We start from the raw sequence: 129890 nt of genomic DNA, 5'->3' as shown, positions 1-129890 counted from the left end.
AAACATTATCCAGCCCAAACTGTCAATCATACCTAGGTTGAAATGCTCAGTTCCAAAAAGGTCTGTCCATCATCATCTGGATTGCAAATTATCCAAATTATCCCTGACTTGAAGTGGGGCCCAGCAATCTTTATTTTAACCAGCCTTCTAGTTGATTCTGGTGCCTACTATAGCTTGAGAACCACTGCTAAAGACTTGTCAAGAGGAACTGGAGGGAAGGAAGGTGAGTTATCTTGGGTACTGCTCTGTGCTGATCTAGAGAGGGACTCACATGATTGAATTAGGGCCCTTATAAATGAGCATCAGGATGAGAGTGAATGGAGTAGGGAGGGAACTGAGAGTGCCATCTGACAGAGATCAAAATACCCCCCAAAATATATTCATTTGAGTTTCTGAGTTGGCTTTTCAGAAAAACTGCATAGATAGATAGACTCATACATATATACACACATATAAATATATCTAGATTTATAAACATATAGAAATCTACATATCTGGATTTAGATAGAAATATATAGATTACGAACTACTGATTATCTCTATATAGATGGAAGATGATATGTAGATGTATCTATATCTAGTTATCTAGATAGATAGACAGCAATATAGATATCAACATAGATTTAGATATATAGAGAGATAAATGGAAATCTAGGCTCAGAAAAGCTATATGACCTGTGTCAAGTTGCAAAGCATCTCAGAGACCCAGGAGGTAGAAGTCCCTGGGTATAGGCAGGAAGCCCAACAAAACCCTGTGCTGCTGCCATCAGAGTAGAATGATAATTCAGCCTAAGCTACAGGAAACTGATGGAGGAAACAATGTAAGGAGTCTGACTTTCATCCATCTGAGGTGAGCAGCAAGGCCTGCAAAGGTCTGGACTCCTCACTCCAAACTGCTCCCTACACCTGTGCTCTGACCTGGCTGTTCATCCGTCTTCATTTGATGATCCCACACTCTCAATTCTCATTTCTCCTTGAGAGGAAAAACAACCAACTGAGACAATTACTCCAGGTTTCAAATCAACATAACCATAGGGTGGGGTGGTGGTGGTAAGAATTCATGCCTTTATAAGGCTTTTCTTAGAGATACTTAGCAGTAGACCTCATGATTACCCCTGTCTGGCCCTATTGAAAAAATGACCCTAAAAAAACGCTTCTGGTTTGGATGTTCTTCCTGAATAAATACTCCTTCCTGTCATACTTCCTGCCAGATTATAAGATTTTTATCTTTACAATTTAATTAAAAGCAGTGCTCACATTAATAAAGACCATCTTCCCGCCCAGGCCCACCTTTTCCAGACTGTCCTCAATGCCCTTGCTGCTTGGCCCAAGGAAGTAGAGTGTGTCCACCATCTGAATGATATCTCTCCTTGGGACTCAAATGAACTAGAAAAGAAGCTGGGTTGGGTGCACAGGAACAAGTAGTCTGAGTACCATTCATTCTCTGAGTGGAAGGAAATTGCCAAAGTAACAACTATTTTTCCTTAATGGATAGCTTTAAACTCCTGGACTAAATGAACTTGCCCAGCAAGCAGCAACTGGTATTCAAGCAGCCCTTCCTGGCTAGCCATTTTGGGAAAAGGTACAAACTCCTGGAAACAGCCCAAGCACATAGATCCAAAAGGAGATGACTGGTCAGTGTACCCAGGTCTTCCTGGTTTTTGGTTTAGTTTTTGTTTTCCCTTTGTCTACAAGGTATCATATACCCTCATCCAATTGAATACAATCCCACCTAGCCCAGTAAATCCTTTATGTAGCTCTTAGAATGTATATATGCACTGGAAAGATGGGACAAAGCATCCAATTCTCTCTGTTCCTGTAAGAGAGAGACTGGTAGCTGGTGTTTCCTTTCAGAAGAGCTAAGTGTCTAACATTATCTGGTTCATAAGTTTGGTGAGGCACAGGAGAAGGCCCTCAGTTGGTATAGGAAGCCATAAAGGTGAGGTCACATCTGGTGCCCTCACAAATTCCTGTAAGGTCCTGTGGTCCTCTGAACAGCTGGTAACAGGCTGGGGCTACTGACCCTAATGACTATAGCTCCACCTTCTTGGGATGCTCGGGGAGGTGGTTGCCTAGCAATGGCACAGGCAGGTATGCAGTAGCCTGAGGGAGCATGAACTGAGGACAAAGCACAGGAAACAAATGGTCTTGCCCTGCTCATTTTGGCTTTTGTGGGACTATTTGGACTGATGAGCTCCTGGCTCCACTCCATGCCCTCTTCACCTTAGCCTCTGCCCATCCCACCAGAGCCATTAATCAGAGGTTTGAACAGAGTACAAAACCTGTTGCAGGTCCAAGGAAAAGTTGCTCTTAGTTATTTCAATGAATACTTCCCTCCAAACACTTGGAACTGAGAAGACGGAAGACAGGATGGGTACAAGTCAATAGCATTGTGCTCAATCTCCCTACCAGAAACTGAGTTCTTTAAATTCTCACTGATGGTTTTATTGTTCCCATTGTAGAAATAAGGAAATGACTAGGGACCTGCCTAAGGGCTCTGTGGCAAGTTTGCTCCTGAGGAAGTAGACCTGAGACAATGTGCTGTGTGGGGATTGTGGGAAGGGGAAGGCAGAAACTGGGGGTAGTGGAGCTTTAACATAGTCTTGATGATGGGCTCTTCCATGTTGAGTGTGTATATTAGCTAAGCTGATCTTTGAAATTGTCCCAAGTTGTGGAGAAGGAACCAAGCTTTTATTCCCTTGTTTGGATCAGTCAGCCTCTTTCAGGCTGTCCCTGGAAGGAGGTGTGACCTGGGGCCTGGAGGTCTTCTTTGGTTGAAGTAATCCATGGCTGACAGCTGAGAACCACCTTTGGCAGCAGGGGGAGAACAAGTCTTTTACTCCTGAAGAAGGATCTGGGTGCAGAATCCAGTGCAGCCACTAATAAAAGACAGAGCTAGAACTGTGGCCCAGATCGTCCATCACACCACTTTTCCTTTGCCATCTGGTCTCTGCCTTCGTCCCTAATTTGAAGGACATGGGCTGTCTCCCTGGTTGGAGTTCCAAGACCTCTTGGCACATGCAGAAAACTTTGGGCATAAGAGCTAGGTAAGGACAGCCCCTCAGCAGAGCTGTGGATGAGAAAGCCCCCTGCTGCAATGTCTGAAAGAAACAATTCACTCCTGAAATTCACTTCCCTTTGTACCTTCAGACCACATAGTCCCCTGACTTGGCTACACTTCAAGCTCTCAGCCTCCTATCTCTGCAGATCCGTAGCTGGTCCCATCTCATCATGGTAGAACTAAGAACTGAAAATGTAAACATCCTAGGATTTTGTGGAAATTCAAACAGAGAACAGAGACCTATACAGGCAAGGAGGAATTGCAAAAATATAAGTATCGGCTGGGAATGTGGCTGAGCGGTAGAGTGCTTGCCTAGCATGCATGAAGCCCTGGGTTCAATTCCTCAGCACCACATAAATAGAAAAGCCCAGAAGTGGTGCTGTGGCTCAAGTGGTAGAGTGCTAGCCTTGAGCAAAATGAAGCCAAGGACAGTGCTCAGGCCCTGAGTTCAAGCCCCAGGACTGGCAAATAAAAATAGATAGATAGATAGATAGATAGATAGATAGATAGATAGATAGATAGATAGATAGATAGACAGATAGATAGACAGATAGATAGATCTTATCTAAGGGTACAAAGTTAGTAGCAGAAAAAAGTAAGACTTTAACCTAGGTCTCCTGACTCCAAGATCTTGGTCTTGGGTACCACTCCAGGCAGTTGCAGGTATGAAGACAAGGAGATGATGTTAACTTTGTAACATCTCCCTGCCATGTTCTGCCATGTTCTCCCTTCTATATTCTCAGACATTACCAATTCTTTCCTCCCTTTTGCTCTGTTGGTTCCTACTCAGTCTTCAGAACTCTCGTGTGGGAAGTATTTTCAGAGCTCCAGACTAGTTCAGTTTCCCACCTCACTCTGTTCTGATCCTCTCAGGACATCTCATTATTTCTTGTCACATCTGTGACTATCATAGTTAAATCCATTAGTGAGCAGCTGCATACTCAACATCTGTCTCATTAAATATGAACTCTATGACAGGGGTCCAGAGCTGTCTAACTCACCCACATATCCCTCAATGCCCAGAAGGAATAAATTAATAAGAGTACATTCTGTTTGGTTCTGTTCTCTCATTCTTTTATTTCTTAGCCACAATTGTCCTGACTTCTTAGACAAATGCCAATCCCTCAAAGGCACTTAAGATTAAATAAGTCTCTTGGATCTAGCACTCCCCCTGCTCAGAACCTAGCTCCCTGTCAAGCACAGAGTGGCCTATCAACAGCAGTTTGCTGGCTGATTGATGACTGCTTGATGCTGGAGCCTCCAGAACACCCCTGCCAGGAAAGGGAAAGAAGAATTCTTGCACTTCTGTCAAGACAGAAGGAGAGCAAGAGCCTCCTTCTTAGCCATTCTGGCCTGAGCTCCCAGGCAGCAAGGAGGGAATTAGCTCAAATCACATTAACATGGTTCTCAGGAAACAACCATAGAATTAGAGGTTACAGCCACAGCAGCAGAGTCTTTTTAATAGGACATTAATGCTCATTCTGAGCAATTACTCTATTTGCAATGGTTTCTTAATGTTCAGCCTTTGGAGCCCTTGAGAGAAAAAGGGCCATGTGCTTCCAGTAACCATCTCCCCATTGCAAAGGCAGAGGAATGAGCTAGGGAAATGCCCTTCCTGGTCAGATAAGCCCCAGGCAGTTTGGCGAAAGGGTGAACCAGTGGCATGCCCCTGCACCTGGCTTTCCTTCTCTCTTCAGGCAGAGGCAGCAAGGTCTCTATGCACAAAAGACCCTCATCAAACCTTCTCCATCACTCCCTTCATAATCATGCAGTTGCCCTGAGCCAGAGCCTGCTAAGTGCTCCTAACAGCATCCAATACCTCTCCCAGTGTAATGCTTACCATGCTTATCATTTTGGTTTTATTAGCATTTCCCTTTCTCAATTATTAGAGTAATTAAAGTTCATTGCAAAAATAAAACAGCAAGCAGATCATATTTCCACAACACACAGAAGTCCTAGTCCTAAGACATTTTCCTATGCACATGCACACACAACAATATGAAAATATCAGATTTTTTAAAATGGAGCCCATTGTTTCTTCTACCCTATTTTGTGACAGTAGCAAGTCACAGTTTATTGCCATTGCATATGTAACTGTTTGCCTTTCCCAGTGAGATATAGTCCCACTGCCGAGCACCCAGCCAGGATGACCATTGCTTCATGGGACAGAGCAGTCTTCCTCTTAAATGGTAGCAGGCTAGTTATGTCATAAATTTGGGTGTTGCAAGTGACCTAATGAAAGTACTCAGTTAAATGCCCAATTAAAACTCACTAAAGGAATGCCATAGCTAGGAAAATACCATAGGGGTTTAGGGATTATTTTTAGCTACAAATGAGACTCAATTCAGCAACTCTACTATATCACCTAAGATTCTCTCTTCTTTCTCTACCTTCTTTCTCGAATCCCTCTTTCTCTCCTTTCCCCCTCCCTGCTTCTTCCTTCTCTCTTTTCTCCACCCATTGCCCCTCTCTCTTTCTTCTTTCATTCTCTCCTTCCCTCCTTCCTCTCCTTTTCTCTCTCACTCCTACCTTCTCTCTCTCTCTCTCTCTCTCTCTCTCTCTCTCTCCATTTTTCACTTTCCCTTTGGGCCTCTGTAGACATATACTTTTCCTCTGTTTCTCAGTCTGCTTCTCTCCCTGTCTTGTACCTTTCCATCAGGTATTTAAACTTTATTAAACATAGTTGCTCAGTTATCAGCAATGTAGGCAACTCAATATTTGCTGTATTATTGTAGGAAGTACAATCTCTTTACAGATTAAAAAAATCCTGCTTCTTTCCATCAACTATGCCGTCTTAAATATATACTTTCACAGAACATAATTCGGCTTCTTTTTGAAGGGCCATAAAACAAGTCTCCTCTCAGAGACCAAAGGCTCTTCTTCCTGCCAGTAGTACCCACGGCTGCCTCTATTTGTCTACTGAGATAAGAAGGGCCAATATCTGGACAGAACTAATTGCACAGTGTTCCAGCGGAGTTCTAACAACTAGCTTTTCCTTTGATATTTGGTGATACTGGTGTTTGAACTCCAGGCCTTGTGCGTGCTAAGCAAATGTTCTATTACTTGAGCCATGTGTCCAAACCTTTTTACCTTGCTATTTTAGATAAGGCCTCAGGTTTTTGCCCAGGCCGGCCTTGGACTTTGAACCTCCTACCTATGCCTCCCAACTAACTGAAATAACAAACATGCACCGACCTGCCTGATTTATTTGTGAGAAGAATGGTAATCTCACTTTTTTCCCTGGCTGGCCTCTAACTGCAGTCTTCCTATCTCTGCTTTGCTCTTCTTAGGATAATAGGCATAAGCCACCATACTCAGCCTGCAAATATTTTTTGAAACATGGTTGAATCAGCTTAGGTGCAAAAACTGAGGATAGAAAGAGCTGGCTACATTTCAAGGAGGAAGGCATGATCACCTACATTCAAAGCCATAAGTGAATGAAGCAAATGGAGCAAGTGAGGCATGAACATGGGTTTGATAAAGCACAGCAGAACTTGAACCTCATAATCTGTTATGTGATACCAACTCTGCCAGCTAAATGCCATTGTCTCCATTTTTACGATAAGGAAATTGATGCCAAGAGTGATTCAGGAATGTGCTCCAGGGCTACATAACAAATGAGTATTAGGAACTAGATCAGGTTGTAGATGTCCTAGATACCATCAAAATCACCACACCTCTGCACGGGGCAGACCACACACATGGCCACTGAGGGCACAGACTTGTTACCGCCCAAGTGGGATGTGTCAGCATGCAATCCTTCTAGAAAGAGCTTGATCCAGCTCTGAACATAAGCCTGGTATTTTATTCTCATCATCTTTACTCCTAACCCTTGCAAGGCTTTACTCTCAGTGTAGCTCTTAGGGAAAACAGCTTTTCTAACTGAATTAGGAGGAAAAACAAGTTTTGAGGGCCAATTCCTGCTATTTGTGAGGTCTCGAGGGAGTGGCTGGTTACCCTCAATGTCTGGTCTGCTAGCCTATAGCCTCTCTACCATGAAAAGGGTCCCACCAGCTCTTTCCTCTCCTGGATCTTACCAAGAGTTCCTCCCACCCAGGTCCTATACTCCAGGCTCTTCTCATTTTCCTGCCTCTTACTGTCCCCTTGAAAGTTCAGTGATACTCTGTATCTACAACTTTACTCCACATGGTTTGTTATCTTGATAAACTGTAGCATGAGGACATCATTTGTTTGAGCCCTAACACATAACTTTTATTATGGTAAAATGTGTACTTGTTATTATCAATTATTCTCTCTCCCCCTCTTCCTCTCCCTCCTTTCGTCCTCCCCGCTTCCTTCCTCCCCCTCTCTTTTGTTTTTGGGTTGGTCCTGAGGCTTGAACTCAGGGCCTGAGCACTATCCCTGAGCTTCTTTTGCTCAAGGCTAGCACTCTACCACTTAAGTCATAGCTACACTTCCGGCTTTGTGGTGGTTAGTTAGAGATAAGAGTCTTACAGACTTTGCTGCCAAGTCTGGCTTTGAACTATGATCCTCAGACCTCAGCTTCCTGAGTAGCTAGGATTACAGGCATGAGTCATCATCTCTGACTCTAGTTATTGTTTTTTTCCACTGTCTAATTTACAAATTTAATCACAGCTCTATGATACAAGGTTAGCCAGGAAGGAAAGCCACCACATGGTTCATACATAAAGGAATATATTGGGGGGAGAGCAAACTGCTGGCCTGCATGCACAAGATGGAGGTGTGGGGAGACAGAGGGGAGGGAAGAAGAGAAAAAGACAGAAAGAGAGCAAGAGAGAAAAGGAAAGAACACAGGGATCATGTTGAGCCAGATTATATAGGAAAAGGTGAGAGATTTGGCCAGGTGGATTGGATGTGCCCTCAGAGAAGTAGGAGGTAACTGCCTCTGAGTGTGCCAGTTATCTAGTTAATTTAGGTACTGGCCACAGACTTAAACAGTTGGGGGGGCATCTGCATGGAGCCCTCCCCGAGGTGGACCTTACACATATGTGTTTTTAAAACAAAGTATGTATGTATAGGGCTTGGTAGTATCCAGGGTTTCAGGAATCCACTGTGGTGCTTGAAGCGTATCCCTGTGGATAAGGGTGGAGGCTTTGTGATATTAAACAACAATGAACAATTTTCTATTCATGCACCTTTGGATCCTCTCACTTATTATAATGAATGTTAGCTACTTTTGAAATACTTTTTTTTCAATATGCTTTGTTTTACATTTTATTATGAAAATATCTGAACACTGAGCAAAGTTGGAAAGTACTGTGCAATAAATACCCATCTACCCCAGGTCCAACACTCAGATCTACAGAGAACTCACTCACCTTAGTTTATCCCACATCTATCCATCCATACCTCCCGCTGGCCACCATCAATCCATCTTATTTTTAAGCCCAATCTTTGGTACACTTTACTCCCAAAACACTTCAGCATGCATATCATTAACCACAGTTCAATATTTACTTAATAACTTGTGTGATGCACTCTGCAGAGAAATCAGCAACTTGTATGTACAAATGCTGCATGTGAACAAATGCATACACATGTGGATAACTGACCTCTCCTCAATGACACAGAACGGCTCCCTCATACCCTTCCTGTAGCCCCCACCATGCCCCTCCCCTCCTCATAGAAAATTATTGATCAGTGCATTTCACCATGGATGGTTTTGACAGTTATAGAATTTCTTATAAATAGAGTCACATAGCATGTGCTCATCTGTGTCTGGCTCTTTTCACTCAGCATAATGCTTGTTGTTTTTATTTTTGGTACCAGTACTGCAGCTTGAAAACAGAACCCTGTGCTCTCACTTGGCTTTTTTCACTTAAAGTTGGTGCTCTACCATTTGAGCCACCACCTCCACTTCCAACTTTTGGTTCATAATTAACTGGAGATAAGAGTCTTACAGACTTTTCTGCCTGAGCCAAGATCCCCAGGTCTCAGCCTCCTGAATAGCTAGAATTATAGACATAAGCCACCAGTAGTGCTTCAACTCATGGGTATAATGGCATGTAATATTCCATCTGTGAGTATATTATCATTTGTCCATTTTGTTATCAATTGCAATAATTATTTAATAAAGAAAGCTCTTCTTCCCTAATGAGTTCCTTGTTAGGATGTGCTTTTAATTCTGTTAAAAATTATTTCATCATTCAAACTAACCATGTAAGGTTCAACAGAAAGGAAACCTACCACATAGTTCAAGAGAAAGGAGTTTATTGCGGGGAGAGCAAACTGCCAGCCCATACAAGCTGGAGGCACAGGGAGACATACGGGACAAAAGAAGAGAAAAAGAACAATAGAGAGTAAAAGATGAAAGGAAAGAGAGCAGGGACTCATGAAGAGGAAAGGAAAGAGAGCAGGGACTCATGTTGAGGTGAATTCTATAGGGAAAGGTGGATTGGATGTGACCTCAGAGAAGAGGGAGGTAACTGCCTCCAGGTGTGCCAGTTACCTAGGCAACTCAGGTACTGGGCACAGACTTAAACAGGTGGGAGCATCTGCATGGGGCTCTCCCGGGGGCGGACCTTACAAACCAGTCTGAGCTACTAGGTTCCAGGATTATGGATAACCAGGGAGTTTTGGATTTCTACTTTAGTTCCACCTGTAACTAACTGAGTGGCCTTGGGTTAGTTGCCTAGCCATTTCCTTTTTCATATCCATCAACTGAGAGTAAAAATGACTAAAAATTGCTACAGCATGATTGCACTATGCAAAATTGCAATAAGGACTGGAAAATATTGTGGGTATAATGCTCATTACAATTTTCTTCCTAGTTTTCTTGCTAGCTCCTTGAAGAAAAATGCTTGACAATGTAACTAAATCATGGACCTACAAATATGATCATCTCAGATTTTCCAGGTGAACGTAAAGCCAATGATAGTTCTCCTTGTAAGAGACAGAAGAGGCGAAAATACTAACACAGAGAAGACCACGTAGAGACAGAGGAAGACATTAGGAAGATATGGCCACAGATGCCACCAGAAGCTGCAAGGGAGGCACCTATCAGCACATTGACTTTCAGCTTCAAGAACTGTAAAAGAATCCATTTCTCTAGTTTTAAGCCAAGAAGTTCATGGAGAATTACTATGGCAGTATTAGAGAACTGAACAGAAGAGTTTTATGGTTAATCTTGTCATTCATGAATACAAGGAGGAGGCCAGAAGAGTTTTATGGTTAATCTTGTCATTCATGAATACAAGGAGGAGGCCAGAGTTGTTGTGGGATTAGGAGGGAGGGTAGGAATTTGGATTTAGAAATGCAAACTCCAGGGTGGCTCTCAAGGATGTCAAGAGGAAGAAAAACAGTAGCCGCTAGTTTACATAAATATTCAGCGGTGGGGAGTTATTGTCATGATTACACTTCTGGAATCATTTCTATATTAAAGGAAGTGATTTTTTTTTTTTCCTCTCAAGTATATCTGATTTTCCTAGAAACAAGTTCAAGTTCTTCAAAGCTTAGCTCTTTCCTTGCAACACCTCTGTTTGAATATAAAAAGTCCCTTGTGCAAAATTCTGTTTGTATTTCTTCACTTCGGGCTGGTTCTTACTTTATATCCATGTACAAAGTCTAAACTGGGAGGGCCAAGGGAAAGGGCCCAACCCTACTTTTTCCCTTTTCTCCTTTGTTTCTCCACCCACATGGCTCAGTTGACAGCAGGAGTCTGCCATCTTGTGGACACACACAATTCTAACAGCCTAACCCTAAATTGGAAAGTCAAAATTAAGAAAGATGTTAGTTTCAAAGTCACTTCACTTGTCTTTCTACCTTTAAATAAAGCTTCACCTAATTGGCTTGGAAAAATAAGTACATGTATAGAAATCTTTCTGGTCATCAAAATAGCTAAGAAGTCAGCAAAAATGGTGTTGAAGCAGGCCTGAGAGATCAACCTTCAGCCTGTGGAGAACTTAGATGCCTTGGGTTCGTAGAAAGAAAATAGTGTTTATTCTCCCTCTTGGAAGAGCTAGATATTCTACTTGTTATTTTCATATACCCATAGGAGACATCTCCATATCCACCCCACTTATTTCTCGTATGGTTTAAGGGAGTACATGAAGAGAGTCTGGGAAAGGTTGCTCCACGAGCAATAATTTGTAGCTAGGTAGCAGTAAGAAGTTCTAGTGTGCTGTGACCCAGTATGATGATTATAGACACTGATGGTGTACTATGTGTCTCAAAAAGCTAGAAGGAAGGACTTTGGGTATTTTTCCCCATAAAGAAATATCAAATATTTGACACAATTATATAATGTACACATTTATTTAAAAAATTCCCACAGTACCCAGTAATAGGTACAATTTTGTGTTTTATGTACACATCAAAAATAAATTCTACTGGGTGATGATGGCTCACACTTGTAATCCTAGCAGAAAGCTGAGATCAGAGAACCACAATCCAAATCCAGCCCAGTTAGAAAAGTCCAAAGATTTCATCTCCAAAATAATCAGTCAAAAGCCAAGCTGGCCCTGGTAAAGTACCAGATATCCACAAACAAGCCAAGCAAGAATACAAGGCCCATAAAAGCGGACAATGAGTATGCTAGCCTATGTCTTAATTTCTCCACCCACTCTAAATGCAGATGTAAGCCTGATAGCCTCCTCTCCCATAGCTTAGCATGCTCTTTTCCTAAGCAACCATAGGTCCATCTAGTAAGGGCGGCAAATATTTAACCCTCCCCTTTCTTGAGATGGCATTCCTTTAGGGCAATTATGACCACAAAAGGCAACAAGACCCCCTTAGAGTGATCTCCAGGCCTGGGCAGTTGCAGGACCCCCCCCCCCCTTATCTTTCATTTGACAACAGCCGTCAATCGCAGACCGACATGGTGAAACCTGGTCCGCATGTCCACACCAAGGTCCTGGCTTCCAAGACCTCCTAGGTTAGATATGTCACCCCAGACAATAGACAGAACTTCTTCTCACTTCTCCCTGGTGAGAATGGGTCTTGCCAGTCCCATTGCTGGCAATAAACTTTTTCTTAATTCTTCTGTACCTAGATGTCCACATGGTTTCTATAAGTATAATACATTCTAACAGGGGATATTATCTACCTAACAGATCTGTCACATGCATGAAATGGTTAATACATTTTAAAAAGTACTTGGCATGTTGCCTAACTCATAAACTTAAAACATACTAACTATGATATCCCTCACTCTCAAACCCAACATCTATTTATTTACTCTTAATTATCTTTAGTTATGCAAAGTGGTTTCAAATCAACATGTTAGTTTATGAGCACAATGCATTTTGATTGGTATTACTTTTTGTCAATTCCCCCCATCCATCCCAACCCCATCCATCCTTTCAAGATACCTGCTTCCATTCACATATGCATGTTGAATATCATGACTGTATTCATTTACCCTCCCTCTCTCCATTCATCTGCACAATATTTAAATGCTTTCTTACCCATCCATTGATGTGGATGGTACACAGGTACATCAGATACAGTAGAAGACAAATAAAACCACATAAAGCATAGTCCTCACCTCCTGTAACTTATGGCACAATCCCAAAGTATGAACAACATGTGTACATGCCAAATAATTAGTAAAAGACAAAAACTAAGTATCATAAAGAAAGGTAGGAGAATATTATCATTGTCAACAAAAGAGATTAAGGAGATGCACCTGACACCAGGTAAGCCACTAACACAGGATGGCAGTCTAGAAGTGCTGTATGGAACCAAGGTAGCCACGATTGGGACAAAGGGGTCCACCATTTCAACTATGTATTTACTGGCTCTTCTGGTCTATCCTTAGCTAAGCAGGCTTGAAAACTAAATTTTGTCATCAGATAGAGAACAGACATATTTTTAAGTTTCTCACTTACAGCTCTGTTGGATTTATCTCCTCAGCTGAGCTTCCTGCTCAACATGGTCACTGCTAGTCAGCCAGACATCATCTCCTTTGTGGTTCCTTACAAGTGACTCTTGGTCAATCCCTGACTCTCCTCTGGATTCTCCCTGGTGCAATCTCCTCACCACAGCCCAAGCTCACCTCTTATCATGTGACCCCTGCTCAGTGCTCAGTGCTCTTCAACACCCCTGGTGCCTTGCCAGCCTCCACTTCCCCCACTGGAACCCCTTAATCACTGCCTGGCCCTGTGACTTTCAGGACACAAAGCCTCCTCACACATGTGTCAATCTACCTAGACCTGATTCATGACTCTTCACTCCCTCTTATCTACTCACCTCTCAGTTTACAGCTGAGAAGCTCTTGGGGAGCTTTTTGAGGCCTTTGAAAAGAGGTCAGACACCCTGACTACTAAGCACATCCCACAGCAGTGCCCCCTCTCTCTTCCCTCACAGTTGCCTGTTGTGATTGCTTAATTATTTGTGTAATTAGCCTCCATTATCAGCTCCACAAGGGCAAAGCTGGTGTGTCTATATCTACTCACATCTTCAGTTATGAGCTCAGCGCCTGAGCATAGGAAATCCTGAATGAGTATTGAATGGATGAAATTAATTGGTCCAATGGGAGTTTCATACTGATGAAGAGGGTACACTGAACTTACTCTCCTTCCACTGGCCGAATGAGGCATAGGAGGGAGGGACATTCATTGAGCCAAATGTCTTTTGTTGACAATGAATCTTAGTTCATTTTTCATCATTGCAACTTAAGTTTTGCTAGCTAGATGGGCTTTGTAGGAGCTTGTCCCTATCCTTTCTGGGGTGGTGGCATTTGTATCTGGTTTGAGTTACTTTAGAAGAAGCTTGTGTGGCCCAGAGTTTAACTGTTCTACCATTCTCTCTAACCCCTGTTGTCTCTTCACATGTTGTCTTCCTTCACATGGGGCCAGAAAAGACTATATAGTTTAAGGCCTGGCCTTTGTTGGTTAACCTGCTAGACAGAGGAAGGCAAATGGGATGGTAACTGGCATAGGCAGGAATTCCTGAGCCCTGCACCTGCTGTTCCTCCATCCAACATGTCATCTTGTGATTGTTACCAGCATGCATACTCAGAACACCCTGCTGGAAACAGGATCCACTCAAAAGTGATGATCGCTCTTCAGACTTTTCCCACACTACCCCCACATTCTAGAGGGGCTGAGTATGACACAGCTACAAGACAAATAGGTCTTTAGAAAAGAACTGCATTCTATCAGTAGACACCTAAAAGCACACTTAGGTCCACACAAGAGTGTGGACCCTCCTTGATCCATCCAACCAACAACTCCATTCTCTACACACAGGGGTGTGGTGGGAAGCCAAGTTCTCTGGAACTATTATTGTAGAATCTCAGCAAAATGAGAATGGAGCTTGTGAACTGCCTTTTGGCCCACAGCAGCCCCTCTACAGGTAGCCTAGACATCTGATCTGGTTCAGAAGACAGATGTTTATGCATTGTCCCTTCTGTTGGGTTCTGGCAGAGAAGCCAATCAGTCTCCCCTCACACCAGTGCTTCTGATTGATTTTATGATGTTGTCTCTGATCAAGCTGAGAGCACATAGCATGACAAATTCTTTGTACCATCCTTTCCACAAAGGAAAGGCAGCTTTGACATGCCTTTGTTCCTTCCAAAACTTTACCAATGCTGAAGGAAGTTACACTATCTTTCATTAAAAAGAAATCAATACTCAAGCAGAACATTAGATATATTTAAATTTGTTTTTCATTGTTTCTTAGACTGAGTTTTCTACGATTTCTTGGTGGTCTGCACAAACCTACAGCAGAAGGTCTTAGAAGATTTCAAGGACTCAATAGTGACTTGACACATCATTGTTCTTTGTTGCCATTGACAAAAATCTGAACCCACACAGGCTTAGGCAGAAAAATGACTTAAACTACAAAACATAAGGGTAGAAAGGTGATTCCTGCTTCAGACATCCAGAATCTCCAGTGATATCATCAGGCTCCTACTATTTCTGATTTCTCAGCTCTGCTTTCTCTACATCAGCTTCACCTTCAGAAAGGCTTTCTCCATGAAAAGCTTTCTCTTCATACCTCCAGGATCATACTGTACACTTCACATAGCCTTACATACTAGCCAGAATTACCAAAGTTAGCCAATATTTGGGATATATTTATACTCCAAAGTTATTTATTATTGATTTGAAATGCAAATTTAACTGGTCATCCTCCATTTTATCTAGCAACCCTACTACTACAGGCCGTAGGAGTGAATCTGAGCAATTAAGAGGTTCCAACACACAGCTACAGTGGTCAGAAGAATGGGGGAAAAACAACTGGCAATTTGTGGTCACTTACCTAATCCTGAGATGGCCCTGGACTACATGTGCTAATAGTGGGAAGTAAGGTAACCCCAATAATCAAGAGCTAGACATAGAAGAAAGAAGAATGACCCCTTCTTAGGTAAAAACATCAAATGCTTACTGCAGTGACCCTGAAAATCCCAGACAACAGTGAATAGTAGAAAATTCCAAGGTGCTTACAGGATACACAACAGCCTGCCTGCACCTCAGACCACTCTTCCTTCACAGGTATTGTAATTATTCTGTATATTAACAATGCATGGGAGGTATCACAATACCAGACTTCAAGCTCTACTACAGGGCCATCATAACAAAAACAGCCTGGTATTGGTATAAAAACAGATCTGAAGACCAATTGATTAGAATTGAAGATCCAGAAATAAAACCGCACTCTTACAGTCAGCTGATATTTGACAAAGGAGCTAAAGACATACAATGGAAAACAGAGCCTCTTCAACTACTGGTGCTGGGAGAACTGGGCAGCCATATGCAGAAAACTCAAAGTAGACCCAAGCCTATCACCATGCACCAAGATCAACTCAAAATGGATCAAGGACCTCAATATCAGACCTGAATCCTTGAAACTACTGAAGGACAGAGTAGGAAAGATGCTAGAACTTATAGGCACAGGAAGGAACTTCCTGAATAGAGTCCCAGGGGCACAACAAATAGGGAAGAGACTCGACAAATGGGACTACTACAAATTAAAAAGTTTCTGCACAACTAAGGACATAGCCACCAAAACAGAAAGACAGCCAACCATATGGGAAAGGATATTTACCAGCACAGCAACAGACAAAGGCCTAATATCTGTCATCTACAGAGAACTAAAAAAACTAAGCCCCTCCAAGCCCAATAAACCTATTAGGAAATGGGCAAAGGAGCTAAAGAGAGACTTCACAAGAGAAGAAATAAAAATGGCAAAGAAAAATATGAGGAAATGTTCAACATCCCTGGTAGTAAAGGAAATGCAAATAAAAACAACCCTGAGATACCACCTCACCCCAGTTAGAATGGCCTATACTCTGAACTCAGGCAACAACAAATGCTGGAGGGGGTGCGGGGAAAGAGGAACCCTTCTCCATTGTTGGTGGGAGTGCAAATTAGTACAACCACTTTGGAGAACAGTATGAAGGTTTCTCAAAAAGCTCAATATAGACCTACCCTATGACCCAGCCATACCACTCCTAGGCATCTATCCTAAACAGCAAGTCCCAAGATATCAAAAAGACATTCCATGTTTATCATGGCACAATTCACAATAGCCAAAATATGGAAACAACCCAGATGCCCCTCCACAGATGAATGGATCCAAAAAATATGGTACCTATACACAATGGAATACTCCATAGCGATTAGGAATGGTGAAATATTGTTATTCGCAGGGAAATGGTCAGAACTCGAACAAATAATGTTGAGCGAGACAAGCCTAGAACACAGAAAACAAAGGGGCATGATCTCCCTGATCATGAGACAGAGAGACAGTAGAGACTAGGTCTGTGAAACCAAAAACTGCTTGTCAAATGGTATTTCCCACAGGATTGGGGCAGCGACCCAACAGTATGTAACTAAAACCAAACAACTACTCAACATATAAAGTTCAAAAATTGACCTCTCAGTGGAATACAATAGCTCAAAAGCTATGTATGTATGTTCATATAAGACTACTGTCGATATATTGTCTAATATCGACATTACATTTAAAGCCCTAGGCGAATTTTCTTGGGCTTGGCCACGTGGCTACTGTATATGTTCTTGATACATTGTATATTGTATATATGTCTACCTGACCTATAGAAGGGAAAGAAAAACAGGGCGTAAGATATCACAAGAAATGAACACACTGCCCTACTATGTAACTGTACCCTTTTTGAACAACACCTTGTCAAAAAAATTTGTGTTCAATTAATAAATAAATTAAATTAAAAAAAACAATGAATGGCAGCCTGGGGACAGGATTTAAACACAGAATTTCATTTTCTCACAGATGGAGAGGCTGAAATGCAAGGATCACAGTATATATCTGCAGGTCTACTTTCCTGTGTGGTCTCTCTCTTGGCTTGCAGATGCAACTTTTTCCTTTGTCCTCATGTGGTTTTTCCTCTGTTATACCCCTGTAGGACCTAATCATCAATTCGTATAGAGAAACAAGTCTATTGAAAAAGGTACCACCCCTCATTATCTCATCTTGTCATAATCGTAAAGATCTTTAGTTCCAAATTCGTTGACATTCTGAGATAATGGTAGCAGAGCCTCAGCAAAACAATAGGGGATGGGCTCATTCCAGCCCATGAGATATCCTTTCCCCTTTATTCTTTTCATTTAATAAACAGGATAGTGGGGAGACTGTGGCTTGTCTCCCACCCTCAGGTTTGATTAATGGTGGTATTACAAAGAATCTTTCAGAACTCCAAGCAGAGGCTATCTGGCCACACCTCTGCCAATGTATTCTACCTCATATGCACACCAAATCCACAGGCCAGACACTTTTGTTTGCTTGATCTCAGTATCTCCCACATGCTATGCAGGTGCTCTTCCACTTAAGCTATGCCCCCAGTCCATTCTGCATTTGTTATAATTTTTCCAGATAGCTTCCTCTAGTGCCAACCTCAGATGGCGATCCTCTACCTAGGCCTTCCGTCTAGGCCAGATGGAAAATCTACTTCTTGCTACTTCTACTTCCAGACATTCTTAAAATTAAGTATTTTAAGGGGGAACAGAACTAAATGGGAGGAAAGATTCATCTACACAGTTTGAAGGGATACAGCTAAAGGAAAGAACATAGGCATTCAAGCGTATGATTTGAAGCAATAAAGACTCTTTAAGGGCAAAAATGATGAGTTCTATGGATGTGTAAATGAGCCCAGAGAGGAATTCATCAGATGAGTAAATTGCAAAATAAAAAAAGACTGGAACAAGTGAGAGAGAACAGTGAATATTTCAGTATCTTTTCGTTCATAAGAAATTCATGAGCAACGTGTATTGGAAATTGTGTTGGTTTTGCTGGTGAGGGAGAATTGTAAATATGTATAATATGTAAATACCTTTTATAATAAAAAGCCCTGAAGATAAATGAGGCTGTCTGTAAGGAAGCTGTGAACCATATCGGATGTTGATGTAACTGGCATCACTCTAGAAATTACCATAATGCTTACAGGCCTTTGCAAGTGCCTGAGCTTTGGGAAAGAAATTCATAAATACTAACCAGAAAAACACATACACTTTTTTGGTTGTTGTTTCTCCTCTGTTTTCCCTTTCTCTTTTCCATTCCCTTCGGTTTGCTTTCATGTGAGGAAGGTAACCTCAGTCTAGGTGGAAAAGGGCATTGGAGCCACATCAGGACAGATTCAAACAGGCCTTCATTCCACCACCTTCTACCGCACCCCACTTCAGGGGCTGGGTGCCCCTGGGAAGCCACCTAGACCTTTTGAAACTAGCTTTCCCCACCTGTGACACTGCCCTCCGCGCCTGGGGAGGTCTGGATTCAACTGCAGAACGAGGCCTAGGGCCACCGCTTTGACGAGTGTTATGCCACCTCAAGGTAGTGCGAGGTCATCTGCAGATGATGCCAGGTGAGCAGCTGAGGTCAAGGAGGCAAAGGGAGAAGGCCGCCAGAAGCCAGGCACCGCCCCTAAGGCACCGCCCCGAGCCTCGCCCCGTCCACTCCCACCAGGCCCCTCCCTCGGCTCTGGCTCCGGTCAGGTTCAGAGGCCACGCTTCCGGGACAGGGCTACGCCCCTGGGTCCTGCCTCCGACCCCTCCCTTCCCCCCCCCCCCCCCCCCCCCGACCGCGGCCTTGCCTGGCGGGTTTCCAGAGCCATGGCGCCTCCCGCGGCGGGGCCCGGGCCGCGCGCCCTGTGGAGAGCCTGCAACGCGCTTATGGCCGCCTTCTTCGCGCTGGCCGCCTTTGTGCAGGTCAGCCGGGCTGGTGCGCGGCTGGGGGACCACAAGCCTGGCTCCAGTGCCGACTGGCCGGGTCTCAGGGGAGCTCAGGGTTCCGGCAGGACCAGAAGTGAGGGTACGTTTGTGGGGTAGCCCCAGGCTGCAACTTTAGAGAGCCGGGCGCCGGCCTCGCCGGTGGTCACTCCCGACCACGGGGAGGAGCAGGAGCGGCCTGGCGCCTTCCTGCCCCTTCGGCCCTGAGGGGAGACGAGATGAGACCCAGCAAAACCCTTCACTAGCTAGCTTGCGTCCTTGTGGGCCCATCTGTGGCTGTAGACTGCCTGACCCTCAAGGCTGCAGCGTCTGGTTATTTGCAAATGAATAGAAATGGAACAGAACAAATGTCCACTAACATGGTGATGTTTTGGTGTTCCAGGTCAATGATCCAGATGCAGAGCTGTGGGTGGTGAGTAGGGGCCTACTTTCAAAAACGTTTCCCTCGGGCTGGGGATATGGCCTAGTTGCAAGAGTGCTTGCCTCAAAAACGTTCCCCTCTAATTTGATACAGTTGTGTAGTTGTACACATCACACAGGTTTATCTGGTGGCCTCTCATTCTGCTTCATTTGCTTAAAAAGCTTAGACATCAAACCTTTATTTCCTAAGAGGTCTTTCCAGCGAGAGAAACACTTGCAATCCTCATCCCCTTAATAACACCACGATTACAAACAATATGAGTCCTATCACTTTCTCAGTGCCTCAGTGTGCTGAACATTTAATATGAATTATTGCTAACCATTATGGCAACCATCCGAAGGAAGTACGTAGGTTAATATGCAAATATTTGAGCATCCCTGCCATCTGAAGAAAGTGTGTAGGTTAATATGCAAATATGTGAGCGTCCTTGAATGTAGTATCCTGGGGGGGGGGGGGGGAAGGAGCAGTGATGGAACCAATGGCCCTTGGATACCAAGGGACAGTCACATATTCCTTTTGAATCGGTCAGAACTGAGGACACTGTTCTGGAGTATTCTATCAAGGTCAGCCAAACCTCCCTCATGAGGTTCAAACTGGAAACTCTAGCAAACATTTGACTAGGCAAAGGCAAGCTTAAGACCAATGGTTCTGTTAATTCAGAGAGTTATTTTTAAAGAAACCAATTAAAGCCCATAAAACCTACAGCGTTCATTTAGTCACTGGTGTGACTTGAGCCCTTTGGAGAAGATTGTCCCATGAATGTCTTGAGACATTTGAATTTTTCCGTGTGTGTGTATCTATACTGGGGCTTGAACTCAGAGCCTCGTGGTCTTAGCCTTTTCACTCAAGACTAACACCTACCACCATTTGAGCTACATCTCTATTTCCAGCTTTTTGCTAATTAATTGGAGATAAGAGGCTTGTGAACTTTTTTGCCCAGTTTGACTTCAAACTGCTCCTCTGATCTGACCTCCTGAGTAGCTAGGAATACAGGCATGAGACACCAGCAACCAGCTTTGTCCCCACTTTCTTTCAACACAGATGTATAAGACTGTACAATGTCACAGAGGAGATAATGTTTAGGCTTTGGAATTATGTTGACTGCATTGATGAACAACAAGTCAGAACAGCGGAATTATAATGAGAAATTCTAATCAGGTTTGGGGGATATTTTAGTGCAGTAGTATCACACTCTGGCATTGCCTATCATGCCACTAAATCATCTCTTCATCAGCATTGTGGCTCACATGAGCTGGGGTAACAGCTGTGGCAGGTAGACAGGGAGGGTGGTATTAGGAATACTGCATGAACTTCAATGGCTGTGTGTTGAATTAAACTAAATATTATATGTGAACACAAGGATAAACTTAGTTTACTTGACTATTTAGGAGGGAAGCAGGTGAGATTCCAAGTTGGCATGGTGATCAGTTATGTAAAAAGAGGTGGCTACTTCTTAAAAGGGTACTAAAACCTAGAGGAAAATCAGGGAGCTTGATGAACACTGATCTCAACTTTATCGTCTGGATACCTCCACATATCATGCATTTTTTACATACTTCTTTTTTTTGGCCAGTCCTGGGGCTTGGACTCAGGGCCTGAGCACTGTCCCTGGCTTCGTTTTTTTGCCCAAGGCTAGCACTCTGCCACTTGAGCCACAGCGCCACTTCTGGCCGTTTTCTGTATATGTGGTGCTGGGGAATTGAACCCAGAGCCTCATGTATACAAGGCAAGCACTCTTGCCACTAGGCCATATCCCCAGCCTCTTTTACATACTTCTTAACCCAGGTATTTCTCCTTCTGCCAACAGATGGTATACATGATACCTGCAGTACTGACTCTGCTTGTTGGGTTGAACCCTCTTGTCGCAGGTATGAACTTTGAATTCCAAATGGATATCAGATTTCCTTAGATAATGAGAACCTTCCTACCCAGCTCCCAGGACTCTATAAAGCATTGTTTCTTGTTTCTGATTATAAGAGGGGTTCATTCTAATCCAGATCATCCTTACCCATCTTTTGGAAGGACTTGCCATACTCACTAATTTGGATCCAGGACCTCTAAGGCTGAAATAGAATCTGCTGTGCAGTTTAGCTCACAAGAGAGAAGGGTTTTAGTCATTGCATTGATTTCTTAAGCCACTAAACAAGTATAAAATTGACAAGAATCTAAGTGCTAATCTTATGGTCTTAGACTCAGTGGCAATCAATACATATTATACATTTATTATTTATAATTCATTTTAACTCATTTTCTTTACAAATTCTTCGAGCAACACCATTCACCTTAATTGCTTTCTTATTTTAAATTTATCTAAAATCTATGTGTGTGAACTGCCACTTGTGAATAGAAGCTGTCTATAATGTCTATAACAAATCTTTTCATTTTTCAAGAGTATGTTACTCTCTCTAATCTCCCAGGGCACATAAAATCTACAGTAATGCATTGCATGCTTTTATATCCATTTCTTACTAAATTATAAACCTCTCATAAGCAGAATTATATCCCATGCATTTTTGCACTACTCTAGCTTACATATGCCTTAATCCATTTAAATTACTATTACAGAAAATATCATAGACTGGGAAGTTTATAAACAAGAAAGATGGATTTCTTCCAGTTCTGGAGGCTGGAATGTCCAAGATCAAGGTATCAGCAAGTTTGTATCTAATGAAGGACTGCTTCCAATCACAGGTGGCCCTTTTGCTGTGTGTCCTCTCACAGCAGTAGAGGACAAAAAGAAGGAGATTTCTCAGGCCTCTTTCAAGAGCACTACTCTCATTCATGAAGGTTCCATTCACATTAACTGATTACCTCCCAAAGGTAACACTATCACCTTAGGGTTAGGATTTCAACCTACCTATTTGAGATGGACACAAGTATTCAGTCCATCGTAGTCTGAACAGGCTAACAGTAGGTATGTAATGGTTGCTGAATAACTGAATGGCTGCAAGGCAGAGTCTTGTGCATATGTTTATTCTTTTATCCCCCCCCCCTTTTATAAACTCCTTACCGATATGTCCCTGTGAGTATACATGTGAAGAGCTTATTTAAAATAACTGGTTTATATTGCATACAGGCTACCTAGCTCAAAGCTGAGGAAAACATCTTATCTTTTATAGTCCTGAGAAATTCTCAACAAACCTTTGGTTGAGTCAGGTGCTGGTGGCTCACATCTATAATTCTACCACTCAGGAGGCTGAGATTTGAGGATCCCAGTTCAAAGCCAGCCCAGGGGAGGAAAAGTCCATGAGACTCAATTAAGAGTTTCATTGATTTATCTACAATAAACCACCTAAAACCCAGAAATGGAGATGTGCTCAAGTAGTAGGGTACTAGTCATAGCTGAGCAACAGTGTGAAGCCCTGAGTCCAGTCCCAGTACTGGCACAAAGACACAAAAACAAAAGCTCTTAGATTGGACACTTTTATAACTGGAAAACAATATTTAGAAAAAATACTCTGTATTTGTTATTAATCTCTTTTTTTTTTTTTTTTTTTGGCCAGTCCTGGGCCTTGGACTCAGGGCCTGAGCACTGTCCCTGGCTTCTTCCCGCTCAAGGCTAGCACTCTGCCACTTGAGCCACAGCGCCGCTTCTGGCCGTTTTCTGCATATGTGGTGCTGGGGAATCGAACCTAGGGCCTCGTGTATCTGAGGCAGGCACTCTTGCCACTAGGCTATATCCCCAGCCCTACTAATCTCTTTTTAATGAGGACTATCAATCCTGAAAGATTATTCTTCATTTTCTTTAAAACAGCTTCTACTGGAGGGCTTGAATGTTTCCAGGGGCCTTGGGATAAACACTGATGATTCTCACCTTTATGGAGAAAATTCTATTTCCTTACATACCTTGGCTCCATTTTAGGACCTGAAATCTCTTATCTTCATCCTTAAAGGGGATCGTTTAAGGCTTCGTTAGTTCCAAGCCAGAAAGAAATAAATCTAAAATGTGCTATCTGCTAAGAAGATATCAAACTGGTGCTGTTTACTGAAGAAAACTATGGGTGATGTTGGCTTTAGGCACTCAGGACTCATGTTAGACCTCTCTCCAATTCTCAGCTCTACCACTTGCTGCCCTCACTTTACTCTTGGGCTCCACAGGGCAGCTCTGAAACTCCCTGAAGCTCCACTTTCACAGAACAAAGTCCAACAAAATAGGCTCTATATCTTCACTCCCAAAGGTCTAGAAGTGAGTTATTGGCCTTGGTTCACAATCTGTTGGCCTTGTGACAACTCCCAACATCAAATCATGGCCCACATGGAACAAGAGGTATAGAAAGTGTAAGTCCCTCAAAGAAAATAAGGGTACTACTCATCATGGAAATGGGAAATGCTAGACAACCAAAAACAAAATATCCAGTGAAGTTTATAGTTAATGCACCTTATAACCTCTATGTTGTCTTTTCTGAATCTCTTTCCTGAAAGTAGTTTATGACAAGGCAGGTACTAAGAGATTGTTTCTGGATGTGATCCAGTGACTAACAGCATCGAGATATGTATTTTTAGGGAACTTTATTTGGAAGAGCATCTCTGCAATACACATGGTGTTTTGTGTAGCATGGGCTGTGAGCTTGGCGTACCATCTCCTATTTCACACACAACAGAACATCTTACATGAGGAAGAAGGCAGGTGAGCAGTGACTTTTGCTCTTTGGAGGGGTAGGGTGGAACCAAGAAACCCTTTATTTCTTTGTAATGCCAATTTATCTGTTCACAGTGATGATTTAACTCGCCAACCGTATCATGAGAAGTAAGGAAGGTAACATGTCCTTGATAAGCTAAGGAAATGATGGAGCCAGGATTCAAAACTCACCTATCTGTCAGACTCCATTATTGCCCCTACCCAAAGTCATTACCTACTTACTCTATTCTATTACTGTAGGCACCTGGGCCTTGACCTCCCTGTAATGAAGCCAAGGTATAATATATTCAGTCCAGTCAACTAAGAGAGTAGTAACTCTGTCAGCACTTCAATTCACCTTTGGCTAAGTCAAAGTCCTCAAGTGTAAACAGCCATCTTAGAGGTCAATATTTTATAACCACCTCCGCCAAGCTTACCCTCCTGTATCACATGTCATCTCCTCCGTTCACCATGAACCTTTACTCATCTGTTACCACCTCTTCCTTTCCTTCCTCCCACCCTTGACTCTTGGCCTTACTGAGACTATTTGCTTTCATTTATAACCCCTACTAATATCTGCCAACATCAAGTTCCAGAGATTTGTGAGATAGTCATCAGTACTAAGGTGTGCTTTGTCATCTGTGGGAAACTAGAGAGTCGACCTGGCTGGGACTGTACATGGGATGTAAACAAATAGGCTGAATGGCTCCAATATAAGCCCAGGAATTATGGTGAGCTTCAAGTAGGCCTCCAGTGGCACTGACAGAAGATGATTATTGTTCTTTTTTAATCCTATGGAAAAATCATGTGCTTTTAAATACATATCCATAAGCATATATGCATACCAAATGTAATTTGATTCTTACTACAAACTATTTATCTCCCTGGTCTCCAAGTCCTGCTAAACTATATACAGATTTGAGCTCATCTTGCCTAACACTGAGGTCTCAGACAAGTAGAGATAATACAGTTTATCTGGAGAGTTTTCTTGATTATACTTTTCCTCGTGGTGGTAAGAGAGTGAGATGCAGGTACCTTACACTATGAAATATGAAACTGTTTTCCAGGGAGCTGTTTGGCCTGGTGATCATCACAGCATGGATGGCTTTGTGTCACAGTTCAGCAAAGTAAGTTTTCAGCCTTTTGTTCAAATCACATGACCTCAAGGTTGGTAAAACCAGGTAGTAAGTAAAAAAAATTTTTACATACTGGAACTGGGGTTTGAACTTAGGGCCTCGCCCTCTACTTTAGTTTTTTTGCTCAAGGCTGGTGCTCTACCACTTAAACTACACCTCTAGTTCTCGCTTTTTTCTGGTCAGTTGAAGATAAGCCTCTCCTGCATTTGTCTGTCCAAGCTGGCTTTTAACCATGATCCTCAGATCTCAGCTTCCTGAGTAGCTAGGATTATAGGCATGAGCCATCAATACCTGGCTTCAAGAGAAAATTTAGACACATAAGTGAAAAAAGTAATCTTTAAAGAAAATCTTTCCCATCCTAATCTTTCCTTTTCATAAGGGAAGTGAGTAACAGATCACTTATATGTGCATGAACTCCAACCTTTCCTGTATAGGCTATAAGCATTCTTCAAGGAAATAATCATCTCAGACAGAAACTTCAGAAAAGAATGAGGAGCAAGAACATGTAAGATAAATATAAAATGGATATTAACAAAACAATAATAATGATGTTTCATGGAGTTTAAGAATATAGAATTAAAATACATGACAAGAGTAGGATGTAAGTTTCAAAGGTATTATAAATGGAGTTAAAGTCTTCTATAGATCAGACCTTGGATTGTTGGAGAAGAGTTAAAGAACAAATGGTGTAATCTTTGGGGTAGCATTAAGAGAATAGGAAATGAAAAGAGAAGATAGAATAAAAAAGGAAAGTAGGGGGCAAGTGGCACAAATTGAAAGCACATGTTAAAATAGAGATTAAAAATCCAGATACATCAGAACTTATATCAAGAGTGTAACAGATATTCCAGTTATGAGTCAAATATTTTCAACTTGTGCAAGAGATTTAAAACTCTCTGCTGCTTACAGAAGATAATCCTTAAATATACAAATATAGAAATACTAGATGTCAGCAGGTGGAAACAATGTATTAGCAGTGTATTAGCAATGACCTGTAATCAGAAGACAGAAAGATCATGAGTTCTAAGTATATACTGGGACTCTGTCTCAAGTGTGTGTGTGTGTGTGTGTGTGTGTGTGCGCGCGCGCGCACACGTGCACACGCGCACACATTTTTAGGTACAGTTTTTTTTTAATGTACCCATTTTTTATAATTGTGTACAATATCAACATGGCTTCCTAGTCAAATCTACAAGGTAATATATAAGGAAAAAATCAACTAACTTCTCTATCCCTTGGGCCCTAAATCTTTCCTTCTCTTATAGGTAGTGAAGTTTTTTCAGTTTTATAGCTTATCCCATGGATTTTTGGTGCAACAAATTGAAACATTTCTATCAATTCCTGCTAAGTATAGATGAGTTGTAGTGTGGTATACATAGATAAGTGATAGTGTGGTATATACCGTACACCTTGGCTTTCTCACCTATGTCTTAGAGCTCATTATAGTATATGAAGACTTTCTAATTCCATGTATTCCTCTGTATAGATTATATCCAGGATTTTGCCATTAAAATAGTGTTGCAATTAACCTTCTACATATATCTAATGATTTTAGACTCATGGCTTTGGGATGAATTCCTGGAAGCGGGATTGCTGGATCAAAGTATAATTTCATCATTAATATTTCACTGTGCTTTCTCAGATTCCCCTCCACAGGAACTGCTGTGCATTTTGTATTAACACTAGCAATCAATAAAAGTGACTGTCTCCCTATGCCCTCGCCAATAGAATATATTGTTAAAATTTTGAATTTTTACTAATTGGATAGTTGAAAAGGGGATCATTTTGACTTAATTAGTCTTATTAAGAACAAACTTCTAGGGGCTGGGGATATGGCCTAGTGGCAAGAGTGCTTGCCTCGCATACATAAAGCCCTGGGTTCAATTCCCCAGCACCACATATATAGAAAACAGCCACAAGTGGCGCTGTGGCTCAAGTGGCAGAGTGCTAGCCTTGAGCAAAAAGAAGCCAGGGACAGTGCTCAGGCCCTGAGTCCAAGGCCCAGGACTGGCAAAAAATAAAAAATAAATAAATAGTCTCTAGCCCACTTGATGAGGGGGCTATTGGTTCTTTGCGGTTTTGTTTTGGATGAAGGTAATTTTTTTAGTTCTGCATATATTTTAGATATGAGGCCTTTGTCCATTGAATGGCTGGTAAAGATCTTCTCCCAATCTGTGGGCTTTCTGTTTATCTTGAGAGCTATGTCCTTTGCCCTGCAGAAGCTCTGTAGTTTGATGTAGTCCCATTTGTCCAACCTTTCTTTGATTTGTAGCCTTTCTGGGTCTTTGTTAAGGAAGTTCCGTCCTGTGCCAAGCAGGCCAAGTGTTTCTCCTACTCCTTCCTTTAGTGTTTTCAGGGTGTCTGTTTTGATTTCGAGGTCTTTAATCCATTTGGAATTGATTTTGGTGCAGGGTGATATATAAGGATCTAGTTTTAGTTTGTTGCAGGTGTTGAACCAGTTTTGCCAGCACCATTTGTTAAAGAGGCTATCTTTCTTCCAGACTATTGTTTTAGCTCCTTTATCAAAGATTAAGTAGGCATAGTTCTGTGGGTTCGTTTCTGGGTCTTCAATTCTGTTCCATTGTTCTTCAGGCCTGTTCTGGTGCCAATACCAAGCTGTTTTTATTACTATAGCTTTATAATACAGCTTGAAGTTGGGTATTGTAATTCCTCCAGCACTGTTCTTTCTGCTTAGGATTGTTTTTGCTATTCTAGGTCTTTTATTGTTCCATATGAATTTCAGGATTGCTTCCTCTATTTCATTAAAAAATTGTGTTGGGATATTAATGGGTATCGCATTGAATTTGTAGATCGCCTTTGGCAATATTGCCCTTTTGATTATATTAATCCTCCCAATCCAGGAGCTTAGTTCTGCCTTAATTTCATTTTTCATGTTTTTAAAGTTCTCATCGTAGAGGTCTTTCACTTCTTTGGTTAAGGTTATTCCTAAGTATTTTATGTTTTTTGATTATATTCAGAAATGTTCCCTGGAATCCCAGTTTTTCCAGGGCTTTTAGCATAAATGGGTGCTGGGTTTTATCAAATGCTTTCTCCACATCGAGTGATATAACCATGTGGCTCTTTACCTTGCTCCGGTTGATGTGGTGGATTACATTAATTGACTTGTGTATATTGAACCAACTTGGCATCCCTGGGATGAATCCACTTTGATCGTGATATATGATTTTTTTTTTGATAACCTGTTGAAGTCGATTGGCCAGAATTTTGTTGAGAATTTTTGAGTCTATATCCATCAGGGAAATCGGTGTATAGTCCTCTTTCCGTGATGAGTCCCTGCCTGGTTTTGGGATGAGGGTTATAGTAGCTTCATAGAATGTGTCTGGTAGTGAACGTTCTCTTTCAATTTCATTGAAGAGTTTGAGAACTATTGATGAGGAAATGAGAATGGCCAAGAGACATATGAAAAAGTGCTCTACATCACTGGCCATAAAAGAAATGCAAATCAAAACAACATTGAGATTCCATCTCACCCCAGTAAGAATGTCCTATATCAAGAAAACTAACAATAACAACTGTTGGAGGGGATGTGGCCAAAAGGGAACCCTTCTTCATTGTTGGTGGGAATGTAAACTGGTTCAGCCACTCTGGCAAGCAGTATGGAGATTCCTCAGAAGGCTAAACATAGAACTCCCCTATGACCCAGCAGCCCCCTTTTGGGTATCTATCCAAAAGACCACAAACAAAATCACATTAATGCCACCAGCACAACAATGTTCATTGCAGCACAATTTGTCATAGCTAGAATCTGGAACCAACCCAGATGCCCCTCAGTAGATGAGTGGATCAGGAAAATGTGGTACATATACACAATGAATTTCATGCCTCTATCAGAAAGAATGACATTGCCCCATGTGTAAGGAAATGGAAGGACTTGGAAAAAGTTATACTAAGTGAAGTGAGCCAGACCCAAACAAACATGGACTATATGGTCTCCCTAATAGGGAATAATTAGCACAAGTTTAGGCAAGTCACAGCAGAGGATCACAGGAGCCCAATAGCTATACCCTTATGAACACATAAGATAATGCTAAGCGAAATGAACTCCATGTTATGGAAACGATTGTTATATCACAGTTGTAACTACTTTCAACATGCCATAAGTAACTGTAGCCTCTATTATTGATTATATTCCTGTATCACCTTCCTGTGGTTGTACCTACACTATCTCTGTATCTTATCTGAGTATATTGGAAACCAGGTATACTGGTATTAGAACCAGGAAATTGGAAGGGAATACCAAAATCGAGAGACACAGGGTAAAAAAAGACAAACAACTACAAAAGCAATACTCACAAACTGTTTGGTGAAAATGAACTGAACAACTCAACAACTCATGGTGCGGGGAAGGGTAAGGAAGAGGGGGGAGGGGGAGAATGAGGGACGAGGTAACAAACAGTACAAGAAATGTATCCAATGCCTAATGTATGAAACTGTAACCTCTCTGTAATTCAGTTTGATAATAAAATATATATATATTAAAAAATAAAAATATAAAAAAATTAAAAAAGAACAAACTTCTAGGAATGTAGCTCAGTGGCCAAGCATTTGCCTGGCATGTTCAAGACTTTTGTCCAATCCACATCCAAGAAAGAAGAAAGAAACCATTTGAGCCACATTGCCAACTCTTTTTGCTTTAGTTATTTTATTTTTTTGCCAGTCCTGGGGCTTGAACTCAGGGTTTGAACACTGTTCCCAAGCTTTTGCTTAAGGCTAGCCCTCTGCCACTTGAGCCACAGTGCCACTTCTGGCTTTTTCTGTTTATGTGGTACTGAGGAATCAAACCCAGGGCTTCATGCATTCTAGGCAAGTACTCTACCACTAAGCCACATTCCCAGGTCTGCTTTGGTTATTTTTGATATAGGATCTCAGAAAAAGTATGGACTGGCATGTATTATGATCCTCTAATTTATATTTCCCATGTGGCTGGGATGACAGGTGTGCACCACCACCCACATTTAGTGTTTTATTGGTTGAGATGAGATGAGGTCTCTTGCACTTTTATGGCATCTCTTGCACTTCTTGCCTAAGCTGGTTTCAAATCATAATCTACCCCATCTCTGCCTCCGAACCAGCCAGGATTGCAGGCATAACCTATCATAACCAGCTTATATTTCTTTTTCTATGAAACATTGGTCCATCTCCAGGATATAGTCAAATTTGTTTCCCAGGTTTAGTATTATTTATTTTTAGAAGACATTTATATACTGGTCAATTAATCTTTGGTTATAAGGCCAGAAATACTTTCTTTTGCAGTTTGTTGTTTTCACTTTCTTTTGTTATATTCATGTCAGCAAATTTGACTATCCTTTTCTTATTGATTCTTCATTTAGAGTCAAACATATAGTGTGAAAACATACTTCCTTCTCTTACTATAAAGAGATTGACATAAATTTTCTTATATGTGTGGTTTCAGTTTTCATTTAAGTCTTAAGAATTGGGTAGGGGTGTAGCTCAGTGGTACTTATATCCCAAGGCTCTGTGATCAATACCAGTATAGCCAAAACAACAACAAAATTTTCTTTTTCATTTCTTTGTTGTCAAAGTGATGTACAGAGGGGTTACAGTTTCATATGTAAAGAAGTGAGTACATTTCTTATCCAACTTGTGTTGCCTCCTCCCTCATTTCCCCCACGTCTCCCCAACAACACAAAACTCTTTATAACTTATCCTGAAGTAATGAAATGAATAAACAATAAGAGATTCAATATTATCTTTTTCCATATGGTTATATGGTTATCTAAGCACTACTTACTAAAAAAGTCCACTTAAGTTGCCAAAGAAAGGCACTTTTTAATGACCACTTCTATTCATTAAAAAGACATAACAATTCTAAATTTATATGTACCTAACAGAATCACTAAAACTTACAGCACAAAATTTGAAAGGTTAAAAACTTTTTACCCTAGTTATTGTGGGAGACATTAAAATAGTTCTCTTATTCTTTAATGTAGCAAAAAGTAAAACACACACACACACACACACACACACACACACACATATGACTTTAACCACACAGTAAGAAATCTGGCCTAATGGTCATTGTTAGACCATCTGAAGATTAATGGTAGAATTCATGTTCTTATCACAAATATGCTAAGTATTAAGAAACAACAACAACAAAATAAATCTCCATTTCAAAGGACTGAAATCCTATCGATGATGATTTTTTTTACCACAGTGCAATTAAGCTAGAAACTATTAACAATATAATTTGATGATCACTATATGTGTGGAAGTTAAGAAATACACTTTCAAATGATAATTGGAACAGAAAAGCAATCATGATGAAGGTTAAGACATATTCTGAACAGGATTAGGAAAGTATTACCAAAATTTGTGGGATGCCACTAAAAATTGCAATTAAAGACTTAATATATATTATATGCTCATATATAATATATATTACAGATACTTTAAATATACATATATATTTGAGAAAAAGGTTAAAATGTAATGAGTTAAGCTTTCAAGAATTTAGGAGAAAGCCAGTGGCTCATGCCTTTAATCCTAGTTGAAGATTGGGAGAATCATAGGTCAAGGCCACTCAATGTTATGAACTTCATCCCAACTGGAAAATTTGGGCATGATGACATATTACTATCATCCCAACTATGGTGAGTGGTGTAAATATGATCCAGGCCAACCTCAGGAAAACAGTGACACCTTATCTCAAAAACAAACAAAACAGCAGTTCCTCAAAAAGCTAAACATAGACATACCCTATGACCCAGCCATACCACTCCTAGGAATCTACCCAGAGCAACAGGAACCAGAATATGACAAGGACACCTGCACCTCCATGTTTGTTGCTGCACTGTTCACAATAGCCAAGATATGGAAACCACCCAGATGCCCCACTACAGATGAATGGATTCAAAAAAGGTGGTACCTATATAGAATGGAATTTTACACTGCCATTAGAAAGGATAAAATAATGGCATTTGCTGGGAAATGGATGGAACTAGAGCAAATCATTTTGAGTGAGCTAGGCCAAGAACATTGATAATGTGGGTGTTCGATTTAAAACACAATGAGATATAACAAAGTAAACAGGACTCAAGATACCAAAATACAGTGAGAACAAAAGAGGATAGCCTTGGGACCCAAGCACCTCTTAGAACCCCAAAGATAAGGAAACAAAGGACCTCTTCTGAATATGTCCTATTATTTTTTAGATGATTATGCACCCTACCTCATATATCAGATATACTCGAGCACACCCAAGGGAAGCTGGGAGGAGGGCACAGAATGAGTGGAAAGAGGGTGGAAAAAAATAATATAGTAGAGGGGCCCACCAGCTACATTGGACATTGATGAAAATGAACTAAGCCACTCATGGGCATGGATGGGAAGGAAGGAATGACAGAAAGAGGAAACAGATGTTACTAAACAAAAGGGAAGTAATGTGTATATCACAGAAATTGGAAGAAATGGTTTTGTTAAAGCTCATAAGCTATGTAGAGTAGAATGATGATTTTTTATCATTGTGAAGGTTAAAATGTATACTGTAAAATATATGTAGTAACTTATACTCAGTTGTGTGTGTGTGTGTGTGTGTGTGTGTAGGGAAAAAAAACAACCAAAACAAAAAGGCCTAAGGGACATGGTTCAGGTGGTTGCTAGGTGCCTGCTTAGCATGGGCCAGGCTTTGAGTTCAAATGCCATTACTGTCAGAATTGGAAATAAATAAATAAAGGTGGGTGGAAAACAGCAAGTTAAACTCAAAGTAAAAAAGAAGATAAATATAATAGCAGAATTCAATTAAGTACAAATGGACAAAATAGAAGAGAACAGATAAGACCAAATAAAGATTCTCTAAAATTATTTGTAACACTGATAGATCCTGACAAAAATTGAAGAAAAAGTTAAACAAAAGGTCAAGAGAAGCCAAACACCAGTGGCTCACACCTGTAATCCTCGCTTCTCAAGAGGGTAAGATCTGAGGATCCAGGTTTGAAGCCAGCCTGGGCAGACAAAGCCCTCTTTATCTCCAGTTATTCAGCAAAAAGCTGGAACTGGAACAGTGGCTCAAGTGGTAGACTCTCAGCTAAGAGGGAGCTTGAGGCCCTCAGTTCAAGCCCCAGTACTGAAACTAAAATATTCTGAGGATACTTTGAACAACTTTATGATACTAAATTAGAAAATTTTTTTTTTTTTTTTTTTTTTGGCCAGTCCTGGGCCTTGGACTCAGGGCCTGAGCACTGTCCCTGGCTTCTTCCCGCTCAAGGCTAGCACTCTGCCACTTGAGCCACAGCGCCGCTTCTGGCGGTTTTCTGTATATGTGGTGCTGGGGAATCGAACCTAGGGCCTCGTGTATCCGAGGCAGGCACTCTTGCCACTAGGCTATATCCCCAGCCCTAAATTAGAAAATTTTTATCAAGGGAACAAACTTTTAAAAATTCAATTGAGAATACAAGAAGAACTTCAAAGGACTTGGTGCTACAAACCATTTTAAAGACAACTTGGCCCTGTCGATTCTCTTATTTTTATGTTAATTTTTTTATTTCACTAGTTTCTGCTTTTATCTTGTTTCTTTCTGCCTAACTTGCTCTTCTGTTCCTAATTCCTTGAACTGGAGAATTCCTATCTTCATGGACTCTTAACTCACTAATTTTCAGCCTTTTCTTCTTAAATAAAGTCTATAATTTAAATTTTCCCTGAAAGAAAACTCTAAGCCTAGAGAACACAGCTGGAGAAATCTAACACTTAAGAAAGAAATGATGCCAGCCATCAACAAACACTTCTAGGAACAGGAAATTACACTTTCTAATTCACTGATGAGGGGAAAACAACCTTTCCCAATCAAAGCTTGTGAAAAGCATTTAAAAGGGGAGGAGTGTTACATAGTAATCTTAGTCATGATCACAGATGGAAAAATCACAAACAAAACAATAACAAATTAAATCCTGAAATAGACATTACAGGTAACTTACTGACATCATTAGGTGGGACAAGGATATTTGCAACATACATAAACAACAAAGATTTAAACAGAAGGGATTCTACAAGTTATATTTTGATAGAAAAAAAACACTAAAATGTCATCTTATGATTTACCAATTGAATCTTTGTACATGCTTCCAAAACAATCTATGATTTTAGTGACTTTTACTTATGATAATTTTTGTGTCTTTACAGGAATACAGTTGGTGGAAGAATTCACTTGGCGATAGCTGTTACAATTGCTCTTCTCCCATTGATTTCATGGGTCTACATACATATAAACAAGGAGATGAGGGCCTCTTGGCCAACTCACTGCAAAACAGTCATTTAAAGAAACTCAAGGATTGTATTTTTTGAATTATTACTTTAAATTATCTTTTTAATGTACATACCAGAGTAACAGGACCGTTTCCCAGATCAGGAAATTTAGCTGATTTTAGTGTTGATTTAAGAGTCTTTTGAACTTTTGTGGACTGGAGATGCAGCTTAAGTGATCAAGTGTCTGTATAACAAAGATGATGCCCTTAGTACAAACCCCAATGCCACCACAAAAACAAAACACAAAAATGTAAAGCTGTCTACCCTACAATGTATGATTGAATGGGATAAATAAGGGTAGAATCTGATTCCCTGGACGCCTTTTTCTGAAGTATATTGTGCCTGTAGTATAGTGGCAAAGCTAATGGAGTTCTAATTCACTTTCCCACTGCCCATGTGGATTGGGCAATATATAAACCTCCTGGCATTTCCTTATCTATAGTGTTAATGTCAGATTGCCTACATACTTAAAGTTACTACAACCAAAGGCACTCTGAATATATAACGTGCTTTTAGATTACAGAGGACTGCATATCATTAAAATCAAGGGATCAGAGTTTGGGCACTGTATTGCAGCTGAGCAAGTCAGAAAGGACTATGTCACTAACTAATCTCATTATACTGAATGAGTAGGGTGGCATGAACTAGATGAGAACTGAAAACAAACCAAAGGCATGGACATGACTTGAAAAGAACAAGAAGCTGGGTGGGGAAAAGGAATTTGGGACCAATCAAGAAAGAAAGAGTATTAATTACTCATCATTTCTATTCTAAATGATAAGGCCAAAATCTATGCAGTTTTTAAAATGTGTCCAAAGTGACCTTAAGGAGAGCATTTTAGGGTTGTACTCTCCAATATGGCCATTTAAATTGCTATTGAGGTAAAGTGCTATTGAGCACTTGAACTGTGGCTAGGGTGACTGAGAGGCAGGGTGTGTGTGTGTGTGTGTGTGTGTGTGTGTGTGTGTGTGTGTGTGTGTGTGTGTACATGTGCATACACCAGTTCTGGGGCTTGAACTCAAAGCCTTGTGCTCTAGCTAGCTTATTGCTGATGGCTGGCATTCTACCACCTGACCTATGCTTGCTGTCTGGTATTTTGCTGGTTAATTGAAAAAGAAATCTTCCAGATGGCTTTGAACTTCACTTCTCCATGTTTCAGTGACTTGAATAGCTAGGATTATATGCAAAAGCCACTGGCACTGGGCATTCTTTAAATTTTTTCATTCTAACTTAAACATTGATTTTTCAACCCTTATAAAATGTTTAAGTATAGGAACAACTTGGGCACATGAATCATTTTCAGATGCAAATTTAGATATCTAAATCCAAATTAAGTTTTTCCAATAACAAATTAAGTGTCCAAATGGATGGGCTATAAGTGTATAAGGGACACTAGATTTTTTTAAATGTTATACAAAAAGTAAAGTATTTTTAGATTGATTACATATTGAAATGCTAATATTTTGTCAGTTTAAATTATTAAAATTAAGTTTGTCTATTTTTTAAATTTGCTAGAATGTTTAAAAATTTTAATGTGGTTAACATATTTCAGGTAGATATCTGAATGTTAACTTTTCTACCTATGCCAACTCTGGTCAGATACTGTTTCATAAGAATGAGGAAATTCTGAAGCATTGAGATGAATTAGTACCTGCCACATATCAAGAGAATGAAGATGAGTAATATTCTGTCTCTTTAATTTACAGTTCAACAGTATCATATGTATATTACAGAAAGTATGCACTATTTTATCTTTGTGACAGTGGCTTCTGAAGTCAAACTATCAGGGAAAAATGATGTAATGTATAACTAATATTAATGCAATTATGATGTCACTTATTTTAAGGGTCAGTAAAACACTTAAAAATGATGAAAGCTGGGTGCCAGAGGCTCATGCCTGTAATCTTAGCTGCTCAGGAGGTTAAGATCTCAGTATTGGAGTTTGAAGCCAGCCATAGCCATAAAGTCCATCATCTCCAATTAAACACACAAAGCCAAAAGAGGAGCTGAGGCTCAAGTGGTAGATAGCCTTGAGCACAAAAGCTCAGGGACAATGTCCATGTCCTGAGTTCAAACTCCAGGAATGGCAGACATACACATGAAAGATGAATTTTCCAGCATTATGTAGCCTATATGGCTTGGATGTCTCCAATTGAATTAACTATTACAGTCATACACAAAGAAACCGACTCATTTGCAAATTCCATGTAGGCCCTACCCACCCTCCACATCATGCTTCTGTGCTTAGGTGACAGTAATGTTCAAAATATACTTTTTGTGTGTATATGCTATTACTCAAGGCTCTTCATGTATGGCCCTACTCCATCCTTTTCTGCCAGGCCCCAAGTCTCTTTGGTGGACCCTCATAACACTGTTAGACACTCGTAAATTTAGCTGGTCTTTGATGCTCTTGCTTGTTATTCTACATGAAATGTTTTCTGCCACTTACTCCATTTTCTTATCATCTCTAGTCCCTTCAAACAAAATGCTCCCCCCACACACACACACATACTTTTGTATGACCTTCAGTTTCACATATTTGCATCTGTGGATGTTTCTTACTCATGGATAGGTCTGAGTATAGGACTTCATCTCTGTGGCTGAGTACCAGTGTTCAAAAGAACATGTAGGTGATTAGCCTTGTAAACGGATGTCTTATGCTGCAAAATGGGAGTTTTCAGATTTGATAAGGACAAAAAATGGATGGAGCACTGCTAGGGATGGAGCACTTCGCCTCTATCACAAATGCAGGTATCCAAAGCCTGGAAAGGGCAAGGAAAAGGTCTCTGCCTCAAGCTTCCTGAAAGAGTATAGCTGTGTCAATACCTTAGTCTTAGCTCAGTAACTTCAGACTTACCACCCTTAGAACTCTCAGAGAACACTTGTAAGCCACCAAGTAGCACATTGTAGTACACTGGTCCCCAACAGGCACATTTATGTTGACTAGTATTTTTTCATTGTTTCTTTAAACCCAAATAAAATTTTCTCTACACTTAAACTGTTAAACATGCCCCATGGTTAGGAAAGTTATCAAGGGTAAATTCATTTACCAATTATGGTGTCACACAGGAGGTAAACAAACCTAGCTAAGCAGACACAAGGATGCAGTGGTGCCTGATCTGGAACCATGGGTCAGATGACCTGACAGGGGCACCACACTCACTGTGAAGTAGCTTCTGATAGCTTTTGCTCACAAAAAACAACAATAACAAATACAACCTACGAAGTCCTATTATAGGTATTCAGAGCAAAACTATCCAAAGTTCATTCACAGTGCATTGTGAACAGAAAAAGTTTACCCGAGCTTTATTTTTTAATCATGAATTTTAAGTTATAGAGTTCACATGAATATATTCTTGTAAAAAAGCAAAACAATATTTCAAGTAAGGCTAAATAAAATCCCTCATCAGAACTAAATTCTCCCACTGGAGTCCCCTCCCTAGCTTAGTCTGTTTCTAACTTTCCGTGTTGGATATACTATCCAAAAGTGACAATTCTGAATGTTTTCTCTTCACTAACACACACTGAAGTCATCGATACATTTGATATGCAAACAGAATCCTAATGGGATTGAGAATGTTTATTTCCATTTCCCTTTTGGTGTGGTAAGGATAAACATGCAGCAGTCATTGATTTCACAAAGTCAAATAGGATAGATCAGATTATGAATGGGAAGCTTCTTCCTTCTTGTAACTTATAATTCTGTCTGGAATTCTGCCTCTTCCTTTCAGCATCATTTTGTCAGGATAGACATGCACAGTGCCAAAAGCCTGGCTGTCTGGAGCTGTTTCAATAACTCCTTCCAGGTTGACATGATGTACACCAAAAGGATCCTCTGAGTAGCCGCCATCGTGTGTGTGGCCAGCAAAGAAACAAACCACACACTTGTGAGACCAAATGACCGCCAGAGCATCTGTGTAGTTCCAGGCAAGGCACACACTGTCAGAGGCCTCCGGGTAAATGGGAACATGGCCTGGTAAAGAGAAGTTAGGAACCAATTAAGAAATATCTTTTCCATCGAGATAGATGTCCAAATGCTAGTACTGAGGGGAAATAAACACAACAACAATGCTTATTATTCATGAAAATGGAGTAAAACCAACAGAAGCCACATACACATGAAAAACTAGTCTAACAGGTGGTACATGACACAATCCTAGCACTTTGGGAGGTTGGGGCAAGAGGATTATGAGTTGGAGACCAGCCTTGGCTACACAGTGAGGATAACTACAAAACGAAAAAGCTCAGGGTCAGTGCCCAGGCCCTAAGTTCAAACCCCACAACAGGAAAAAAAAAAAAAAAAAAGACAATTCATAAGCAAGTCGGGAGAGATTTCTGTAGAGAAAAACTCCTGAGATCCTGAGGTCTACAGTCCTGAGTTCCACAAACCATAAGGAAGCCCAAGGGCAGCTTGCACAGGGCAGTCTGCAAAGGCAGCCAAAGTTGAGACAGATAGTGTACTGTAATCTGATCTCATTGATTTCCTGGACTATGAATATTACATACACAGAGAGACATAATACTAAATAAAAGATCAGTCTAGGGACTGGCTATGGATTGTGTGTCATTATATAAACACTCAGTGCTGGAGAGCTGAAACAGTTCTTTAGAGTCTTCTAATATTCCCCTGAGATCAAGGTAGCCGTATCTATTTAGAGATGAGAAAATTGACCAAAGCAGCCAAAGCTTATACTGGACCTCACACAAGATACGTGGAGGTGGATCTAAGAGAATTTAAAATTACTAGTGCCAACACATCTGTGAGCTTAGACCATGCAAGGACCAAGTAACAAGCTTACTTCCATCTCTGCTTCTTCCCAATACATCACTTTTCTTCTTTCTATTAGTGTCTGTTTTTATTCTGAAATGAAACATGCTTCTACTTAATATCTCCTTGTTTATAATATAAGCAAAATAGGGGAACAGGGGTTAACAGATTTTTTGTACACTAAGATGGCTTTTTAGATACAAGGCACAAAGACTCTGGCTATGTAGAAGCCTTACTGACTCAGCCATCAAATGAGGCAATTCATTGCCCCCTTTCCTTGGAAGTGTTTGGCTTTCAGGACACCACTAATTTTCCTCCTCCAACCTCAATGGCCACTAGTTTTCAATTTCCTTCCCTGGTCTCTCCTCAGTTTGCCAACATTCTATCAGGAATGCCTTAAGTGCTCAGTCCTTGGACTTCTCTATTGCACATAATGACTCCGTGTCTCAGTGACTTATGTGGCTTTAAATATTATCTATGTTCTTTTAGCTCCTACATTTATATATCTAGCTTAAATTTCTTGAGTTTTAGATTCATGTCTGAACTGCCCACTCAATATCTCCACTAGAGTATAATAGACACCTGACCACCTGACCTCAAATAGGCATTTGAACTTAGGTTTGCTTATCTAGTTTCTAAATTTACAGCAAAGAGTAAAGAAATATAAGGGGCTACTGAAGCAGACAGATACACTGCCATCAACAAAGGGAAACGGATGAAGAAATGAAAAATAGGCTACACAACATGAACATATGCAGTTCTGGTGGCAGCTATGTGAATAGCTACATACTTCAAGTTCTTGAGGATTAGTTTATCTTTATTTAAAATTAAATGATTTGGCTAGATGATTCCTAGGTCCTTTTCAGCAACAATACTCTAAACTTACCAGATGAAAACTAAAAGCAAACCTTAGTCAACAAATACTCCAGCTTCTTGATTGTTGAGCCAAATGCCCAAGGGCATCTTATCTTTTCCAAGCCTCCACACTTCACAATCAAATATTCCTACTTGGGGCTTGGAATATGGCCTAGTGAAGCCCTGGGTTCCATTTCTCAAGACCACATATATATAGAAAAGGCCAGAAGTGGCACTGTGGCTAATGTAAAGTGCTAGCCTGAATCAAAAAGAAGCCAAGGAAGTGCTAAGGCCCGGAGTTGAAGCCCCAGGACTGGAAAAAAATTTTTTATATATATATATATATATACATATATATATATGTATATATATATATATATCCTACTCCATGTATATTTCTGCTATATCAATAGAAGACTAATATGTAAAATCTACCTCTGTTGATAAATATAATTTTATGTGATCAACCATCTGAAGAGCCTAAGCATTTTCAAAGGGTTTTCATATTCATAATCCCATTAGATGTAGTACTAAGAAAACTGTAGCTCGTAGGTTTGATAAGTGTTGAGGGACATACAGTTTGTATAAATAAGAGTCCAAATGGCTTCTATCCTCTTTTCATCTGATTTTTAAAACAAGAAGTTCAGTGTTAAGTCCCCAAACCAAGCCCGCCAGCCACACTGCAAATCCAAATGTTTCTTCGTGTGTGTGGCACATGCACATGTTTTAAGCACTTCCAAATTTCTATAATCTCCTATGGCAGTGTGTCTATTAAAAAATGACTCAAATCCAATTTCCTTGGGACTCTGTGGTGACCTGAGCCATACTCATCCCATGTTACCTCAGCTTTGTTTCAGCTGGGGGGCATGGCATGTTTGGTGGCTACTTAGAGACAAGCTAACACGGAGATCTGAGATGGAACCTAAACTGAATATCTCAGTTAAATATTACTACATAAACTGTCTGTTCTTAAATCAGTTTAATATCTGATATATCTTTTATTTAAGAACAGGATATTAAATAGATTTTTGGAGCAGGGAGTTGGAATAGAAGCTTGCTCTGTCCATGGACTCCACATGGGCCTGGTATTGTAATACATCCAGGAATGGTGCAACTTCTCCAATGAAAAGGAAAAACATAAAGCTACATAAAGAAGTAGATGTGTTACTCAAGTTATAGAGTACCAGCCTTGAATAAAAAAGCTAAATGAGAGCTCAAGGCCCTGAGTTTAAGCCCCATTTATGCTACACACAAAATTACTATATAAACTGATCCTATTTAGGGAAATTCAATTTTGAATCCTACAAGAGCTACAAGCACTAGATGGTTCTGTTACTTTACAACTCTTTTTTGACCTATCCTTAAATGTTATTCTTTGATTTGGGTTATATTTCAATGAAAAATGTAAACTAACCATCCATTCTATAGACAGAGAATATCAAGACATAAGTATCAATAGCCAACATTTCCCAACCTCTAAGATGCTAGTGCTACCAGATAAAGAATTTCAATACTTACTCACAATCACCACTTTTTCTTGGTTTGTGTCAGAGAATGTAAGAACTTCATTCAACCAGTGGAGCTGTTCTTGGCTGAATCCTCCATTATACTGGACAAACTGGGGTTCAGAAAGTCCTGAATGAATTCAGTAGATCAGAATGAATCTGACATCCAATGCCATTTTCCTCATTTGGGCATTTAAGTTTAGCTAATGCAACATACTTGTTCTTTTGAGGAAATATTTAATTAACAGTGAAAAAAATACCAAGTCATAAGAATTTAGGTCAATATATAAATAAATCACATGGTATCTTATTTTAGTCTTGATATTCACTGGCTTACTCAACTGACACTATTTTGAAGAGGAAATACAAGTGCCTTTCTATGTCCATTGAACCCCACAACATATTCTTGTACTTTCCTATCCTCCAAATCATCTTCTACCTCCTGGATCCCTGTATTTAATAATGCCAATGTTTTATCTACTTAGTCCTTTGCATTTGTTTCTCCTTGTGTATAACTCCTTTCTGTCATCTAGACATCAACTTAAATATTTCTTTCCTTGGAGAGGCTTTCGCCGAATTTAAGATAGTATCTATAATTCTTTTCTGTACTATCATACTGCTTTCTTAGTAAACTTATCAATGTGGAAACAGTCTGGTTTTGGTTCCACTGATTTGCTGTAATTTGAATGTGCAATGTTCCCCAAAGTTCTAGGGTTTATTGAGAAGTTAGATTATTGGGACTGTGCCCTCAAAGGCAATAACAGGACCCTAGACCCTCATTTATGTTTGTGTTCCAAGCTGCCATGAGGCAAGCAGCTCCTCCATTACACGCTCCCAATGACAATGTACTGATTCACCATAGGCCCAAAGACAGTAAGGTCAAGGGGCCATAGACTAAAAACTCTGAAACCATGATCCACACCAAACTTCCTCCTTGTAAATTAGTTACATAGGTATTTTGTCAGTGTTGGAAAGCTAATTAATGTATTTATTTATTATCTCTCCTACCTACTAGTATATTTCATTCCTTTTATTTAAAAAAAAAAAGATACTGTAAAGTGCTCATCCTGGAATGGGCATTCAAATATCTGTTAAATAAATGAAAACTGAATCAACTATAATCAGACCTTTGTGACATCAGGCTCATGAGAAATCCTGACCCTCAACAACAGTGACAATATACTTTTACCTGAATCATCCATGTTTCTGCTGAATAAAAGGTAGCTGAAGAATTTAAAGACAATGCATTAGATTCTCAGTGCTAAGGAATAATTCACCTTGAGGACTATTCAACTCCTCATTGGGATTGTGCTCCCTCAGTATCTTCATACTCTGCTGGTATTTTGGAGAAGATGGATCAATGCCCAAGACACTCAAGTCATAACTATCAAGTAAAATGAACCGGAATTTAGGGAATGGTACAAAATGATACGCATAATAATCCTCTGAAGGGATGGTCTCAGGATGATGTACAATCTGGTCTTCTAGAAACTTTGTGTTAAGTTTAGAGTTCGCTAAGTAGTCTCTACTGAAGTTATAGAATTCATGGTTCCCCCATGTGTGATGAACTGGAACTTTGAGCATTTTGAATGTGTCCATGACAAGTTCCAGAGACTTTTCTGATGCTTTATATTTTGCATTATAGCCATCAATGATATCTCCAAGCTGGAGGACACAGCAAAGGGTCTTGCTTTCTTTATTCCAGTCTTCAATGGCACCCTGTAAGTGAAGAAGACTATGTCTATAATACCTCCGCCTGCTTCTATGGAAATTGTATCCATCTTCTAAATCCGCATACTGGATATCTGCTATAACGCCAAAGGAGAAGAGTTGTTCTGAACCATCAGTTGGCCTCTGGGGATTCTGTTCATCAGCCATAACATCAAAACACGCTTCTAAATAAACTAAAGGAAGTAAAAGATATAATTAAAAGTATCTGAAGTATCTAATTGGATTCAAGAAAATGATAAAGTGAATACTGAATAATAAACTCATTAGGCAGCCTGACCATATGTAAAAGAGATATTAACTTCCATTCTTCAAAAGAACAACCATTTGCAGAAGGGCAATATCACAATAATGAACATTCTAATTCTAGTAAAGCCAAATTCAATTCTGAAATAATTTCTAATGTTGCATCCAGTTTAACCATGAACACAATTTACATCCCTTCCCACAGATATCCATCAATTCGATCAAAACTTTGAGGTTCTCATAAAGGTATATACCGAGCCCATTTATCTACTATATTTTATGTATCAGATTCCTACTGTAGATCACTTTGTGTTGGGCTGGGTCTTTCTTCTTTGTTGATGGCTAGCTCACTAAAATAAGTTTCTCTTCTATATCTGGAATAAGTGGGGAAAAAAATTAATATGAAAAGAGAGAAAATCTATTTATCCATTCACTCATTTAGGCAAAACTGTTGGTGGTGGTGGTTTTCTTTTGGGGGGAAGGGATTTTTTGTTTGTTTTTTGCCAGTCCTGGGGCTTGAACTCAGGGCCTGGATGCTGTCCCTGAGCCTCTTTCTGTGGACAGCTAGTAATGCTCTATCTCTTGATCCACAGTGCCACTTCTAGCCTTTTCTGAGTAGTTTATTGGAGATAAGAGTCTTAGGAATTTTTCTGCCTAGGCTGGCTTTGACTCCCAGTTCTCACATGTCAGGCTGAGTAGCTAGGATTATGAGTGATTCACCAGGGCCTAGCTTGTTTTCTTTTCTTTCTTTCTTTCTTTCTTTTTTTTTTTTTAACTCAGAGCTTCATACTTGCTAGGCAGGCATTCTACCATTGAGTCATGCTTCTATAAACCAACACACAAAGCAGTCCAGCAAAAACTATGGCACAGCTAGGTGTCAGTTACTGATTGCTGTAATCTTGGCTACTCATGAAGCTGAGATCTAGAAGATCAAGGCTTGAAACCAGCAGACAAACAAGACTTCATCTCTAAAAATAGCTAGTGAAGAGCAGGAAGTATACCTCAAGTTGTAAAGTGTCAGCTGAAATGAGCAAGCTGAACAAGTACGAGGCCCTGAGTTCAAACCTCAGTACTGAAGAAAACAAAAAATTAAGCTAAGACACTGATGTGAGTATTGTCACTTTCATGAGTAGTGGTTCTCCTGCTTTTTCAACAGTTGGATTTAAATTTAACCAGATGTGTTTTTAAAAATCTTATTAACTCCCTGCCCACAACCAAAGAGAACACATGAAATCTTTTCATTTTATACATGATTTCTGCTCTGTCCCAGTGGCTAAGTGGAACAAATTTAATTTTAAGCTTGAAAATCCTGAATTTTTAGCTCCATTTGTTATGACTATAACGGTAACATCTGATTTTGTTAAGATCTAGGTGAATCTAAAACTTCATTTTGATTAACATTTTTCAGAATCCAAGTCTCTAGTCATTTTCCCAATATAGCTAAAGTTCCCATCAACTCCTTCACAGACATGTGAAATCTCACTTGTAAAAGCAGCTTTGCAGAGATGGAAGATACAACATCATACTGACTCAAAGTGGGGGTTCCTTTCAAACTAAGACTGTTGTCACTTAAGGATATACTCTATGAACCTACCAAATTAAAAGTACTAGCTACTTTGTTTCTTCTACTGTGGGGCTATAATTAACCCCACAATAGATAAAACAACCCCAGAAAAAGAAAGAATCCCCAAAATTGATTGGTTCTCGGGCTCTTTGGTTCTCGGGCTCTTTACTCATTTCTTCCTTCAATCACCATCTAAAAATCCTCCAGCCAGTGGGTGATTACCTGTGTTACAGAGGTACTTATGTGTGTGGAGAACTCAGATACAATTACAAGAAATATAAACCGCATCTAAAAAATATAAACCTCATCTAAGTCAACTGAAAAATCTCATCTTATTAATTCCAAGCACTTGTGATTCCAAGTACAAATTAGTAAGAGAAGCAAATGAGAACATAATTTAGCAAGCAACATCATATGAACAGTTACCAAGCTTAAGAAAAAACTGTCTGGCAATGCTCCTAATCCTCTCCCAAATGAACTTGTTTTTATATTCAAGTTCAGAGCTTTAGGTGATGTGTTCTTTGGATAGCTTAGAGGAATTTGGTTCCAATTAATCTGATCTCCTTTCCATAAACAGCTATTTTGCTACCCAGCAAAATTTCTTGTTCTTTGTGCAACAGCACCCCATTTTTTGCATTCCCTACTTTCAATTCATGTTATTGTTTGACATCACCTACCCCTGGCCGGGTGAGGGCACAGCAGAGATGGCACAGCCCAGTTTCCTCCTGAGTTAGGGAGAGGCATACAATCCAAGCTGGATATAAAAACAGAGCCCAAGGACATTTTCTGAGAGCATTAGTGCAAGTACTGCAACTATGCTTGCTATGCTTATAAAGCCCGCTTTCAGGAGAAAGTTAATAGAAAAGAAATCCAGTTTATAAGGAAGCAAGTCTGAATAACACAAATAAGAAGATTCCTAGGCACACAGTTGTTGGATACCTACATCCACCTATTCCTGCCAGGACTGCCCTTTGGTTATTTAGTTACATCTGCTAACACATTCTCTTTTGAGCTGAAAACTCAGCTGCAAAAGTAAGACTAGGCAAAGAAGAACCAAGTGGGCAGAGAAATGACTCCTTGCTAGTTCAGAGTTGCATTTTATTGTATAGGGTTACTAGGGAGCTCTGAGTTTCCTTGCTGGCCAGAGATAGCTTGGAAAAGAATTATATTAAGAGAAGCCAGACCCAAAGAAACTTAGGTTACATGGTTTCCCTCATTTGTCATTAACTAGAATGTGTCTATAAATCTACAAGTAAACACACTGGATGGTAAAAGACAAAAAAAAAATACACTTGGACATGATAAATTATATGGGACTTTAGACATTCACATAGTGAGACCAAAGGATAGGCTTAGGAGAAGATCGCAAAGGCTCAATAGTTATGTGCATATGATCATATAAAACCATGTTTAAAAAAATGAACTTCAAGAAATGGAAACCCCTTTGTTGCTGTTTATATTTTCTGTGCCTCTTGTCTTGTGTGTACATTTATCTGTTCAGGGGAGGGTAAAGGGGGAACACAGAGGTGGTGGGACAAAGAGTGAAAAAATGCAGCCATGATACTCACTAGACACTACATTGAAAATAAACTATACAACTTCTGGGGGTAGGGAGGAAAAAACTGGGAGACAGGGAAGGGGTGACACTGTTAAAAAAAAAAGTGTACTCATTAGCTGACTTATGTAACTGTAACCCCTCTGTATATCACCTTTACAGTAACAATTAAAAAAAAATCTCTAAGCCACTGAATACCAAGAATAAATATTCTTATATCTTTCTAACAAATATACACAGAAAGTAGGTAAGGGGAGGACAATTAATTGTTGGAGCTAACTATGAGTAAATAACTAGCTACTTTTATACATGCTTTTAAAAATTCCTGTTTTTTTAAGCTTCTAAAGTATAGAGATAATAGATCTGCACAAATTAGAAGACCCAAGGGTATATTTTGTTTTTGAATAAAAAGAATAGCAAATTTCTCGTGAACTTCACTCACAGTTTTATCTGCATAAGCAAAGTTGTTACTTAAATTTCAGTTTTATTTATTTATTGCTTGCTTGTTTGTTTTGTGTCAGTCCTGGAGTGTGAACTCAGGGCCTGGGTGCTGTCCCTGAGCATTTTTGCTCAAGGCTAGCACTCTACCACTTGAGCCACAGCAACTTTCCCAGCTTTTTGGTGGTTATTTGGAGATAAATCCAATGAACTTTCCTGCCCAGGCTAACTTAGAACCATGATCCTTAGATCTCAGCCTCCTGAGTTGCTAGGCTTATAGGCTTTAGCCACTAGTACCTGGCTAAATTTTAGTTTTCAGAAAGGTATTATGATGAGCTGTTGACAGCTTTGAAAATAAAGACCTAACACTGAAACACAGTCCCAGTTTTTCATAGAGAAAAATGACTCCTCACTCAGGTGCTGTGAGAATCAGCTGAATTATAATGCAACTACTTACTTTGTAAATCTCTGAATCCTAAAGGACCATATGTATATAATAAAGTGAATTTTTAATTATATGCCTGAGAATATCTCAACAGTGAACCCTAAGACAACTAAAACCACTGCAGTTTTAAAATGTTTTTCTTGTGAAACTAGGGTTTGAAGCCCCAGCTTTGTGCAGGCATGCTAGACAAGCGCTCCATCACTTAAACCTCTTGTGGGTTTTGTTTTTTTTCCCCTCTAATATGGTCTTACTAACTTTTCCTGGGCTGGTATTAGACTCGTGACCCTCTAGCCTCAGCTTCCAGAGTAGCTGGGGTTATAAGTCGTGTAACCATCAAACTCTAACAGAGCAGAATAATATGTTTTAAAAACTTACAATGTTTTCTCTCAAAATAGATACAAAAAGTGTTGGTGCAGCCAAACACATGCATGTAATCCCAGCGACTTGGGAGAATTACACTTTAAGGCCAGCCACAGAAAAAACAAGATCCCACCTTGTCCAACAAGCAATGCCAATTATCCCAGCTACAGAGGAAGAGATGATAGAAAGACTGAGGTCTGAGGATGGCCCTTGGGTAAATCTCTAGCTGGAAAATACGCAAAAGTGGCTTGAGAGCATGGCTCCAAGTGGTAGAGTCCTTACTTAGCAAGCAAAGGCTTAAGTGCAAACCCCGTACCACCAAAAAAATTGTGATAGATAAGCAGCAAAAATCTTGTGAAAACCACATCAGATATTAAGTGATTTTTTTTTAATAACAAGAAATATCCAAGGGTGGGGTATTGCTGCTAAAACCTTACTGTAAGATGATACAATAAAATTTCTAGACTATCTAAGTAAGACTGGTAGAAGACTGAAGTTCCTCACAGAAAGCCCTCAAACAGCCAAGAGGAGACATTCACAGAAATGTTTCCTTCATTGTCAAAGCAAAACAAGAATGGGGAGAGGTGTTTGAACATCAGCAGTAAGACTGTTGACAGTGGGGGCTGGGAATGTGGCTTAATGGTAGAATGCTTGCCTAACATGCATGAAGCTCTGGGTTCAATTTCAGTACCACATACACAGGAAAAGTTGGAAGTGGTGCTGTGACTAAAGTGGTAGAACATTAACCTTAAGCAAAAGAAGCTCAGGGACAGTGTCCAGGCCCTCCTGAGTTCAACCCCTAGAACTGGCAGAAAAAAAAAAAGTATACATACATACCTATATAATTGAAAACACACTCATTTGATGATTTTAGTGGTTTATAAGTAGTTTAGGTGAGATTTTAGGTAACATTTAGCCAGGGTCAGGGAAATCAGGCTCAGCAAGTCCTCCAATAATCAAGTTGTAATAGACACTAATATTTTATTTGTTAGTATAAACTTAATATGAAAAGTTTGTAAACATGCTTTGGTAAGTAAATAAGGATAGAACTACTAGTAGAATCATTGTGATGAATAAAACTTAGTAGATCAAGCTGGGCATCAGTGGCTCTTGCCTATAAACCTCGCTATTCGGGAGACTAAGATCTGAGGATCTCAGTTCAAAGCCAGCATAGACAGGAAAATCCATGAAATTCTTATATCCAATTAACCAGCAAAAAGTTGCAAGTGGAGCTCAATGGCTCAGGTGGGACAGTACCATCCTTGAACGAAAAAGCTACAGGACAGCAATCATTCCTGAGTTCAAGCCCCAGTACCAGCACAAAAATAAAAAAATAAATTAAATCAGCTAAAAACAAAATTGAAGTCAATCTTAGCTTATGTGATGTGTGATTGATCACATTAACCCTCAACTAAACATCTAAAGAAATGAATGCTAACTTTGAGTGCTCCTTGCCTGAATAAGAAAGGTGCTTTTTCATCTTTTTTTTTTTTTTTGTCAAGTGTGAGAAAAACTTGACAGGTAAAAATACACAGAAATAAGAGGATAAATCTTAGTTGTAAACAATTTCAAAAATGGAAAAATTAGTTTTAAGTGAACATTGGTGGCCCATGTTTATAATCCCAGCTACTCAGGAGGCTGAGGTCTGAGGATCTTAGTTTTGAGCCAATCTGGGCAAAAAAAAAAAAAAAAACCAAAATGCTGGACTGGAGGTGTGGCTCAAGCAGTGGGTGCCAGCTGAGCAGAAAAAGCTAAGCTATGGGCCCTAGGTTCAAGCTCTGTCACTGACATGTACAAAAAGAGGAAAATACTTCCAGGCGCTGGTGGCTCATAACCCTAGCTACTTGGGAGGCTGAGATCTGAGGATCATAGTTCAAAACCAGCCTGGGCCTTTTAAGTCCTTAAGACTCTTATTTCCAATTAACTACCAGAAAAACAGAAGTGGAGGTATGGCTCGAAGTGGAAGAACACTAACCTTGAGCAAAAGAGCTCAGGGACAGCACTCAGGGACAGCACCCAGGCTCTGAGTTCAAGCCCCATGGCAAAAAAAAAAGGGAGGGTTGTTTTGATTAACAATGGTTTAAGTGCTTAGAACTCTTCTATCCATAGGGTTAATTTCAGGAAGTTCAAGCTCAACTTGGGAATGATGAAACACCACTAATATTCAACTACAATGTTTACTTACTGGGTAACAGGACAATACACCTGGCTAGTTGGGCCAAGTTATGAGGGGAAAATAAACCCACCATGGTCCCATCTAACACTCACTGGGGCAATAGTTATTCTGCTCCAGATCCAGTAATAGCTAAATCAAGAGTTGCTTCCTCTCAGTGGACATCTCTGGAAAAATAGAATAAAGAGTAAGAGAGCAATCTGTAGTTAAGGAAGAGAGAGGGGGAGGTTTTCACAAATCCATCATAGAGGGGGAGGGGAAGGGAGGAGGGCGAGGGCGAGAGACATAAGCAAAAGCTTATCCAACGTGAACAGATTCCCAAATTAACGAATCACAATTCCTAGAATGCTTTTGACCTAGTGTCAGTAAAAAAGCAACGCCCCAGATGAGAAAGTCATTAGCAAACAAATCACAAACATGAGAGTGTGAGGGAAGGCAGTGAGATCATGGAAAGAAACCGGGGACCCCTAGGTCAGTAGTTAGAAATGGGATGTGATATGGCACAGTGCTGTGCTGTACTTAAAAGGGCTGGGCACTTCGGTTATAACTTAACTCGGTTTTGCCACCTTCACCACCCAAATTACCCCCGTTAGCATTTTTTTTTAAAATAAACCAAGATTGCTTCAATCGCACAAGCCGACCTCTGGATTGAGCTGGACGAAGACGTGAGGGGATGAACAAAGCGGGGGAGACGGGCCCGTCTGTCCCTGCTCCCTGACCCAGTCCTGGGGTGCCAGGGGCTCCCCCCCAAGCAAGGGTCCGGATGTGGTTCTCCGCTAGAGAGAGCGTCTCCAGAGCTCAGGACCTGCAGCCCCGGCCCGACCGTGCAGCCAGGAACCCCTCAGGCCATCCCTTCCCCAATAACCAGCGGCCCCCCGCCCTCAGCCCGCCTCCGCCCGAGAGCAACTTCTTACCCCAAGCCGGCTGGCGCCGCCAAAGTCCGGGATTCCTCACGGCCGGTTAGGGGGAAGACCGCGACCACAGAGCGGAGCCGACCTGGAGACTAGAGCGGCCTCTGCCAACTTCCGGCGGAAGCCGCGCCGGAAGTGACGGCCGGGTCAAGGGAGATGCGTTCTCCTCAGCTCAGCTCATGGCGGGGCTGGTTTTAGCACCTGGCCGGATGAAGCGGCCTCCCGGGATACAACTTTGGCCTCTTCTGCAGAGCAGACTTGGGCTTTGGGGTCTGGCAGAGAGGACAGGGACACTCTGGAAGAGCCAGTGCCGTACGCGTCAGGCAGAGGGGCGAGGAACCTCCTTGCTACCTAGTGGCACGCTAGGAAGTCGGCCCTTCAGCACCCGGCTGCCGCCGCCCCCGGGGTTTCCGGGACAGGAGTCCGGGGACCGCCGGGACCCTACGCGTCCCTCGAAGCCCGGGGTGAGTGTTCCCCTGGGGTGCCCCCAGTGCATTGCCACTGAGTACGGTGGCATTTCCTCCCCATTTGGTCTTAAAACCTGAGAAACTTGACCTGCTTACCTGGGTCGTGTTGAGACAAGAGTGGATTAACGAGACAGGAAATTGTGTTATTTTTTAACACTCATATCAAAAAATCCAGACTCAGAATTTAAAACCAGGAAGCAACTGGAAAAAAATAGTCACACCTACTTCTGGATGTTAAATGAGAAATTGGAGAGGCTTTATACATTCTCCTCTTTTGAAATGGCAAAAACTCTGGGAAACCTTAATGACTGATAGACGGAAAGAATGAAAGGCATATCTGACTAAAGGAAGTCCTGAAGACTAGAGTATCTTAGGTTGAGCCTCACTGGGCTTGCCCACCACAAAACCTTTGTCTTAAGCACTAGGAGTTGCAAAATATGGCCTTGTGTATTTTTCCCAGCTCAAAAATTATAAAAACTAGTTAGGGATAGCGATTTCAAGTCTTTGTCATTTCCTGCATCAGGAGCAGGAAATGTTTCTATTTCTTCCGACTGTAATCCTCTTCTACTAAAATAAATCCTTGCCAAAACTTTCACCTTCTGAGACTCTCCTTTCTAGGAGACACCCGGAAATGCTTTTTATGAGTCTCTGGCTCTCAAGGGGCCTGTCATTTTGCTTGGAAACTGGGAACTGAAAGAACTCCCCATCGTTCCATGGGATCTGGTCCATGTTACCTAGTTTGCTTCTCCCAATCCTCAAGGAAGCTTTAGAACCTACTGCTTCTCCACATGGTTAGATACATGGGTTTAGTCTTCAACTTGTGCCACATTTTCTCTGGGTCTCTGCCTTCAGTTTACTATGATTAAAGAATCTTTACTTAGAATTTCTGTCACTTGAATCTCCCATGTATACCTTGAAGTTGAAATAAAAAGTAGATATTAGTTGCAAGTGGGTACACTATTTTTTATGTTCCCTAGTTCAAGTACTCACACAAGAGGAGGATTTAGAACCACTACTGTAGTGATAGGTGAGAGAAGTGAGTTCTCTGAGCTAGGCTTTGGTGGCAAACATCTTTCTTATTTTGGGACTTGAAAGTACAGTCAAGTAAACTCATGCAATTTGTAAGAAACCTCACTTTTAGGTCAAGCAGAGTGACTCAAAGCTGCCATTCTGGCTACTTGGGAAACTTCTCAGTCTCCCAGGGTATCCAGAGGAAAAAGTTATGGAAATTCATCTCAGTAAGCATCCATGATAATCATCTGTCATTCCAGCTAATCCCAGCTAGTGGGGATGCCAAAGGTGGGAGGATAACCTAGATGAGACCAAAAACAAAACAAAACAAAAACGACTACCAGACTCTACCTGAAAAATAGAATTGGAAAGATTTGGGGTCAGGGCTCAAGTGTTTGAGACCTTGTCTTGCAAGTTGGAGGTCCTACATTAAACCCCCACCCCCAATAAAACATCTGCCAGTGGGAAAAAAGGCCCATTCCTAGACATACTCTTCTTCTACTTTGGCTATTCTTTGGCATTGACCACGTTTTTTTGGCTTATTTATATTCCCAATATCAACACATACTGGTAATTGTTTTTTTTAATCAGCATTGGAGCTAGGGTCACACATAGTGACAGTCATAGTACTTGACCTTCTTTGGGTTGATTTTCTGTAGAAACTAATGTGGCGAAATTTCCTCTGGAAATGAGTGTGCTTGGTAACTGTATCTTGAGCTCAGATAGAACCACATCACTGCCAGTGTTTTCTTATTTAGCAGTAAGCATTTTGCATATTTAACAAGATCATGGCCTGTGTACCTGTATATTAAAAATTGCTCAATAAATTTAGCATGGTTAAATGTTTATTTCTTACTAATATTTTATTTTTGAAATCTCTGCCCCAGTAGCCTGTTTCTTGGAAGTCTTTAGCATTCACATTTGCCATTGGGGGAGCATTATTGGCTGGAATGAAGTACTTCAAGAAAGAAAAGACAGAGAGTAAGTGCATATCTGGTTAGATCTGAATAAAATGTTTCCTGACTATGGACTAGCATCTTTGTTGTTTTTAAACTTTATTTAAGATTTACTAAAAATTTGCATAGAAAATTGCCCATATACCTTTCACCCAGTTTCCCCTTACATTAACATTTTATATAGTAATTTCATATTTATCAAAATTTTAAGTCACACAGAAAACTGAAATTAATGTTGTTTGCAGGAAAATGTGAGTTAAAATGTGAAGCATAGTAAGTCAAGACTGCGAAAGATAAATAGCCAGTACTTTCCCTAATAAGTAAAATTAAGGGTGACTGTTGAGATGTGGGAAAAGATAAGGGAGGGAGAGAGGAAATGAAAAGGTAAATATGCAAATATAAAAATGTCACAGTGAAACCCATTACTTTGCACAGTTGATATATGCTAATAAAATGGATAAAAGGTTATCCATGTATACTGAGTGGAGAGGGGGAGCACAAAACTATCAACTAAAATCTTAACAGTTTTTTTTCAGTTTCACGTGTTCCTTTGACACTTTACCTTTCCTAGACTCAATCCAGGATATATAATTTTGTTAAGCTGTAAGTATTTAAAGACTTGAATAGATTTAAATGTGGTCAATATGAGGTCAAGGGAATGCAAAAATGAATTAAGATTTAGCCCAATCTTAGAGGTGCAGATGACAGAACAAACAGAAATACAGAATTTTGCTACCTTAGTTTCTGCCAATCCACAGGGAGGATCTCAGGTGAGGGCCCAGGGAAGGCCTCTCCCCTGGGGATTTGTGAAGATTTCCTGAGGGGCCTGATGTGGGTCTTAGGGTAAGTAGATCCTATAAGCCAGTGGGTAGCAGCAAGAACAAGGCCAGAGGCTGACTAATTGATGAAGGGCCAGCCTGTTGCTCTGATGTAGCATCCTGAAACATTTTGGGAGGAAAAGCTTAATATTGTGGTGACTGTTTTAGAGCTTTTAAAACTTGGTTTAGAAGTCTCTAGTAAATCTTTAACATAGTATTTAAATCTGATTCATTTTTTAGACAAAGGAAAATGCATAAATCTGGGTGTGAGAATTCATAGGACAATATGAGTTTTATATACATATGATATAGATGACTCTTGTATGACAGTTGTATAACAATCATAATTTTGTTGATATAATTTTATGCCTGTACTAAATTCCTTTAGTTGCACAAGGAAACCACTTTTCAGAAGTTGAAATGTTAGGAAATAATACAAGCTTCTTTTGACAATTCTAAAATGAGCGACTTCTTTTGAATTTTACCTATTATACTTGTTTTAGTTAGAAAATATACAATTAAATAATCTCAGAAGTATCCTGAATTACTTGAGTATTTGCTGACTCCTTCTTCATCTCCAAATACTTTCTTGCATATTTCCTACAAAAAAGTACATGTCTAACAAAACAGACCTCTCACTTGAATCTTTTAATAGCGAAAGAGACCAGTTCATAACTATACATTCCTGGTTGACTCTGGGCTCTATAATTCAGTTTGTAACCATCTCTCAAGCTTTACTGAGCTTTCATGATCTTTACATGGCTTTCATGACCTTGACAATATTGAAGATTACAGGCTGGTTTTTTCATAAAGTCCCCTAGTTTGGGGTTGTCTGATGTTTCCTAGTGTAACATTTTGTCAGGAATATCATAGAAGGGATGCTGTAGCCCATTATTGCATCCAGTCAGGTGTCTCTTGGTGTCATCTTGTCCCATCACTGATAATGTGGTCATTTGATTATGTTGTCTATCAGGCTTCTTGAAAAGTTACTATTATGAATCTGTATTTGGTTTTGTGTATTTGCACGTGCTGTTTCCCATTAAACTGTGAACTTAACTTATGTCATTATGGACTCAAGGCTTTTAATATATTCCAGCAGTTATGATCCATTATTTTCTCTGTTTTGATACTCAAAGTACTCAGCTTAGCTAGGGAGAGACTCTTCCAGCAGGCTTTCTTGTCCTTTTGACACGTCTCCAATATTATTGGAGCTTTTCCTTCCTTCTGCCTAAAGAGATAGACATCTTCAATCCCAGTTGTTTAAGAGGTGGAGATGTAGAGAATCATTGTTCCTGGCCAGCCCAGGCAAAGTTAATAAGACCTTACCTAAAATACAAGTAAATCAAAAAGCTAAGGGTGTGGCTAAAGTGGTAGAGTGCTTGTCTAGCAAGTGCAAGTCCCTGTGTTCAAACCCTACATGAATGAAAACCAGGCTCATTTCTGTTTCCTTTATTTCATCAGTGCCTTGTACATAGCTAAGGTCCATAACAGTGCCACTTCCCCTGCCTCCTCACTGTGTCAGCTCACGATCCCCTGCCTACTTTTGGCAACTGCTCTAGGCCACTGACCCTTCCCACCCCACAGCCGCCTTAAATTGTAATGGTTTAGGACTGAACTGCTTTTAAAGAGGGAAGTAATATTTTTTTTGCCATTTTATAGTATTTACTATGCATCATAGCATTTAATTTGATTGTTTTCTTATTTTATGCTTATTTTTGGAAGATTTTTTTTTTTTTTTTTTGGCCAGTCCTGGGCCTTGGACTCAGGGCCTGAGCTCTGTCCCTGGCTTCCTTTTGCTCAAGGCTAGCACTCTGCCACTTGAGCCACAGCGCCACTTCTGGCCATTTTCTCTATATGTGGTACTGGGGAATCGAACCCAGGGCCTCATGTATACGAGGCAAGGTCTCTTGCCACTAGGCCAAAACCGCAGCCCCTTGGAAGAAATTTTTGTTAGCTTCTTTAAAATTTTTATGACCCCCTCATCTAATTTTAGAATAGTGCTACCATATGCCAATATTTGAGTACAGTGGTTAGAATGACTTTGTGTGTTTGTGTCTCTTTAAGAGCTGGAGAGGGAACGGCAGAGAAGCATTGGAAAGCCTCTACTTGGGGGACCATTTTCCCTCACAACTCATGCAGGAGAGCCTAAAACTGACAAAGATTACCTGGGTCAGTGGGTACTGATTTATTTTGGTTTCACTCATTGCCCTGATATCTGTCCAGAAGAACTAGAAAAAATGATTCAAGTTGTGGATGAAATAGGTAAGAAAAGCCTCACTACCTACACTGTTTATGCTTGCTTTATATCACATGTTTTTTCACATTCTCGTACTATGTTGCAGGGGACGTGAATTTGAGCATTCAGCTTGTTGCTTTGCTTTCTCTGGCTTTATTCTCTACCCTCTAGAGGAGAAGTTTTCTCTGAAAACTTGAAAGCATCAATGTGCTGGGCCTTCCTATATTATACCCTGCCCATTTTCATTTCCCCAGTGCCTGATGGTTAGATTTAGATGTCAGAAATGATTTGTAGTCTCAGTGATATTTAATGAGTGCCAATTAGAATAATTGTTTTCAGAATTGTTTGAGGGTATTCTCTATTAAGAGTATTATCTTGGGGCTGGGGATATAGCCTAGTGGCAAGAGTGCCTGCCTCGGATACACGAGGCCCTAGGTTCAATTCCCCAGCACCACATATACAGAAAACGGCCAGAAGCGGCGCTGTGGCTCAAGTGGCAGAGTGCTAGCCTTGAGCGGGAAGAAGCCAGGGACAGTGCTCAGGCCCTGAGTCCAAGGCCCAGGACTGGCCAAAAAAAAAAAAAAAAGAGTATTATCTTGCCCTTGAACTAGAGTAAGGAGGAAAGTACAAACATTGGATTGAACTAGCATGTAACATAGACACATGATGTGGTCCAAGGTACCAATACTTATATGCCAGCATAGGATTGGATAGGATTCTAACACAGACAGCATGTGGTGCTATTCCTCCATACCCTTCTCCATTCTCTCAGCTCAGGTCTTAGGTGCCCTGTGTTGCCCTGGTGCTTTGCGGTAGAACTGTGCTCCCTTGTCATTGCTGGTTCACTGTCTTTTCCCTCCCAGTATTAATGGGGACTTTCTTTCAGATAGTATTCCAACTCTGCCAAATTTAACTCCTCTTTTCATCACCATTGACCCAGAGAGGGATACAAAAGAAGCTATTGCAGATTATGTGAAAGGTAGGTTTTATTAATGATGCTTTACATCCTATTTAGTTCTTGGAGCTTTTTAGGGGAATTGGTTTTTGTTTTTTGTGATGGAGCCTTCCAATGCAACCCAGGCTGGCTGCCCTAGAACTTGTTGTATAGGATAGGCCATCCTTGAACCTGTGATCCTTCTGTACCATCCTACCCAACTCCTTGTAGCTTTAAAAATATTAGCTCATTTGAACCCAGAGCCTTGTGAAATAAACAGGACAAGTAGACCCAGCTGTATTTTAATTTATGTTTTTTTTTTTTTTTTTGGCCAGTCCTGGGCCTTGAACTCAGGGCCTGAGCACTGTCCCTGGCTTCTTTTTGCTCAAGGCTAGCACTCTGCCACTTGAGCCACAGCGCCACTTCTGGCCGTTTTCTGTATATGTGGTGCTGGGGAATCGAACCCAGGGCCTCATGTATACAAGGCAAGCACTCTTGCCACTAGGCCATATCCCCAGCCCCCTGGTTTTTAATTTTATATATTTAAGTCGATTTTATGTCTAGAATTTGCAGGTTAGTCACAAATACTGGAGATAATTTTTTTTTCTGAAGCATTAAAAACCAACTATTTATAAATGTCCTGGTATACAATCTGTAATTTGCATATTAGCCAATTGTTTTTGTCATATTAACTAAATCATAATGTCTATAAATGAAGAGACCTCTGAGTTGCTACTTAAATGCTAACTCTTAAGTTAATATTCTTCCACAGCAGATATGCGTTACTAGTCCCAGCTTGAGTGCTTGAAATTTTTAAAGTAGTATTTAGGAAAATATTACCATTTCACAGTTCAGTAAATAAAACAGTAGTGGATGTATAGCTAACTCTGTCTTCCTTCACCTCTCAGTACTTCCTCAAAGACTGAAAAGCAAAGAAAATCCCACAGCCTTTTCTTTACTTCAGTAATTTCCCAATTTAGACTGAGTTAGTCTAAAGAACAGAAATTAGGTTCTATACCTTTGGAAGAAGATGCTACCATTAAACGTTAGGCTGTCATTTCAGTAACCTGATAAATCCAGTTGTTTTAAGTGACTTCCACCATTATGTAAATTCCAAAATCAGCACAAGCATGCTATCAATGATTTGCCCTTAGTCCTGAAGTTTACTAACAAGTGCTGATTTGGAACGATGAATATTGATTATTCAGCTCTGTGTCACCCAAGTTGAATCTGATACCTGTATTAAGATTGTGGAGATTGTGTACTGAGAAAAAGATGGAGATATTTTCCTGTGTTATCTTAATTGTGAAATAGAATTTTCATCTCATATAACGTAAGTTCATTGCACCTTAACTAAGACTTAAATCCAGGGCCTAGGTGCTATTCCTTAGCTTTTTTCACTCAAGGCTGGTGCTCTACTTCTACCACTTATGGCTTTTTTGCTGGTTATTTGGAGATAAGAATCTCAGACTTTTCCTACCCCAGATGGCTTCGAACTGTGATCCTCATCTAGATGTCAGCCTCCCGAGTAGCTGGGATTACAGGTGTGGGCCACCAATGGATGGCCTAGTATATGTATTTTTAAACTAATTATAAAGGTTACTTAAGCAACAATAATCTATTCACTACAGATACTTGGTAGATGCCATAAAAAGATGTGACATACATTATCAAGGGGAATTTTTATTTTTCTATATGAATTTCTTTTTGAATCTTGAAGTGTTTGTAGACTCAGGAAAGAAGTAGAAGTATGGCTGCTTTATAACTTTTTGAAAAGAGGTATTATTTTGCTTGCTTCTCATTTTTTAGTCTTTTTGTTTTTGTTTATTTTTAATTTCAATTTTTTATTATTGTAAAAGTGATGTACAGGTAGGTTACAGTTGCATAAGTCAGGTAAAGACTACATTTCTTTTTGGACAGTATCACCCTTTGCCTTACTGTCTCCCAGTTCCCTCTCATTTCTAGTCTTGGTCCCTGACTTCTTTTTTCTCAAGGCTAGCATTCTACCTCTTGAGCCACAGCGCCACTTCTGGCCTTTTCTGTTTATGTGGTGCTGAGGAATCAAATCCAGGGCTTTGTGTATGGTAGGTAAGCATTGGCTAAGCCACATTCCCAGCCATGTATAGTTCATTTTCAACATAGTATCTGTCTAGTGAGTACTGTTTTGTTTTTAATTTAGAATTTTCTCCCAAGCTTGTTGGCTTGACTGGCACCAAAAAGGAGATTGATCAAGTGGCCAAAGCATACAGAGTGTATTATAGCCCTGGACCCAAGGATGAAGATGAGGACTACATAGTAAGTACATACTCCATTTGTAATCTTGTGGCTGCATCCTAGATCCCAGATACTCATACAGCTTCCAAGGTGAAATAAAACCTGAGATTACTGCAAATTTTTCAGGAGCACATTGTGTTCCCCTGTGGCTTATGTCCAAATTAAAAGCAATCTTGATCCCTCTGCTTTAATTAAGCCAACACCGTTATCATCCTTTCCAGGTCAGATGCCTCACAGCATTGAGAAACTTGAATGAGGAGAGAAAAGGACAAGAGAAAAGTCAGAATTTTTCCTGAAGCACTAGGTTTAAGGAAAGTGCACAGATATTCCTGCAGTTTCTTTGCTGCACTAGCCAAGAGAGGGAACCATGGGAAAGCTTCCTCACCTGTGCACACACACTGGAGCTCTACCACTTGAGCCGCACCTCTTCTCTGGCTGCTGGCTAACTTCGGACTTTCTCCCCAGACTGGGCTTCAACTGAAGTCTTCCAGGTCTCAAATTTCTGAGTAGCTAGGCTTACAGGCAATGGCTCCTGGTTCTTCTGTACTTTTTGGCAGAGTTATGATAACTAGTTTTGAGGTTAACCTAGCAACTGGAGTCAGTTGGTCTGACTTCCAGCCTTAAATGAGTTTTCCTAAATTGTGTAAGTATATACAGCCTACACAAATTAATATCCCTTGATCTGTTGTTCCTATCTGCTGTTCTCCTAACTCTAAGGTCTAAGAAATTTTTCAGTAAGAAATTTTACAGATAAGACTGAACAAATTAATGACATTTACTGTGATAGAGTTTTACTGAAACCAAAGCACTGCTCACCAGTGGAGGTTTGGATCCAACTGCTGCCAAATAGTTCTGTCAACTGCTGCAACTTGACCTGTCAGCTGCCTCTCCACAATTCCATAGTCACTGCTGGTTCATCTCAATGTAGCAAGAATTCAGGAATTTCATGTTGTCTGCCTGTTGTCAACATGGACAGCTAGATTTAAGGGCCTACAAGGAATGGTGTGATACCTTAAAGATGAATGTTGAGTTGTAATGGAATGACATTTTTATAATATCAGACAACAGCAACAAAACATAAACTAGCTTTTGTATGGAATCTTTGACTGATAACATATGTGTCCTGAGCATGCCAGATATTTGAGATTCCTTAGAAAAATCTGTACATATCTGTACTGTCTATACATTTCATATCCCATTATGTTGTAAGTGTTAAGATGCTTTTCAAAAAAGAATACAAATGGTTTTCAAAGCTAGAAGAAGATGCTCAGTTTCATAATAAAAGAAATGTGACTAAGTGAGATGCCAGTTTTACCAATTAGTTGAAAAATCTGTTGTAAAATATATTGTCAAAGATGGAACAGCAGGCAATACACTGTGGAAGTGGGTCAGGAACCACTGGTACTTCCCATGCCAGGGCTTATTAACATCTGATGTTAATAAGATGTTAATCTTATTAATCTTATTAACATCTGATGTTAGTAGATGTTGTGGTCTAAAGATTCCACTTTTGGAAAGACCTCCTACAGATGAGATGTATGAAGCATTATTAGTCAAGAAGAGGGACTGAAAGCCAAGCAGACATTTTGTAAGAGCTACTGGTGTCTATGCTGATACACAGCAATGGCATATACTGTTAAACAAAATGCAAGTGTGATATGCTGTTACTTAGTGAAGATATGCAGATACTTACTTAGACAGGAGAGTACTTAGAGAGAGAGAGTATTTCTGAGTAATTCACAAGGAACTGGGAGTACAGGCGTCCTTTGAAGAACTGAGGAGTCCAGAACAATAAAGACTGACAAAAGTGTAGTGTGCACGTTACCTTTTTAGACAAGAAACATATATGCTAAAACACTTAATTTGCTTTTCTCCTGTGGAATTAAGGAAGGATGGAAGCAGCATGATGAGAAGTAAGGGCTTTGAGTTGGATACATGCTAGGTCTGCTGTACCTATTATATAATTTCTTTCAGCCAGTTTTGTCTGGATAGGGTTGAGATGACATGTGATGGGACAGTTCAGTAATTGCTGGTTTCATTCTGTGTGAGAAAACTAGTAGAACTTTGAAGAATTCTATACAAAATAAATGTCCATTGGCTGTCGCCATAGCCCAAATATTGAGATGTGACCACTGAAAAGTTTGGTAGCTATAGATAGAATTTTTTATTAGATACTAGAGATAGAATTTTTTATTAGATACTAGAAAAAAATTATATTAAGACTACTCTGAAAATGAGTCCAACACACTACAGTTCTATTTCTTAAGGGAGAAAGAAAATGAAAACATTAAGGGAGAAATGGAGGCGAGTTGTGAACTGCTGAATACAGCTTTGAGGAGAACTGGAGAGTTAATTCTGGTTCCTCTGTCAAATTGTGGAGAAACATCCATCCCTTTACTGATTCCTGCAGTAAATTCTCTACAACACATGAAGTCATCAGCTGTCTGAGCTCCTGATGGCATTCTTTCCTTAGGGGACAGACAAGTAGCTTTTTCCATCTGCTATCTCCATACATATATAGATATAGATATAATATAACCTCACTGACATGTAATGTGTGTTGGGGGTATATTTGGGGGAGTGTCTCCAGTTTGGTATGTGTGATCACATTCCTGTCTTTCTTCCTGTCTTCCCAAATAGCAGTTGAGCCTGCAAGAAATGCCAAGGGCTTATAATACTAAATCTTGTCTTAAAATTAGATTTTTTTTTTTGGAAGTAGCTAACTTAAAAGATTAATGACTAATCTAGCCTTAAGTTGGAGCTGGGAACATTTTAAGATTAAGATCTTGGTCAGGGAAATAGATAAATTGATGCATTGAAAAAAGCTCCAAGTACAGCATTCATGGCCACTAGAAACTGCTTCCTTGGTTATCACATTGGTTGTCAGTTCAGCATATAAAAATTAACTAGAGGAAAAACACACCTTCCAGTTTTTGTTTGGGCTATTAATTTGAGCATTAAATATTAAGATTTATAGATTATATAAAACTATTAGTTAATTTCCTGGCTTCTCATAAAACATGATATGTGCAATTTAGATAGTAATGAATGAGAACTAGGTCTTTCTAAAAACATAAAGGCTTACCTGAGAGCTTCTTAAGGAAAGTAGTTTTTTTCAACACAATTTCATGTGACATTTCTTTGTAATATGGAGAAGGGATCAGATGTGAAACTTGCTCTCAAAAAAATCTAAGGTATTTACAAACAAGCCTTATTCAAGCACTGGACACATTATGAAAGCCTTTAGCAACTATTTCTTAAAAGGGGTCTGTTTTCTCAGCAGCTATGTGAGTAAGGATTGAACCAGAAGAATCAAGTTGTAGCTGACATTACAAGCAGTATTAAGTGCACAGGTTTTAGATGACCTGTACATATTCATTTCCTGTGATAGGCCATTGCATAAATAATAGGTGCTATAATAGTTATTTAAGCATTAATGTAAAACTCACTGATCTTGTGTATGTATTCAGTGACTCACTTTGATTACCCTTATGTCACACTCTTCTTGTCTTCTTTGCAGGTGGACCATACAATAATAATGTACCTGATTGGACCAGATGGCGAATTTCTAGATTATTTTGGCCAGAACAAGAAAAATGCAGAAATAGCGGGTGCTATTGCTGCACACATGAGGACCCACAGGAAAAATAGATAGCCACAGCCAGTGTTCTCTCGCTAAAGAAGACCAAAGCTTCGAGCACATGTATGCAACCTACTGAACAACCTTCATACTTTGAAAACATGTCTGTTAGCTGCATGTCTCCCTTGGACTCAGCCAGCACTCTTGGAACTGTAAACATTACAGTCCAGCCCAAATAGCCACCCTGAGCCAGGAAGACAAGGTTCAATTTGGAGCCAGTAGAGAGAAGAACTCCCAGAACTAACAGGGAGAAGCACGCTGGTGTATCACCAGGAGCAGGGCCTTCAGAGGCTGCCTCGCCATTGTGTTGGGCTTTTAACCACACAGGTTGTAGGGCTGAGCTTTACAGAAGAATGTAATTTCCATAGTGCTCTTTCTTTGCTCACCTTTAGTGCTTGATGGTAGATAGTCAAGACTAGCTATCTGCTATTCAAAGTCAGTCTTGTACTTAAAAAGAAAAGGTTAGTCTTGTTAATGGATATGCCTGTTAGATTTCATCTCCCCATCAGTACATACTGATTTAACTAGTGAAAAGGGGAAAAATCTGTTGTTTGGAGATAACTTAATTTGATTCCTATAGGAATCTTTTGTGATTTTATTTTAGATAGATAAGTGATTTTTCAGATATTTAGTTATACACCAAACAGAAATAAGGGTATTGATTGATCATCAGTATGACAAAGAATGGTTTTTCTGTGTATAACAGATTGCACTGCATATAAAATGAAGGTTTGCTCAGTTTTGCAATATAAATGAACATAACTTTTCCCCTGGATGAAGAGCAGGCCAGGTGTCATAGCAGAGACTAAGATCCACAGACCATGTAGGTTAGATGGGTGCTTGTGAAAATGCAGATTCTCTGGCCAGAGCTGACTATAGTAAGCTTGAAGAAGGGTACGGAGTCCTAACATACAGACCTGGAGAAACAACATTCCATGGTAGAATAATCACTTGATGTGTCAGCTATTCAAGAAAATGACTGTTGAGTGGTATAGTGAATCTTGGCTTTTACATTTTTTTCTTGCCTGCTATGTGGATTTGACTATCACCTTTTTCATTAGAAGCTGCTACAAAGTTCTCTGAATGTTTTTAAATAAATCCTAAACTGCTACCTAAGATGGGAAGTAGATTTGTTTTTACATGTACATTATGCAGGCCTATTATTTGGTTTTGAAGTTTCCATTAATGTTAACACCTAAGCTTTACATTTAATGTAAGTTTTTTGTTTTCTTTTTTGGTTTTTGTTTTGCTGGTACTAGGGTTTGAGCTCAGAACCTCATGCTTGCTCCACTGGTGCTCTACCACCTGAGCCACACCTGTAGCCCTGCTTTTTCAGTTTTGGGGTTTGTTTTTTTTCAAGATGGAATCTCAGACATTTTCTGCCCAAGCTGGCCTTGAACTATCACCCTCTAGATCTCAGCCTCCTGGGTAGCTAGGATTACAGGCGTGAGCCATCGGCAGCCATCTATAAGAAATATACTTACATCAGTGAAAGAAAGGTAGAACTATAACCATTAAAAACTGAATCATTCCCTTCACACTTTATATGTCCATCCAAATTGCTTCAAAATATGACTGTATTTGGAGATAATATTTTTAAAGAGGTTAAATGAAAATGTCATTAGAGTAGACTGTCTCTAAGCCAGTTTGACTGGTGTCCTTAAAAGAATGGGAGCAACCACATTGAAAAGACAGAAGACATCCACCATGAGCCTCAGAGGGGTCCAGAAGGAGCCAGCCCTACTGCTGCTTTGGCTTTGAGCTTCCAACACTTTGCCTGGAATTTTATTCAGGGAGCCCAAGAAAACCTCTATAATGATTCATTCCCTGGTGAACAACTGCTAGATGTAGTCTACCCCACAAATGGTTTGAAATGATTTAGAGAGTGACTTGCCATAAAGGCGTAACAAGAATAATACCAAGCATTTGAAGTGCCAAACATTTTAAAAGGTGGTCTGTTTTAAGCCACCAGACCTTTTTGTGGATCACTGCACACAAGTTTGCTCTCAGATGAGCTGTAGTCTTCATTCTCAGCTGTTGCAAATCAGCTTGTGTAATGATCCAGAAAAGGAACAGCAGCTCTGGCTGGGAGAAACCTTTCCATTTGCCCTTCATTCCAATGTTAGGTTTAAAGGCTAGGAGCAGAGAAGGGATCTTGGGAATGATCTCCTTCTTTGTGCATGAGGGAACACTCCTAGATTATTAAGGTGGAAAGCCGGGGTTCCAGTTTCTACTCTGGAGCTGGTCCCTGCTATGCAACTCCTATGGTGACCATGTAAATCCAACTAGAACCTTGGTTTCCATGTGGTGGTCAGGTGACCTCACGTTTTTATGGAGTCAAGGTTAAGGCTGTCTTTCAACTGAGCCTGACTTCAGGATCTTTTAAGTAGTCTAGGATGTTTGGGCCCATCAATGGAATTAATATTTTAAGAAGTGATGGTTGTTTACTTGAAAACTATAAGAATCCTAACTTCAGTAGGCATGAAAGAACTTGTGCATATGGCTGTCTGTGGAGCAGCTCATACCTTGTATATAAGAGCTGAGATTTTCTAAATACCAGTACAGGCCCATGTGAGTTAGAAGGTTATTTGTCATTTTAGAAAGCTAATGAAAAGCCTTGGTGAAATTTAAAAGTATAAGTGCACCTACAGAGAAAACTTCTTAATTATCTCTTATTGTTTTTAAGTATGAAGTTAAATGAAAGTTTCCACCATAGTCCATGTTTGTTTCTTTCTTATCACTCATGGGGCTTGAACTTGGGGCCTGAGTGCTGTCTTTTGCTCAAGGCTAACACTCTACCACTTTAGCCCCAGTTCCACTTCTGGTTTTTGTGTGGTTGATTGGAGATAATAGTCTCAGGGACTTTCCTGCCTCAGCTGGCTTTGCGCAGCAGTCTTTAGATCTCAGCCACCTGAATAGATAGGATTACAGGCATGAGCCACCAGTGCCCAGCTAGTGTTTTTTATTTATAGCACAATGTGTGCATGTGTTTGTGAGTATGCTAACATTCTTTTAGTCATGCTAACATTCTTTGTTTATGGACATCTCCATTTGGTTTATACTTTGCATAGGTATTACTCTGATGATAGGGCTCTTAGTTCCTGTTACTAATAAGGTACAAGTAATAACCTCTTTAGCCATGTCTTAGGAGCCAGTTCTGTTTACTTTTGAAATATATTTTAATGTTTGTTCCTTCTCTCATAATTACACCAGATCCTCAGTAGAGAAAGTTTGGGGTATGTAGGGAAGTTAAAGAAGAAAATGTATTGAATCCTATTGTTCCACTGCCGAGAAACAAGATTTGGTTGCATCTTTCACTATATATTTTTTTGTTTGTTTGTCAGTTGTGAGGCTTGAAATCAGGACTTGCATGCTGTCCCTGAGAGTTTTTGCTCAAGGCTAGTGCACTACCACTTTAAGGCACAGCACCACTTCCAATTTTCTGGTGATTTATTGGAGATAGAGTCTCCGGACTCCTGCTCAGGGAGGGCTGGCTTCAAACCATGATCAGATCTCAGCCTCATGAGTTAGCTAGGTTTATAGTCATGAGCCACTGGTACACATTTTAATACTCATCTTTTTTTTTTTTGGTGTTTTTTGTTTTTTTTTTTTTTGGCCAGTCCTGGGCCTTGGACTCAGGGCCTGAGCACTGTCCCTGGCTTCTTCTTGGCTCAAGGCTAGCACTCTGCCACTTGAGCCACAGCGCCACTTCTGGCCATTTTCTGTATATGTGGTGCTGGGGATTCGAACCCAGGGCCTCATGTATACGAGGCAAGCATCTTGCCACTAGGCCATATCCCCAGCCCCAATACTCATCATTTTTAAATTAATTATTTTACCAGAAATTTGTCAAGTATTCCTTTAAAATTCAATTCGACCTGACAGAGCAAGTGTAAGTCTCTTCCCTCCCACCCTCATCCCCCTAAAAAACTGCTGTTTTGTATTAGATGTATTTTCACAAAATCTATTGGGTCGTAGACTTTTTTTCAACTTTTATTACCTAATTTGTAAGTATTGAAGGTTGCCTACAATAGTTACCCCCCTCTCACCAAAGCTAGGTAATGAGTCACTAAAGAAAATAGCAGTTCAGAAGATAAATTTTGTCCATCTAGGGACTCATCATTAAATGATAGTGGTATTGCTAGCTAAACTTCAGCCCTTTCCTTGAATGATCATAGATGCTGAGAGCCAAACTAATCATGAGATATGGTGGAATCTTGGGTTCTCAGGTGAGAGACCACTGCTTCCTTACCAGCTGTGTGTGAGCCTCCTCCCATTAGTGGAGGGTTTTCAGTGTCCTCACAACTTTCATTTTCAGTCGTGCTGTTCTCGGGGACCCATTGGCCTGAGACCAATTTGGCTCCTGACAGCTTTGGCCAAGCTAACCTCTGTAAGCCCTACTTTTCTTGGAACTCTGACAGTACTGCTCACAGAGGCGTGGTGTGAGGAACAGATGTGACCACCTAGAGGAATACCAGCATGTGCTCAGTGATGACAGCCCTTATTTTTTTTTTCTTGATGAGCGTGGTCATTGAGACTGGCTAACCAGGGGTTGTGTGAACAGGTGAGATTGATTGGTGATAGTCCAGTGTGTTTTATCCCCTTCATATCCCCATTCCACTTGAACCTGCCCTATGCTGGTTTCAGATGGCTTCTCACATTTGCACCTCCAGGCCTCTACTCATCTCTAAGCCTGGAATTATTGATCTTAAATGAAATATTCCAGTCTCTTTTCTTAAAGATCATTAGGCCAATTTAGTGGCTCACCTTGGGAGGCAGCAATTGGGAGTCATTTAAGGCCAGACTGGAAAAAATGTTATCAAGACCTCATTTCAATCAGTAGGCTAGATGTAGTATTGCTACACAGGAAGTGTAAATGGAATCATGGTCCAGGCTGGCCGTGGCCAAAAAAAGGAAAAGAAAAAGTGAGACCCTATCTGAAAAATAACTAAAGGAAAATAGCCTGGGGCATGGGTCTAATAGAATGCTGGCCTGGCAAGTTCAAGAACCTGACTTCCAAGTCCTTGAACCACATAAAAGGTACAGCTTTTGTAAATATGATACCACAGAAAGCATGACGTCATCTAGGATTGATTTTTTTTTAATGTAGGGGATGTTTATGGATCTATAAGGAAATAAAGATGAACAGACTAAGAAAACAAGGCAAAGGGTCAGAAATAAGTGATTCGAAATGAAAAGTATCAGACAATAGCCATTAAAAAACAACATTACTAGAGGTCAAAGATAGAAATTAAAACAATAAAATTCTCATCTCAGGTTCACAAAACACAATAAATTTTTTTTTAAATCCCTACCCATTGAGGATGAAGGAATGAAGAAACACCTGAGAAAGTGTAGCAGCCATTGTGGATGGTAACCTCTATATAGCAAGCCAAGTCTAAGCTTTCTGCATCTCTTCACAGAAGTAACCATAAATAGGTATAAAGATTTGCTTCCTGGAGCATTTTAATAATAGTAGACTATGAAATGAATATACAATTCAAAATAACCTAGGTAGCCAGTGACAGTGGATCAACAGTGGATAATCAAGTGGAAGGCCATGGGATTCCTAAAATGGAGCTGTTGAATACTACTTAACGATATGGAAAAATAAATTGATATATAGCTCGGATGAATAAGATGTTAAAAGTTTGATCTCATGTTTTGCCTAAACACAAAATAGACACCAAAACCTTAATCATTTACAATGGTAATAAGTGATTTTTAAATTTTTCTTATTTTTGTTCATCTATTTTCGTAACCTGACTACACAAACATGTTCTGTGTTTGTAATAAGGAAGATACTAGAGGCATGGATCAAGTGGTAGAGTGCTTATCTAACTAGCATGCCCGAATTCAGTCCACAGTATCCTGCATAGGAAGAGACAGGGACAGGGGCTGGGGGGGGGGGGGGGGCGCGGAGTGGGGGGAGGGAGGAGGAAGTGGGAGAAGAAGAGATAAAGGAAAAGAAGAAAGAAAGGAATAGAGAAAAATAGAAAAGAGTAAAGGGCACTATTGGGAAAAAGAGTCAAGTCTCAGGAAGACAGTTAATCCCTGTCTTGACTTTAATCAAGTTTTAATTGCTTCTGAAAATACAGGGCTAAGTTGGATTATGAAGCTCTGTCTAAATTTAGATGTGAGCTGCAATCTACTAATACTGCCTGCAGGGGCTGTGATGTTTCCAAAAAGATAGCAACGTTGGTAAGACTATTAGAAAAGAAATGTGGCAAAGAACGGAGATGATGTGGCATCAGCCATAAGAAAGCTGCACTTCAAAGCATCTTCAGCCATCTTTCTGGGTGCAGACATTGGTCATCAGTTAAATAGGGAAGAAATGTAGGCAGGGAGTGAGAAGGCATGTTTGGTCAAGACAATCCCAAGCCACAGACAGATTCAGAGGTGGCCACGGGTGGTGTCACGTGGTCCAATAGTCCATTGTCTCCTAATGAATCAGGTAGCGACTTGTTACAGTAAGCATTGTTGATACCCTCCCTGGATCCCAAGATGGCTGCTAGGATAGAAGGTGCAGGGGCATTCAGTCCCCCAGACCAGCCCCCTGGGCCAGAGTCTGTGTCCCAAGGCTGGGCGAAGTTTACTGAACTGTATTTCACTGCTATGGCACACAGTTTTACAGGCCGAGTAGGTAAGTTAAAGACCTACTGTTTTACATCTATTTGTTGACCCATCCACCAATCATTAAGCCTTAGATAAGTACTAAAAACAAAATCTTTTTTGTGACATTTTATGTTGGTGGCCACAAAGGCTGGTCACCTGTAAATTGGAAATTGCATAGGGCTTTCTTGTTAGACCTTGTGTGAGTTTATCCTCTATTTTAAGTTGCCTTTTCATTTCCCATTGCTCATGGTTTACAGCTCCCTACCAAAGGGAAGTTGTAGCTACCTTGATCTCCTCAGTCAGGAAAGTGAAGTGCTTGGGCTCTTTGTGATCCTGTGTGACTGGTTGCTTATCAATGGAAAGGAGAAGCATGCCAAGACTCAAGCCTTCATTCACAGCCTAACAAAGTCTAGGGGAGAAATGACCTTGGTGAGGGTCTGTCATAAGACTTCATCCTAGAGAATACCATGCCTGGGAACAAATAATCTAGCCACCCACCCTGCTTCCACCTTTAATACATAAACAGACCTTTGGGATAAAGACAGTGCCCAAGTGTGTTGGATCTCTCTTTGAGCATCAGTGACCAAATCAGAATATCGTAAGATTAGAAGAGAATTTACAAAGCCATTTAGCTCAATCTCCTCTTTTTCATTTACAAAAGAGGAAACAGGCCCAAATATTTAAGAAATTTTAATTTGCACAGGGGAACTTTTTATTTCTCGAGTAATCCCAAAAGCTGCCATCAAGGCTGAGTCCCTATTGGGCAGCTCCTCATACTACACTCAGAGCAAGGAACCTAAGTCTTCCTCTAACCCCTACACCCTGGGAAAGCACTCTGATGAGTCAGTTTCCCCATCAATTAAGTGGGGATAATTCCACCTGCTTTGACTGACTAGCCCCTGGGATTGCTGTAAGGCTCAAAGAAGATCAGGAATAAATGGGGGATGCCTTGGCAAAATAACCAAGAGCTTACTTACATATTTGACATTGGAAAGTTCTTAAAATAGAAAAAAATAACTTTCCTCAAAAGGACAAAGACTATGAAGGCTGTTCATAAAAGAATCATAAAGATTCAAGAATCACGAGGTTCAACCTTAATATTAGGTAACCACTAGCCATGAACGATGGGGAAATTAGGATGAGATCACAAGGTCTCCGATAAAATACTGCAATTAAACTTCCCTGTTTCAGTGTTTCAGGATCCTCATAGGAGAAGAATGACAGGCTAGCTTGCCCCAGTAATGTTTTGGGAGTCTTGACAGAGATGATACCAGGAAACAGAGAGAGGGGGATGGAGGGAGAGGAGGGGTAGATCTCTAGGATGTAGAGATAGAGTTAAAGGGTTCCTTCTTCCTCTCTCATGCTGGGTAGACAAGGAACCCCTGCACACGCTCCTTCTGGACTTGACAGCAGCTCTTCAAGAATGTATCTGCTCAAAATTCAGAACCATAGCAGCAGGACTTGGACCTGAATTCACTCATCTTTTCTTTAGTACTTGGTTCATTGCTTTATGTTTGGATGTGATATACTTGTTATTTAATCTGGTATGAGATAGGCTGTTTATCTTTTCCCAACTGGCCATCTGGTTGTCCCATCACTATTTTTGAAGAAATCCATCTTTGCTCTGCAGCCTTGAGGTGCTGTCTGCATGTATGAAATTCCCAAGAGTATTTCCATAGCTCCCCCCCCCCCCCCCGCTGGACCTGAGACTTGAACTCAGAGCCCTCTGGACACCGTCCCTGAGCAGCTTTTGCTCAGGACTATTACTTTACCACTGAAGCCACAGGTCTATCTACTTCTGGCTTTTTGGTTGGTTAACTAAAATGAGTCTCACAGACTTTCCTGCCCAGGCTGGCTTCAAACTGAAATCCTCAGATCTTAGTCCCCTGAATAGCTAGAATTACAGGAGTGAACCACTGGTGCACAGCTTCCACAGGTTTTTACAAAGCCCCTTGTGACTAGCTAGGGTGTTCTCTCATCAGGCTGTCTTTTCATGCGCCAGCATTCACAGGTCATGCTGTATGGTTCTGTAGTGTTTTAATTTCTGCCAAACTGACTGCCTCATTGTTTTCTCAGAGTTATTTTTTTGTTTTGTTTTGTTTTGTTTTTGTTTTTGTGGGTTTTTTTTTTTGCCAGTCCTGGGCTTGAACTCAGGGCCTGAGCACTGTCCCTGACTTCATTTTGCTCAAGGCTAGCACTCTAGCTCTTGAGCCACAGTGCCACTTCTGGCCTTTTCTGTGTATGTGGTGCTGAGGAATTGAACCCAGGGCTTCGTGCATGCTAGGCAAGTATTTTACCACTAAGCCACATTCCCAAACCCTGGGTTTGTTTGTTTGTTTGTTTAATCTTACTCAAAAGTAATTGGGTATAAGCTTTCTAGGTCCAAAGAAAATGGTTGTGTTGGTTTTTTTTGTTGTTGTTGTTGGGGGGAACATGGGTTGCCTTAAATTTATATAAACTCTGGATAATTTATATCAGGATATTAAATTATCCTTTCCAATGCCAAGGAACGCCCAATTTTATGTATTTCAGTCGTATTTTCAGGCTTTGCATATACTTGTTAGGTTTATTTTTAAGTCTGTTATCCTATCTGTTGCCTCCCAGTCTTTTTTTCCACATCCAGTTCATTTTTAAGGGGTTTTGCAAAGCATTTTCTCTTCAACTACTTCACAAGTAATGCTTAGGCATGGCCAGTTTGGAAAAAAAACAAACACCCAGTGCTTTCACTGAACAATTCATGTTATCTTCCCAATTAAGGGTTATAGTTTACATCTTAATCTACCCGCACCTTCCAAAATGGGCCACCTTTCTTTCAGATCTTGTCACATGACTATTTGCTCTCCATTTCAGACCTTTGGTGACTGGACAGTGACCTTTGACCTCTCTCTTCCATGCCCCATAGATAGCCAGTAAAGTGAGTTGCCTACTTCCGTCCCCATGGCATTGTGCAGATTCATCCATTACGTTTTATTCCTGCCCCCAAATCCACTGGCAAGGCCCTGGACCATGCCTGCCTTCCCCCCAGCCTCCTTTCCTTTGGAATCAGTTTCCTCTGCTGCCAGGCTCAAAGCATTCCTCCCTGCTTCAGTCACCAGGCTACAAGCTCCCGACCACAGAAGTGCCATCAATCAGTGGCATTCAATGCAGACTTGTGACATTAGCTGTCATCTCCCTTTGCCAAATAGCTCAAAGGATGGCACCCCCTCCTTTGTCTATTCCTTCCCAGTGTGTGGAATCATGTCCCTTACCTGCTCCCTTCTCTGTACCAGCTGTCTCTCACAGATTAAGGTTTGACATTTCCAAAGTTTCCTCTGATTAACTCTGGGAGGATCCCATTTCCTGAACCATCCATCCCCTGATCTCTGCTACACAGTTAACAAGGTAGCTCATAGTGTAGCTCAATTTGAGTGCAGTATGACTGCACAATAACCCTGACCAGATTTCGAGCTAGTGGCATGCCCTCTTCTTCCTTCTTTCCTGCCTGCCTTTTCCTCTCTCCTCTCTTCTCCTTTCCTCCCCTCCCCTCCCCTCTGCTGTTCTCTCTCCTCCTCGCCTCACCTCTCCTCATCTCTCATTGCCTCTCCTTTCCTTCTTTTTGTGAGGGATAATCAGTACTAGGGCTTGACCTCAGGACCTAGATGCTGTCTGTTGGGGTTTTTTCTCTGACCCGGCTCAGATGCTTATTTCTTTCTCTCTTATTACCCTCCGTATCGTCCTCTCCCCTAACCCTCGGCCTGCAGGTAAGTTAGAGTGAGACGTAGGGGTCACTCCGGCCTGGCGTGCGCGCGACCTACGTGGTAATGTGACCGCTATCCTTCCCTGGGAGCTAGCGTGCATAGACCACGGAGTAGGCTTCTGGTAGCGAACTAACTTTATTGAGAGAAGGACAAGGGGAGATGATCCCGAAGGAAGGGGGTTGGCCAGGATTCCGATAGGCCGAGAGCTGTCACTTGACCTCCAAGGGGCTGGGTCACTTGAGCCCACCGAACCCGGGCGGGGTTGGTGGGCGCCCGGCTGGCTGGCAGGTTGGAGGGCTGTTGGCCCAACCGGTTTCTCTGGATTCCAATCTAGAGGGGGTAGCAGGGCCGCATTCCCCAGGGCTGGGGGAGGTGCATCAAGCCCCTTCCATCTAGGGGGGAAGATGGACCCCAACACTGTCTCTGAGCTTTTTTGCTCAAGGCTGGTGCTCTATCAATTGAGCCACACACCACTTCTGACTTCTTGGTGGTTACTTGGAGCTAAAAGTCTCAAGAACTTTACTGTTTGAGCTGGTTTTGAACTGGAATCCTCAGGTGTAAGCCACCAGCATACGGTCCAAGCCAGTTTCCTTTCCTCCCTTGTGCCCAGCTTTCCTCATTTGTAATACAGAACCCACAATTGTGGCTCCCTCCCAGAATTTATGCAAGATTTGATGAACAATGCCCACAAAATCTTTAGCACAGGGCCCAGCAGAGATTTTAAAATGCTACCAATCTTTTTTAAAAATTTTATTTATTAATTGAACACAAATTTTTTGACAAGGTTTTGTGCAAAAAGGGTACAGTTACATAGTAGGGCAATGTGTACATTTCTTGTGATACCTTAATCCCTGTTTTTCTATCCCTTCTCTAGGTCAGGTAGACAAATATACAATATACAATGTATCAAGAACATATACAGTAGCCACGTGGCCACGCCCAAGAAAGTTCACCTAGGGCTTTAAATGTAATGTCGGTATTAGACCATATGTCGACAGTAGTCTTATATGAACGTACATACATAGCTTTTGAGCTATTGTATTCCCCTGAGAGGTCAATTTTTGACCTTTATATTGTTGAGTAATTGTCTGGTTTTAGTTACATACTGTTGGGTCGCTGCCCCAATCCTGTGGGGAATACTATTTGACAAGCAGTTTTTGGTTTCACAGACTTGGTCTCTAACTGTCTCTCCGTCTCCCTTTGTTAACAGTCATATATCAGGGAGATCATGCCGCTTTGTTTTCTGTGTTCTAGGCTTGTCTCGCTCAGCATTATTTGTTTGAGTTCTGACCATTTCCCTGCGAATAACAATATTTCACCATTCCTAATCGCTATGTAGTATTCCATTGTGTATAAGTACCATATTTTTTGGATCCATTCATCTGTGGAGGGGCATCTGGGTTGTTTCCATATTTTGGCTATTGTGAATTGTGCCATGATAAACATGGAAGTACAAATGTCTTTTTGATATCTTGGGACTTGCTGTTTAGGATAGATGCCTAGGAGTGGTATGGCTGGGTCATAGGGTAGGTCTATATTGAGCATTTTGAGAAACCTCCATACTGTTCTCCAAAGTGGTTGTACTAATTTGCACTCCCACCAACAATGGAGAAGGGTTCCTCTTTCCCCACACACCCTCCAGCATTTGTTGTTGCCTGAGTTCAGAGTATAGGCCATTCTAACTGGGGTGAGGTGGTATCTCAGGGTTGCTTTTATTTGCATTTCCTTTACTACCAGGGATGTTGAGCATTCCCTCATGTGTTTCTTTGCCATTTTTATATCTTCTCTTGTGAAGTCTCTCTTTAGCTCCTTTGCCCATTTCCTAATAGGTTTATTGGGCTTGGAGGGGCTTAGTTTTTTGAGTTCTCTGTAGATGACAGATATTAGGCCTTTGTCTCTTGCTGTGCTGGTAAATATCCTTTCCCATATCGTTGGCTGTCTTTCTATTTTGGTGGCTATGTCTCTAGCTGTGCAGAAACTTTTTAATTTGTAGTAGTCCCATTTGTCAAGTCTTTCCCCTATTTGTTGTGCCCCTGGGACTATATTCAGGAAGTTCCTTCCTGTGCCTATAAGTTCTAGCGTCTTTCCTACTCTGTCCTTCAGTAGTTTCAAGGATTCAGGTCTGATATTGAGGTCCTTGATCCATTTTGAGTTGATCTTGGTGCATGGTGATAGGCTTGGGTTTACTTTGAGTTTTCTGCATATGGCTGCCCAGTTCTCCCAGCACCAGTAGTTGAAGAGGCTCTGTTTATTCCATTGTATGTCTTTAGCTCCTTTGTCGAATATCAGCTGGCTGTAAGAGTGAGGTTTTATTTCTGGATCTTCAATTCTAATCCATTGGTCTTCTGATCTGTTTTTATACCAATACCATGCAGTTTTTGTTATGATGGCCTTGTAGTAGAGCTTGAAGTCTGGTATTGTGATACCTCCTGCACTGCTTTTTTTTGCCTAGAATTGCTTTGGCTATTCTAGGTTTTTTGCTGTTCCATATGAATTTATGGGTTGCTTTCTCTATTTCAGTGAAGAATGTAGCTGGGATCTTGAAGGGGAATGCATTGAATTTGTATAACAATTTGGGCAATATGGCCATTTTCACTATATTGATTCTGCCTACCCATGAGCGTGGGAGGTCTTTCCATCTCCTTGTATCTTCTTTGATTTCCCTTATTAGATTTTCATAAAATAGGTCCGTCATGTCCTTGGTTAAGTTGATCCCTAGGTACTTTATTCTTTATTGGCTACTGTAAATGGAATTGTTTCCATAATTTCCTTTTCTGTTTGTCTATTGCTGGTGTACAGAAAAGCTGCTGACTTTTGTGGATTGTTTTTGTATCCTGCTACTTTGCCAAATTGGTTTATTAGGTGTAGGAGTTTGGGGTTCTTCAGATATAAGATCATGTCGTCTGCGAATAGGGATAACTTGATTTCTTCCTTGCCGATGTGGATCCCTTTGATGCCCTCCTCTTGCCTTATTGCTATGGCTAGGGATTCCAGCACTATGTTGAAAAGAAGTGGGGAGAGTGGGCATCCTTGTCTTGTTCCTGAGTTTAGGGGGAATGATTTAAGTTTCTCTCCATTTAATATGATATTAACAGTTGGTCTGTTGTATATGGCTTTTATTGTTTTGAGGAATGTTCCATCTATTCCTGTTCTCTCCAAAGCTTTTAATAAGTATGGATGTTGTATTTTGTCAAAGGCTTTTTGGGCATCGACTGAGATAACAATGTAATTCTTAATTTTAGATCTGTTTATGTGGCGAATTACGTTGATTGATTTACAGATGTTGAACCATCCTTGTGACTGTGGGATGAAGCCTACTTGGTCATGATGTATGGTTTTTTTGATCAGTTTCTGGATCCTGTTAGCTAATATTTTATTGAGGAGCTTTGCGTCTGTGTTCATTAGTGATATTGGTCTGTAGTTCTCTTTTTTGGTTGGGTCTTTGCCTGGTTTGGGAATGAGTATGATATTAGCTTCGTAGAATGAGTTTGGGATTTCTCCCTCTGTTTCTATTTTGCGGAAGAGTTTGAGGAGTATTGGTATTAGCTCCTCACTAAAGGTTTTGTAGAATTCGTTGGTGAATCCATCTGGGCCTGGGCTTTTCTTTGTTGGGAGGTTCTTGATTACCTACTGTATCTCACTGTAAGTTATTGGTTTATTTATTTGATTTATTTCTTCTTGGTTCAGTTTGGGCAGTTTGTACTTCTCTAAGAATTGATCCATTTCTGTAAAATTATTGTTTTTTTGCTGAGTAGAGGTTTTGGAAATAGCTCCTTATGATTGTTTGAATATCGTGTGTATTTGTAATTTTTCTGGTGGAGTCCTTGATTTTACGTATATGGGTCTCTTCTTTTTTTTTTTTAAGTCTTGCGAGGGGTCTGTCAATTTTATTTTCTCAAAGAACCAGCTTTTAGTCTTATTTATTTGTTGAATGGTCTTTCTATTTTCAATCAGATTTGTCTCTTCTTTAATCTTTGTGATCTCTCCCCTCCTAGTCGTTTTAGATTCTGTCATTTCTTGTTTCTCCAGTTGTTTTAGTTTCATCGTGAGGTTATTCACCTGCTCTGCTTCCATTCTTTTAATGTGAGTGCTGAGGGCAATGATCTTGCCCCTCAGTACTGCCTTAGCTATGTCCCATAGGTTTCTTTGTGATGTGTTTTCATTGTCATTGTGGCTTATGAATTCGTTGATTTCATCTTTAATTTGGTCTGTGGCCCAAGTGTTGGATAGCAGTGTGGGGTTTAGCCTCCAAGAGTGTGTATAGCCTCTGTGGTATCCTTTGTTGTTGAGGGTTACCTTTAATCCACTGTGATCAGATATAATACATGGGATGACGTCAATACTTTTGTATTTGCTGAGGTTCTTTGTGTGGGCTATGACGTGCTCTATTTTGGAATATGATCCATGGGCTGCTGAAAAGAAGGTGTATTGGGTCTCTATATAGGTATGTCAGATCCATTTGGGATATGGTGTTACTTACATCCTCAGCTCCCTTGCTAATCCTCTGGGTGTTGGATCTGTCTCTTGGAGAGAGTGGGGTATTAAAGTCACCCACTGTGATTGTGTTTGGGTCTATCTTGTTCTGTAGTTCTGTGAGAATGTGCTTGACATAGGTAGGGCCTCTTTTGTTCGGTGAGTATACATTTATCACCGTGATGTCTTGGTTCTGGATTTTTCCTTGTATTAAAATGTAGTGTCCTTTTTTGTCTTTTTGAGTTGATTTTAATGAGAAGTCCAGCTTGTCTGAGATCATGATGGCTACTCCTGCCGTTTTGATAGGTGCATTTGCTTGGAAGATCTTGCTCCATCCTTTCATTCAGAGCCTGTTTTTATCCCTTGTTGTAAGATGGGTCTCTTGTAGACAACAGGTGGCCACTTTTTGTTTGCGGATCCACTCTGCCAGTCTGCTCCTCTTTATTGGAGAGTTTATACTGTTTATATTCAAAGAGATCAAGGATAAGAGTGTTTTTTCCCCTTCCATTTTCCTGTTAGGCTGTTTTTCCTCTTTTTTTTTCCCTGTCTTTAGTGAGCTGTTCTTTCTGTTGGATTCTGGATATTGTAGTTTCTTTCTGTTTCTGTCTGTGTGTCCTGTACAATTTCTGTTGGGTGGGGTTCCCCTCTTAGAATTCACTGTAGGACTGGTTTTTTTTATTCACATACTCCTTTAGATCTTCTTTGCTATGGAAAGATCTGGTTTTTCCCTCGAATATGAACTCTAGCTTTGCTAGAGTTATTCTGGGTTGGCAGTTGTTGGCCTGTAGGACTTGGATGGTGTTCTTCCATTCTCTTCATGTATGGTAGGTTTGTGTGGAGAAGTCTGCTGTTATTCGGATCCTCTTCCCATTGTAATAAATTTCTTTCTTCGCTTTGGCTGCATTCAAAATTTGCTCTTTATTCTTGAGATCACCGGGTTCCCCTTTCCCAGCCTGGCCCTGTTTGGGCCAGGGTTGGCTGGTGGGGGGATGGTGCCCTGGAGATTCTCCGGCTCCATGTAGGTTTTCGGGTCTTCTTTTTTACTCCTTTGTGTTTTCCTGCGTATCTCCACTGCTTCTGGCTGCTGGTTTTGCTGGGTTCTTGATGGGGTGTTCGCTACCAATCTTTTAGCCCTGCATTAATACTGAGTACTTGAGCTATATTGCCCTCTTAAAACTTTTCAGTATATTTTTATTTTATTGACCTTGTGGGCAACATGTTTCCGTACTATGTTTTTTGGAATGTAACTTAATTGCTTTTTGAAATAGATCATTACATAGGCCAGGCATGTAGTTTAAAAGTTACTAAAAAGCCAAAGGGAAATTTCCCTGTTTTGTCCTTTTAACCCTTCTGTCTTCTCCCACAGAAAAGGAAAGTTCTAGAAGTCAGTAGATGTTTGGGGGTGATTACCTTGGCTTTTGTAATGCTATAGCCAACTAGGAGTCCATTTTTCCCCTCACTCTCTGCAAATTTCCTCCTTTGGTTTTTATCCCACTCCTCTCCTCACCAAAACACATTCCTGCTGCCTCCTCTCCTGTTAACAGCCTCCCCCCTTATCGATGTTGTTTACATTCCAGCACCCCCAGTGAATACCTGGCAACTATATACACTTTTTTCCTTTACTTATACCTCTGTGATGAAGTTTAATTTACAATATAGGCACAGCACGAGATCACCAGCAACAATAAAAGAAACAAGGTAAGCCTATCTTGTTCACAGGTTTCTTACACACTGTTTTGACAAAGCATGATCAAATTTATAAACAGGGAAAATCAAAAGAAATTTCAAAAGAAAAACAAGAAACAAAAAACAGAATCCATCACATGCAACCCTCAGCTCAGTGGAGGAGACGCTTCCTCACCCCTGCCATTTGTGTGATTTGCTAAGTTTTTCCCAGTCCTTAATTTTGCAAAAAATCCATTTCCCTCACAAAGTAAAAGTGAGTGTTCTTAAGTGATGATATGGAAATTTGAGATGTGTCAAAAGAGGAGCATGGCTTTAAGGGAAGGTGGGTGGTGGTAAAAATGAATGGAGCACCCACATGCAATATAGTGCTGAACTTCTCAAGCATCAGAGTCTTTGCAGGATCTCCTCACTGGAGGTCTCCTTGGAAGGATAGATCACCAGACATCAAGGGTCTACTTTACAAAACTACACTTAAAATAAATGTGAATAGGATCTTTCTCTGAAAATTCCACGTACAAACTCCATGTGGAGGTACATACCTGCAAACACAGCTTTCAGGAGATGAAGCAAGAACATTACTGGTTTGAGGGCCTCCTGGCTACATATTAAGTTACTTTCTCAAAAGCAAAAAGAATCCATATAACATATTCATAGTTTTGGACAGTGGCTTCCTTTCCTCAAGTAACAGGAGCCATGGCCAAGTGCAAACTTCTCTCCTCACCCTGTTCAAGGTCTGACTTAATGCTCTTCTACCAAGTGCCCTTTACTGCCTCCCTGTTCTCCTGGCAAGTGCCTCGACCTCATTCTCTACATGTGCCATTTGGGTGCTGCTGTTATTTCTGATCTTAGACTGAGAGTGAGTACTTCTTTAAAGAGAAACAGTTGTTGCCAGGCACTGGTGGTTCATGCCTGTCATTCTAGCTACTCAGGAGGCTGAGATCTGAGGATCACGGTTCAAAACCAGTGCAGGGAAGAAAGTCCATGAGACTCTTTTTTGTTGTTGTTGTTGTTTTGTTTTTTTGGCCAGTCCTGGACTTTGGACTCAGGGCCTGAGCACTGTCCCTGGCTTTCCTTTTTGCTCAAGGCTAGCACTCTGCCACTTGAGCCACAGCACCACTTCTGGCCGTTTTCTGTATATGTGGTGCTGGGGAATCGAACCCAGGGCCTCATGTATACGAGGCAAGCTCTCTCGCCACTAGGCCATATCCCCAGCCACTCCATGAGACTCTTATCTCCAATTGATCACCAAAAGCCAGAAGTGGAGCTGTGGCTGAAGAGGTAGAGCACTAGCCTTGAGAGAAAAAGGCTCAGAGACAGCACCCAGGCCCTGAGTTTAAGCCCCAGGACTGGCACAAAAACCAAACATAACAAACACCTGTGTTTCTCTCCCAGTGGCCCTGTGCCTGGCACATAAAAAGTATACAATATATGGGCTGGGAAGGTAGCTTAGCGGTAGAGTGCTTGCCTTGCATGCATGAAGCCCTGGGTTTGATTCCTCAGCACCACATACACAGAAAAAGCCAGAAGTGGCGCTGTGGCTCAAGTGGCAGAGTGCTAGCCTTGAGCAAAAGGAAGCCAGGGACAGTGCTCAGGTCCTGAGTCCAAGCCCCAGAACTGGCAAAAAAAAAACAACAAGATAAAAAGTATACAATATAGCTGGGAATGTGGCATAGTGGTAGAGTGCTTGCCTAGCATGCATGAAGCATTGGGTTCGATTCCATAGTACCACATAAACAGAAAAAGTCAAAGGTGGCACTGTGGCTCAAATGGTAGAGTGCTAGCCTTGAGCAAAAGAAGCCCAGGGACAGTGCCCAGGCCCTGAGTTAAAGGCCCAGGATTGGCCAAAAAAAAAGAAGAAGAAAAAAAGACACAATGCATGTTTATATTACTTTTAAAAATTAAAAACAAGATGGAGAAAGGTTCTAGACTAAAAGAAACAAAACCTAGTAAAGTGCTAAAACCTGTACTCAGTGCTAGCCAGGAGGCAGTATCTTTCCTGTAATCCTAGCTACTCAGGCTTCTCGGAAGGCTGGGATATGGAGGATAATAGTTCACAGCTAGCCCAGGCCGAATAACCTGAAACTCTATCTCCAATTAACCAGCAAAAAACCCTTAGCTAAAAAACAAAAACAAAAAACAAACCCTTAGCTGTCAGTGTGGCTCAGGTGGTAAAGTCAAGCAAGCAAGCTGAGTAAGTGCAAATCCCTGAGTTCAAGCCCTGGAATGGAGAGAGAGAGAGAGAGAGAGAGAGAGAGAGAGAGAGAGAGACAGAGAGACAGAGAGACAGAGAGACAGAGAGACAGAGAGACAGAGAGACAGAGACAGAGAGACAGAGAGACAGAGAGAGAAAGAGAGAGAGACAGAGAGAGACAGAGACAGAGAGACAGAGACAGAGAGAGACAGAGAGAGAGAGACAGAGATCAATCTCCAATTTTGGGAGGAAGAAATCCAGCTCTATCATTGCTGGAAGACCTGGAGAAATTTGAATATGAGCTATAGACACAGAATTACTAGTGTTAATTTTCCTAGGAAGGAAAGTGACGTGGTAAAGATTATTTTTATTCTAAGAGGTGGCCAAATGCTCACTGCTATTGCATTTAGAGGTGGGTGATCATGAATGGTGCTTGGTGTTCACTGGCTCATAAAAAACTTGTCATAATAGGAAACTGGAGAAAGTGTATGATTGAAGTGTAATAAAAGGAGACTGGCTACTCTGCTTGAACTTTTTCTTCAGGAGATTCTGGTCACTGCCCAAAGACCATCCCCTCCCACTTCCCCTCAAAGCTGGGGAACAGTCTTGGCCCAGGATCATGGAGCTCCTTGTGTGCACCGACACCCAGTCCTCCTTGCAGGGGTACATAGGGAAGGAAGGCACTTGCTTCTCAAGGCTGACTTCATGCTCTGGCAAAGAGCAGTCCTGGGAATGCTGCTCTATGGTGGGAGCCCTAGTGTCCCTGCTGTGGGGCCAGACATCAAACAGGAGGAAAATAGCCCAGAGGAAGCGCCAGGCCTCTCAAAGGGGATTCTCTCCATAGCTCTCGTACCAACTTGCATTCTTGAGACACAATACATGTTTTTTCTTCAGCTCATAAGGGATAAATGCAGCCTTCTGTCCTAGCTGTGGGATTAGCCCTGGCTGGATGATGGCTCAGAGAACAAGGGCTCCTACTGTTTCCAAAAGCAAGCTAATAATATACCAATAAGTCATCTGGCCCATGTTTATCAGAGAGAGAATCAGATGCCAGGAGAATATCCATGTGCCATAAAGGCTGCTTCTTGAAGTGGCAAGATTTTCTCATCTTTACGATTCACTCTTCTGATAGATGTGTGTGTGTGTGTGTGTGTGTGTGTGTGTGTGTGTGTGCATACATGCATGTGTGTATGTGTGTCGGCCAGTCCCAGTACTGGGGCTTGAACTCAGAGCCTCACATTCTTGTTTGGCTTTTTTGTTCAAGGCCAAGGCTCTACCACTTGAATCACAGCTCCACTTCTGGCTTTTGACTGGCTAGAGATGAGTCTCACATGGACTCTCCTGCCCAAGCCTAGCTTTGAATCTTGAAAGTTGGATCTCCAGCCTCCTACATAGCTAGGATTATAGGCACCAGCCACCAGTGCTCATTTCTGATAGACATTATTTTTTAAGATAAATTATATCTATGTCTTTCCCCTTCACATCTAATGACACCCATTCACTATAATCTGCTCTGCCCATTATACTACACTGTCACATATTCAAGTAGACTTTCATTGGTCAGGCACAGATGGGCCAAACAGAGCCTGATTCACAGTATGTTTCATCTTTCAACACCCATAGTCCATGAAACAGACATACTTGAATTTCACAGATGCATGAAGAAAGGCTTAGGGAGGCATGATGCCCCAGCCCACTCATTTGGACTGGGTCTGGTGGGCACAATCTCCAGGCTTACACAGCTCTGGGCAACATGATTTTCCTGTTACAATTGGAGCTGCTCCCCATAGCTCTGCCTTCTCCTATAGGTCACTTTGTGAGAGGCCAGACTTGTAACTCTTGACAGCAATTTTTATTCATTTGTTGACAGTACTGGGGTTTGAACTTAGTGTCCTGCTGTCTCAGCTTACTTACTCGATCTACGATTTGAGCCATGCCTCCAGCTCAATTTTGTTTTTTGCTGGTTATTTTGGAGATCTCACAGATTTGTCTGTCCAGGCTGGTTTTGAACCATGATCCTCATATTCAGCTTCCTGAGTAGCTAGATTTCCAGGCCTGAGCTACTGGGGCCCAGCTCTGTGGTGCCTCCTTGGGTTGCTCTGGATAGAACTAGAAGACAGAAGGTGTTTAGTAAATGTCCCTTAATTGTGTCCACTTCTCCATGCACGTCTGGGCTTAATACAGAAGGGGCTATCCTGATTCTCAAATAGAAAATCCATAATTCTCTCTGAAATAATCATGGAAGCCCCACTCATGACCCACCCAAAGCTTCAGTGGGGGCAGGGGGAGTAAAATGGTAAGAAATAAAGTTTCAAATATACCCTAATCCTTCTCTTCAAGCTTGACATTTTTCCATTCCTGATTTAGAAATGATCACATTTGTGAGACAGCCTTTCACTCTCCCTTCCTCAGCAGGCCCCCACTATTACTCCAACTGCCCCCTTGCCCCCCCTCCCACCATTAGGCACGCAGCTGGTCTTCTCTAATTAGGAATATATCTTGATCACAACGGGCCCTTCAGCACCTGTCACTGTGAGTGTGGGCTGGCGGCATAGCTTCTTGTCATTCATTTGTGTGTTGGGCCTATTAGTACTTAAAAAAGGATTAAGTTAATGATAATACTTAGAAAATTATATGATGAAAAAGAAGAGGCAGAAGAGGAGGATGGGAAGAAGGGGAAATTATTACCATCATCATCATCATCATAATCATCATCATCATCATCACTATTGTCATTATCATCCACAGCACAAATTTTAACATGATATAACCTTAGATTGAAGCAAAAGTCCTGCTAAAAATAATTTTCAGGAGAAATTTCAATTTCTCCTGAAATTGAATGGGGAACTCAATTGAGGTTCCCATCCTCCCAAAGGGGTTTTCCATTGTCTTTGCAGGGAGGTGACTGGAAAGATGGAGCCAGCATCCCTCCCTCCCTCCCCGAGCAGGCTGTTCCAGTGCATCTGGTGAAGAAGCACCAGCCTCACGTTCAAAGAAAGGCATCTCAAGCGCCCAACTTTCTACAGTTGGAGAAATGGTTATGGATCCTGCTTATTTCTATATATACCTTTCCCTTGGCAACGGCAAAAAAGTACATGTGGAAGGAGCTGGTTGTCAGCCGGTGGTGTCGGTCATTCTCTTTCCAAATATAGAGAAGGAATGAGCTGAGGGGTTTAGCAGAGGCTTATAAAAGCCCAGAGGGAGCAGTCACCCTTCTGTGGCTCGCTCTCGTAGGCAGAGGTAAGTCACAGTCTCCCCTTGGGTAGCTCTGTTCAGCATCTGCTACTGACCAGGTGTGGCCCACTACTCTCGGCCCTGGCCCTATCTGGCTTTGGTAAGGTAATATCCCATTTCTCCGTCTAAGGAGTTTTCATAGAATTCCATGAGCAGTGAATTCTCCCTGGGCCCAATTGCCCAGCTGTTCTCTGCCTCCAGCACCTCGCTGAAGCTGTGGGGCTTGCAGGCTCCTTTCTGTTCCTGATCAGGATCCTGTTGGACATCTGCACACCCATTCACCCTGGCACCACCTTCCTTCTGGCCCCTCTGACCTGTGCAGTGTGGGCCCATGGACTCAGTGCCTTCCCCTCCCTGGCTACACATCTCCCGGGTGCTCAACCCTCAGAACCTCATTGGCTGTAGCTGCCAAGTGTCAACCCATCTCAGAGATTTCCCCTGTTCCTGCCAACATGGTAGCCCCAGTTTTTTTTATCAGGGGTTCTGTCCATTATGCATCATTTTCTGATTCTGATGATGGCAGACTGTATCAGGATGGGCAGGGATGAAGAGAGCCAATGGGAACAGGTGATGGCTTTATCAGTGGCCCTGTAGCTTGCCTCTGGCTAAGGCTATTTATAAATGACTTGTTCTTTGTCTTTACTACTTTAGTCTCATCAAGAGCTCATTTGACACAGAGCCAAGGGCTCCCAGGCATCTCTAAACTTGTGTGCTGTGTGTGCGTGTGTGTATGTGTATGTGTGTACTGTTGCAGGTCCTGTGGTTCCCAGCTTCCACTGCTTTCTGCTGTGCTCCTGCAGGTGTGACTCAGGTGAGAACCCCCCAGGCTTCTGGAAGTCTTCAGATGAGCCCCCAGCATCTGGCCTTCCCTCCTCCCAGTGGTCCCTGGGACACTTGAGGGCTTAGACCCAGACATTAGGCAGCAGAGCCAGGACAAGAGGCAGCTCTTCCGGACCATTCTAGCTCTCTGCTGCTATCAGAGGGTAGCCTCTATTCTCAGCCACCCAAGGAAGCCAGGCTCTGACTTCCTTCCTCCCCTGTGGTTAAAACCTCCATCCACATGGTTCAAAACTGCTTTCACCATTTGCCATTCAGGAAGCCCTTTGATGAGTGCCTTTATTTTTTGCATGATGTGCCTTTGGGGGCTCCTGCAGTGGAAAAGTGGGATGGGGTGGGAGCTGCCTGGTGCCGGGCCAGGAGGCAGCTGGGCTCACCAGAGAGTTTGCTTCGCAGCTGACACCATGAGTAGCGACAGTGAGATGGACGTGTTCGGCATAGCCGCTCCTTTCCTCCGGAAGTCAGAAAAGGAGAGGATTGAGGCCCAGAACCAGCCCTTCGATGCCAAAACCTACTGCTTTGTGGTTGACTCCAAGGAAGAATATGCCAAGGGGAAAATTAAGAGTAGCCAAGATGGGAAAGTCACGGTGGAGACAGAAGACAGCAGGGTAAGGCTTGTGGGCCTTCCTCCCTCCAGCTCTCTGCTTTGTTCCCACGCATGTGCATTGGCTCCACTTTCAGCCACCTCCACACAGGCTCTGGCCCATGAGTGTTCTAAAAGAAAATGGAGTGAGTATGTGCCTCAGTTTCTAGGCAGGAAAAAGGCCTGGTGATGGCTGATCAAAGCAGTTAGCATGCTTTCCAAAGGTGCAGAATTGGAAGTCCAACACTAGGAGGTGCACTTTTACAACACTCTCCCTCAGAAGTCTAGATTTCCCCTATCTCTAGAAATGGTAAGGAAGGTGGGCAAGAAGCCCTTAGTGGACCACAAAGCTCAGTGAACTAACAGGCACCTGCTATCAGGTGGGAGATGAGCACTATAGCTCATTACATTTTGAGCCAAGCCATTATGGGAAAAGGTGGAACATATTTGGACTCTGGGACCTTCTGAATCTGAAAAATGTCCCCCAAATAAACAGAATAAAATACATACAATAAAGTAAAATGAAACAAGGAAAAAAGAGAACCTAAGAGACAAGAAGAGGAAGTAGTATCATTGAGTAAAGGAAAGGGCATTTAACTCAACAAACACTTCATAGTTAGATAAAGAAGCTAAGAAGAAAGCCAGGTGCCAGTGGGTCATGCTTGTAATCCAAGCTACTCAGGAGGCTGAGATCTGAGGATCTCAGTTGGAGGCCAGCCCAGGCAGAAAAGTCTCCATCAGACTCTTATCTCCAGTTAGCCACTCAAAAACTGGCATTGGTGCTGTGTCTCAAGTGGTAGAGCACTATAGCCTTGAGCACAAAGAGGCTCAGGGACAGCACCCAGGCCCCCTGAGTTCAAGCCCCACAACTGACAAGCAAAAAAAAAAAAAATCACACACACACACACACACACACACACACACACACACACACACACACACACACACAGAGCTAAGAAGAAGAGCCAGGAGGGAAGGCAGAAGCTAGATATAATGCTGGGAATATGGCCTAGTGGCAAGAGAGCTTGCCTCCTATACATGAAGCCCTAGGTTCGATTCCCCAGCACCACATACATAGAAAATGGCAGGAAGTGGCGCTGTGGCTCAAGTGGCAGAGTGCTAGCCTTGAGCAAAAGGAAGCCAGGGACAGTGCTCAGGCCCTGAGTCCAAGGCCCAGGCCTGGCAGAAAAACAACAACAACAAAAAAGACATAATGAGCATAAAAAAAAGACATAAAAAAAGACATAATGAGATAATTGAAGGAACCTGAGACAGGAGGGCCAATGTTCAAGATAGTTTCCCTACTGGGAAGCTGGAAAAGGCAGGTTTCCTGCTGACAGGGTGCAGAGACAGGATTGGCCAATTCAGAGAAAGGAGGTGCCAAGACTGGAGGAGTGAAAGGCTCCACCCCAGGGATTCAGGCCCTATTCAGGGAAAACTCAAGGCCTGGGGGAGAAAGGGCCTTTACTCTGAGAACAATTTAAAAACCCTGGTGTGGTGCTGGGATCCTGTGCTTTGCATGCCTCCTCCCCCCTCAACCCCCCCAATTCTTCTCCTGGCCTGTAATCCTCTGCCCATAGACAGAGCAGGGAGGAGTATACTAGCTACCCTTTCCTAAGCATGTGCAAGAAAGGCGAGGAAGAGGACACAGTAGGGGGTTCTGGGGGCTGTCCAACAAGCTGTTCTCAGAGAACTTCAGATGTTGGCTCATGCCATGGACACCCAGCCTGGGAATTCAAACTGCCCAGCTGCCTCAGTTAGGATGGGCAATTTTCTCTGAGCAGGCTGAGGAGAACCCCTCGGCCCCCAGAGCCGAGGTACAGCCAGCACTGCAGAGCTAAATGGGTTCTGTTGACTCCCGTCACTGCCATCCCCCCGCCCCGGCCCCAACCATACTGGAAAGGAAATCCACAAAGGGCCTCAGTAACAGACATCAAGCACTCCCCATCCCCTCTACCACGAGTCACCCCCTGAGTGTCTTCCTTTGCCATCAGTCAGGTGTCCCTGCCCCCTGGGTGAGACTTCCTGCAGCAGCAGGAACCTGAGCCAAGCCTTGGCCCCTCTTCCCCTTTCAGACCTTGGTGGTGAAGCCGGAAGACGTGTATGCCATGAACCCCCCCAAGTTTGACAAGATCGAGGACATGGCCATGCTGACACATCTGAACGAGCCAGCAGTGCTGTACAATCTCAAAGACCGCTACACGTCCTGGATGATCTATGTCAGTGGTGACCCCAGCTTTCCTGCACAGCAGATGTGGGGTGGGAGGGAGGTACACAGGACTGTGGGTGGGGGGTTCTGACTGGTGTGGAGCAAGAAAAATGAAATGGGGGCAAGGCAGAGAAAGAAGATAAAGCAACAGATGCTGTGAGCCAGGTGTGGTGCTGCACATCTGTAATCTCAGCACTCTGAAGGCTGAGACAGAAGGATAGAAAGTTCAAGGCCAGCCTGGGGTGTACATTGACACTCTGTCTCAAAAACACACAAAAATAATAAACTAAAACAAAATAAAAACAGCACTCGCTGTGAGAGGTCTGGCTAGTCTCCATTTTGCATTTCAATTGCTTCACGTATAACTAGAAATCAAAGCAGTGCCCCTGTGGCTCTCTCCTGTAATCCTAGCTACTCAGGAGGCTGAGATCCAGAGGAGATGGGTTCAAAGCCAGCCTGGGCAGAAGAAGTCTGTGAGATTCTATCTCCAAAATAACTAGCCCCCCACTCCACCCCTCAAAAAAACAGGGCTAAGGGTGTGCTTCAAGTGGCCGAACACCTGCTGAGCAAGCAAGAGACCCTGGGTTCAAATCCTATACTGCCAATAAACAAATATTTTATCTTCAGTCTTTTACAAGTTTATCAGAAAGAATTCTAACAACATAAGAAAAGACCCAACACATAGAAACATACACTTTTGCTTTTTTTTTTTTTCTCCCACAGACCTATTCCGGCCTCTTCTGCGTCACCGTCAACCCCTACAAGTGGCTGCCGGTGTACAACCCTGAGGTGGTGAATGGCTACCGAGGCAAAAAGCGCCAGGAGGCCCCGCCGCACATCTTCTCCATCTCTGACAATGCCTATCAGTTCATGCTGACTGGTGAGTTCTGAGGGGAAACAGGGAGGGGGTGGATCTGGCATGGGGGAAGAGATGAGGAAGGGGGAGATGAAAAGGACTCAGCTGCAGTCCCTGACCCTGGTCCTGCCTTACTCTAGTATCCAGGAGGGACAGAAGGGAGTAGAGAGAGAGGAGGGAGAAGAGGCAGAAAGAAGCCAGACACACTGTCTGTCCAGGGCCAGGGTGAGGAATGCTCACTTATCAGAGTATTGGCAAAAGGATACAAATCAAACACAGATAGCTTTAGATATCTCCTTCGCTTCCAATGAGAAGCCCTGGGCTGTCATCAGGGGCTTCACCCCTTTGATTCTCATTCATAAGGAAGAAGTTCTTCCCTTCCCACAGAGACTCAATGAAGAAGGCAACTAAAGGGGAATGGGGTTGTGCAAATTCGTTGTGGCTCTTTGAGAAACTAATGAGCCTTGGAGACAACTTCCATTACTGCCATCAGCTCTATTTTATTTCTTTCCTTGACAGATCGTGAAAACCAGTCCATTCTGATCACGTGAGTACTCAGGGCACAGAGTGCTTTCACAGTTGGGGCCACAGGTGCCACTGCCCTTTAAGAAGTGGGCAGCACTAAGTATGGTGATCATTCGCCTTAAGCAAGTGGCTGCCGCCTTCTTTGGGGGCCTGGTAGCTTTGTGGCCAGTTTCACCCATGTCCAGGCTGCTTGTTGTCATCCTGGGAAACCTGTCTACCATCATTGTTATCACTTATTTTCTTTTTTAATTTAATTTATTTTATGTCAGTGCTGGGGCTTGAACTCAGCCTTGCATTCTCACTTGGCTTTTTTCATTAAGGCTGGCATTTTACCACTTGTGCCACAGCACCACTTCTGGCTTTTTGCTAGTTAATTGGAGATAAGAGCTTCTCAGACTTGTCTGTCCAGGCTGGCTTCAAACCTTGACCATCAGGTCTTGTCCTCCTAAGTAGCTGTGAGCCATTGGCACTGGGCTCACGTCTCACTTCCTTTTCCTCTTTCCACCTTTCTGAACAGTGGAGAATCCGGGGCAGGCAAGACTGTGAACACCAAGCGGGTCATCCAATACTTTGCAACAATTGCAGCTACTGGAGACCTGGCAAAGAAGAAGGACTCCAAAATGAAGGTGAGCCGGGTGGGGGAGGTTTGCTCCACTGTCTCTTTGGACTCCCATTCTAACTTCAGACCAAGCAGGCCCTTGCAGTCACCTTCTTCTCTCCACAAGGAGAGAAACAAAGGCTAGAGCCAGGCATGAGTGGTTCACATCTCTAATTCTAGTTGCTTGGGAAGCTGAGACCTGAGAATCACAGTTTGAGGCCAATCTGGACACTCTTACCTCCAATTAACCAGCCAAAAGCCAGAATCAGAGCAACAAAATCTAAGGGAAGCTGGGCGCCAGTAGCTCACACCTGTAATGCTAGCTATTCAGGAGGCTGAGCTCTGAGGATCTCTGTTCAAAGCCAGCTTGAACAGGAAAGTCCCCCGTGGAACTCTTACCTTCAATTAAACACCAGAAAACCACAAGTGGTATGGTGGCACGAGGTAGTAGAGTGCTAGCCCTGAGTTTAATCCTCACGATCGAAAAAATAGCAACAACAAAATAAACCTATGGGATAATGCCCAGGCCCTGAGTTCAAGCCCCAGTACCAGCACAAGAAAAAGTAAGAGACAGAAAGTGAGTGTGAGAGAAGAGGACTAGGATGAGTCAATGAGCAGTTACAGCACAAGATCCTGTGATTTCTTAGAAGACGCGAAGGTTTCACAATCTGGAGGCAGCTTAGAAAGCTTGAGAGAACTCCACACAGCTTGAGATAACTTGTGTTTGACACAGACAATACAATAATACGATATATATATAATAATAATAATAACACAATATAAAATAAATCGAGACAACCTACCTGGAGAAGCACGGAAGGTCCAGTAAAGAGATCTAACCATGGCCATGTATGTCAGAATGGTGGAGGGTGTCCAGGAGGGGCTGCTGACCGTTGAGTCAGTCCTCAGCTTGGACTGTCCCAGGAGGGAGGTATGGCTCTCTCTCAAGCAAGCAGGACAGGCAGAGCTGGTAAGCACTTGTTACCATCATTTTCTGACTTAAAAAAAAATGATGATGGTTTCTTTCTCCACCTCTTGCATTAGGGGACTCTGGAAGATCAAATCATCAGTGCCAACCCCTTGCTGGAAGCCTTTGGCAACGCCAAGACCGTGAGGAATGACAACTCCTCCCGCTTCGTGAGTCTGAGCATGGTGGTGCTGGGATTTTCTCTCTGCCTAAAAGATATCTAATCAGAGAGTTTAGAGACCAGAGCAGGGAGACCATGAACATCCAAACAAATAAACAAGATATGCTCACACAGAGTTCAATGAACTGGGTGTACAATAGACTAGCTGAGTGACCGGGGGCTAAGTCCCCAATAGATGGAGTTGATAGGTAATGGCTGGGAAGGAGGGGGAGGGGGAGAGGCATGTGACCCCAAATCTGGTCAATACAGAAACATCTAGCTGAACACCAGGAGGAGCTGGGCACGAATGGCTCGGGCCAGTAATCCTAGCTCCTCTCGAGGTTGAGATCTGAGAATCTCAGTTTGAGGCCAGCCTGGGCAGGGAAATCTGTTAAGACCCTTATTACCAATAGATTGCTAAAAAGCTAGAAGTGTAGCGATCACTAGCCTTGATTGAAAAAACTAAGGGACAGCACTCAGCCCTGAGTTCAAGACTTATTACTGGCATGAGGGGAGAGAGGAAGAAAGAGAGGGAGCGAGCAAAACAGACAGGCAGAGAGAGAGAGGGAGAGAGAGAGAGAGCGAGAGAGAGCGAGAGCGAGAGCGAGAGAGAGAGAGAGAGAGAGAGAGAGAGAGAGAGACTACTGCTCTGCTGAGTAGACATGACCAGGAGTAGGAGGAACAGAAAGAAGCAGACACATTCCATGGAAGAAGATGGAAAAGAAGAAGAAAGCATGTATTTGAGACCAAACTACAGGGACAAGGCTCTTCCTGACAGTGCCCAGGAGATGAGAGGGAGGTGGAGTCAGGGGACATAGTAGGATCTTCTCTCCTTTTCCGCCCTGCACAGGGCAAGTTCATCCGAATCCATTTTGGAACCACGGGGAAGCTGGCTTCTGCAGATATTGAAACTTGTAAGTAGAGCTGTGGGGTCCCATGCAGTCGCCATGCTTTGGAGAACCACTGGGAGAACAGGCTTGTGTTTGTGTTCCAGATCTGCTGGAAAAGTCAAGGGTCACCTTCCAGTTGAAGGCAGAGAGAAGTTACCACATTTTCTACCAGATTCTTTCCAACAAGAAGCCAGAGCTCATTGGTGAGGAGGGCCCCAGTGGGGTTGGAGAAATTCCCAGAGGGCTTGGTCCTCCATGCATTCAGGGGCTTTACATAGGTGATGCGCTAACAATGAAGGAGTTTGTGTCAGATGTGGGGTGTGGCTACTTGAGAAGTGACCACACCTATTAGAAAAACATCTGATCATGTACAGTAGCAAGACTAAGACAGGTCCAGAGCAGGTTTATACAAAGCTTCTGAACAGCTGAACATTTAACTTTCTTCAAGTGCCCTCTTGTGTTCAAGCACAGAAACCAACCTCTCTCGAAAGGCTGAGAGGCCCAAGCCCAAACAGGTGAACCCAGCCAATGGATGGATAGCAAGCCAGTCACTCTGCCTCCAGTTCTGTATCAGACAGAAGTCTTTTCACACTGGCTTCTTTGCCCAAAGGCTGCATCTGCTCACACTTCTCAGTTGCCAGCTTGAAAACAGGCTGCAGGTTTTCCACAGAAATTGGACAAAACTGGTTATATCACCGGTCCATGCTCAGTCCGTTTCCTCCACTAATTTTTCCAACCTACCTTGACAAGCATCATTCACATGTGAAATAAGAACACTTAAATATCCTGTAAGATTTTTTTTCCAGTTCTAGGGCTTGAACTCAGGGCCTGGCTTCTTTTTGCTCTAGGCTAGCACTCTACCACTTGAGCCACAGTACCACTTCTGGCTTTTTCTGTTTATGTGGTAGTGAGGAATTGAACCCAGTGCTTCATGCCTTCTAGGAAAGCACTCGACCACTAAACCACATTCCCAGCCCTCTCCTAAGACTCTTAATCTACAAGGCATAGGAAGCTGCAACATCTCCCCTGGTCTGTGTTTTTCAGGCTCAGATAGAGGCAAAAAGAGATTCCTAACTCCACATTGAATTTTGACTCCAGCTGGGTTAAAATCCTAGCCTGGGGCCGGGGAGCTGAGATCCACCAGAAGGATTTGTTTCCCTAAGTATCAGGATCAACTCTTGAACTCTTCATCATTGCAGAGCTGCTCCTGATCACTACCAATCCTTATGACTACCCTTTCATCAGCCAGGGTGAAATCTTGGTGGGTAGCATCGATGATGCCGAGGAACTTTTGGCTACTGATGTAAGTGGGGGCAGCAAGAGGGGTACAGGAGGTGAGTGGGTTTCTCCTCATCACAGGCCACTGACTGATGGGCTGTGCTTTCCATGTCCAGAGTGCCATTGACATCTTGGGCTTTACCCCAGAGGAGAAATCTGGACTTTACAAGCTGACAGGGGCTGTGATGCATTATGGGAACATGAAGTTCAAGCAGAAGCAGCGAGAGGAGCAAGCAGAGCCAGATGGCACTGAAGGTACCAACTCCACACAGGAGACCACTAACCAGGGTCCAGGCTGTTCTCCTGACATCATTCAGTGCCCCTTTTGAAGGTCATTAATCCTTCTTCTACCTGGAGTGATGAATGGCCCCCTGCTGGGCCACAGCTGCCTCTGGGCACTGCCACTATCCATTTGTGGAATCCTTAGCACAGTCTTGTTTTAAGGACAGTGAGAACTGACAAAGGCTTGAGGGACAGAGCCTTTCCTTTCATAAAACAAAGGACAGCACTTCCACCAGCCCTACAGCTGTCCTTAAGGAAGAGGTGGTGTCAAGCACCAAGATGGATTTAGTCAAGTGCCACCGTGTGGCTGAGCGTTGTCTTTCTTTGCTTATCAGTGGCTGACAAGACAGCTTACCTGATGGGCCTGAACTCTTCCGATCTCCTGAAAGCCTTGTGCTTCCCCAGAGTGAAAGTGGGCAATGAGTACGTCACCAAGGGGCAGACGGTGGACCAGGTAAGGAGCGTCCCATCCCAGAGGCCAGGAAGAGACTCAGGCCCCTGACGGTCGCGGCCTTCCTCCTCATGGGCTGGCTTTTCCTGGATAGGTGCACCACGCTGTGAATGCCCTTTCCAAATCAGTATATGAAAAATTGTTCCTGTGGATGGTCACCCGCATTAACCAGCAGCTGGACACCAAGCTCCCAAGGCAGCACTTCATTGGTGTTTTGGACATTGCAGGCTTTGAAATCTTTGAGGTTTGTCTGGTTTCCATTCCTCCTTTGATAGTTCTTGGTTTTCCATCATCCTCCAGGGAAGGTTGTTCTGTAAGAAAGCTAGACTGAGGGCACTGGGTGAAGAGAGCTGTCGTGCTGAGAGGGTTCATAGTATTTGGTGAAGGGAATTTTAAAGGCTATCCACAAATGAATAACTGAAAAACAACAACATGATACTATTCATGAGTTAGGAAGAGCCAGAACGAGAAGCAGAGAATTTGATGGTAAGTAATACACCATTTTTCAATTAATTAAGTTATTTATTGATATCTGTCTTGAGGTGCTGTGGAATCCAACCCAAGGACATCATGCATGCTAGGCAAGCATCCTACCACTGAGAAATATCTCTAATCCTCACACACTATTTCATATAATTTTTTGTACTGTCCTGTGTTAGAAGCATATGACCAGTCATTAAGGAGAATATGTACCAGATGTGCAGGTGGCAAAAAAATTAGCCTGTTGAGAAAAAACAACAACAAACAACACAGCAGTTTAACCACAATAGACTACAACAGATTCAAGAGAGATGGCTACACCATGAGAAATCAGGAGAGGGAGAAACATTGTGTAGGCAGGTAGAAGTTTGGAGATGTCTTCTTTCATGAAGGAGGAGATATGGTCAAAGCTGGGCCCCTGAGGGATGTGACAGGCTCTGAGAGCAGGGATGGGTCAGCAAGGACCAAGGCCACATGGGGGACACCTAATGGTTCTCTGAACACAGTCTAACATTTTGCATGAACATTATGTTTTGATGGTAGTATAACAGTCTGGAACAGCTGTGCATCAACTTCACCAACGAGAAACTGCAACAGTTTTTCAACCACCACATGTTCGTGCTGGAGCAGGAGGAGTACAAGAAGGAAGGCATTGAGTGGACGTTCATTGACTTTGGGATGGACCTGGCAGCCTGCATTGAGCTCATTGAGAAGGTATCCTACCCAGCATTCAGAGCCCCCTTTCCGCGCTGCTCTGCAGCTCCTGTTGACCAATGCCTTTGCCTCAAATCTAGCCAATGGGCATCTTCTCCATCCTGGAGGAGGAGTGCATGTTCCCCAAGGCAACAGACACCTCCTTCAAGAACAAACTGTATGACCAGCACCTGGGCAAGTCCAGCAACTTCCAGAAGCCTAAGGTGGTCAAAGGCAAAGCCGAGGCCCACTTCTCTCTGATCCACTATGCGGGCACTGTGGACTACAGTGTATCAGGCTGGCTGGAGAAGAACAAGGACCCCCTGAATGAAACCGTTGTGGGGCTCTACCAGAAGTCCTCCAACAGGCTTCTGGCACACCTCTATGCCACCTTTGCTACTACTGATGGTAAGAGATTCTGGACAGGAGGGAGGGCCACAGCCCTGTGTGGTCACCCCTTGCACCTCACTTTGCAGACCTGTTCATAGCACCTGTCTTCTTCTGTTTCTCATAGCTGACAGCAGCAAGAAGAAAGTTGCCAAGAAGAAGGGTTCTTCCTTTCAAACTGTCTCTGCACTTTTTAGGGTAAGACCAGTCCAACTTCATTGCTCAGAGTTCATTAAATCACAAGCAATGTACAGAGGCTAACCTTGAAGCATTTAAGGCTAAAAATGTCTGAGCGTAGTAGTGATCCTAATGATGTCTGTAATGTAGCTACTCAGGAGGCAGAGGTAGGGGGATGGAGAAATCAAGGCCAGCCTAGGAAAAAGTAGTACCAATCCCTGTATCAGAAAAACTCAAAACAGAAAGGGCTGGGGGCATCGCTCAAGTGGCAGTGCACATGCGCAAGGCCTTGGGTTTAATGCCCGGTACTGTAAAATAGTAGTGTTTGGATCTGATTGCTCTCACTGATCGAGTGAGGTCAATGACAGAATGACAGTAAATAAATGGTGTCTAACAAGTGTAGGGTCAGAACTTATGCTCATTTGTGCTGCATTTAGCTGGAACACTGACTTCCTAGTACAAGTCTTAGATGGCCTTAAGGACATCAGCAAGTGATTTCATCTCATGCTTGCAGTGGAACTGAACACATTGGAATTGACCTCAGGAATTACTCTGTACCTGGACAGCCTGTAGCTCACATGCCAAAGGGTGAATGGCTGTCAGGTGAAGTTTCTCTTAAGTCCTTGAGATCAGAATGTTTCCAATTTCAGAGAATTGTTTTGGACTATTTTTGCAAGTTTGGTGAGATTTCTCAGGGAGTCTAAGCCTGAAATTCATTTAGCTTTCATACTTACCCCATGCACCCTGCCCAAAGACAATCATATGCAGAATTTGTAAGCACACTTAGGTGTTGCATATGACCTATCACCTGACCTACGACTGGGTATAGAATTAGTTTTCTACTTCTAGTGTTGTGTTGACACTCAAAAAGTTTCAGATTTTGGAGCATTTCACTTTCCAGACTTTCAAGTAATAGGTGTTCAGCCTTCTATATCAGTTATCTGCCTCCACCTCCAACTCTAATTTCTTTTGTTCTTGTTGTTGTCGTTAACATTTTATTTTATTTTTTGCTGGTCCTGGGGCTAGAACTCAGGGCCTGGGCTCTGGCCCCAAGCCTCTCTGTGCTCAAGGCTAGCTCTCTACCACCTGAGTCACAACACCAAGTAGTATATTAGAGATAAGAGTCTCACAGACTTTCCTGCCTGGGCTGGCTTTAAACTGTGGTCCTTACAGCTCAGCCTCTTGCCTAGTTAGGATTATAAACATGAGCCACTGGCACCTGGTTAACATTTTTTCATTTACATATATTAATATGTTTTAAATTAATATTGTAATATGGGAAGTGTATACCCTAAGACTGTTGCATGCAAGAGTAAATGTCCCTGTTCTTTAGAACATCTGATAAAGGCAAAGTGTCCATCTTATTGTTCATCGTGGTGCTGTCTGTCTTTGTAAGAGGCTAACCGCACACTATGAAGTTGAATCTTGGTCCTTTAGGAAAACCTGAACAAGCTGATGTCCAATTTGAGGACCACTCACCCTCATTTTGTGCGTTGTATAATTCCCAATGAAACCAAAACCCCAGGTAAGTTATTTGTTACCATGCTCCCACGAGGGTGCTCCTGTGAGTGCTGCTGGGAAGTTAATGGGTCTCACCTCTGTCCTCAGGGGCAATGGAGCACAGCCTGGTCCTGCACCAACTGCGCTGTAATGGCGTCTTGGAAGGAATACGCATCTGCAGGAAGGGATTCCCCAACAGGATTCTCTACGGAGATTTTAAGCAAAGGTGTGGAAGAAAGATGTTCTAGAGGTTTCTCAAGCTGTACCAAGACTAGGATTTGACAAGGAGAAATGTTCATGTGAGAAGATTCATTCTGAAAGAACAATTGCAGACTTGCAAATAAAATAAGTAACTTACTATTTGGTCAAGGAATATATATATACACACAAACACATACATATACATATATACATCTGTATATAGACATATGTTATGCATATATACACATATATGAATATGTATATGGATATATGTACACATTTATATGTATTTATATGCACATATATGTATATATACATGCATATATATTATATGTCTTCTATGTTTTGCTCTAGAATTTATCTGATGTACCATCTGGCAGGGAAAAACCTGGCCTAAGTGTCTTCAGGCCTAGATTCTAGGCCATTGTATGGGCAGCTTTCTTCACCTCTTGGGAACTTGGCCTTCATGCCTGTAGGAAGAGAGGCCTTAACTTGGTTGGGCTCTAAGGGTTACACCTTTGCCAATAGCCTGATTATCTCTGTGTACACAATGGCAGATACCGAGTGCTGAATGCCAGCGCCATCCCAGAGGGACAATTCATTGACAGTAAGAAAGCTTGTGAAAAGCTCTTGGCGTCCATTGATATTGACCACACACAGTACAAGTTTGGACATACCAAGGTAGGACCTCAGTCTGACTGGTGCTGGCCTTTCTATCCTCTGAATACAATTTCTCCAGGCAACAGACCCATTGTGTCCATCTCTCCTTGCAGGTGTTCTTCAAGGCCGGCTTGCTGGGGACTCTGGAGGAGATGCGCGATGACCGCCTGGCCAAACTCATCACCCGGACGCAAGCTGTGTGCAGAGGGTTCCTCATGCGAGTGGAATTTCAGAAAATGGTACAAAGAAGGTAAAGTGGGATCCTTATTCAAATGTGGGCTCTTTAGGGGAAGAGAGGCAGACCCTCTTAGGAATAAACAATGATTTGTTTTTAGGGAGTCCATCTTCTGCATCCAATACAACATCCGCTCCTTCATGAATGTCAAGCACTGGCCCTGGATGAAACTCTTCTTCAAGATCAAGCCCTTACTAAAGAGTGCAGAGACCGAGAAGGAAATGGCCACCATGAAGGAAGAATTCCAGAAAACCAAAGATGAGCTTGCCAAGTCAGAGGCAAAAAGGAAAGAGCTAGAAGAAAAGCTGGTGACTCTGATACAAGAGAAGAATGACCTGCAGCTCCAAGTACAGGCTGTATGTGCTTTAAGAGTCTTTATTATTATGATTACTGTTATTGTTGTTGTTATTGTCCTGGATTTTACTAAGTATTTCGGAAAGCTAGATGGTGAAGATTTTTTTTATTTTATTTTTGACTGGGTGCTTCATAAAGTTCTTAGAACAAAATGCTAGGACATCACAAATCTCATTTTCCCTAAAGAAAGTTATAATCATTTTATTATTTATTAATTGATTTGCTTGCTTATTTGTTTTTATTCCTAAGTAGTTGTACAAAGAGGTTTCAACTCAGCATGTCAGTTTGTAAGCATAATGAACACATCTTAATTGATGTCACCGCTTTAATCATTCTCATCCATCTTGCTCCGATTCTTCTTTTCATTTTGTTTAGGAAAGTGAAAACTTGCTGGATGCAGAAGAAAGGTGTGATCAGCTGATCAAAGCCAAATTCCAGCTGGAGGCCAAAATCAAAGAGGTGACTGAGAGAGCTGAAGATGAGGAAGAGATCAACGCTGAGCTGACCGCCAAGAAGAGGAAGCTGGAGGATGAGTGCTCAGAACTGAAGAAAGACATCGACGACCTGGAGCTGACACTGGCCAAGGTTGAAAAGGAGAAGCATGCCACAGAGAACAAGGTATCTCCCCTACTGGAGCTTTCTGGCTTGATATATTCACTGCAAACCAAACCATCCCTTCTTTTAATGGCTGAGCTCTCTTCTTAGGTTAAAAACCTTACTGAAGAGCTGTCTGGTTTGGATGAGACCATTGCTAAGCTGACCCGGGAGAAGAAGGCCCTCCAAGAGGCCCACCAGCAGACCCTGGATGACCTGCAGGCAGAGGAGGACAAAGTCAACTCTTTGAGCAAAATCAAGAGCAAACTGGAACAGCAAGTGGATGATGTAAATCAACAGCATTAATTTCAGGAATCCTGACCTTTTGGGGTGCCCCTCCTGGGACACCTTTAACAATACATTTGATCCCCAAAAGAAATGGTGCCTTTTCCCCTCTTCTTCCAGCTGGAAAGCTCTCTAGAACAAGAAAAGAAGCTGCGAGTAGACCTGGAAAGGAACAAGAGGAAGCTGGAGGGAGACCTGAAGCTTGCTCAAGAGTCCATTCTAGATCTGGAGAATGATAAGCAACAGCTGGATGAGAGGCTGAAGAAGTAAACCGCCTACCCTCCGGGCTCGGATGCATTGAAGGCTGTTGCCTGGTGGATTCTGTCCTCATGCACTGTACTTTTTTCCCTCCACAGGAAGGATTTTGAATACAGTCAACTGCAAAGCAAAGTAGAGGATGAGCAGACCCTGGGCCTCCAGTTCCAGAAGAAAATCAAAGAGCTACAGGTATGAGGCCTTTGAACTTCACTTTCACGAGTGGCTCACCCTGGAGAGCTGGGTGCTGGGTTCTCACAGCCAGAGCAAATGGGCAGCACCATGAGGATGCATTCCTGTGTTTTCTTTCTGCGAGGCTGATAGGGCAGCCATGATCACTACTCCCCAACTTGCAATCAAACACATAATGAAAGTATTTGGGTCAACATTCAGGGGAATGGAAGCCACCCTGGGTGGTGGTTACTATGGAGCTAATGAGGTTGGCATAGAAAAAACTTATTTGAAAGGAAATTAGTGACATTCCTATTTATCTGTGAGATCGGACAACTGCATTCATCTGGTGGGAGTGGAAACTAGGTAATAAGGTAACATGTATCAACTGTGTATTAATGGGAATCACTGGGACATTTCAAAACATGTAAATAGAGGACATAGGTACACTGATCAAATCCAGCCTCTCCCACCTTCCCAACCACTAGCAAGCACTCACTATTCTACATTTGGGTAGATATTTTTTTTTTTTTTTGTCAGTTGTAGGGCTTAAACTCAGGGATTGGGCACTTTCCTGAGCCTCTTTGTGCTCAAGGCTAGCACTCTACCACTTGAGCCACAGTGCCACGTCTGCTTTTTGAGTGGTCAATTGGAGATAAGAATCTCAACGGAGGTTTCCTCCCTACATGGCGGCCAGGGCCGTCGGGCGGTGATGGTGGCCCGTCCGCGGCTCCAGCGGGTGCCAGTCCCCACAGCAGCCAGGGCAGCCTTCCCGCCGCCGGGCCCCGGGCCCCGGAGCACGCCCTCCCTGAGCCCGAGCCCCCCCCCCCGCCCCCTCCCCCGTGCCCCCGGCCGCCGCATCCAAGCAGGAGGGCGAGAAGAGGAAGAACATGTTCCTGACGCGCGCCCTGGAGAAGATCCTGGCCGGCAAGGAGGTGCGGAAGGCACACCACTCCCAGCTGCGCAAAGCCTGCGAGGTGGCCCTAGATAACCGACAGCTGCGGTGGGCACGCGGGAGGCCAGGCCAGGACCGCGCTCTGTCCGGGTCCCTGAACCACTCAGATGAGGAAGTCGGGCATTTATGTTTTTTTAGAGACTTGTCAGATGGAGGCTTATAAATGATTCGGCAAGGCAAAAGACACAGAATTTCAGATTAAGGTTTTTACGTTTGGGAACTCAGACTTTCCACATCAGGATGTATTTTTATCACGTTACACAATAAAGACCCAACCGAGGGAGCGGAATAATGTGTGGCGTCCGCGCTCCGGTCCCCCGGAACTGCTGCACGTCCCCATAGCGAGTGTAGAAGTGATGCCAGGTCTACACCTCAGTTCCGCCACGTTTTAGGATTACTAGAGAAGCCTGCCGGCTTTAAGTTCCCTCTCTGAATCGATGTTGAGTGTGCCACGAATGCGAATGCACTCTGCTGTTAAACTGTGCATTTAGTATTCCTGCCACACCAGGTTGGTGTCTTTAGGGGGCTCAAAATCTCTCTGAATGTGTCTTTTACCATTTCTACAGGTAGGGAGGGATTTTGGGGTGCTACTGTCTGTGTCAGCTATACCACAGTTATCTTTCCAGGGTACTTGAGATGCAGAAGGCATTTTCCTTGAGCTTCATAAAAGTTACATTTAGCTTGATACAGAGTAAAAGTTGGGTCTGCAATCTTGTGGTAGCTAACCCGGGTGATTTTTGTTTCTTCTCTTCAGTTATCCACCAATATTGTCATACAAACAAATTGGTAGAGATAACCTCTTTCCTCCTGTCGGAAAGTATACCACCTCACATTAAACGCTATATTCAAATGTGGGGAAAAAAATCTCAACAGGGATTTTTCTGTCTTGGCTCACTTCAAACCACAATCCTCAGATCTCAGCCCCCTGAGTAGCTAGGATTACAAGAAGCCACAGACACCTGGACACCCAGCTCTGGTAGATTTAAAAAATAAAAATAAAAGCCAGGTGTTGGTAGCTCATGTCTATAATCCTAGCTACTTAGGAGGCTAAGATCTGAGGATTGTGGTTTAAAAACACAGATACAAAAGTCTGTAAGACTCTTATCTCCAGTGAACTACCAAAATCCTAGATGTGTGACTCAAGAGGTAAAGAGCTAGCCTTGAGTGAAAAAGCTCAGTCACAGCGCCCAAGGCCCTGAGTTGAAGCCCTAGTACTGGGGTGTGTGTGTGTGTGTGTGTGTGTGTGTGTGTGTGTGTGTGCGTGCGTGCGCGCGCCCCTATGCATTAGAATATGTGGTATTTGCTTTCTCTGCTTCTGGCTTATTTCATTTAAGGAACGTAGTCCAGTTCCATTCATTTTGCTGCAAATAACTTGCCTTCATTGCTTTTTGTGGCTGAATAATATTCCATTGCATCTATCTCTATCATCTATGTATCTATGTATCTATATCATCTGTCTCTCTATCTATCCTCTCTCCCTCCCTTGTTTTCCCTCCCTCCCTCTCTCCATCTCTCTCTCTCTCTCATCTATCTCGCAGTTCCTTACTCCATTCATGCCCCAGTGTGGTGGGCACCTGGCTGGTCCTACAGGCTGGCAGCTGTGAGCAGTCTCTGGAGAGCTGCCCGGGTGAGTGAGTGACTGGCTGTGCTCCGCAGGCGCGCATCGAGGAGCTGGAGGAGGAGATCGAGGCGGAGAGGGCCACGCGGGCCAAGACTGAGAAGCAGCGCAGCGACTATGCGCGGGAGCTGGAAGAGCTGAGTGAGCGTCTGGAGGAGGCAGGGGGCGTCACCTCCACGCAGATCGAGCTGAACAAGAAGCGGGAGGCCGAGTTCCTGAAGCTGCGCCGGGACCTGGAGGAGGCCACGCTGCAGCATGAAGCCACGGTGGCCACGCTGAGGAAGAAGCACGCTGACAGCGCCGCCGAGCTGGCCGAGCAGATCGACAATCTGCAGCGGGTCAAGCAGAAGCTGGAAAAGGAGAAGAGCGAGTTCAAGCTAGAGATCGACGACCTGTCCAGCAGCGTGGAAAGCGTGTCCAAATCCAAGGTGCGCGGGCAGGCTGGGCTGCGCGTGGGATACCCGCCACCGGACACTCCCGCCATGGCCCAATTCTCCCTCTTGTCCCGACTCCTCAGGCCAATCTGGAGAAGATCTGCCGAACTCTGGAGGATCAACTGAGTGAGGCCAGAGGCAAGAACGAAGAGACTCAGCGGAGCCTGAGCGAGCTGACCACGCAGAAGTCCAGGCTGCAAACGGAAACCGGTGAGCCAAGCCGGCGTGTGCAGGGGCCTAGACGGGCAGGGCAGGTTATGTAGAGGATTTCGGAAAGAATGTTTCCAGGAGAGACTTAATCTAAGTAACTCACAAAAGGTGCATCTAAGATACTTCTAAGGATGAGTCCAAGGAAGAGAAGGGGGGAGAAAGTGGACCAGCATGAGGAGCGAATCCGAACATCACCATATTCTGGGATCTTCACAATTGAATCTCATAGGCAGAAATAGGAGGAGAAGGAATGATCCAGCCATCTCTACTGGTAATACAGTGCCTGCATTTAGAGAATAGAGAGAGAAATGGGGTTAATTTGCATTGTCTCTCTACATATGATAAAAATGTAAGGAAGTTGGGCATTGGTGGCTGACACCTATAATCCAAGCTATACTTGGCTGAGATCTGAGGATATTGGTTCAAAGCCATCTAAGGCAGGAAAGTCCATGAGATACTTATCTCCAATTAACCAGCAAAAAGTAGAGCCAGAGCTGTAGCTCAAGTGGTAGAGTAACAGCTGAGCAAGTAAGCAAGCCAAGCTAGATTGTGAGGCCCTGAGCTCAAACCCTGGTACCAGAAACACAACAACAAAACTAGTGGAACATTATTTGGGGTTTTTAATGTAGAAAATGTGGGTCCACTTACCACATGCAAATTAAAAACAAGTGTAGTTAGTTGCCCCTTCTGTGATAACCTTGAGGAGTGAGCTGTAGAGTCACCAACCCTGTCCATCCCCTTTATCTCTGACCTCTGTGAACATATAAAGCTAAACTGGCCCTCTCCAGCCAAAGAGCACCTCCACATTGCTGGGGAGATGCAGCTGCTCCCGGGAACACTAACGAGTTCCCTTACTCACAAAGCAAGAGGCTGCTGGGAAGCTCTGGGGGAGTCATTCGGTGCCTCTGGGAACATTTTCAGGTGCAGTGGTCTGCTTTGGGCTCACTGTTAGAAGCCATTCATCACATATGGTTGTTTCTGACCTTGTCTTTGTCAGGTGCACTGTTCCCTGTCCACTCATTTGCTTGCTAGATCTTACACAAACTAGGAACTTGGTGAGTGAGGAATGAGTGGACTGAATGAAAATACTTCCTTCTGAACACAGGTGAACTGAGTCGTCAACTGGAAGAGAAGGAGAGCATAGTGTCCCAACTTTCTAGGAGCAAGCAAGCCTTTACCCAACAGATAGAAGAACTCAAGAGGCAGCTGGAGGAAGAAAGCAAGGTGCGGGCTGGGGATATGGCCTAGTGGCAAGAGAGCTTGCCTCCCATACATGAAGCCCTAGGTTCAATTCCCCAGCACCACATATACAGAAAACGGCCAAAAGGGGCGCTGTGGCTCAAGTGGCAGAGTGCTAGCCTTGAGCAAAAAGAAGCCAGGGACAGTGCTCAGGCCCTGAGTCCAAGGCCCAGGACTGGCAAAAAAAAAAGAAAGAAAGAAAGGCGCATCCCCTGCCTCTGTGTCCTTGATCAGATTTTCAAATATCCCTGGGGTGTATGTGCATAGGATGCACATCATACAGTTCCATCTGCTCAGGGATTACAACAGGAATATAGTTGGATTGTGTGAAGCACAAAATCCATTGTGGGCTCTTTTGTTTTCTTTCTTTCTTCCTTCCCTTCCCTCCCTCCCTCCCTCCCTCCCTCCCTCCCTCCCTCCCTCCCTCCCTCTCTCCCTCCCTTCCTCCCTCTCTCCTTTCTCTCTTTCTCTCTCTCTCTCTCTCTCGCTCTCGCTCTCTTTCTTTCTTTCTTTTTTTTTTTTTTAATTCTTCAGGCCAAGAACACCCTGGCCCATGCCCTGCAGTCCTCCCGCCATGACTGTGATCTACTTCGGGAGCAGTATGAGGAGGAGCAGGAAGGCAAAGCCGAGCTGCAGAGGGCACTGTCCAAGGCCAACAGTGAGGTTGCCCAGTGGAGAACCAAATATGAGACAGATGCCATCCAGCGCACGGAGGAGCTGGAGGAGGCCAAGTAAGCAACTCTGCCTTTGGAAGAGCTAGAAACTTAAAGTACTTGTACACTGACATCCTGGCTTCACAACTGAGGATGATCTTCTGTGTGTGTGTGTGTGTGTGTGTGTGTGTGTGTGTGTGTGTGCACGCGCCAGTGGGAACCTGGCACTAGCCAGTCTCATTAAGACTCCCACTTTGATCCTGGTTAGAGACAAGGAAGTTATTGATCACAGACTCCGAGCAGAGAGGAAACTCCTCCTGGGCTCCTGAAAGCACACAAGTGTTTGAATCCCACAGATCAGCGACTCTAGCTTGATGAGCAGCGATGTTCATTAAGATTGAAACCAAAATAACATCTGCTTCTTTTTCATATCCTTAAAGGAAAAAACTTGCTCAGCGCCTTCAAGACTCGGAGGAACAGGTTGAGGCAGTGAATGCTAAATGTGCCTCCTTGGAGAAGACAAAGCAGAGGCTACAGGGAGAGGTGGAGGACCTCATGGTTGATGTGGAAAGAGCCAACTCCCTGGCTGCCGCTCTGGACAAGAAGCAGCGGAACTTTGATAAGGTGTTGTAAAGTGTCATGACGTGGGGGTTCTGGTTGGTTGTGGAAAGAGGAGGTAGACCTTAGGCCTGGTTCTTCCCCACCAGCAGAGTGGCATGGAGAATGTCCCTGAACTACCCAGGGTGTGGTGTGCTCATCTTGCAAGCAGAATAGAAACAGTGTAGGGATGGGTGGTAGAGTCCCTTGCAAACATTGTCAGCAGGAACTAGTTAATTACTACAGTCTTGCTAAGCCCCCAGCTCTTTGCTATCCCCCATATTGCTGGAGTGTCTAGGTAGTTGACATGTGGGACTATGAACATGTCCCAGTAGGAGACATATTGGAAACTCTGTTCTCTGTGTGGAAGACAGGTGTGACTTGAGCCAATGTTCTAATGAAATACTTAGACATACTGTATGAGGAAAAGAGCCTCCCTCCAAAAGGTTCCATAGCAACTGCTATCTCCAAAATTGCTTGAGCAAAATTATGTGTGTGTGTGTGTGTGTGTGTGTGTGTGTGTGTGTGTCTGTCTGTCTGTCTGTCTTGGGTTTGAACTCAGGTCCTAGGCACTGTCCCTGAGCCTCTTTGTGCTCAAGACTAGCACTCTACCACTTGAGCCACAGCTTCATTTCTGGCTTTTTCTAAGAGTTTATTGGAGATAAGAGTCTCATGGAGTTTTCTGCCTGGACTGATTTTGAACTGTGATCCTCACATCTCAGCCTTCTGAGTAGCTAGGATTACAGGTAAGAGCCACTTGGCACTAGGATCCCTTAGCTTTTTCACTCAAGGATAGTGCTCTACCACTCAAGCAACACCTCCACTTCCAGCTCTTTGGTAGTTCATTGGAGATAAGGGTCTCATGGACTTTTCTGCCTGGACTGGCTTTGAACCAAGATCCTCAGATCTCAGCCTTCTGAGTAGCTAGGACTACAGGCATGAACTACCAGCATCCAGCTGATCTTGATTGAGTAAATGTATGGAAGGAAATCTTGACTAAGCCAATGATCAACAATAAGAAGTTGAAACAAGAGGTGCTAGCAAGTGTAACCCTAGATCTGAGAGTGTTCCCTTGAATGGCTGTGCTGAATTCAAAGCTTGGAGGAGAGCTGATAAGCTGAAATTGCCACTGATGTTTCAGGTGCTGGCAGAGTGGAAGACAAAGTGTGAGGAGAGTCAAGCAGAGCTGGAGGCGTCTCTGAAGGAGTCCCGCTGCTTGAGTACAGAGCTCTTCAAACTGAAAAACGCCTATGAGGAAGCCCTAGATCAATTGGAAACCGTGAAACGGGAAAATAAAAACTTAGAGCGTAAGCTTTTCAAACACCAAGCACGAGATGATCTGACACCTCCCTCCCCCCCACCCCTGGCCACGCCCAGCCAGAGCATGCTGAGGTGGGCATACATGCCCCCATCCTTCACATCTCCACCCGTGTCTGCCTCTTGCACACAGGAAGCAGTCACCATCTTTTGCATTACTTTTGAGTCCCTCTATATACAGTTTCTTATCTCTAGAAAACAGAAGTCTTTAAAAACCAGCGCCAAAGCACAGAGTGAGTGTTTTGCATGGTTGGAAACCTGAGCTGAGGTGGTTAACTGCCCTGGGGGGTTATTGTGTTGCAGAGGAGATAGCTGATCTCACAGAACAAATCTCAGAGAATGGTAAAACCATCCATGAACTGGAGAAATCCAGGAAGCAGATGGAGTTGGAAAAGGCTGATATCCAGATGGCTTTGGAGGAAGCAGAGGTGAGCACAGGAACCTCTGTGGTGGCAGCAGGAACAAAAGCCAAGTGTGAGGGTGGGGCATGGGGCATGGGAGGTGAGCTGCCTTCAGCGCCTTAGGTTTTGTTGTTGTTTTTACCTTTGTAAAAATCATAGTCCTAATACATTTTCTGCGCCCCGCCCCCCAACTTGGAAGCTGGATAGGATAATATCTATAACTTTTCTTGAATTCAGTGGAGGAAACTCTGACATTAAAATGGGTCTAAAAATTAGATTGTATAAGATCTCAGGCAAATTGAAAAATATCTTTAAAGTGCTGCCTGCTCCTAAGAAATGTGGTTTAAATGTTATTCGTGTGTGATCATATAATCACAGCCAAATCACAATGAAGCAAGTTTCATTTCCCCACTGTAGTTAGATTTGTGTGTGTACCAGTACTGGGGCTTCAATTTATGTTCTCAATTGGCTTTTTTGTTGTTGTTGTTAAAGGCTAATGCTCTACCCCTTGAGCCACAGCTCTACTCATGGCTTTTTACTGGCTAATTGGAGATAAGAGTCTCATGGACTTGCTTGCCCAGGTTGGCTTCACACTTCCATTCTCAGATCTCAGCCTCCTTAGTAGCTAGGATTCAATGCATCTGCCATCAGCACTCCAGCTGAGTTAGACTTTTCACAAAGGTAATTTAGAATGTCTCAGAGCTAGAGTCAGGGCTTGCCCTCACCAGGTTGGCGTAGCAGGCTCTGCCACAGGAGGATTATCATCCATTTTATTTGTCTCATCCAAAGGCTGCTCTGGAGCATGAAGAGGCCAAGATTCTCCGAATCCAGCTGGAATTGAACCAAGTGAAATCAGAAATTGACAGGAAGATTGCAGAGAAGGATGAAGAGATCGAGCAGTTGAAAAGGAACTACCAGAGGACTGTGGAGACCATGCAGGGCGCCCTGGATGCTGAGGTGCGGAGCCGTAACGAAGCCATCCGGATCAAGAAGAAGATGGAGGGCGACCTCAACGAGATTGAGATCCAGTTGAGCCATGCCAACCGCCAGGCTGCTGAGACCCTCAAGCATCTCCGGAGTGTCCAGGGCCAGCTAAAGGTGAAGAGACCCCACTCCCCAGGAAAACCTCTCCCATCTGCAAACACTAAACCAAGGCTTATGGGCCTAGGGCACCCACTTCACATAGTCTTCTTTTTGCTTCTTGCTAGGACACGCAGCTACACCTGGATGATGCTCTCCGGGGCCAGGAGGACCTGAAGGAGCAGCTGGCCATCATGGAGCGCAGAGCCAATCTGCTGCAGGCCGAGGTGGAGGAGCTGCAGGCCACGCTGGAGCAGACTGAGAGGGCGAGGAAGCTGGCGGAACAGGAGCTCCTGGATTCCAATGAGAGAGTGCAGCTGCTGCACACCCAGGTGAGGGTGGATGCCTGGGGAATCCCACAATCACACCTGAGCCTCAGGCACACCTGTGTGACATACCCCGGCTTCCACAGAACACCAGCCTCATCCACACCAAGAAGAAGCTGGAGACGGACCTCATGCAGCTTCAGAGTGAAGTGGAAGATGCCAGCAGAGATGCCAGGAATGCTGAAGAGAAGGCCAAGAAGGCCATCACCGACGTAAGGCTGGCTCTTCCTCTCCCAGCCTGTGCTTCTTCAAAGTCTTTCTTACTCCACAAACCCTTAGACACTATTGTGGGGCAGGGGTCTCCCCCAGAACATTCATGGCCTACCTGTCCTCCAAGACCTCTGCCCTCTCCCCTCAAACTCAGTGGTCCCCCCTGCACATTTGAAAGGACATACAGAATAGAGAAAGACAGAAAGGAGAGGTGCACCCCTCTATCAAGTGGCCTCTTCCAGATGTGGAAATTGCACCTTCCCCTGTCACCATCCCAAATCACCTCTCTCACAAATTATCTAACCTTCCTGGTCCCCTAGACCTGCTTCGTGGTTGTGCAGATCCAATGGTGCCACCTGCTGTCTGGCAAGGGAATACCACCTCAAAGTGATTTGGCTTTCAGTTCTCAAGAGGCCCTTGTCCTAACCTTGCTATCCCCAATCCCGCAGTGCTGAGCATCAAACCAGTCTTCTCCCAGCCTCAGCATCTTTTGAAAATATACACTAGTCGTCATAGAAGGAAAAATCTTTAGAAATGGGGAAGGTCACTAGGAGCCAGTCACTGCCCTGCCAGTCCTGGCAGGCTCCATTTCTTAGATTGCATGTCCTGTGGAGTGCTTGTCCTATTCTAAGCGGAAAGCTATGCTCACTCACAGCATTCCCCATTGTCCTTTCTCTAGAGCATGACCTCTGGTCAGTTCAAACACCCAGATCTCCTCCACAGCTATGAGGACTCTGAACTTAGTCAGCCACTAAATGGACCTAATATACTTTTCAGGCTGCCATGATGGCCGAGGAGCTGAAGAAGGAGCAGGACACCAGCGCCCACCTGGAGCGGATGAAGAAGAACTTGGAGCAGACAGTGAAGGACCTGCAGCACCGTCTGGATGAGGCTGAGCAGCTGGCTCTGAAGGGCGGCAAGAAGCAGATCCAGAAACTGGAGGCCAGGGTATAACAGGGGAATTTCTGGCTGGGCTGAGCCCCCCAGCCTCTCCCATTTATACCACCAGCCCAGAACAACACCCTAACTTCTCCTCAGATACGAGAGCTGGAGTCTGAGCTGGAAGGGGAGCAGAAGAAGAACACAGAGTCTGTGAAGGGGCTGAGGAAGTATGAGCGCCGAGTCAAGGAACTCACATACCAAGTAGGTTGAAAGAAACTTTGCTGGAATTTTTTTTTTTTTTTTTTTTTTTTTTTTTTTTTTTTTTACTGTAAGGGGTAAGTACCTCTGAACAGTATGTCCACCTGAACATAAGAAGAAACATGTGAATTCAGAACATGGGTCAATCCTGCTCAGCTCTGCCCCTCATCTCTCATGACACTTTCCTTCTAGAGTGAAGAGGACAGGAAGAATTTGCTGAGATTACAGGACCTGGTAGATAAACTGCAAGTGAAAGTCAAGTCCTACAAGAGGCAGGCAGAGGAGGCAGTAAGTGGTGCTTGGTCCAGATCCCTCAGAGAGCTAGCTCAGAGAGAGGAGCATGCCGATCTGACCTGCTGGGATCTTTGTGTTTAGGATGAACAAGCTAACGTTCATCTCACCAAATTCCGGAAAGCTCAGCATGAGCTGGAAGAGGCAGAGGAACGGGCTGACATTGCAGAATCGCAAGTCAATAAACTGCGCGCAAAGACTCGAGACTTTACCTCTAGCAGGGTAAGTTGTTGATGGTTGCAACTTCTGAGCTAGACACAGCTGTGGAGAGTCCTCTCCATTACATCTGGGGAGGAGATTGCTTCAAGCTAGTTAGCTTCAATGTGAGACCTGTAAAATGAAAAAAAAAAAAAAAGCAAAAAAGGCTGGGAGTGTACTTTAAGTGCTAGTGCACCTGCCTTGCAAGCATGAGGCCCTGCTTTCCAACTCAAGTGCCACCAAAAAATAAAGTTTTTCCCCCTAATTTTCTTTTTATGTTAGTACTAGGGCATGAACTCAGGGCACAGCTCTTTTGCTTAGCTTTTCCACTCAAGGCTGGACCTCTGCCTCTTGAGCCACACCTCTATTTCCAGCTCCTTGCTGATTCACTGAAGATAAGAATCTTTCGTATTTGTATGTCTGGGATGGCTTCAAGCCCTGATCCTCAGATCTCATCCTTTTGAGTAGCTTAGTCACTAGCCACCCAGCTAAAAAAAAAAGTTTAACAACAAAAAACAAACACCATCTTGAGAAAGAATGGAATCCTGCTGAGCTCTCATGTGCCCTCTGCTGGTGCAAGAACATTGCTACAGGAGTATTCTCCAGAGCCTGAGGCACACTTGCTTCTGCAGTGTGTCTATCCACTTAGGACAGCTGCCATGAAGATGGGGCTTGCTGTGTCCCATGGCTGATTTCTCAGACTTCATGTACAAAATTGTGTATCCTTACAAGACCCCCCCCCCATCCTGCCTCCTCCTGATTTCAAGCAACTCTTAGGTAACTGTTGGAAGACAGTGGGGAGGAAAGGTGTTTCTACCATCTGACTTGACTACAAGTGCCCGCCTTCTTTCCAGATGGTGGTCCATGACATTGAAGAGTGAGGGAGCCCTCCAGCATTGGGGCGAACAGAAAATATACAAAATGTATGTTTTCACGGTTCCTGACTGCATTTCCAAATGACTTCTTTTCACATGCAATAAACTTGGCCTTGTTTCCAGCTGAATGTGTCTTTTGTCCTTACTTTCCTTCTTTCCCTGCGGAAATGGTTCCCCTACCTCCCCCCACCCTTTGTGGATTTTTATGTTTATTCTTGAAATCTCAGTAAGCAGATGCTTTAGTAAATGCAAATCAGGAGAGAGCACTTTCTGTGTAAACAGATAAAGGAAATGCTTTTAGGTTAAGTGTTGCTTTGATATGGGATGGGAGGGAGAATTTTTCAGGAATCATTTTTTTAATGTGATGGGGGGCGTGGCACATAGGTTAGGTTTAGGAAAACCTTGCCTCCTGTAGGGTAGGGTTATAAAGCAAAAGGCCAGATTCCCCTCCTCTATATCCCATCAGGGAAATAGATTTGGAATCTAGCAAATATTTGATGGACAGCTGCCCCTTTCTCTGAGTTATTGGGAATATGCAAATGAATGAAAGTGTATCTGGTTCTTTAAAAAATTAAGAGTCTGAGCAGGTAACTCAGTGGTATGGCTTGTGCCCAGCACACATGATGCTCTGGATTCCCTCCCCAGCAAAGTAACACAAATAATTGAAATTTAAGTGAATAAAACAAAACATAATCTAAAGTTACTACAGATTCTTGCTATCTTGGCACAATGTATATTATTTCAGAGCTGCCCAACTCCAAACCCTACTTGCTACTGAGGTAAAACCTACAGGAGGGGGCAGGGAATAGAGAAGAAAGTAAGAATAACTTACTGACCAGCTGTTAGAAATGGTATCTTCTAACCTGGGATTGTTTTATTGCCATAATTCAACTCATCTGAAAGAGCTGACCAAGTCCTTTGCTTTATCTGGATGTAGAGAATTCAAAGGTGAACCATTTGGACTTGGGTGGGAAGGGAAGTCCTCAGGGAATTCTCTTAAGGGCTCAACCCCCAAGCTTAGCCTCTCCTGGGATTTATGGGAATGACAGGCCCAGGGCTGTGATCATGTCAGATTCTGCTTCCTTCTGAGTTCTAGCCACACAGAAAGGTCACATCCCTCGATTGTTTCTGTTACATCATGCCTACACTGTGAGTAGCAAATGCTGTGCCCTTCTGGTGATGGCTCTGGCTAAGGGGACCTCACTGCTCTGGTAACTAGTTGGATCCCTGTCCAGGCCTGGGCCCAGGCAAAGAGCATCCTTGCATCTTCCCAGGATTTCTGAGAACTGCTAGACATTGCCTTCCATGGAAATCAGGCAACAGAGAAAGCAAAGGAAGTTCCTCATTTCAGAAGAATCAGTTTGGAAGCATGAGAAATGAAAGAACGGGTACATTACCTTTTTAGGAGTGAAGTATGTTCTGAGGATTACACTCAGGTCCTTGTACTTGCTAGGCAGGCACTGTACCATTTGAGCCAGGCCTTCACCCTCTTTTGTTTTCTTTATTTTTCAGATAGGGTCCCACATTTTTGATCAAGTGGGCCTGGTCCTTCATCTCCAGTTTTATACTTCCAACATAGCTGGAATGACAGGTGAACCTATGGCACTTACCTTTTTACTGATTGAGATTGGAGTCTCATAAACTTTTTGCCTGGACTGGCCTCAAACTGCTGTCTTTCTGATCTCAGCCTCCTGAGCAACTAAGATGACAAATGTGAATCAATGCTCCTGGCTGAATATCATCATTTTGACATAAAGCAGGAACTTTTAGTAAATTGATCATGGGGATTACAAAGTGATAGACAGCCAGTCACTATATGCCTCCTGATCAAAATATATACAACCACTTACAAAGAACTCCTATCCAGACTTCTGGGTCTGATCAAGATGGGGTAGAATTTGATTTTTGAATCATCCACAACCTCTCTGTTTGGGCCTGATTTTGTGAAGCTCATAAGTAAGGAAAGTTCATATTTTAAGAGTTAGTAACACAAAGAACTTTGCCAACAAGCCCTGACACTGAGGAGAAAGAAATGAAGGCAGGCATTTCTTTACAAGTCAGGAGCTGCCATGGCAAACAGCTGGGAGGGGGCGACAGCAGGCACTGTATACCCAATGCATGCCTGGCACTTGGCATATTGGCATATTGGCCATCTCCTGTCATCATCATTGGTGTAAAGATTCTGTGATGATGAGATGAGTCTGATCTATCTGCTTGGAAAAGGTAACAAAAACACAGTGTAACTTGCCCAAGGTCACAGCTATGACTATCCAAGCAGATAGGCATAAGAAATACTTGAGATGGAGGGCTTAGGGAAAGTTGTGTTGAAACTGGGTTGGTAAAACATCAAGTGTGCTGTGTGTGTGTGTGTGTGTGTGTGTGTGTGTGTGTGTGCACATGCATGTGTGTGACTGCTGGGACTTGGCCTCAGGGCCTGGGCACTGTCTTTGAACTTTTGTGCCCAATGGCACTCTACCACTTGGGACCCACTTCTGACATTTTAGTGGTTAATGGGAGAATTTTCCTGTCTGGGGTGGCTACAAATGCCAATCCTCAGATCTCAGCCTCATGAGTAGTTAAGATTCTAGGCATGAACCACTGTTACCTGGCTCTGTTTTGCTTACTGACTATTGCTGTTCATTTTCTCCAAGAATTCCATGATAACCTTCCTCTTGGTCACCAATTATCCTCCCTCCCCACTCCATCCTTGAGTCTGCCCTCCAAAAGCCAGTCATTTTTTTTTTTAGTCGGAACATAGGTGACTTTCAGCTCATTTATTTGCTCAGTGGCTCTTTTATATCTGAGTTCAAATCGGATGGCCAAATAGGGTAAAAGTCTCTCCTCTTCCTCTCAGTTCTTTAAGTGGGATCCCATGTTCCCCAAATTTCTAGGACCATTCCTATGTACTTCTATTTTCTCACTCTTCTCTTTCCTTTTCTAGTATCAGGTCATAGAATTGTAATTGCAATTGTAATCCTCAGGCAATCTGGAAACCTCTGGCTTGCTGAATTCTTTATTGAGTCTCAAATCTCTCACTAGTGATTATCTATTTTTATTACCTTTTATAATATTTTAATTATACAAGAAATACATGCTGAAGTACAGGATTAAAAAAAAAAGACCTATCAACTCTAAAGGAACTGCCAATGAGGCTGGCAGACTCCTGCTTTATTTGGAACAGATGAGGTCTTGATTTGTGACTGGCAGATGGCCCTCTTTCTTGGGATCCAAGGGACACGGCTTCTCACAGGAGCAACATATCCTTATGGGAAAAATGGGCTGAGGCTTCAGCCACCAGCAGCTGAGAGGGCAGCCTTTCATTTCTCCATGCTTGGGTCACTGTGACAGCTGAGAGTTTTAATAAGACAAATGAGCCTCAGAAGGTGGGGTGAGCAAACAGCCCAGAACACAGAAGTCTATTTGCATCCCTCTCAATAATCAAACCCACAGCCAAAAATGGCTGAGGCCCAGGGGCCCCGCTTGGTCGCTTGGGCTTGTGGCTGTGAGTGGGGATCCGGTTCCCCTCAGCCAGGCGGAGACATTCCACAGGCCTCTGGCTTCAGGCCACTCAGAGCCCCATACCCAGCATGGCAGCTACTGTTGTTATCCAAGATGTCGCATGCTTTCCATGACAGTGAGGAATAGGAAATCACAAGTGCTGGGCATTTATGGGTCTACTCTTTGTTACAGCAAACGAACCATCATGGTCCTCCTTTGTGAGTGACATTCCCACGGTACCCAAAAAACAGGCTGCCTTCACTTGACATCAGCTGAGAGAAGGGACCACCACATAGAAGGCTCTCCCATAACCCAGGGTTACAAAGACAATGAAGAAAGAACCTTTAACTAACATTGCCATAAAGAAGAATTTAAGAACCCACTAAAAATACAAAAAGGTAATTGAGGAAGGCAAGAGAATGACAGCTTTTGTAGGCAAAAAACAAAAGGAAACCATGACTTTAGCAGTAAGCATGTGCCATGCTATGTAGACAGCAGGTGCTCAGTGCATGCAACGAATTGACTTCCTAGGAGAAAAGAGACATGGAAGGGAATCTGTTGCCCTTGGGAAAAACAAGTGCTTGCTATGCCAACCCTCTGCCTCCATATATGTGTAATTAAGACGGAAGAAAATCACCAAAGAGGTTCTTTACACAGTCAAGAACAAATAGAGCCTTGAGTTTGGTTTACAAGGGCCAGGAACAGGGCTGTTTGCAAATCACCCAGGCTCAGAATTGGGAAATGAGGATGAAGTATGTGAGAGGAGGCCCTGGGGGAGGAGGTGAGGAAACAGGAGACCTTTAGTGCTCAGGGCCACAGCCTCCTCCCACGCTCTGAAGCTATATGTTTAACGCCTGTGCCTTATTATGTGTTCAGGCATCTGTCTTTACCCAGAAATCCCCTCAAAAAGGAGAGCAGGAAAGGAGAGGGGAAGGCAGCTCACATCTTCAAGCCCCAAGGTTCATGGCAAGGAGGGCTGGCCCATGGCTGGAGGGACACACACTTCCAAATATGGCCCACTCTCCAGCCCTGGGCAAGATCTGCACCCACAGTTGCAGCTGCAGCTATTTTGGGCCTGGGTCTCTGTCTCCGGGACAACAGGTGTCAAGAACTAAAGAACATGTGGGTATTTATTTTGAGACCATCCTGACCTTATTCTCACAGGGCAGAAGCCAGCCGCTCAACCAACTGTTTTCAGCTAGAGAAAGAAAATGTCCTCCTTCCTGTTTCCTCCAGGGCCATTCAGGAGACATGTGGGTTTGGGGAAGAAGGTGGGTTTGGGACTTGAGCCCCTCTTTGCCTTAATGAAGGGCAAAGCACATGTCCTCCCAAGCACATCCTGCTCCAGGAAGCCCACTGAGAGTGAGGGAAGAGGGCTGACAGAGACCCAAGGTTTAGCTACAGCCTTACAGTTAGTGAGTAGTCCACCACTGCATACCCATTCCACAGGGTGTGGTTGCTCTTGATCTCCTGTGGGTACAAACTCACAGTCCTGCAGGCTTGGGATTCTTCTTGTCTTTGGAGAAGATCCATAGGACATCCCATCAAAGGATCATCCCTTTGAGAAAATCACTTTAGCTGCGCCCCTCGCAGAGCCTGTGTAAGCAGAGGGAATCATTGGGAAGGTGTTTTCCAGCTGCTTGTTTCTCTCCCTGCTTCCCCTTGCAGCCTCTAGAAAGGGTCAGAGGGGCAGTTCTGGCTGGGTCGCCCTAATTCTGCAACAAGAGTCACTCAAACTTCTTCTTTTTTTTTTTGCCAGTCCTGAGGCTTGGACTCAGGGCCTGAGCACTGTCCCTGGCTTCTTCTTCTTTTTTTTTTTTTTTTTTTTTTTTTGCCAGTCCTGGGCCTTGGACTCAGGGCCTGAGCATTGTCCCTGGCTTCTTCCCGCTCAAGGCAAGCACTCTGCCACTTGAGTCACAGCGCCACTTCTGGCCGTTTTCTGTATATGTGGTGCTGGGGAATCGAACCCAGGGCTTCAAGTATATGAGGCAAGCGCTCTTGCCACTAGGCCATATCCCCAACCCACCTGGCTTCTTTTTGCTCAAGGCTAGCACTCTAACTCTTGAGCCACAGTGGCACTTCGGCTTTTTCTGTTTATGTGGTACTGAGGAATCGAACCCAGGGCTTCGTGCATGCTAGGCAAGCACTCTACCACAAAGCCACATTCCCAGCCTGAGCCCCCCAAACTTCTATAGCTCTCTTCTATTCCCAAGCTGGGACTCAAACTCCTGACCCAGAGCTAGGATATTGTCACTATCTGACCAACCAGACAAGATGTGCTGTCCTCCTGCCTTCCTTCAAGTTCTGCTCTGCTTGGAACTCCTGGGCAATCTTTCCCCTTTTCCTTCATTCACTGCCTGAATTATGAGTAAGAAATGAACACAGTCTTTTGTGTGTGTGTCTGTATGTCTCTTGACATCTCTGTAAGCAAATAGTAATAGTAGTTCTATGGTTTAAATCATCTTGAGCTCCTGAGATATACAAAAGACAGTTGGAATATTAATCTTTACAGAATAAGGAAGAAGCCATTCTGACAGGACTCTTTACAGCACTTCATGCCTCACTGAAATCCCCCTTTGGATTTTAAAAGTGGACAATATGAAGATCTGGTGAGTGGAGGGTCTCACAGTTCACAATTCCTGTGGCCCCAAAGTAAGCAGATGTTACTTGTCTGCTAATGGGGGCACTGCCATTGTCCATTGAGTACAGCTACAGGGCAAATGCATGTAATGCCTTTCACCCAGATGGAGGCAGAGGTCAGCAATACCAAACACGAGAATAGTGGTGAGTCTCCCCTCATGATACGGGGCTGGCAGGGGCTGTCCACACAAGTTTCGCTGCTGCTGTCCAGTGCATGAAGACAGGAAGGACCACAGCTCCTTTAATTGGTAAATAAGGGTCTGGCTGGACAGTGAGCACGCTTGGCAGATGCTGTCACTGCACAATCCACTTGAGTGAGGGGACCCAAAACCTGAGAAACCTGTCATGGCTCTGCCCATCACCCAAGGGCAGTTAGTGGTCTCATGCTGACCTCCAACTTGGCCCCACTTCTGTCCCCCGCCCCGCCCCGCTCCATCCCCACATGGCTACCCCCATTTGCTGAACCTCACATACTCCAGGCTTTCTGGGTGCACCATGGCCCTCCCCACGGAGTTCATGTTTCTTCGCACACATTCTGGACAACATATTCAAGTTCCTTCTCAGATTCCTCTGTAGCTGTTGTGGATAACTGTTGTATTTACCTCTGTATCAATCTTCTCATTCTGAAACACCCACACCCACATACACACGCATGCACACACATACACACACAGTTTGGACAGTCAAGGGAAGAACACTGAAACAGAAAAAGTTCACCTTCCAGTCTTGATTTCCCTCCAATTTCTTTCACATCTTGGTCAGCTTCCTCTGCAGGCCTTGGTTCCTTACCTGAGCAGTGATAGGCCTACATGGCTCTAAGTGTTCTTAAACCTACCTGGCCATAGCACTGCCTGCTGTACTTCACAGCTCCATTTTCAGAGATTCTGATTGAATAAATTGGGCTGGATCTTGGGAATCTGCAGTGAGAGGCTCCCTGGGGCTTTGAACGAGCTCAGCAAAGATTCCCAGGCCCTAAGACAGTCCAATCTGTAGTGGCAATTTCTAGGGGAGAGGCCTGGGAACTATACAGTTAATAATCCTGGCCAGGTAATTTTTTTTAATTATAGAGCTAGTTTGGGAAACATAAGCTCTAATCCTACTATAAATGTAGTCCAGACAGTAGCAGTATTGCATCTAGCTGGGAGTGTGTTAGAGCTGCCGGATCTCAGACCCTCCATGGAGCTGCTGAGTTAGAATCTGTATTTTAATGGTCGAATGGCAATACATTATGTCTTGAAAAGAAGCCTGGCCTTGATCCATGGTTCTCAAAGCTCCTGGAGTTCTCAGGTCGGCTTGATGGACTTCAATACACATCACCGAGCCCGGTCTGGACTGAGGCCTGGTGACAGTGACACTTCGGGTCTGAGGGGACTCCACTCTGAAATCTAGGTCCTTGAGGGTTTCTCAAAGCTCCACTCAGAAAGATGAGACCCCTATGTTCTGGTTTTCATGTGTTTCCTTAATAGTCTAGAGGGTTATCTAGGCACTTACAAAATCCTATTTGCCTAGGCTGAGTGCTTAAGATTGTATAGCTTAATTATTACATATTTAACTATGTAAGTGCCAATTTGTTTGGCACTGGAAGCATTGGTAAAAGTCTGAAGAAAGCCATAGCACTGAAGCTGGGCATGGCGACAACTTTCCTCTATTCCCTGCCCATGGATGGAATACACTGGTGGGAGATGCACATCTTGGACCAGCTCCTGAAAGCCACCTAGCACTCCTGACAGAAGTTCCTTTGTGACTCTGTGCATATTCGCTCTCACTTGTTCTTAGGTCTAGAGACAACCCTGGAAGTTGAAGAGCGTAGGAACTATAGAGATGGTAGAGGGCTAGTGACAGCTTCAAGACAGTGCTAAGACTGTCACAGGAATTTCCTACTCCAGAGGCACTCAACCTGCTCACCTCACTCCCTTCTCACACATCTGGCTCCTGCCACCTGTGCATGTTTCCAAGCTGGACCTCCCACTCTGGGGGAAGGCCCTCTCTCCTGGCCAACTCCCTCAGCCCATCCCTGCCTCTCACGCTTTGGCACCCATCTCTCACTAGGTGGCACCCATCTCTCACTAGGTGGCGCTGCTGCTTTGCCAAGCACACAGCCCCAGCTGGGCCTTGTTTAGAGAGAGCTTCAGGTGCCAAAGGCAGATGGATGGCTCTGGCAAAGCGTGGGTGAAACTAGAAGGCTTCCCACCTTCGCCTAAACTCAGTAGAGAAATGCCAAGCGGGTGCTGGGCCTGTGGAGCCGAGGCAAACACGAAAGCTGGTAATACCATCTCATCTTCATTTAATGTTTAGTCCAGAATGAGGTAATTTTTTGGCATGCCTGGGACAGAAGCTTTGGGCCTCAGGAGCCCAGTTCCCCTCAGAGCACATCCTTTCTCTCATTCTCCCTGAAACTCCACTTCTGCCAGCCCACCTATCCCAGGACTCCAAAGGGTCCTGAAGTGGGCCACATGCCAATGCCCCTGCTAACAGGGGAGGCAGGCTTCTAGACCTAGGCCAACACATTGCCACCTTGCCTTCCAGATTGTTCCCTGACCTCCTTATGGCTTTCAAAGATAGACTTAATGTCAATCACTCTTTCAAAAGCTGTTGACCAGCCGGGAATATGGCCTAGTCGTAGAGTGCTCGCCTTGTATACATGAAGCCCTGGATTTGATTCCCCAGCACCACATATATAGAAAATGGCCAGAAGTGGCACTGTGGCTCAAGTGGCAGAGTGCTAGCCTAGAGCAAGAAGAAGCCAGGGACAGTGCTCAGGCCCTGAGTCCAAGCCCCAGAACTGGCAAAAAAAAAAAAAAAGAAAAAAAAAAGAAAAGAAAAGCTATTGACCACCTTTTTCATCTCTTCTTGTTTCAAGAAATATCTTTTAAGCTGTCTCTTTCATAATGAACTGATAGGTCCAGGTGATATCTCTTTCCAAGTTCTGTTTTCTTCCTATGAAACCAGACTCCCCCTGTATAAGACAATAAAAAAATTTTTTTTAAAGGGAAAACAAGATGTCACCTGAACACACAGGAATGGCAGGGCATAGCAGGCCAACCTCGGTGGAGAGCCACCTGGGAAATTTTTTGTTTTGTTTTGTTTTGTTTTGTTTTTTTGGCCAGTCCTGGGGCTTGGACTCAGGGCCTGAGCACTGTCCCTGGCTTCTTATTTTGCTCAAGGCTAGCACTCTGCCACTTGAGCCACAGCGCCCCCTCTGGCCATTTTCTGTATATGTGGTGCTGGGGAATCGAACCCAGGCCTCATGTATATGAGGCAGGCACTCTTGCCACTAGGCCATATCCCCAGCCCCACCTGGGAAATTTTTAAAAAACAGGCTATCCTAGGGGCTGGGAATATGGCCTAGTGGCAAGGGTGCTTGCATCCTACATATGAAGCTCTCGGTTCGATTCCCCAGCACCACATATATGGAAAACGGCCAGAAGGGGCGCTGTGGCTCAGGTGGCAGAGTGCTAGCCTTGAGCGGGAAGAAGCCAGGGACGGTGCTCAGGCCCTGAGTCCAAGGCCCAGGACTGGCCAAAACAAACAAACAAACAAAAACCAGGCTATCCTGTAATGCAGGCTACTCAGGAGACTGAGGTGAAGCAAATGGACAAAAATTTACAATCTCAGGCCACACTCAAGACCAATGAAATCAGAATTTCAAAGGGACAGACCCATGATATCAGTAACTCCCACTCCCCCAACCTAGCCCAAACCTCCAGATGAAAACAATCCTCAAACAATGGGAGCCAAGAAACCAAACCAAACTGCTGGCAGAATTGCCCACATCCAAAGCCTTCAAACTGGGGCTGGGAATATGGCCTGGTGGCAAGAGTGCTTGCCTCCAACACATGAAACTCTCGGTTCGATTCCCCAGCACCACATATATGGAAAACGGCCAGAAGGGGCGCTGTGGCTCAGGTGGCAGAGTGCTAGCCTTGAGCGGGAAGAAGCCAGGGACAGTGCTCAGGCCCTGAGTCCAAGGCCCAGGACTGGCCAAAAAACAAAACAAAACAAAACAAAAAAAACCCCACAAAGCCTTCAAGCTGTCTACTTATTGCTGATCCTCCTGTATAACTTTCCAGTTGATCCCAGCCCAAGCCTCTCCAAAGAAGTCCTATACCACAGGCCTGCTATGGCCAGCGAGGTGGCCAAGAAGATGTTATGACAGTCAGCTGAAGACCACCTAGAGAACTTTGCTCCTCATGCCCTAGGTCTGGACACTTGTCATAAAATAACCCTCGTGGCTCCTCAAGGGAGCCAGCATTCCTGGGAAACCATGTCCTCTCAAAGTGTCCTGTATCCTACACCCTCTGTTCTGTGTGTTTGCTTCTCAGTGTGCTAGACTGTCAGTGAGTGCATTCAGAATTCAGCCGTATGTATGAAATATGTTTATTATACAACATACTTGTAAAATATAAAATAGAAGCATCATTTTTCTGTTCATTCTCCTCTGGTTTCCACTGTCTGGAGATGTGGGATAGAGAGATACCATCATTAGTAGGTTGTTGGCTGCCAGCACTGATTACCATACTCTCACAACAAGAGTGACACTCTCTGAGCCTCAGTTTTCCTCATCCACAGTATATGAATAATTACAGCATCTACGCTACCTGTTCATATAGAACACAAGGGTCTAACACAATATTGCCCAGTAGCAATGGCGGTTCCTAAAGACTAACAGAATAGAGCCAGACAGTTTCTGGGGCCAGAAAGAGGCATCAAGTACATGGACTTCTTGCTCACTTTGTTTATATAATGGCCAAGACTGGGTTAGTAAAAAGGAATTGCCAAGCCCATATATGCCACATGCATATGCTAAGAGGACCTAGTCCTGCCTTTTTTTGGTGGGTTTTTTTTTTTGCCTAAATTATCTTTTATTTATTTTTTTCAAATTTTTATTATCAAACTGATGTACAGAGAGGTTACAGTTTCATACGTTAGGCATTGGATACATTTCTTGTACTGTTACCTTGTCCCTCATACCCCCTCCCTCCTCCCCCTTTCCCTTCCCCCCCATGAGGTGTTCAGTTCACTTACGCCAAACAGTTTTGCAAGTATTGCCTTTGTAGTTGTGTCTTTTTTCACCCTGTGTCTCTCAATTTTGGTATTCCCTTTGAATTTCCTAGTTCTAATACCAGTATACATGGTTTCCAATATACTCAGATAAGATTACAGAGATAGTGTAGGTACAACCACAGGAAGGTGATACAAGAACATCATCAATAATAGAAGCTATAGATACACATGGGACGTTGAAAGTAGATACAACTGTGATATAACAATCGTTTACATAACATGGAGTTCATTTCACTTAGCATCATCTTATGTGTTCATAAGGTTATGGCTATTGGGCTCTTGTGATCCTCTGCTGTGACTTGCCTAAACCTGTACTAATTATTCCCAATAAGGGAGACCATAGATTCCATGTTTCTTTGGGTCTGGTTCACTTCAGTTAGTATAATTTTTTTCCAAGTCCTTCCATTTCCTTACAAATGGGACAATGTCATTCTTTCTGATACAGGCATAAAATTCCATTGTGTATATGTACCACATTTTTTTTGATCCATTCGTCTACTGAGGGGCATCTGGGTTGGTTCCAGATTCTCGCTAAGACAAATTGTACTGCGATGAACATTGTTGTGCTGGTGGCTTTACTGTGATTTTGTTTGTGGTCTTTTGGATAGATACCCAAAAGTGGGGCTGCTGGGTCATAGGGGAGTTCTATATTTAGCCTTCTGAGGAATCTCCATACTGCTTGCCAGAGTGGCTGAACCAGTTTACATTCCCACCAACAATGAAGTAGGGTTCCCTTTTGGCCACATCCCCTCCAACAGTTGTTATTGTTAGTTTTCTTGATATAGGACATTCTTACTGGGGTGAGATGGAATCTCAATTAGTCCTGTCTTTTGAAACCAAGTTGCATTTGGTGAATATTGCCAAGAGGGGGCAGTGCCAGGTCACTTATGAGGTGGTGCAACAGCTGCCTGCATTCTGCCCTCCTTTGAATGGTAGGGTGCTCTGTCTATTAGTATGCTCAGGAAGTGAATCCACCAGTGTCTAGTTATGCAGAACTGGATGAATCAAAACTGTTTTCTAGTGCATCTCAAGTTTAGGGCCACTTCAACATCTTCAAACTGGGCTCTGTTGGGACAGAGAGCCTGGGTACGCTCTCCATGTGACTGTTTCCTCACCAGGCTCTGTTCCATACGTCATCCCTGTCCAGAACCAGGCCCCATCAAAACACCTTTCTCTGAAACAGACTGAACTATCCTGATCTCTCCAGGTTCTGAATGACCCAAAGGCTACCGTCAATGAGATGCCCATATTTTGGGAATTCTCCTGACAATAAGCACAACATGAGGAGCCCCCAGATCTTAAATGCCCATAGCCCAGGTAAGACCTGCCTGCTCCCCTGGGCAAATTCAGAGTGGTGAGAGCTCCCTCCCTGCCATAGTCTCAAGCCTCAAACAGTGCCCATCAAAACTGTGACAAGAACCTGGAAGTGTGACCATCCCAAACATTCTCCTCTTTACCGCATATCTGCCCAAGAAGATAAGAATACTTAGAGACACTATTTGCCAGTGTAGTTTAGATATGAAATACTCCCATCTCCCTTTTCAGCATTCTTGGGTTTGTAAGACATGGGCTGCACTGACTGGAGCGGAGGAGGGGGTGCCCAGTGCTATCCTGCCTGGAGGTTTGCATTTAATCATATTTGTCTATGAATGTGCTTAGGAATAAGGAAAAGTATTCTTGTATGATTATGAAATTTTAGAGAAAGGGAAGTTGACCAGGTCCTTGACATGAGGACAACAGACTATTTTAAGAAAAGGGAGAGGAAGGATACAAGAATCAAAGGGTTTAACACCGGTTAAACTAGAGAGATCACAAAATCCTTGTGGGGTATTTATGGCTAAGATGGAATTTAGCTGACTGAATGATACAAGATGCTCAAGATAGCAGAAGGAGATGAGATGCTCTGGCCTGTTAGGTCGCTTTAAAAGAAAAAGAGATACATAGCAAAGTTCCCGGGGGTATTTGCACTATGAGCCTGTGTCAGGATCAGGCCTGAGCTAACTCATGTAACAATGGGCCAACCATGCCAAACAGGGGTGCCAGATAGGAAATGATGGTTAAAACAAGAGTTCTGTACTGCAGAATAAGGTATTCAAGCAGTCACTGATGGCTCCAGCAACATGGCTCTCACAGAGCCTCAAATACAGGCTCACACAGCACCTGCTCAAAAGTTTTTTGAGACTATCACAAGCATAGCATGTTGTCAACAATAGTAAGCCCAGTGCATGCAGAAAATGTAGATCCTGTTCATTGTATTCTGTTTGAAGAACAAAATACAATGTTATACAATTGCATTTATGGGAAATATACTGAATTGGGTGAAATTATAGAAATGGAAACAGATGTGTTGATGCTAGAAGATGAAGGGAGGGAAGGATTGGGAGTGTGGAGTTTGTCTGGGAGGGATGCAGAAATGTCCTAAATTAGACAGAAATGATTATTTTATGTGTCACTGAACTTTTAATAAGTCAATGTTATGGTAAATGAAATATAGCTCAATAAAGCCATAAAAGGGATGCGAAACAATATACAAGTATTCTACTAAAAGTGACTGCAAATTCCACCAATACTAGAAAGGAAATAGCTTCATTTACCTGGGGTGTATTAAGCCTGGGAAACTTAGAATTTCTCAGGCAATGGTGGGGAAATGAGGAGCTTCTATATATTGAAGAGTCCTATTCAGCCAAGTTCAGAGATTAAAGAGATAAATATAAAGGCACTCCCTAACTTAGTACAGTCATAGGTTGTTAGAGAAGATCAGGTGGCCACCAGAGATGACCTGTTACATTGTGGTTGAAGAAGTCACCCATAATAGCACAAGAGGCATGAAAATGAAAACAGAAATGCTTTCCTACCTCAATGCATCCACCTTGCATCCCAGAGTAATGCTCTTCCCAGGTTCTTGATCTCCTTCCACAAATGCTGTATTCATGAGCATATACCTACCTACCCCCCACCCCGAGGCACACACCTAAGAGCCAGTTAAGCTAAAAGTATAGAAGAAAAAAGTGTAAATTAATTTTAAGGAAAGAGAAGAGCTTCTTCAATAGAAGGCACATCTTTAGTGTTACATTAACGTTTTTGTACTGTAGAAATGTTTCCCTTGTCTTAAACACCCCAGGAAATGGAGATGACAAGCTCAAGGCTGAAATGTTCAAATCTATCTTTTCTGCAAGATGCAATATTCCCTATCTTTTCTTTCTGAGCTTTTTGAGATATACAGTGAATCACTGTTACTTAGAATTATTCCTCTGGGCAAAACAAAAGCAAACATGATCTAACTGCAAGTTACTGCCCTACCATCAGCCTTTCCTTGCATCCCTACACCCATCCTGGCACCTCCCTATTCGCCCTGTCCTCTAGTTCCCATTAATGCTCTGAGATCAACCTTTTGGGCTCCACATATGAGTAAGAACATTTAGTAATTGTCTTTCTGTGCCTGGCCGATTTCACTTAACATCATGATCTCCATTTTTCTGATCATAGTTTTTTTTAGAAGCTCCTAATTTCACTATCGGAAATGGGATCTAAAGATGGAAACTTACATTTCCATGGGAAAAATGAAGCATGAGGCATACTCAAGCTAAGGAATGGTAGTGCTACAAGGAAAAGCCAACACAATCAAGGCCCAGCCTACGGGTTAACCTCCATCCACTGTGACTTGTGATATGATCCTAGCAAGGAATCTGCAGCTCAGCATGGGAAAAGGATGTTGATTTGAACCACAGCCTCCAAGCAGGAGTGCCCGGGTGCAAAGTCTCCTTGAAGACTCTTCACTCTCCAAAGTATTTTTAGTCCTGGTAATTGTATACCATAGACGGACTACTCCAGTCCTCAAAATAAGACAGCTCTCAAGAATGTAAGGTCAGCAGATGCCACCTCTGTAAGTGAAGCCTGCAAGAAGAATGGATTAGCTGTCTCCAGGGCAGCTTCCCAGAAGTGACCCATCTTGCCGAGAGCTCTGGAATGACCTTACTGGGGAGATTAACACGCTTCTCTCCCTGTGTCCTTAGCAAACAACATAACAATGTGATGCTTAGGAGATGGTTGTGGTAACCAGGAGAGTAAAAACACACAGGGTGATGGTCACTGGATGTTCTGAAAGGGAAAGCTGCAAAAAAAATGAAGATGTTACCAATACATCTAATAGGCATTCTGATTCAGAATGCATGGTTCAGGACCCTTTGCACCAAAATGGCTTAAGAGAAAAGGAAGCCAAGGAGTATACCTTCAGAGCTCAGGAGAAATAGCACATAAGCACAACCAGCTCATGATTTGGGACCCAGGAAAATGTGAAGGTTTGGATCTAGAATGGCCCTCAGAAGCCCATGTGGTAAAGGCCTGGCCCTATCCATGGAGTTAGCTGGAGGTTGCAGGACCTTTAAGAGGCAGGACCCAAGAAGAGGTCTTCCAGTCACTGGGCCACAGGGCCCTGGCTTCTGCCTTTTTTTTTTTTTTTTGCCAGTCCTGGGCCTTGGACTCAGGGCCTGAGCACTGTCCCTGGCTTCTTCCCGCTCAAGGCTAGCACTCTGCCACTTGAGCCACAGCGCCGCTTCTGGCCGTTTTCTGTATATGTGGTGCTGGGGAATTGAACCTAGGGCCTCGTGTATCCGAGGCAGGCACTCTTGCCACTAGGCCATATCCCCAGCCCCTGGCTTCTGCCTTTTTAACTCTCTTCATACCCCAGGCATAAGATGAGCTGGTTTACTCTATCACATGCTTCCACTGGGATATGCTGTCCCTCACACCCAAACCAAGGGCCCCAAAGCAATGGGCTGCCCCACCGAGACCTGACACTTCCCAAACTGCCAGCCAATATAAACCATTTCTTATTATACATTGATTATTTCAGGTATTTGTAAGAGTGATGGGAAGCTGACTACCTCACCCAATGACCTTCAGATTTGTATGCTCTGGGACAGGGATGGGTGCTACTTCCTGGGCCCAGAGTTGCTCCCTTTGTACACACAGTGACCTGGAATGCCCATGAAAGAACCAGTTTCCTGTGAGTTTGGTTAGCTTGGGCCAGCTCTTACTCAGCTGGTATTCTACCACTTGAGCCACCCCTTCATTTCAACAGACCAACTCTTGAGCTCTTCTTTAATCCTAGCTGTCCCAATCAAATTATGCTTCAAGACCATTTATAATTCTCTTGTCCAGTATTTAGTAGATATCTACCCTGTACCAAGCAAGTCCTAGGAACTGGTGAAACCTAGAGAAACAATCTCTGCTGTCAGAGCTTCCCCCTGGGACCCAGGGAGCAGGTGAACATCACACTCATGCCCGCACCTTCTCTGCTTCTCCAAATCAGTGTTTCCTCCTCATTTATAGTCTATTCATGAGATCCAAAGTTAAATTCATCTTCCACCTAGAAGGAATCTCAGCCATCCTCTTAGTTAGCAGCGGTCAATTCTGCTCAAACATGACCATTTGTGAAGAAGCTTTTTGTAGCTTGTATTTGTATTTGCTTATGTTAATTGACTGTGATATTTCCGTAGATTCATATAATGTTCTTTGATCAGATTCTCCCCTCGACCCCCAGCTCTTCCTCCTTTACAAGCGGCAGTCTTCAGTGGGTTTTGTTATGCTAGACGGAATACAATAGTAAAGGAGCCTTTAAAAAACATGGTGCCCAGCACAACCCCCAGAACTGCTCAGTGAGCTGCTCTGGAGAGGACCCCAGGCATTGGTGTCTTGAAAATCTCATTTAAAGGTGAGGACAGGGGTCAAAATTTCTTAACTAGTCCAACTGTTGTATTTCTCAAGTAGGTAAACGGAGACTCAAGGAACTAAAAGAATGCACTTAAAGTGACCTGTCTACATAATGTTCAGATACATTCAGAGATTTGTAGCACTACTGAGTTGTGTCTCCCCTACTCTGCACCCCCACAATATCTCCTACATTACATTATCTACTTTTGATCTTCATCATAGTTGCCATGGGCTATGCAACCTTATACGCTTACTGCTTGTTTTAAACAATGTGTTTTTAAAAACAGTATTACTTAGGATACATCATTGGCAATAAAATCTGTGAAATACATCTTAAGG

The 129890-nt window shown here is 42.9% G+C and overlaps 4 protein-coding genes, 1 long non-coding RNA gene and 1 other non-coding gene across 11 annotated transcripts; 4 read left to right on the top strand and 2 right to left on the bottom strand.

Moving 5' to 3' along the window:
• The first annotated feature begins 19062 nt into the window (after positions 1-19062).
• On the top strand, positions 19063-43555 carry Tmem220 (transmembrane protein 220). 3 transcript variants are annotated; one of them, XM_048367079.1, is made up of 6 exons: positions 19063-19167; positions 19571-19600; positions 21417-21477; positions 24113-24236; positions 25295-25354; positions 43419-43555. In XM_048367079.1, the coding sequence occupies exons 1-6, from the start codon at positions 19072-19074 to the stop codon at positions 43426-43428; spliced, it is 381 nt and encodes a 126-aa protein (XP_048223036.1). In that variant the 5' UTR covers positions 19063-19071; the 3' UTR covers positions 43429-43555. The 3 variants fall into 3 exon arrangements, with proteins under 3 accessions (XP_048223036.1, XP_048223035.1, XP_048223037.1); XM_048367078.1 differs by lacking the exon at positions 43419-43555 and adding an exon at positions 34523-35356; XM_048367080.1 differs by lacking the exon at positions 43419-43555 and adding an exon at positions 32560-32597.
• Positions 38211-51246, bottom strand: Adprm (ADP-ribose/CDP-alcohol diphosphatase, manganese dependent). 4 transcript variants are annotated; one of them, XM_048367076.1, is made up of 5 exons: positions 48125-48142; positions 43524-43677; positions 42963-42997; positions 41787-41903; positions 38211-38618 (listed from the first exon to the last, which is right to left on the bottom strand). In XM_048367076.1, the coding sequence occupies exons 2-5, from the start codon at positions 43649-43651 to the stop codon at positions 38308-38310; spliced, it is 591 nt and encodes a 196-aa protein (XP_048223033.1). In that variant the 5' UTR covers positions 43652-43677; positions 48125-48142; the 3' UTR covers positions 38211-38307. The 4 variants fall into 4 exon arrangements, with proteins under 4 accessions (XP_048223033.1, XP_048223032.1, XP_048223029.1 ...); XM_048367075.1 differs by lacking the exons at positions 42963-42997; positions 48125-48142 and adding an exon at positions 51197-51246 and having other exon boundaries at positions 43051-43677; XM_048367072.1 differs by lacking the exons at positions 42963-42997; positions 48125-48142 and adding an exon at positions 50911-51022 and having other exon boundaries at positions 43051-43687.
• On the top strand, positions 41200-41387 carry LOC125366634. The gene has a single exon (XR_007213926.1). It is a non-coding gene; the product is annotated as a U2 spliceosomal RNA (small nuclear RNA).
• Positions 51247-51338: 92 nt separating the features above from the next.
• Positions 51339-64645, top strand: LOC125366415 (protein SCO1 homolog, mitochondrial). The gene is made up of 6 exons (XM_048367077.1): positions 51339-51657; positions 53562-53652; positions 56510-56707; positions 57568-57660; positions 59795-59910; positions 63410-64645. Exons 1-6 carry the CDS (start codon positions 51373-51375, stop codon positions 63542-63544), a joined length of 918 nt encoding a protein of 305 aa, XP_048223034.1. The 5' UTR covers positions 51339-51372; the 3' UTR covers positions 63545-64645.
• On the bottom strand, positions 55415-71172 carry LOC125366417. Its single transcript, XR_007213832.1, has 3 exons — positions 71163-71172; positions 65499-65503; positions 55415-55885 (listed from the first exon to the last, which is right to left on the bottom strand). It is a non-coding gene; the product is annotated as an uncharacterized LOC125366417 (long non-coding RNA).
• A 15047-nt stretch (positions 71173-86219) lies between these two features.
• LOC125366413 (myosin-3) lies at positions 86220-112676 on the top strand. The gene is made up of 40 exons (XM_048367071.1): positions 86220-86276; positions 86699-86910; positions 88961-89104; positions 89818-89974; positions 90470-90497; positions 90993-91101; positions 92118-92210; positions 93051-93114; positions 93195-93293; positions 94290-94393; positions 94485-94623; positions 94986-95104; positions 95196-95345; positions 96125-96295; positions 96376-96682; positions 96789-96859; positions 98276-98363; positions 98447-98564; positions 99097-99220; positions 99313-99449; positions 99535-99790; positions 100164-100406; positions 100494-100670; positions 100788-100933; positions 101024-101114; positions 103705-104094; positions 104184-104310; positions 105416-105534; positions 106084-106280; positions 106643-106826; positions 107941-108106; positions 108420-108544; positions 109307-109615; positions 109726-109929; positions 110010-110135; positions 110911-111081; positions 111172-111276; positions 111466-111561; positions 111649-111786; positions 112617-112676. Exons 2-40 carry the CDS (start codon positions 86707-86709, stop codon positions 112641-112643), a joined length of 5823 nt encoding a protein of 1940 aa, XP_048223028.1. The 5' UTR covers positions 86220-86276; positions 86699-86706; the 3' UTR covers positions 112644-112676.
• Positions 112677-129890: the final 17214 nt, after the last annotated feature.

This window comes from Perognathus longimembris, chromosome 17, assembly GCF_023159225.1.
Source record: "Perognathus longimembris pacificus isolate PPM17 chromosome 17, ASM2315922v1, whole genome shotgun sequence".
Classification (NCBI taxonomy): Eukaryota; Metazoa; Chordata; class Mammalia; order Rodentia; family Heteromyidae; genus Perognathus; species Perognathus longimembris.
This window is presented reverse-complemented; position numbering and strand designations above follow the sequence as displayed.

What these genes read in the sequence shown, in the direction of transcription:
- LOC125366413 (XM_048367071.1), top strand. Translation starts at nt 86,707, where the DNA reads ATGAGTAGCGACAGTGAGATGGACGTGTTCGGCATAGCCGCTCCTTTC. An exon ending in CTGGATGAGAGGCTGAAGAA is followed by an intron (nt 100,934 to 101,023) that starts GTAAACCGCCTA and finishes TTCCCTCCACAG; the next exon opens with GAAGGATTTTGAATACAGTC. An exon ending in AAAGCGTGTCCAAATCCAAG is followed by an intron (nt 104,095 to 104,183) that starts GTGCGCGGGCAG and finishes CCGACTCCTCAG; the next exon opens with GCCAATCTGGAGAAGATCTG.
- LOC125366415 (XM_048367077.1), top strand. Translation starts at nt 51,373, where the DNA reads ATGGCGGGGCTGGTTTTAGCACCTGGCCGGATGAAGCGGCCTCCCGGG. An exon ending in TCAAGTTGTGGATGAAATAG is followed by an intron (nt 56,708 to 57,567) that starts GTAAGAAAAGCC and finishes ACTTTCTTTCAG; the next exon opens with ATAGTATTCCAACTCTGCCA. An exon ending in ATGAAGATGAGGACTACATA is followed by an intron (nt 59,911 to 63,409) that starts GTAAGTACATAC and finishes TCTTCTTTGCAG; the next exon opens with GTGGACCATACAATAATAAT.
- Adprm (XM_048367075.1), bottom strand. Translation starts at nt 43,651, where the DNA reads ATGGCTGATGAACAGAATCCCCAGAGGCCAACTGATGGTTCAGAACAA. An exon ending in GGAGTTGAATAGTCCTCAAG is followed by an intron (nt 41,904 to 43,050) that starts GTGAATTATTCC and finishes GAATTCATTCAG; the next exon opens with GACTTTCTGAACCCCAGTTT. An exon ending in AGAAAAAGTGGTGATTGTGA is followed by an intron (nt 38,619 to 41,786) that starts GTAAGTATTGAA and finishes TCTCTTTACCAG; the next exon opens with GCCATGTTCCCATTTACCCG.
- Tmem220 (XM_048367078.1), top strand. Translation starts at nt 19,072, where the DNA reads ATGGCGCCTCCCGCGGCGGGGCCCGGGCCGCGCGCCCTGTGGAGAGCC. An exon ending in CAGATGCAGAGCTGTGGGTG is followed by an intron (nt 19,601 to 21,416) that starts GTGAGTAGGGGC and finishes TTCTGCCAACAG; the next exon opens with ATGGTATACATGATACCTGC. An exon ending in TTGTGTCACAGTTCAGCAAA is followed by an intron (nt 25,355 to 34,522) that starts GTAAGTTTTCAG and finishes GTGTCTTTACAG; the next exon opens with GAATACAGTTGGTGGAAGAA.